Here is a 138,906-nt window from a genome sequence, read left to right as displayed (position 1 = left end):
GCAGCCGCGCCGGGTCTCGGCTCCCGCTGCGGCCGGCGGCGCCGTGCAGAGCGGCCCTCGCGCGGGTGCAAATCGGGCAAAATCGGGCGGAAAAACACCCCCGTGCTTGCAAAGCGCCCGGCATCGCGACCGGCTCCGAACCGCCGGGCTCGGGCCTCAGCGCCGGGCAGGGGACGCGCCGGGCACCGGCGGGGACGGGGGCGGCCCCGGCCCTGGGGCCGAGAGGGTCCCCGAGGGAGGGGGAGACAGGGAGAGCGGGAGAAGGGAGGGCAAAAATCAAAAGAAAATTGCGAAAGTCAATGGTTTGGAACCGCAGGCACTCAGCAACTGCAGTGTGACTTTGATTCCCCTATCATAACCCCGAATTAAAAATTCAGGCAATTACTTGCATGGCTTCCCCCGACGAGGCTGGGCCTCGCGTTCATTAATGCAGGCGCACAGAGAAAAGCCATTACGGCCCGCGACGGGGCATGTTTCTCTGAGAACAGTTCCGCTTGAGGAAGAAGTCCGGCGAAAGTTAAATTTCACACATTTCAGAGGCCGCCCAAGCAAGGCCGGGCTCCCTGAAAGCCGCCTTTGTCCGCGCCGCCGCCGCCGCGCACGGAGCATCGCGGGGCCGCGGGAAAAGGCAGGCGCCGGCCGCGGCCCGGGGACCGGCTGGCACGGGCCGGGGAGGCTCCGGGCACCGGCTGCGTTTTGGGTGAAAAACCCGGGAGATTTGGCCGCCCACGCTGAGCCTGAGTCACGGTGCCGCTTCCGGCAGCGCCCGCCCCGTCTCCCCGCGAGTATTTGCCGAGCCCAACCCCGCCGGCTCCGCGGGCGGACGGCGGCGGGCGGCGGGCGGCGCGGCGGCGGCGCTGAGCTCTGCGACTGCTGAATAAAGCTTTTCGTGCAAACTCCTCGCCGGCCCCGCGCAGAGCGGGCCGACGGTCGAGCAAGACGCGGCAGGTTGTCCCACCTCACGAGGCCGCTTTTACGAGCAAATTTCAAGTTTCGCATAGTTTCCCGCCCCTCGCGGTGCAAACGTCTCTCCCGCCCCAAGGACGCGAGCGAGCGGCGGCGCCGAGGGCCGGGGACGTGCCGGGCTCCGCGGGGCTCCCGGCCCTTCCCGGCTCCCGCGTCCCTCTCCGACCCCCCCCCGGCTCCTGCTCCTAACGACTCGGGCTTGCGCCCCGTCGCCGGGGCCGTGCAGGAAGCTCCGGCACGTCCGGACCGGAACGCCGCTCCGGTGGCCGCGGTGAGCTGGCGGGGGGCCGACCCGCGGGGGCGGCGCGGCCGGCCGTGCCGCGGGCCCCCCGGCTCCCCGCGCCGGCGGGCAATCCGTGCTCCATCAGCGGCAGGTTGCAAGGGGGCAGCGGGGGAGACGAGGGAAGGAGGCAGGATACAAGCGGCGGCGCTGGCGGGGCCGAGGGAGGGAGGCCGGGGAGATGGCGCTGGGCCGTTTTTTAAGGGCAGAGCCAGCAGGCGCGAGCGAGGCGGCAGCGTCTGCCCCGCGCCGGGGTTTTGCACCCCTCGAGGAAAGGCTGAGGCCGAGGCTGTGGCACAGGCCCCCGCACCCGGCGACGGAGCCCCACACACCTCCCATGCAGGCGCCAAGGAGGCCCCCGTGCAGCTCTCATCCACCGGGCAGGGAGACCCCCATGTGCCTGGCAAAGAGACCCCCCTGCACCTCCCGTGCACGCGGGGAGAAGACCCCCGTTCACCTCCTGTGCTTGTGGGGAGGAGACCCCCCTGCACCTCCCGTGTACGCGGGGAGGAGACCCCCTGCACCTCCCGTGCACACAGGGAGGAGACCCCCGTTCACCTCCTGTGCTTGTGGGGAGGAGACCCCTGCACCTCCCGTGCATGTGGGGAGGAGACCCCCGTTCACCTCCTGTGCTTGTGGGGAGGAGACCCCCCTGCACCTCCCGTGTACGCGGGGAGGAGACCCCCTGCACCTCCCGTGCACACAGGGAGGAGACCCCCGTTCACCTCCTGTGCTTGTGGGGAGGAGACCCCCCTGCACCTCCCGTGCATGCGGGGAGAAGACCCCCGTTCACCTCCTGTGCTTGTGGGGAGGAGACCCCCCTGCACCTCCCGTGTACGCGGGGAGGAGACCCCCTGCACCTCCCGTGCACACGGGGAGGAGACCCCCGTTCACCTCCTGTGCTTGTGGGGAGGAGACCCCTGCACCTCCCGTGCATGTGGGGAGGAGACCCCCGTTCACCTCCTGTTCATGCACGGAGGAGACCCCCGTTCACCTCCTGTGCACACACGGAGGAGACCCCCTGCACGCACGCCCCATGCGCCCAGCGAGGAGACGCGCCTGCAGCCCGCAAAGCAGCGCCCGCGCGCCTCCCGCACGCCGGCACGGAGACCCCCGCGCGCAGCGGGGAGCCGCACGGGGCCTTTGCCCCCCGGCGCGGGAAGGCAGCCGCTGCGCGGTGCCGGCCAGGCCTGGGACGTGGTGCCATCTCGTGGCCCTGCGGCCTCTGGGGCTGGCTGCCGGCGGGGCCAAGCCGCCTCCGACGGCACCGGCACCGACCGGGCGCCTGCGGCAGGCCCGGGCGCCGCAGCGGGACAGCGCTTCCCCGGGAGCCGCCCGCTCGGCCGCCCGCTTCGCCTGTCGGAGTCGAGGCGCTTCTCTCGCCGGCGCTCCCGCCAGCTGAATTAGTTCCAAGGTTTTATGCCTGGGCCATTGAAATTCTCGAGGGCGATTAACCGAGGCTGCCGGGGACCGAGGCGCCCGTCGCCGGACCTGCTCCCACCGCGCGTCCGCAGGCGCCCGGGCAGGGGCGACGGCGGTCTGCACCTCCCCGAAACCGCTTCCCGGCCCCTCGCCCGGGAGGAGCCAGGAGAAGCCCCCCGCCTGCCAGCAGAGCGCCGAGGGGGCTCTCCCCCTCGCCTCCCGCCGGCGCCGGGAGCGCGTTCCCGCGGGGCTGCGTGCTGCTCCCACGCCGGCTCTCGGCCTCCGTCACCCCCCCGGCGCCCGCAACGGCCTCGTCGTCTTCCTAGCGTCACCGCGTCCTTTAGACCGCTGCCATTTTCCACCCCCGACCCGGCTGCGTGTTGCTGCCCAGCAATAAAAGCTCTGCGAGATAACGTGCAAAATATTTTCTCCGCTCTGAGTCACTAGAGAGACTGGTACCACGGGGAGGAATTAAAAAAAAGGAAGCGTGTAGAAATAAAGTGAAACACGTAAGGAACGTGGTAGCCGCTGCGCATGTGGCCTGGGTCTGTCTACGAGTAGTTTTGCTCAGCGGTTTAGCAGCCGCCGTGGTTGGGCGGCGCGGCGCGGTTCGCTCCGCGCTGGTGCCGGGGAGCGCGCCCCGCAGCCTCGCGGGCAGGAAGCCGCGTGTTTGCTTACCCAGGTAGCACAGTTAAAAAAAAAAAAGGGCTTTACCGCTTGAGCTGCAACCCGAGCTTTGAACTCCCTGAACGGCCTTGGAGCAGGGGAAGAGCCCGAGCGCTGGGCGAGCGAGTGGACGTGCAGCCGGCGGGGAGGCCGCCCGGGAGGGCGAAGCCCCCGCTGCAGCTGGCCCGGTGCAAACCCGCGCGGGGCAGGAGCGCGGCCGGCACGACAGGGGCTGCTGGCGCTCGCCGAGGGTGATTCCCTGCCCGGGGAGCCTGCCGAGCGGCCGGGCACGGGGCTGAAGGCGCAGCAGGCGCTGGAGCCCTTCTGCGCGGCAGCGTCACCTTTCAAACAGAGCCGATGCGGAGCGCCAATGGCCCTGCCACCTCGGCTGTAAATCACCCTGCCTCTGATAAGGTAATTACCTTCTCCTTGAAACTATTCATAGAAAACCCTATAAAGGGCCTGGCTTGTAAACACAACAGTAAAGAAGCAGGACAACCAAACCTTGGCCGGGGCAGGGATGCAGCGGTGGCTCCGCCGGCCCAGGCGGCCGGGAGCCCGCGCTCGCCGCCATCCTGCTTTCCCGGCGGCGCGAGGAGGCGAGCACGGGGCGCCCGCCGCGCCCTCGCTCTCAGCCGAAAGCTGAGCGTCCGGCGCTGCAAGGACGAGCCACCTCGTCACCGAGCTCCAGTGCCACGGCTCCTCCCGGGACAGGAGAGCCCAGCGTGTCCCAGCACCGCCGCACCATCGCTGCCACCACGGGTGGCCCACGGGGCTGCAGACAGGCCCGGCTGGCAGCAGCAACGGAGCTGCGGCCCTGCCCAGCTGCTGAAGCGATTTTTTCAGTCTGCCGTGCGGGCTGAGACTGCAAAATCTGGACCCGAGGGACACGAACACTTGTATTATCTCCTTCCTCAAAGAGGGGCGTGCTTCTACACGACGTCACGTGGGCATCCCTACATCCCAAAGCAAAACTCCTTTCCCAGAACACTTGCTGCAATTCTTGAATCAACAGAGATCTGTCCATTCAGAAAACCAGCCGTCCGCCCTGTATTTCTATCAAGTGTGGATTTGAACAGACAGTCAGCACAACACACTGTTTCCAAACCCTAAGCAGGATGCCAGGTCCAACAGAGGCCTTACCTCCAGTATCTCAGCTGGTACAGTATGTAGCCAACTCTCAGCAAAGCTTGGCAAGAAATGCAGTCACATTTGTGTGTTCAGTGGTAACTAGACAGATCTAGAGACAAAACACAGCTGCAAAATGCACATTTGTTCATATGGTGGAAACGCAAAGATAGGATGGGGGGCAGTAACAGAGGAAGCAAGAACTAAGACTCAGGTGGGAAAAGGCTCTATGCTGCCCAAGAAGGAGAAAAGGAGTAAGGGTCATCTTAAGTGCAAATCTGGAGCCTTAAGCATAGTCAAGAGAGCTCACGAGCCTGGATGCAGGCTCACGTTCCCCTTGAGCCCAGCAAGGGCAGAGGTGACGTGGGACCCAGGGTCTTTGACACTGCAACGTCATGGATTTAAGCCTCCCATAGGCTCTCAGCTCAGTAAGCGCACATCAAGGGGAGAGTGGGTAAGTAACATACCCACGAAGGAATCACGCTTAACATTGCCACACATCCCCTAAAAAGGCAACAGACCTGCAGTGGTAGCATTGCTTTCCTAAGAGTCAAAATGTCTTACTTCAGAGAAGCTCATCTGAATTTTCTGGCTCAAATAGTGCAGTGCCATCAATCAAGAAATTAGTTTTTGGAAGACAAGATGAGTGAAGGCAGTATGGAGGGCAGGCCAGGTATAAGATATGAGGAATATGCCGAGTTATAGGTAAAGTGTGTGTGCTTTAAGCTATTATTCAAATATTTAGGTTTATTGTAGGAACGTAAGTGTGACAAACTATGCAGTGCCCACAAAAACAAAATATCAACTCCATAGTTGTTGTCAATCAGGCTTGCAGTATGGTAAAGGCAAACAATACCAATTCTGCCAAACCCTTTCTTTACAAATGATTCTGAATATAGCAGCAATAGTAACAAAATGCTTTTAAATAAAGTCATAAACAGGCTATTTGTGTAAAATATATCAAGAATGAAAAGGCATTTGTTTTCAAAGTCAAAACATTCTAAAAGTTTAGTTACCAGCAAAACCCACTGAGGACAACTTAGAAGTTCACTAAACAAATTTTTTAAAAAATGAAGTTTTTCAGATCATTTAATCTGGAGTTATGAATGGCTCGAATAAATGTGAAATAAATGGTTTAATACTATCAACAGGAAACTTCTCTTTTGGGTACCCTGTGTAAATAAAAGCAGTGTGTTTCTCCTTTGTACAATCAGAAGCATAATTTATTGGTCACCAAAACAGGTGTTTCTTTCTAAGCCTCTGTTAATTCAGTAGCACTGACATGGTTTGTCAAAATATCTTCTAGATAAACAGACACTCTTATTCTAGCTTTGCCCTCCAGCTGTTTCTCTATCCCATAGAGATGCTCAATAGCTCCTTTCAATGCTTTCTCCCTCTCACACAAGTTTGTGTGCATTCCTGCTTCGTTTTCTTCAACTCCAGATTTCATATATTGCAACACATAGGATTTGATTGCATCCCCATTTTCTGTTATAGTTTCCAAAATGAACGGCAGGTCTGTAGTCTTTGCCAGGCTTAACAAATGAATCAGAGCTTGGCAGATCTGCGTTCTGAGGCTGGCACTGTACTTAAATTCCAGGAAGTCCTCAGTGTCTTCACTTTTCTGCAAGGCTACCACCAAGGCACTCCAGATCTGGCAGAACTGTTCAGTAGATCCATAACATTCCCTCTTGGTAGGGATGGAGAGGGCCATGGCCGATTTGATTCGGACTTTGAAATTCTTGCATGACTTCACTACTGAGGAAAGTGCATTATATGCTTGTGTGGTCCAAGGAGCTTCTCCTAAAACAAACAAATCCCAAAAGACTCAAAAAACCTCCCCTCCAAACTTTTAAATTCATCAAAATATACAAAGCCATAGAAGTATCTCCTAAATATTTACTGGGCTTACACTATTGTATTTATGTTGGTCTAAGGAAAGAATCACAGATTACAAAAAGAGAAATTAGTTAAAAAAAAAAAAAGTTAATCTTCTAAAGTTTTGTAGGAGGAAAAGCATTATTTTGCATCTATGCACAGCTGTAGTCCCATCCTCACACTCTTTACTATATTTAGTGGAATCTATCATGTTAGAAAAGTTATGCCTGTATTAGCCTTTGCGGGATCTGAGCCTATTTTACTGGAAACAAGAATTCTGGGCAAGATGTACCTGTGAATACAACAGCAAGGTTCGACTCAGTTTGCTTTCTCTCTCCTCCCCCAATACACTCATAACAGAGACCTTCTTATCAAAACCACAGCCTGCTGCATAAATCCAAAGCCAGTGGGACAAGTCTACTCACCGAGTGGCAAGGCAGGGTTCTTAAATACATTCCCCAGTGCGTAACAAGCATTCCAGCGCACTTTCATAGTGGCCTCACTCTGAACAGTAGAAATAAGGGCCTGAATAGATTCTTCGATGGTTTCCCTAAACCTGGGGTTTCTTATATGATACGGTTGAAGGAAATGAAGCAGATTCCCAAGGGCTCGGACTGCATTGCTCTTTATCTGGAACACACATATACACAAAAATAGTTTTGGCTTCTGACTTATATGCATAGCTTTAGTCAAGCCTGCTATGTAATTATACACAGAGTCAACAAGGAGCCCATCTGGAATCTGACTGGTTTCTTATCAGATTGTAACTTCCTAAATGCCAACAGAAAGATCATTCTCTGCAAATGGTCACCTGCTAGAAGGGGCGGGGGGGAAGAAAAGACAAAGAAAAAAAGTCGGGCACTATGGAAAAGGGCAGTCAAGCACCCAGCAGGTAAAACGACACGGGAAACATCCAAACACCAACTCTCAAATGATGATGCTGAACTGCAGCTCCCTATCTGTTGGAGCACCTTGGGGCAAGCATCTTGCCATCTCCCAGAAGCAAACTAAAACAGAATGGATCGTGGCTAATAGAAACAAGTATAGCAGTGCCAGAAGTGCTGGTATCTGAGGTGTCAGTGTACTTCACAGCATTGTGATAAGTTTTTTGTACACAAGGATTTTGATTATTCAAATAAAATACGGAATACTCCAAAGCAAGTAACCATTGCTTTTTTTTTAAATAAAAAGCAAGAGCTAATTACAGCATGATAACTCCCTTTTTCCCCCTCAATCATACCTTGTCTTTGTCCTTGGATGCTTCAGTTGCTGACCGTAACATTTTCAACAGTAGAAGGTCAGAAAATTCCTCTTGAAAACTTTGTCCCATTGTTTCCCTAGAATAAAAATCATATTGAAAAAGACCTGCTCAGATAATCCATCCCCAAAGATGGGATACAATCCTTTATAAGGGCACATGAACAACCTTCACTCTTGAAAAGGCTAATATGTAAGACAGACCTTCCTACATGTGACCACTGTACTTATTAATTTAAAACCAAGCTATCATTGCAGGAAAGCCTGTTAGCAATGCATTAAGTCTGTAATAAAAGACAGAGGGCAATGAATTGCTGAGAGGCAAGACAGCAACAATATATGACAACTATTTCTCTTGTTAAAAATGTAACAGGTTGGACTTCCTTCAGTCCTTGGCTTGAGGAAATACTAAATATTTATTTACTTCCACATAATACAGAAGTAACTTGGGAACATGCAGTTACACGAAGTGACACGTAAGAAGCAGAGAATTGAAAAGTAAACTTGAATTATACTCTGAAACTAAGGATTAGAAGACATAAAACCAAGCAGATTAGTAGAACTCAAGCCCAGGTATATCAGATACTCAGAATAGTGTCCTACATTGGTAGATACATAGGTTGAAGCGTGGTTAGAAACAAGCATCCAATTCAGACACATTCAACAACAATTTTTCCCACGATAGGCATTTGGCTTTTGTGATACTAAGTGGATAGTACCCTCTGTTTGATGTTACTGGAATACTATCACTGACACAGAAGTTCTGCTTACGTACATGTTGACGATCAGAGTGTCTGTAAGATTGCCCAGGGACCAAGCTGCTTTGGCACGGACGTTTGGAGATTTGTCATGGAGCGAATTCAGGATAGCGTTTGCTGTGTCTGCCACAAACATCACATCCTATAGAAGTAAACACTGTTGCAAAGTTAGAAAAGCTTTCAAAATCCAGGTGATTTCCTTAGCAACATGCACGTCTTAGCCCTTCTAGCAAAAATGAAATCTGCACAGAGACCAACTCTATTAATACCTCCTTCTTTTTTAGGCAACAACTTTAACATGTTTCTAGTGCTCTCAGTACGGCTTTGTCTGATCTTTAATTAACAGCCTAAGCCTGCATGGTGACCAAGTTCACCACTCTCTTGGGTAGCTGCTGCTAAAAGGGTTCAATATATAATTTAATTTCAGTGGTACTTTAGTTACTTTGAATTTTAACATAATTACCTGGATTGCCAATCTCATACTCATCAAATCCCATTGTTAAGAAAGTTAATTGCTTCTCCAAACTCCCCGTTGAGCTATCTGTCCAGTCTTCTACAGCACATTACATTTCATTTTCATTCCCTTGTCTATGATAAAAGATTTTCTTTCAAAATATTTTGGACTAGAATATCAACTTCAGCTGCTGTATACATTTGTTGCAATAATTGCTCATTTAAGGCCACACTGCAAAAACAACAATGCCTTCTATCTCAACCAAGCTAAAATCAAATGGTACAGGAAGCAAAAAAGTATTTTTCCATAAACAAGCTTCACTTCTATTTTAAATAGACCTGAAGCCTTCCATCAAAAAATTGTTAGGATCTACAGAAAGCTGTACAACTGTCCCTTTTTTCCCAATTTCATTTCATCTCTTGCAGCTCCTTCATGCCAACCTTGCTTTCCCTTTCTGTCCCTGAGAGCTGAGGCAAGACCCTAATGTCCCTCCTTCTCCCACTTAACTGGTACTCTGGGTTCTGCTTCATCTCACATGCCAAAATGGCACTGGTTCTGTTAACCACACATGGCAAAAGCAGGGCTGGAGACAGTAAAGAAAAACTTTACACACCAAAGACCAAAAGCAAAAAAAGAAGGCCAACATATTGCAAATGAACTCATGTCCCACATCTTATGGTTCAGCAAATCCATTGTAAAATGACACAGAATGAGAAAAGTGGGCCAGTCCTGACCTGCCGAAGGCAAGAGAAGAGGATATAGACTCCAAGTGCACGTGCAGCAGCAGCTTTCACCAGGGGGTTCTCACTGTGGTTCAGACCAAGCAGCAGAGTAATGCATAGTATCTGCTGATCATTCTGCAATGACAAACACTCATGGCAATAGAGAGGAGATGGAAACACCTCTGTCCCACAGAGAAAGATAACTGATGAATGGTCTGAAAGAGCCTACTACATGGAATTTGTAGGAACTATCATTCAAATCACACTTTTTTCTTTAAAGTAAACTGATTAGCATTTCAGGATGATAAATAGGAAAGAGGAATGCTTCCAGGAAAAGCAATCTTTTTGCTGTCTGTTAACATTTTGATTTCCTTCATGATCTTACCTATCATCCAAATGCAAAAGGTAGATGGCCATTCTGTAATAAAAGAGTGAATCAGTTGCTATTTCCTGTCCTACCTCACCAACCTATTTGAAAGCAACTGAACTGTGGGAGAGTCACTCTTTCCATTTCATAAATGAGGACAAGGCAGATTAAGTTCATGCTGGTTAGTTTGCCAGTTTACCAACCCGCAACAAAAAATCAACTGTACTGCATCAAGAGCAGGGGTCAGAGTGGGCACTGACTTGACCCTGGCATGGTCATAAGAAGAGGGTGTATGGGATCAAAGTACAGAGGGATGAAGTACATGCTGTGCTTGGAGAAACCAGACTGAAAATTCCAGAGATACTGCTGTACTAGCAATTCTCAGGCAAATGAGTTCTGGCAGAATACTCCCCATCAAGAAGGGCACAGTGACATAAAAGGAGCTGCACAATGCAGTGGTGATACATTGCCAAGGCTTTAATGTTTGAAAGCATATTTCATGTTGCAAAAGCAGAGTAAGGCCAATACATTTGCTTGCTTCTGCCATGACAAACACTGCAGTTTAATCTTTTAAAAGTCAATCAAAAGAAAAAACACACATGCAAATTGGTGAACAACAACAGTCCACTGCCATTAGCTCAGCTGTCCCCTCCCCACCTCCATGTAATGAAATTCTTGACTTCCGTCTCCTGTGCATCATAGCCAAGGCTGAGTAGTCATGGCAGGGCCAAACAGCTTCTGTGATCCATAGTTTCACTGGGTGGTCAGACTGATTACTCACAGCATTACATTTTCTGGTCGTCTTCCTCTTTTTTTTTTTTTTTTTTTTTTTTACATTCTGAACAAGCTGTGGCTATTGAAAGGCGTCCCTGACCCCTACCCCATAAAAATTTTAAAAGGCTCTACATCACTATAATCTGGTATATCAGAACAAAATCTCAATAGGTACAAAATGTCATACTTAAAGGAGTCTCCAGTTACCTGCAGACTGCTGAAAGCTTCTGGTAAGATAGAAGAAAGAGCATCGCAGGCACTCGTCTGAAGAGTGGCATGTTGAGAATTCTGAAGGGCACCAGGTAAAGGGCCATTTAACATCATAGTCCAGAAAGTTACAACCTACAGAGAAAAAGTTGAGTTTATGTATTTAAATGCAACAGTTATCTCACACTGGCTAAACTTGAAAATACTACCAACACACTTACTACAATAAATTGTCTTTTTCTAAGATCTTTAAGACATACTTAGAGCAGGTAGTATAACCAAGCAAAGTGATTATTACAACTGTTTATAACTCTAAAATAATTACACAGTGTCCAGTTGTACAAATTATTTTTCAGTCACTTTAGTACTGCTATAAAGCTCACTGGATTCTATTTGCTTCCTTTTTAAGGGCACATATGTTTCAATCAGATTGCATTCGGTAGAATTATAATTCCATTCTTAAAACCACATATTTAGGTATTTTCATTTGCCTGATAATTTATAGTCATATTAAGTAACAGAAACCCAGTGGAACTAGACATACTAGACATGTTTCCTGTCTTGTACAGTCACTGGGGACAGGCTGAAAATTTAACATACTCTAAAGTAGTTTTTTAAATTGCCTGCTGTTCATAGAAACAGGATTTAAATAGGCCTGTGTAGAATGATAGTTCTTCAGCTTCAGTAAACTTATCAAAAAATTTTTTTTTTTTTTTTTTTTTTTTTTTTTTTTTTTTAATGTGAGGGTGGCTGAACACTGGAACAGATTGCCCAGAGAAGTAGTGGAGTCTCCATCCTTGGAGCTATTCAAGACCTGAATGGACACAGCCATGGGCAGCCTCCTCTAGCTGACCATGCTTGAGCAGGCAATTGGACTAGGTGATCTTCAAAGGTCCTTTCCACCTCAACTATTCTGTAATTCTTAAAACAGCCTCAAGTAATGGATTTTTCTATAATCACATATATTATGGTATTAACCACCCTCTCTGCACTGCTGAGCAGTCAGAATATTCAGGCAGGCTCATGTAACAACGCAAATTCACCAAAACTCTAAAAGTGTATTTGTCTAGGTTTTACGTAGCATTGATACCACATGCAGTATCTGCATTATTCCTCCAGCTGGTAGACCTCTATCAGGCAGGAAGAAAACAGATGAGGAAATGCATATAGTGTAAATACCATGTGAAAATCGCCTATCTCCAAACCAACATGAATTCCAATACTTTTGCCTTCAAAACGACAAGAATCTTTAAAGCACAAAGCTTTTTAACATTTCCACATAGCAATTTCCACTGTGATAACTACTAATGCAAGAACGTGATAAAAAGTGATGACAGACTGTATTAGAGCCCTTGCTCAACTTCAATAGACAGCAGTCACATCACAGGAACACACAGCCACATACTTTCAAAACAATAGGTATCAACCTTGCCAGCTCACTTTAGTAACAAAGCAGAACAAAACATATTAGAGAGGAAGGCAAGTTTTCCCTATAGTTTCATGCAGGAAATTTGCAAGAAATTACACATACCGGGCTCTTACAGTGGTGCAGGGTGCTCTCTTTACGCTTTTCTGCAATTGCTTTTTTGCAATTTTTTTTGCAATTGCAAATCTGTACCCATGCCAGTAACTTTGTAGGGAATTCAGGAAATGAAGCTCAGTTGAGTGCAATCTAAGACAGAGCCCACACACTTACCACACTGACCGGTACTCTCTGATCAGGGGCAATGGTCGAATCAGGTTTGTACTGTTGCACTATACCTGTGCCTAGCTCCTCCAGCAGCTGCAAAAAATGAAAAGCAACTTTTTTTCCTTTTTTTTTTTTTTTTTGTAATCAAGGATGATTCAAGTATCATGGAACTATGGCAAATTTTACCTAGAACTATACTTATTTACCTAAGGAACAAAAATACAAGATTCAGAATTATTTTAGACTCTATTCTGCCTCTGTTAGAGAACATTGGAGGGAAAGCCTTTCTTAAATAAAGTCTCCAGCTAGGGCAGCATAACAAACTGCCAGAGAGAATCTCTTTGAGCTTTTCTTTGGGCGAGAGACTAGAGATTCTGTACCAGCTGATGTTAAATCACGGAAGGGCCAGTGCTACAGTCCTTGCACTTCCCAAAGCAATAAATCTGTGCAAATAACACAAGACTGGAACCAGAAGGTGCATTTCTTAAAGTGGTAAGGTGCTGAATTTACCAAAGAGCTACAGAAGGGCATGGGCTCCTTTCTACAGTGTGCTACAGGAAACACACATAGATGCACTGAATATTCAGCATTACTTATCCATAATTGCAGAGCACACTGATAGGTAAAACTAACTTGATAAAACAATGCTGGTGTTCCCTGATGATATTACCTTGGCTCCATGAAGCTGAATAGATGGATCCATTTCTTCCATGCATTTGCAAGCCACTTCTCCAAGCTCTAGCAAATAGCTCTGAGCCATAGAGAAATAGCCTTTTACAAGAAGGGCCAACACCTAAACACAAATAGAAGAAAATTCCACTCAGTACTTTTTTCCTTCTATTAAACCAAAACACTCTAAACACACACAGAGAACCTGTTAACGGGCTACCAGCACAGTGACCATAAACCAAACTCTAACGTAACAAGATACACCTTGCAGCACCAGGTTGAGAATACTAGAGCTAATTAAAAACCTTATTCCATTATCTTGTTCAAAAAAAAAAAAAAAAGGCAACAAAAACATTATCAGGTAGCAATGTGATGAATTATTTACTATGAGTTACTGTCTCCTGTAGCTAAAAAACTAAGCAGAAGTGGCTGGAAAAGCAATACATTCTGTATCTCCTGTAATATTGCTGTCAAGTTCTGAGAAGCTAGATTCAAAAAACAGCCATCATTCCAGAAAAAGAGTGAGACTTTTGGGGATGTATATTACAAAATCTTAACATTTTATGTGGTTACATGAAAAAAAAAAAAAAAAAGAGGGCCAAGTCCCAGTGTTCATAGGCAATTCTTAGTCACACCCAGCATCATGCCATAGTTTCTGTGCATGTAGGTTCTTTGATTGCAAGGTTTTTCTCACTTTCTTCTAGGAAAACTTTAGTTTAGATTATATATTGAAGAGTTTACACGTGGAAGATTCCCAGCCTTCACAAGATGCCAGAACACAACCAGTGAACTAGTTGTTCATCCCCACCTGCAAGGATTCCAGTCGAACAGGAGAAGGTTCATAAACGCTCCCAGATGGAAAGTTAGTATCACTGTCAGAACAGGAATCCTCTCGGGGTAGAACAATGATGGAAATACATAGACGGATGAGCCAGCATGGTTCTGAAAGTATTCTCCCTGGGTTATCTGGAGGTTCCCCTTTCAAGGAGTGTGTTTTTCTCCACTGCTCTGAAGAATTAGAACAATGAGGGGTGCCAGTACCACTATTACTTAGTCCTGAAGAACTGGGCTGTTGCAAAAGTAGCTGCACTTCTGGTAAAGGTGCTTGGATGGATACTATAGCTCCTAATAATGTGAGACCAGAAACTCGTACATTAACGTCTGCAAAAAATAACAGTGAAGGAGGAAGAGAAAAAACCGTCTGTTAGTATATTGCTAATGCATTAGCGCTCTTCTTTAGTGGTTTTCAAACAAGACAGATCATAACATAATTTGAAAGTGATAGACCTATTTATGTATTTACCAAGCACAAGAAAAGAAATTCACAAGTATTGCACAACAGCCAACACTGAATTAAAGTATAACATATACAAAGAGGATCCAGCCAAACAGAATACAAACCTTTATGACAAATGTATGGCTTTATCTGGTTCCAAATTCTTGTGAGTAGACCAGGCTTTAAACGGTTGTATGGTGCATTTGAAACCAAATTTGCAAGGCACTGAAACACACAAAAGAACATACGTAGAATGGTGATTACAATGTCAGCTTGGCCTCCAACAGATTTGTTTTTACATCTGCAATTCAGGTCATTTAGACAGCTAATTATCTGAGGGCACATGAAAACAAGTGACCCAATTACCTGCTTTTAGAAACCTGGTTACAAGCTTGACTTCTAGAAAAAGTACTTTACTACTCTGACCTGGCAAAAACACCAAGTAGGGTAACATCAGGGTAATTACCTTGATTATTTGTGTCAGAGTTTGAGAGGAGGATTCTGCTACCAGGGCTAGCAGCAGGCAGCGGTGCAATTCTCGGATGCTAGAAGCAATAGTTACAGAGAAGGGAGTAAAAGCTCTCTTGTGATCATTAGCATCCTCAGCAACAGAAAGAAACTGCTTAGAACCTTCCAGTATGGCTGAGAGAACTTGAAGAGAACAGGCACGTGTCTGAAATGATAAAAAAAAAAAAGAATGTTACTACAAATAAAAGAAAATTCTCAACTTCTTTTACATACTTATTCCTGTTTAACCTGCGGCCATTACACCACACTTTTTCTTTACCTCAAAAAGTACTACCTAAGTAAGGACTGAAGAAATTGTTAACATCATTTTTCAACAAAGCTGAGTTCCAAGATAACATTTTACAACACAAGAGACCTCACCTTTGGTTCTTCCAAAGCAGTTTAGTTACAGAGCACTAGATATACTAAGTTGTTAGCAAATATTCGTTGGAATGACTTGACAGTTCATCCTTTATCTGAGTTTTTTTCTTTTACTAGCCAGGGAAGATTTTTTGGGAATCCATTATTTTCCCCTAGACTTTCCTGAATTCTCATCTCAACCATTTGATGCAAACCATATTTTTACTACGCAGTATAACCTTGGGAGCCTTTATATCAGAAAAAAGTGACATTTCTGTTCTCCTCCCCAGTAATTCTGGACTTTGCAGATTTTTACCAAGTATCAAAGATAAAATATGAAAAGAAGAAAGAAAGATGACCATTTTCATTAGCCTTTGGAAATTTGGTTTTAATCTGAATTTTTCACCTTCTTCTTTAATTACCTTACTTTCCTTCTAGTGTGTAACAGTTGATTGCATGCTCATTCTGGCAATGCTAGCTGAAACATTTCTGTAATGTTTGAACTTTCTCTGCTAATGTTCCTTCATTTCTCAATTCACAGCAATTATCATCTCTTTAGAACAACCATATCACACGAGAAATTCCCTCTTCCATCCTCTCTTCAACATTTCCTTTGAGCTGATGGAGGAGTTTAAAATTTATGAGTCTCTTTCTTCAGTAAGAGAAAATTCAACTTAAGCAATCATTTCTCATAGCTTTAGAGAGTATATAACCAATCCTTTGTTCCTTTAAGCAATACATCTTCTTTCATTTTTTGTGTTGGAGTGACAAAGGCAACAAAAATCCAGGAGCCAAAGTACTCTGCTTACTGAAGGTCAGAGAAGGCAAATCTTAAGATTAATACTTGAAAATACAATGGTTTCAGTTCTACAGAACCGCCTCACCTTTGGAGAAGGGTCCTTTAAAGCGATAGTCATCAACGACACTGACTGAGGGCTGCCAATACCAGGTGCATCAGGAACAAATGCTGACCAGTAGCCATAAAGAACTCTTTTTTCTATTGATTTTATAGCAGAGAGAAAACAGGCTAGAGCACCCTGACGAACTTTAGCTTGGTAAGATCTTAAAAACAAATAAACAAAAAGACTAATGACTAAGCAGCAGAGAAAAACATTGGACTTAACCTCTTTCACTTACGTTAGTGGCTAGCTGGAAGAACAGCAAGTGAATACTTTATTCTTTTTCTTCCTGTTTTTGGTCTAAATTTACTTTCAAACTAATACTTATTATTGCCCTCCAATTTTCATATGCCACCACATAAATCAAAAGAGATTTTCTCAACAGTTTTGTTTAGGAAAAAAGTAGTGGAATCCTACTGAAGTGTAGGAAGTCTGCACATACATAAAATTGGTGCCAAATCTACAAGAACAAAAAGCATCACTGAATGTGATACATAAGTTTAACTGATAGCAACAGCAGTATTATTTGCTACCATGCTTTATGTTTACATGAACAACAACTACCTCATTTTGCTTTGTATTCCACCTTCAGCATCAGAATACTCTGACTCACTACTGCTGATTCTTTTCCAACTATTATAATGTGAAGATAAGTGATCCTTTCCAGCATGCATGTATGTAACATCTAACGCATGAGTTTGAGAATCTGAACAGGGCCTGTTCTGCACATCCCCCAAGTGTAATTTCAGCATGTCTATTTCATGGACTGATTCATTTCCTGTATCAGGCAAATCTTCTTTTGTGTCTTCCCCAAACTCTCCCTTCTTTTGTTTCCCTTTGGACTTTTTTCTTCGGTTCTGTTTCAAAAAGAAAAACAGATTTTTAGAATCTTTTGGAATAGTACCTAGAAAGATTTCTAAACATTTTACAACTGTAAGGTTTTTTTTTTACTAATGGGAAAAGGTGTCATCAGAGAATAAAACTGTTAATCCAGAAAAAATCTGAGTGTAATACAATAAATCACGTCTTCAGTGAAGTTCATCAACCCACAATTTTACAAGTTTTAGTTTCTAAATGAGTTATTTTTAAAGAAGATATTGCTTACCAGAGAGTTATCACAGCCATTTATCATCCTATACGCAACAATATTGCACATATATTGTCCTGTACAATAATACTACACATACATAGACAATCACACACCATTAATATATAAGAGCCTACAAATTCTGCCTATTAGTAATAATGCTAACTAATTAGTAATAACTGGCCTTTGATTATCAGTAAATCATAAGATTTCCAACAAAACTTTTCTTTGGGATTGTATTTCACATAAAGTGATTACAGAAGAGGAACAGCAAATATTCCTGTAGTTCTTCTGGATTTACAGTAGGTATTTAGCACCTAAAAAGCAAAAGTCAAAAACACAGCTATATTACTTTATTTTGTCTAATGTCTTTCAGATAATCTGTAATCCAAAATACTTTAACAAGGTTAAATAATAACCTGTAGAGGGATTAAACAGAGCAGATGAGGAAGGAAAAAGAAAGAAAAAAAAATAATAAAAAAAAAAGCAGCAGTCTCCAGATGAACTTGACTTCCCTACGAAAGTCAAATAATTGGGAATTGGTCAAGTGTTAGGGGAGAAAGAATGCAATTTATAAAATGAAAAGCTCTGACTAGACTGCAAGCAGTCCCACATCTGCAAGCCAAGAATTCTTGGCTACAGATGAATAACTGATGCACACAGAATCAGGAAAAACAGTCTCTGCAGAGCCATTTGTTTTAGTCGTCTGAGTTTACAAAGCAATTTTATTCAGTGCAAAGATTTATGATCAATACCTTTAAAGCAAAGAACCTGAAATGTATCACATGCTCAGAAGACAAAGACACTGTCACACTGTCAAACACTAGTATCACATCAGGTAACATAAGATCACAACAAATATACACACACACACACACACACACACACAATCTGCATGCAATAGAAGCAACATATTTTCAGGTTACCCCTGTTTGCTTAAAGGCAGCCAATTCCGATTGTTCCTGTTTGACAGGCGACCTTTTATCATACTGAGGTAATGGAGCTGGGTACAAGGCGGGAGGCATTTCTATGCTCAGTCCTGGCAGTCCATGAAACATACATTTCTAGGAAAGTAACAAAAACATTAGCATTCTTCTTAATGTTTGTTTGTTTAGGTGTTTATTAATTTTCAGTATGGTTTGTGATCCTTTCTTCGGGTCTTGTCTCTCCCTATGTTATGCAACATCTATGTAACAGCTCTGCAACATCTGAAATTCAACTATCCTAGAAGGATTTTAAGTAGATCTTTAAAAAAAATGAGCCTCCTATCTTTCTCTCACATTCCTTTTTGAGGAGAGGTGGTAAGATGCTGAGAGAGACAAACTCAATGCCTTTTCTTTATATCTCACACTACATTCTTCCTCTTATGCTTAGGCTTCTCTGCTCCCTTTTCTAATCTCATACTGTTTCCCACTTAATAAACATCTTAACATGCACCTTGCAGTCTCTGCCTCTTTCTGAAAGTGGATTTGAGTATCTACCTTTAATACTGCAAGAAGAGATCCAAGTTGGTCAGTTTGCATTAGTTTCATCTTCCCACCATTTAGAAGTGACTGGATGCCTTTCAGCGCATTTTGCAGCAACTGAAAACAAAAACACAGAATTACTTATTTTTCTTCTCAAAACATTGAAAGTTTGCATCTTTCAGGTGACCTTCTAAGCAGTTCAACTTTAATTACTGAAACAGTCACTTACATTATTCAGTTGAAATATAAAGAAAATATTTGGAATATTTGGACAATATTCCAAGTCGTAAGTATAGCACATCACTTCTGCCAAAGAGGAAATGTTTGATTATAATACAGTTACCTTTTGAATTCGAAATTACCAAGTGACTTGAATATTCCACTAGTAGTTATGTGAGCAGCACAGTTTCCTAATTGGTGTATTCTGGACCATTAGGTTCACACTTACCATGCAAAAGGTGATGTCATCTACATTGGAGGTTTTAGAAGACTGCAGAATACTTAGAAAAGTTTGAAAACAGACACTTCTGTAAGACTCATCCAAATATGGCTGTCCAGGAACACTAAAATAAAAGCAAGAGGAGCCAAACTGTGGTTTTCAGTCCATCATACAGCTTTAAAAAATTACACTAACTCAGATCCAAGTAGTACTCTAGAGATGGCTTTTAGATAGGGACAAACTCTATCATTACAAAGTACAAAAGAAAACATTCTGCACATAGAGCCCGTACAATCATAGCGAGCCGTAATCTACTACTTCCGTTGCTACTTTCTCAATTACAATAAATCTCCATGTCTAGCTCAGCAAGCTGTCATGTCTAATGTTTTTCATCCCACGCTTTCCATACAGCCAAGCTCTACAAGACATGCTGTGAAAGCCTGTTAAAAAAACATTCTTACAGTAAAATATTATTGCAGTAAGAGTCACATTATATTCTTACATATGAAACAAAAGCCCTAAGAACTGAAACTGAGAACTCATTGAATGCACTTCGGTAACCCAATGGTTGATGAACTAGCCTGGCCTTGCTCTTCCACGCCACAGGCGTGTGCACATGCCATTTCTCTTACAGTAGAGGTATGGCTACTCCTTTGGGAAAGAAGTAAGATAATAGCTGAAGATGCTACCAAATTAGTTAAACTGCATAAGGACTTTTTAGGCAAAATGTGGCATTTAAAAAGGACCTTGAATGACTTTTGCCTTTTCCCTAGCTTCCATGAAGTCTGGGTAGCCTGAATGTGCTGAAACATTTTAATATCCACTTGTCCTCTCTCTTCATGCAGTTAGACAATTGCACCACTTTCATTTTTGGTACCTTAACTACCCACTTATTATGAGCTGGCCACTGTTGCAATGGCTTTAGATTAATTAAACAAATTCCTTTGTAATGGATTCCTAAGTATCTGGAACCACTACATTTAACTACCTCAACTCATCAGTGTATGTTTGACAATACTCACAAGCCAACTCTAATATTGCAAGTGACTTTCTTGAAATTAGAATCACAGAATAATTGAGGTTAGATGGGACCTCTGAGAAAACAGCTTGGACCGCTAAAGTTCAAGATTTCACATTTATGCATATACAGCTTACAGGTTCTGCATTCACTGTGTCTAGTATAAACTGAGGTGACTAGCTGGCTGCACTGTTAGATGTGCATCTTCTAAAGCATCCATTCCATCATCTGTAAAAGTTGTTACACACCTGAGACACAAGTTTGCCATGCTGCGTACTGCTGCCCTCCTGAGCTCCACATCCGACTGAGCAGAATCACTGAACTGTAACAGAAGTCCAGCCTTCCCCAGCAAATCTGGGAGATACTAGAACAAATCATCAAAAGTCATTATGGTCAGTACTCTTCCTTTAGCTTACTGGTCCTTCCACATCTCTCTGCTAAACAGAAAATATTTGACTGCTGCAAATTCAAATTTCGTACAAAGACTGTGTGACTAAAGTGACAAGACAATATTCACTTGCTAACTTCTCTTATTTTATATTAAAGAAACATCAGACATGACTATAGCTCAGACTAAGTCATAATTTATGCCTTCTTCCCAGCCATAAAGCTAAGTTAGTAACAACCACTGTATCAAACTGCTGCAGTTATATAGGCTACAAACCCACTCAAGTCAACAGCTCCAACACTGCTCGCACGGACCCATCACCACTCCATGCTTCAGCCAAATGGCAGAAAACTTCTCTGCAGGCTGCCAAGAATTGGTAATTGCTAGGGGATTCAACATGCCACATGTGATCAGTCATTCAGCAGCAACAAGGGGCTTCACACAAAGTTCAGGACTGAAACCTGACAACCTCCTCTTTGAAATAGCTTTGAGTCCACTGCACACTAAAGACATGATCTGGTTACAGGATAAATTTCAGGATTCTCAGTGGAGCCCACGGAGTAATGTGCAATTTAAAGAGCTTTGCATTCTTCCTGCTTCACACACAGACATACCAGGCTGCTTAGTCTCCAGATACAATCTGCCCTTCCTTTAGCAGTATTCCTTGATTCACACCAGACACTAGGTGGTCCTTAAAACTGCAGCCTGCTGATATACACATATTTGGCCTGGGAATGCCAAATCTATTTGCAAAATAGATTTACCTACTGATTGTTATAACTCACTTGAAATTTAACTTTTCCACAAATACCAGGCAACACTTAAATGGGATGTAATCTTTACATAAAGGGTATCATGATTCACGAATGTGATATATTTTCTATTCTTTCCTTTGGAAAAAAAAAAAAGAAAATACAAATAGCAAGCTGTAAATTTTTAGTGGTTACTTTCTCCTGTTTGTAAACTCACCTTCTGACATTTAGGTCCATTATTGTAAACAAGAGCTGCTAAGGCTTGCAGAATTTCAACATGTGTCCAAGAGCTGCATTGCTTAAGAGCAGAAATGGAGTAGGAGAGAAGAAAATTCAAGTTCTGTTCATCAACTATCACCTGTGACAACAAAAAAGAATTGTGGTCAAGAAAAAGAGCATCATCATGTACCGCTGAAGTCAATATCGCTGCCTCTTGATGGTTACAGACTCTGGTGATGTAGCTGTTAAAATTATATACCATCACAGTCAACATTGAAGAAATGGGTAAATCAAAAAAACATCTTCTAACCAAGAGTATTTCTTATGGTGTGTCACTTCTCATTGAAAGCTGTTCTTACATGAGGAACCCCTCAACCATTCTACAAACAGATCAGAACATCAGCTAAGAATAAATAAATGCTAAAACAAAAATTGGAGTGACTCCATATTAAGGCCTGCTCCACAGCCTCACAAGAGAGGGAGTAGTGGGCAAGCATGGAAAGGGGCATGCCCAAGGTTTCCATACCTGAAATCTGTTAAGTAAGTGATGGATGAGCTGACAGACTTTGCTGACGAGGTGTTCTTGATCAAAATTAACCAGCTGACAGGCTTGGACAAGCAAAGCACAAACATCCTGGAAAAGACAGCCTCAGGTTATTATTTAGAGACAACAAAGCTAAAATGGAAACCACATCATCAGCTAAGAGTCTGATCACATATCCAGATCCATGGATGGATAACACTAACTTCCATATGGATAGATAACATAACAAAGCTCCAGTTGGTGAGGTTTCCCTCATTCACCCACAGACATCCATCCAGATACAGATATATAATTACATGGATTTTAACTGCAAGAGTGACACTCAGAGAGTACCACTTAAACACTAGACCCAAAACCCACTGTAATAAGGGCAAAATAATATAAAGTTAGAGGATCAAGGAGAGGGAAAAAACACGGATTAAGTACTTCCAAAATGCAGAAAAAAGCCCTACTCTAGAAAAAAAACGTGGGGAACAAACAGGCACGTCAGCCCTGCCCGTAGCACGATAATGAATCACGACGCATCCCCGGCGCGCAGGGCCGGTGCTGCAGCCCTACAGCATTTACCGCAGGAAGCCGCACGTTCAGAGCCCGCTGGCGGCCGCCCGCCCCCGGCGCGGCCGCGGTACCTGCGCGCTGGGCCCCGCCGGCGCCACTGGGCCGCAGCTCTCCGAGATGAGCTGGTCGAAGAGCAGGTGGAGCTCGGTGCGGCGGCCGCCGGGCCGCTCCGAGCCGGGCTGCGGCCGCAGGGCGTCCAACCGCGCCAGGTAGCGGCGGAAAGAGCCGCTCGACCCCAGCCCCGGCTCGGGCTCCGGCTGTGGCACCGCCACCGCCGCCATCTTCCGCCCTCCCGGCACCGGCGCTATGGCAACGGGGAGCACTTCCGGGGCAGGGGCAGGGGCGGCTACGGGGGCCGGGAGGGCGGGCGGAAGGGCGGGCGGAGCCGGGGCCGCGGGGGCCCGATCCGCTGCTCCCGTGAAAGGCAGCGGCCCCGCGGGGAAAGGGGGGGAGAGGGGGAGCCGAGGCGCGGCTCCAGCCAGGGCGCCCCGCGGCCGCAGGGGCGGGCAAGGAGGGCGAGCGCGTGCCCCTCGAGCCAGCTCCGGGTGGTTCCTGGAGCTAGAGAGCTAAAGAGAGCAAGGCAGAGCTAAAGAGGGCGCTAAAGAGCGCTAAAGAGAGCAAGAGAGCGCTAAAGAGAGCAAGACAGAGCTAAAGAGAGCGCTAAAGAGAGCAAGACAGAGCTAAAGAGAGCGCTAAAGAGCACTAAAGAGAGCAAGAGAGCGCTAAAGAGAGCAAGACAGAGCTAAAGAGAGCGCTAAAGAGAGCAAGACTGAGCTAAAGAGAGCGCTAAAGAGAGCAAGACTGAGCTAAAGAGAGCGCTAAAGAGCACTAAAGAGAGCAAGAGAGCGCTAAAGAGAGCGCTAAAGAGAGCAAGACAGAGCTAAAGAGAGCGCTAAAGAGAGCAAGAGAGCGCTAAAGAGAGCGCTAAAGAGAGCAAGAGAGCGCTAAAGAGAGCAAGACAGAGCTAAAGAGAGCGCTAAAGAGCGCTAAAGAGAGCAAGAGAGCGCTAAAGAGAGCAAGACAGAGCTAAAGAGAGGGCTAAAGAGCGCTAAAGAGAGCAAGAGAGCGCTAAAGAGAGCAAGACAGAGCTAAAGAGAGGGCTAAAGAGCGCTAAAGAGAGCAAGACAGAGCTAAAGAGAGCAAGAGAGCGCTAAAGAGAGCTAAAGAGAGCAAGACAGAGCTAAAGAGAGCTAAAGAGAGCAAGACAGAGCTAAAGAGAGCTAAAGAGAGCTAAAGAGAGCAAGATAGAGCTAAATAGAGTGCTGGAGAGAGCTAAAGAGAGCAAGATAGAGCGCTAAAGAGAGCTTAATAGAGCTAAATGGAGTAAAATAGAGCTCTGAGTGGAGCGGCGCTATTTCCCGGGTGGTCGCCTTGTTCCACAGCAGGAGCACGCAGCAGTTTAAGGATGAGACTGTCGGAGCGTGAGCGGGGCTGGCAGCGAATCCCCCCGGCGACGCAGGGAGCAGAGCAGGACTCGCCCGGCGGGAGAGGAGCCCCGGGCCCGGGCTGGCCCACCGTGTCCGGCCGCTGTGGGGTTTATACTCGAGGCAGCAGCAGGAGTGCAGCCACCGAGCGAGGAGCGGCCTGCGGAGGGGCCGCCGCGTGCGGCAGGTGGCACCATCCGGCCGCGCTTGCGTCCGCCTCGCCGCGGAGCCCAGCGCGGCCACGGCGCGCAGTCCGGCCTCCCTTGCGAGGGAAGAGCGGCCGGGTTCGGCCTCCCTGCGTAACCACAGGCTGTGCTTCCGCGTGGCGTGCTTTAGGGAGACTGCATTTATTACCACGGAGGACACGCAGCATTTCATTAAAAGCCGCCGTAAGCGGTCTGTACAATGTGAAATAAGAGCCTGGTCTAGGGCTGCTGGACTCCTAACATGCTGCCTCTGTCATCCATCCTCTGCCCTTCTCTGGCTCAGTTCTATACCCAATTTTGTCACAATGGTGAGACAACAGATTTACAGCACTGGAGACACAAGGGACTTGCAGTTGGGAAGAGGAACCTGCTCATCTCAAGGACGTTACTCCAGATTTGACCCACACCTCCCCTGAAAGCCATTTCTTGCTGATGGGCAGCATCAACTTCACTTACAGCCTCCGATCACTTCCTTTGGAGTAAGACTCCAGCAGAGAAGCCAAGGATTGAAACATCTCAGAGCGTCTCAGACTAGTTGATGAGGAAATACACATGCCCCTGGGATTTGCCATGTGTTGCCGCCATCCTGCACACACAGTTTCAAGCGCAGGGAACAGCACAGTGGGAAAGGAGCAGGAGGCTGCTGGGCTGGCACATACAGCACCTTCTTCTGCCCATGTCACAAACTGGCAAAGCCAAGGTCTGGTCACCTGCTAAAGGGACTGTTGGCACTTCTTCCCAACAGCTTTCTGCACTTTACCCTCCTTTCATGCCCTCAGCAGACTGGGCACCTCAAGTAAGAAAAACACGTGCTGTACCACCACCATCATTGTGGCTTTCTTCTTTGCACTTGGCTGTCTAGTTATTGCTCATTACTCTGCTTCTCACATTTATCATTCCATTTATTCTTTATTACTTTTCTCCACAGATCAGCAGCAGGGATCCAAGGTGCCAGGCACAGCAAAACACATAGTAAAGAGACAGCCTCAAGAGGTACCCTATACTAATACTGTGCTATGAGAGAGTTTTAGGGAGCTCCTCGCAGCCTAGCCATTGCTTTAGGGAGAGCATCTGCTTGATATCATCTAAATGTGCTGGGAGGCAGAGTGAAAAAGAGGAGCATATGGCCACCTTCAGTATGGTAGAGTCTTTGTATGAGGGTCATCTTCATCACTGTCAGAAGAAAAGCATGCATGGGTGGAGCTGGTCGTGGTGTGAAAGCGAATCAAATCGGCTGTGTTGCATTTAACCCCAGAACGCCTCACTCCTTGCCACCCCTTCTGCTTCCCTGTGAATGCCGCAGTACACACACTGGGGTTCAGGGGGTGACCCCTGTTAGCTGCACTGGCAATTGCTCTGCTGACTGCCCAGCTCTCTAACTGGAATTTTGCCGGTGCCCTGTTCCTCCACCGCTTGCATGTAGCTTTGGTTACCTTAATAAAAAGGGATCGAAGGCAAACAGCTTTGTACAACAACACAAAACCAGCAGCTGGCCCAGGGAGAAAACGACCCACCCCCTCTCCGGTGTCCCCCTCAGTCCCGTTTGCTCTCCGGAGCAGTGGTCTGCGCTCCGTCCCAGCAAGCTTCTGCCAGAAGCCAGAAGTGTCTGTGGGTTCAGCAGAGTGACCATGCCGGGGCCTGGTCCACAGCTGACACTGGTGGCTCTGCGGCAATTTGCAGTGTCTGGGAACTGGCTCAAGCAGAGCCACTTCATTTTTGAAATTCCAAAACCAGGAATTTAAGCTTTGCCTTCCCGACTTCCTTGCTTAGCATAAATTTCTACCAAATCCACAGTTGTTTTTTTTTTTTGTTCCTTTTGTCACCATTTTGTGATTTATTATTTTTAAGACTTCTTATTACATACTCTAAGCCCTTAATTATTGTCCTCTGTTTGTAAAAGGGTGCTGAAATTCGCCTTTTAACAGCATTCCTCGCTTCTGTAAGGCCATAATAAATCTTTTGACACAAGACTGAAACCACTGCATGGGTTTATAAAGCAACCAAACCAGCCAGAAATCTGGGTAAAGAGACTGAGCCAGATGGGTTTAGGGAGTAACTCCACTGAATCCGGCAGTGTCACACCAAGACAACTTTTACCAGTGCCTGGTAAGCCTTCGTGTTTACTCTCCCCTTAAAAACTCCAAGCCAGAGCCAACATTGCGTGGTGTCCAGTAGTGGCCGTGAGGAAAAATAGCACAAGTTTGCCACTGATAAACATGCCCAGCTATTATCATGCAAATACCTCTGGTTCAGCAGCACAGAGACAGACTTCAAAGGACATAGAAGTCATTAGACTCTCAGTTCAAAGAAAAAAGTGAGCAGCTGGTTTAGGCCATCTGGAAGGGGACATAAAATGGTCTCTTTCTTCCCCAGTCAATCTATGAATTTTTCATTAATTGTAGGAACATCTTCCAGCATTAAGCAACATAACATTGTTAAAAATGTAAGCCTTAATAAATCATCAAAACTCATACCTTAGGAAAATAAGGTAGGTACAGTCTGGTGGATTCTTTCCTCACCTACATTACAAGGTGCCATAATTAAAATTTTAGGTTGGTGTTTTCAAAGCAACTTGTATTAGTGGGAATTGAATTCCTGAACTCCTTGAAGGTCCCAGGGAAGAATGTGGAAAGGACAGTTCCCCTGATTGCAGAGGAATCTCCTTTCATACTGATTTCAGGAGCCACATTAAGGACATATGGAGTGAGTGTTGTTCCCAGGGCTGTGCTACTTGGATTCCTGTCTCCTGCCAGTGGGTGCCGGTCTTCATAGTCCAGCTTTGCTTGGGGTCCTGCTGGGGACCCTGCCTCTGAACTGTGCCACCCATCTGAGGCATTCAAACAGTTGCTTTCCCCCATGGAAGGGCAGCAGGGTATGATCTAAAACGCTTGACAGCCTGTGGCAGGGCTAAGGCAACTGTAAAATCCCTGAGAAGAGCCAAACTGACCCGCAGCACTTGGAACTCCCAGTGGGCAACATTTTGTGAACCTGGTTGGTTACAGCTTAAATGGGAAACACCCCCGTGCAGCACCCAAGCCCACAGAACAACCCCTCGAGCAGGGGAGAAGATGACACAGCCTGAGCAGACATCCATGCCAGCTCCAATGGTGTATGCACCACTCAGCAGAAATCCCAGTTTCAGATGCTCTTATCTCAAGGCCCTTGAGAGTTCCCCAAAATTATATTCCTGATGAATAAATGGATGAGTTCCTTGAAATTCAGGCAGGTGGTTTGATAATCCAGGGATGGTGACAGCTGCCACAGGGAAGTCAAACTAAACAGGAGCTGTGATAGAGAGCTCGAGGGCACTGAAGTTGCCCGCTGATTTTCACATAAAATGACGACCTGCAGAGCTGCTACTGCTTCTCACTGCCTCCTTGCATTTCAGATTTGTCAGCTATGTCTGTTCCTATAAAAGGCAAAATGGATAGAAATCATCTTAATCTTATTGTCCTGGGAGAATAAGTTGCCCAAAATTCAAACCAGAATTTTGGGGTGGTTTCAGTCCAAGGGTTTCCCAGACACAGCTCTTTTCCACAGTTCTGCCTTTGTTCCTCATTCCTGGGATTGCCCAAATTTACTGACTTTTCACTTTGTATCAAATTCAAAGTAGGTAAAACATGGGAACCGTGGAAAATCTATGCTCCTCTGTACTGCTTATACATCCAGGGAAGCCAATGGGACTTAATAATTACAAGAGTATTGCCTTCTCCCCTGCGAAGGAGCGCTTCGCATCCCTGGCACGGAGCGAAGGGCATTGCACAGCCCAGTGACATGAGCACGGCGGCAGCAGGATCGCTTTACAGATGGAGAAACCAAGTTGCAACGATCTGAGCGTGACTTGTTCAGGTTAGAGAGCAAGCAAGCCGCAGGACTGAGGAGCGAGCTCACTCCACAGACACAGCGACGCAAAGCAGTCCGACACCGGTGCAGCGGACATGCCGAATCCAGGCCATGCTGCTTACCGCTCCCTCGCACGCCGAGCTCCTGGCGCGCCGGGGCTGAACGCCTGCGTGAGGGCCAGCCACAGGGCAGCATCTCTGCTTCCCCGAGGGGATTGCTAAGGGGGATGGACGCCACAAACAAACGTGCCGGCAGCGAAGCCTGGTGCTCGTGTGGGCCAGGCGGACCTGCCCCGGGGAGGCCAGCGTGGCTCAGTGTCTGCGGAGGGATGCCTGGAAACATGTGCACGGAGTTATTTGATTCCTGGGATATTCAGAGAGGGAGATTCAGTGAATTGCCTGGGTTATGCTAAATATTTACAAGTCTCCAGAAGCACGCACACATTCAGTGCTGGTGGGTAGCGCTATCTCCGCCAGTGCCAATCGTCTCCCGCTGTGCTTTTCGGCTCTGTTTTCCCAAGCTATGGGCCCTGGCTGATGGAACAAACACTGTTGGCTCCAGGCTTGTTTTCCACTGAAGGACAGACACAGATACTCGAAATACTTTCCTAATCTCATTTTCCCATGTAAGCAACTGCTGGAGCTTTCAGGGATGTTACTCCGTGGCAGCAGTGGGGTGGGAGACAATATGTGGGATGGCCGGGAAGTGCGCAGGCGGAGAGCATCCACGGGCCTCCGCAGACCCTTGCCTTGCACAGTGGCATGCTGCACCACCAGGATGGGGCCCGAGTGCTGCCTGCAGTCCTGGCTCCCTGAGTCTGCCCGGGACCAGATCTGCCACTTGGTTTCCCAAGCACCACATCCTTGTTCAGAAGCATGGCCTGGACCCTCCTCCTGGCCACAGATGCCCTACTGATTTGGATAACTGGGATAATTCCTTCTCCGGGCAGAAAGCAACAAAATAAAAGAGGGCTGTTAAACTTTGTTTCAAATGGGAACACCTTGTGGTCTGAGGAGATCACCCAGCCTCACTGAAAACCTCAGCTGGAGCACCAGATTTCCAAAGTTATTTTGGCATTGAAGGACTTCTAGACTTATTTAAAATTGCCTAAATTGACTGCATGCTAGGAACTGCAGGTGAATCTGGTGCAGTAATTTTGGAAACACCGTTGGTATCAGTCAGGCACCGTGTTCCCCTTGGTACCCATAGGAGCCCTTCCACCGCTGCATCGGCTGCTGCCCGGGGTCCCGTTTGAGGCTGTCGAGCCTGCTAATGCCTCCGCTGTTTTGGGGTCTGATCTCACAGGGCTGCCCAAAGGCCATGAACAGCCAGTTCACTGAGAACCAATTCAAACTGTTAAGGGAAGAGGGCATCCAGTTCCTATTAGGTAGATCTCAAAAAAAAAAAAAAAAAAAAAAAAAAAATCTTAAAGTTGGGCTATTTTCCCACAGTCTATAAAACTAAATTAGTTTTCATCTATTGCATGTTTTTGGAAGAGGTGCTATAAATCAGCACAGGGAAATTGTTTGCTCCAGACCTGAAATCCATTAAAGAGCATAGGCTGTCATCTCTAACAGTGGATTTGATTTCCAAGAAGATCTGGAAACCCACCTGAGGTGGCTGCTGCTGCTGGAGACTGGTAGCTCTCAGCTACTGAGGGGAACACAGGACCAAAAGCTGCAGTGACCTGCTGGGACTTGGAGAGAGTGCTCTGAGAGCTGCCGAACTGCTAGCAATCTGCCAGGGATGAACACCAAACATGAGCTAATCCCAACAAAAATAGGAATGAAATCATAATTCGTATGCATAATTCATGTGCATAATTTTATCTTTGCTATATTCTCCAGGGTTGTATTCTAGAAAATGCTTTCTTTCTCCTCCCCTCAACACTCTTGTCCTTCCAAAAAGTGCCATAGATGCAAATCATTAGAGACAGCACGAGGTAGTAGCTTTGCTGGGTTACTAAATAAATGCTAAATTTGTCTGAGTTTCTAGCCTACGTCTTGGCAAGTTATGCAGATTGAAGCTGTTATATAGACATGTAGGCTTGTAATAATCACAAGACTTTAATTGCTTTCATTGTGAACCCTGGCTGCTGATTGTATCTGCATGGAAAACTGTAACAGTTTGCACTTGCAAATGCTAAAAATGTTAAACAATAATGGCAATTAGAGATAATTATAGTTATTCTGAAGTAAGGATTGGAGCTAGATTTCAAGACAACATCCAAAAAGAGCAGGAAGCATTGCCCTGTTTACTGCACAGGCTTCAAGCTGCTTTATGTATAATGAGAGATCTGCAAGATTTAATTGCTTAATGATTTTCTATAAATTATTTAAGTAACACAGTACCTTAAGGCAGCCCAGGCTCCTGCTTGAATTGCATGTGTCAGTCTTGCTGCAGGACAGTCATAGCTATTGAAGCACTGGCCTGGCATCCAGCACCTGCTGAGTCACCCAGCGGCTTTCTTCTGTAGTGCTAATTACAGGATGCAGAGAGGCAGGGGCATCAGAGCGGCTCTGCCAAGGGGACCCCCAGGTCCCGTATGGGGGGGCCCTGCTCGGAGGGGGCCATACGCACTCCAGCCCATAGTCATCCCAGAAAGCTGCTGTTTCAGAGGGGACATTTTGCAATTTAGGAATTATAGGTCTAAATTTACCCCATCCATCCTGATCAATAGGCTACAGAGAAGCAGAGCAGGTCAGGGACTTTCTGCTAGGTCATATTTTTCTCATGGGGAAAATAGGATTTTTAAAAAAAAAATGGATTTGGGAAAAGTTTTTGTCCTTGTCCAAGGGTTTGGGGCTTTCCTCAAAAACAGAAAAAGCGTTTTTTTTTTCTTTCTTTCTTTTTTTTTTTTTTTCCCCCAGAGCCATGTTCTGGGCTGGGTGCCAGCTGCTTGCATGAAGGCTGCAGCGGAGGCATATCCTGCGAGTGGCTGGCGTTTTGTCAGCCCTCTGTCCTTTTTCTGCCGGGAGCAGCCTGGTGCTCAGCCTGCCTCCGGGAGACACCCGGAGGGCGGTACAGCCATCCGGGGAACCAGGCAAGATGGGTGCGAGACTAAACAAGAAGTCTGTAATTGAACACTTAACCTCTTGCTCATAGCAAAATATCTGTGTAAGGAGGGATTCCCATCCCTCTGACCCAGCTTAGGAAGTACAAGGCTGAAGCTCTGTTTATACAGCATATATCATGATGCACTAAACTGCTGGGTGAACTGTCTCCTTTTACTATGTCCTGACTTTTTATGCTGCTTACCCTGGACTGGTGTCCAGAGAATTTGTGCTCACCCTTCGGTTCAGTGCCAGTTTGGGGACAGTTTCCCACCAAGCGGGCAAGACAGGTCGTCGGTATTTGCCCGTGCTCAGCAGGGCCAGGCAGAACAGCCCAGAGATGTCGACAGAGGAGGGTCTGTTCTGCAGGATTTCATAACGCAAAAGACACCTCCTGGCTCCTGGCACATTTCTCCATCCTTCTGCAGCAAATTCATAATGAGAACCTGTGAGTGGCACCTCCAAGCCCTGAGTATGGCCTGCACAAAGCAAGGACTAGCGCTCGAAGTCTCCTCTAGCTTGGGGTAACATAGCAGGGAGGCCTCCTTCCCTAGCTCTTGATTCTGGAGTGGTTTTGCTCTTGGTGCTGTGCTCAGACAGCAGAAAAAGCTTTCCTTACAGTATGGTACCAGTGTTTCTGCCTCTGTCCCAAGAATGGGTGGAAGCTGCTTGCACAGTTGCAAACATCAGTGTGCTAAGCAGGAGCACGCACCCAGCTTTGCGAATCCCAGTCCTGTACAACGCGCGTGTCACGCTTGCTGGCTGTGGCACTGGGAACAAAGGCCGGCTTTGACTGAAGCTGAATGAGAGCAAGGGACCACTGTGGCAAATTCCTTGGATATTTTTATGGGCTGTAACCAATGCAAGGCAAGAGAATAGTTCCCAGCTATCTCCTCCCACTGAAAGCACTTCATTCACACCCAGGCTGGAAGGAGAAAGAAAAGGCCATGCACATGTCTAAATGTCAGGAACCCTATTGCATAGGGCAGCTGGGATCTCTCCTTTAAATCCCGCTGGCCAGGAGCCAGGGGAGGCCAAGCCACCCCTCCGAGCCTGCAGCCCTAGAGAGAGGACACGAAGCCCAGCTGGGCCTGCGCAGGCAGGTGAGCTGCGGTCAGACTGCTGAGCAACCGCCATAAATCAGCAGAGAATTGCAAGCAAGGAAGGGAACAAAGGAAATGGAAAGATGCCATCGCACCAGGCAGAGGGGGGAGGGCTGTGCCGGAGAACGGCGTTTGAGCAGGAGCTGGCTGAGGAAAGCCTCCGGCCAGGACTGCAAGCGTCCCAGGTCCAGCAAGGCCTGCTGTGGCCAGAGAATGGGAGCTGGCCCTGCTCTCCGCTGCCCCGCAGCACCCGTTCCTAACCACCACCTGCAGGCAAGGCCGGCTTCACCGCCAGGCAGGCAGAAGAGGCAGGAGCACGCCGAGGCAGGGCACGCCTGGGAGCGTGGCTCTTCCCCCTAGGCGTCCACAGCCCCTGCGGCGCTCTCAGAGTGCCTTTGCAGCACACAGTGTTGCACACTGAGTGCTGGCCCATTATAGATTTTTCCATCAGGCCACAGAGAGCTCCGGTGCCTTTGCTTTAAGGACAAAAAGACAAGGAGCACAAAGCCACTAAAACAGCCTCCTTCCATAGTCAAGAGAAAATGAGCAATATCAGGGCCTGATAAAACTGTCCTTTAAGCTTAATCCAGGGCCAGATCCTGCCAGGTAGTGGAGCAGAGCCTGCTGTTGCTTTCCCTCAAGTTGCATCTACCACTCCTGGCTGCAGGCTTCCTGCAAGGGAAGAGCCAGGGGACCAGAAGAGGAGCCCAGCAAGCCCCTATCCGCAGCAGTGGCCAGCAGACATCAGGAGTGGACAGAATGATCCTTTCTGGGTTGGTCCCTCCAGGCTAAAGAGAGCATGAGTCTGAGGCAGTTTAACACAACAAGGAAGCTAGATCCAAAAAAGAAAAAAAAAAAAAAAAACACAAGCAAAATCCATCTGGAGGCTGCCTAGGGCAATCTGGACATAGGGGTTGATGCAGGCCTGACTGAATTTTAAGACATAGTCTAGACTGTGTTCTGCTTTTACAGCAGTCCTTATACTCCTCTGCTCTCCCTATTGCAACATTTAACTGTGCCGAGGAAACCCCAGCTCTCCAGCACAGCAATAGGCAGCTTCGCTGCAATTCCCCGCTCTGCTGTTATGCCCTGTAACAGGACTTCTGTGGAGGTAAGGAGAGGTGAGGTGCTCCCTCGTTCCTCTTCCTGTGCTTGACACTGAGACACCGCTCCCGAGACCATCAGTGCTCACACAGGGCAGCCCTCAGATAAGCATCGTGGTTGGGGTCGCAAACAGGATGGGCTGATGAAGCCACTGCCCTGATGATAAGCAGTTATTTGTCTCATTGGTGATGAGTTATTACTCAGCCTCAGCTAGACACTGCCCTAAGGGAGGAAACATCTGATCATCTTTTTATAAACATAGTTGGCTCCTCTGCTCCTGTATCTATACAGTGCTCAGAGAACCACAGGCACTGTTGCTATGAGTCACAGTCTGGGTAAAGGTGTCAGAATCATCGCACAATAAATAGAACAAAGACCAGGGAAGCCTCGGGTGGGCAGGGACGATACAGCCCTGCTTCCTTCACAAAGTGGCACTGGCTTCCTTAGGATTTACCAATCAGAGACTGAAAGCAAGATAAAAATGCTTTCCATGTTTCCTCTTTTCATCTCAAATCTCCTGCAAAATCACTGTGAAAAGGAACATGTCCTTTGGGTACTGGGTCTACCAGAGATGAATACTCCCTCCACATGCTTGGAAAAGATTAACACTGCAAATAGTCGTGCCACGTAGCTACTATGCTGCGCAGAAGTAAGGGAGAGCACTGACTGACATGAAGCCCTGGTGCCCTAGGCTGCAATGCCAGTCCACATTCAGCATTGCCCAGCACCAGGAGGATCTTGCAGTTGCTGTGTCCCTTCTCTAAGCCACAGGTAGCCATAGAGGAAACAGAATATCATGCCAGTGAGGCAGGGAGCAAGCTGGCAAACACATCTTCTCCCATTGCTTTACCCCATGTTCCCTCCACAGAAAAAGGAACTCTAGATAATGACTAATAATTACACACATGCAGCAAAGCTACCAAAACCAGACTACACACTCTCCAGTTTCACAAAACTTTGCTTTTATAAAGCCACATCTGGAAGAAATATTGTACGTGAAGAATTGAATAACAGCTTGTAAAAGAGAAAATAATGTAATGTTCCCCCCAATCATGAACCGCACTATTAACCGTAGCAAATGAACATGCACGTCGCTAAACATCATCCTCCGTCTAAACCCCTATTCAAAAACAGCACCCAGCATCTTGGACTTCGCTTCAATTAAACATTTCAGAACGCTGGTAAAACAGGACAGTAAGAGTATATTGAATTTACATTTAAATAGCACTTTTGCCTGAAAACATCTGGAAGCAGTTTCTTTCTCCAGCTGTTTCTCCCACAGATACATACCTTCCATTCGGTCTGCCAGATCCAGATGTTTCAAAACAGTTTCATGCTTCCATTGAAGCTGAGCAGCAGTCCTGGGGACTTTGTTAACCTCTTCGGCAGGGAAACAGTTAACTTTCCAAGTCCTAATGCAGAACACCTGCGTGTGGTGGAAATTAGAGACAAAAGCACAGCCTGGCAATGGAAAAAGTCAAAGCCAAAATCTCTGTCAGAGAGCTGCTGGGGAGCGCTCTGGGAAGGCAGCAGGGACAGAAAGCTCCACGTAGTCTCACCCTGTTTGCAGCCACGCAGGGGGAACTGCTGCTTAACGTTAGGCTATTTGTAACCTCCAGATCTCCTGCACTACACAATAAATCATTTAGAAGGATGGCTGAAGACACAAAGGACTGGTGTCCATTGCATAGGTTACAGGGAGGTGAGCAGGGCTCAGTTTCACTGCCTAATTGCTAAAGGTGTGAGCTAGTCTTTTTCTTTAGCCTGAAGCACAGACTGCTGCTGCAATGATATATCTAGGAAAGCAACAAACCCACTTTCTACTTGCCTGAAATGGTTCCAGAGAATGCAGTCCCTCCAGCCACCAGCAGGCTCTCCACTCCCTGCTCCAAATGGATTTACACCAGCACTAAAATCACTGGATATAACTATACATTATTAAAATGAGTGGTTTCAAGCAGAACTAACAGTAGAAAAGTCTTTTTTCCTCTCATATTTGGATTAGCAGCCTCCCATGCTCCACCCGATATTTGTGAGCCAGTTTATTGCATCACCTGTTTTGACCAAGATCCACTGTGCACTAGGAGGGCTCAACGACTCCAGACACAGAGGCTGCGAACGTTTTCCAAGGAGCAGTAGAGTTAAATCAGACTTGCCATGCCAGGAATGCAGCACCTCAGTGCAGCATGGCTGTATCTTAAGCCATGAAACTACACTTCCAGCCAAAAGGTTTGCTGTGACTATTCCGGGAGGAGTGGAGGAAGAGTGTCACTCCCAGCTCCTCCCAAAGTAGAAACCACCTCTGCTTTTTAACATTGTAAGGTGCAAGCTAGATTAGTAGTACTATGGTTTTGTTACACACAGCCAACTTAGGAGTCAGCTCCTCTTATACCTGCTTGATATTCTCATGCTTTTGTCTACAGCTCAGTTACCCCTTATTTCCCATGCTGAAATGTTGCTGTCCTGCAGCATGGTTATTGCACCACCACAGTTAAGAGCCCACAGCAGCTTTTCCAGAATATCAGAACAGCTACAAACCCACAGCAAAGTTGGATCAATAGCAAGCTAGAGACCCAAGGGGGTTGGTTTAAGAACAAGTTCACCTCTCTGGGGGGAGATGTGTATGTTTGTGGGGGGGTAATTAAACACAACTCCAGGCAACTAGAAACTGTTTCAGATCTTTTTTTTTTTTTTTTCTTTAAACTAAGCTCAGGGAGGAAGCATGAAAGGACACCTGTGAGCATAAAAAAGCCATGACCTTAGCTGCTATACTACTGGGTTTTCCTAAAGTCATTAAGAGGCTAGCCCTAATGCCTTCATATCTAGGTTACCTGGCACAAAAGCACCCTATTAGGGCTGCAGAAGGATAACACTCACCCAGGATCCTTCCTTCTGGTTTGGTGTTTGAGCCAAGCTAGAGGTCAGCACCAGCACAGTTTGAGTTTCTCCCCCTCTAGTAACCTGCCTCCTTTGGATCATCAGCATCTTCCAGGCCAGACAACTTGCAGCTCACTTTGAACAAATGTGATTTTTGGCTTTGGACAGCTAGCAATGAAGAAACTAGAGACTGTTGAAATGTGTCAATTCACTTTTAATGTTTGAAAAAAAAATAAATGGTATTTGAGCCATTGCAGTTATGAAGGGAGCACATCTTGCTCCACAGACTGTGAACAGGTTCACATTAGACTCATGCTTAGAAAAAAAAAAAAACAAAACAACAAAACAAACCCAAAACATTCTCCTTTCAGATCAAGAGTAGAGTTCTGAATAGACAAGACTACAAGGGTGCCCCAGACAGTCCAAGGCACATTACCCCCAGTGCAGACATTTCCATCAACATGAAGTTATGACAGCTACATTCTTTCTAGGTACAACATGATTCTATCAATATTACAAAATTAGGCATACTTTGGATTTTGCACAGAGACAAGGACTTTTACTTCAGGAAGTAGTCAACCTGGGTCATCAGGTCATTTCACAATGAATAGCTCTCTCACTCTGCCCTTCCCCCCCAGCAGTGATTAAAAGCAATGGCTTGTTACTAACACCTCCCCAAGTTCATCCCAGAGATGCGAGTGAGGCTCACCAGCCAAATGATTGTCTATGTATTAGTTAACAAACCAATAAATAGACCTTACTGCAAGCACCAGACATTTATTTAGTCATCACATAGCATTTTTGTCCTTCAGGATTTCTTCCACCCAGATAAAATAAAAGACTTCCTGCAGTTTAATCCAAGAATCAGTACATACTAAGACAACATCACTGCTGAATCTATTGGAGACCAAAACATTTTCTCTGCCTTTGAAGCAGATGTCACATGAGTTTCCTTCACAAACATCACATGTAAATTTAACTTCTTGGTACTGTGCTTTAAGAACAAAAGCAGATATCAGAACATGGAGGACAATCCTCCAGAAATAGCTTATCAGCTACAGAAAATAGAAGAGGAGACAGTGGCCACTTACAAATCTTCCACATGACTAGCTTGCTTTAAGGAGAACATCAAGTTAAGGCAGTGTTGAGACAACTGGCTAAGAATATGCCAAATAAAGCTGTTGTCAATAGTCACCAATTTGATAGCCTAGTCCATTTGGGGGATGGCCCACATGGCCAGTCTTAGATCTTAGCAGCAAGGTCTAAAGACTTCAGCCACAGCATGCTGCTTTCTGCTCCACACCAGCAACTCAAGAGGATATTTGTTGAAGTCTTCTAGACCAGGCCAAGTTGCTTGCAAGTCTAGCTCAGTATGTTTCAGAGCCAAAAAATAGTGATGGGCACTGAAAAAGAACACTGAGGGTGCCAGCTGCAAGTCTGTTTTAATCACAGTCTGAGGTGGAGTTCAACCTTTGGATGAAAAAATCCCATTAACAAGAGCCACCCTACCAACTTTCAGGGATGGTCTAAGTACCTGCATTGAGGTTACTGGGAGAGCCAGCTCTCTACAGTCTGCAGGGTGGGTAGAGGCTCACACTGGCATTGCTCCTCATTTCAAGAGTAACAGTCTAATAGAACTTGATAAGGAAGTCAACAGGGTCTTTTTTGGCCTGCCCAAAGAAGTTTTCCCAGCCTCAAAGAAGGAATTACCACTGAGGGAACTGTTGTGGAATAGTTTTATTTCTTCCCACATAAAGGCCATTGTTTAAGCATTTACAGGTTTTCCTAGTGCAATACAACCAAAAAAAAAAGCAGTAACAAAAAACGCCGCCTTCTTCCCAGGCAACTAAACAGAAGTAGATTTTTACTGCAACATATACACATTAAATATAGTATACAGTCCATGCAGCGGCATAGCCATGTTAAAGGGAGTCGTGGCTTCAGCCATCAGTGCATTACAGTCCAAATTTCACTTGCTCTTACTTCCTATCCAGACTTGAAGAGAAGAATTGCAACCTGACCCAAGTAAAAATAGATGAAGTGCTTTGTCTCGTGTGTTACATAGCTGCCAAAGTTTCTGCCAACAATGCAGTGCCAAGTTGGGTTGTATTTCTTGTCAAATTCCTGAAGAAACAGAGAATAGAGGAGTTAAGGCCAAGAAAGCCCACATGAAAATAGTTCTAAGCACAGATTCTTAGCTGGTTCTGTTCATGCACTAATGCTTCTCCTCCCACCTATAGCATCTTTAGATTCCCCATTGCAAGACACTATTGTATTAAGGGAGGTCCTGACTGAGACAAGCTAGACTAGCACTGGATTGTTTGAATGATCAACTACCAGCAAATTCATCTCTTAAGATTTTGCACACAACAGCCCTGAGCAGAGAGAAGATTTAACAGTTCTCCTTGGTAAAGTGCTATTCAAGCCATGCATGTAGGCTAGCTCAAGGAAACATTTCTCCTCACCCATTCCAAGCCCACTCACAAAAAAAATAAAAAAAGATTTTGGCATGTCTGCTCTAGCAAGGCATTTGGGCTTAAAGGTCACCTAAAAAAAGGAGTAAGTCTGACTTCTACTGTTTAAGACTTCTCCTTCACAAACAGAATCTGCAGCAAGAATGAGCAGGCAAACTCATAGGCCAGACAGCATGTGAAGACCTAAGACAGGTCAGAGGTGAGCAAGCTGAATGCTGGTTTAATCTTTTCTTTTTTTGGCAGGGAGATGAGAAGGGTTAAAGACCATTTCCTTCCTCTAATTGATATAGATCTCCCAAGAATACCCTTCCTGCCCCTGAGGAGGAGTAAGAAGAACAGACTCCAAGATTAAAGCAAGCGTTAGTCCTCAGAAAGCAGCAAGACAGTTAAGCTCTTTGCAGGTAACCTTTGAAGTAAAGAAAGGCTTCCTTGCCAGGTCATGAAGGTGTATCAAGTTATTGCTTCCCTCCTCCCAACACACTCTTAGAAAAGAGAGCCAAACTTCTTTGGAAGTTTTGCTGCATTCATTCACTATGTAGGCTGCATTGCCCCAAGCACTTTGAGATAAGTCTTGCCTCATCATATCAAAGTGATCTGGGAAGTTATAAGACACCTCTGAATTCTTTACATTCAAGCTTAAATTACAAGCAAGACCCAAAAAGCTAGCCCAGGTGCCAGGACTGCATGACCTAGGTAATCACATTTTCCTCCCTCAAAAGCACTTTGCCTGACCACAGGGAGAAGGGGCTACACAGAGGGAACTGGCAATTCCCCAGACACTATCAGGCATCTGACTGAAGCTGATAGCCTCTTCTAAATAGGCACCTTTTAAGTGAAGACAACTTGCACTGCTTTTAAAACAGCATCTTCACACAATCCTGTGGGCTGACACAAGACCCCATCCTCCTCCATACTCAAACACCACAGTGCCAGCAACATGATAGAACAGAACTATACATGCACAGCTGCATTTAGCCCAGGCAAGGCAGTACACCCACTTCTGAGTGAAATTTCAGAGTAATCCCACCCCTGCACTGTTAATGCAAGTCAAGTTTAAACAGCAGCATCTGTGGAGCAAGTCCTAACAAGCAACTGCAGCCAGCTCTTTCTAGGCCAGCAAATTCAGAGGGACAGCAGTCATGCCATTTGCTCAGAGTCTGCCAGAGCAACAGACCAGGCCTTACTCTGCCATAGCTTTCCTCTGACCTTGTAGGAGTCACTCTATACTCCTGGGAATAGTAGTAAAGCAAAGAAAGCATTTTCTCCCTCCAAAGAGGGTAGTATGAAGTCTCAGACACTCAGACCCATGACAGACACACATGCATAAATGCTTAAGTCTCACTCACTCAGCCAGAGCAGCCCCCTCTCCCCTTAGTTACCTTCTTTATGTATGCTGCAATGTCCTTTTCTATGTTGTACTTCTCCATTGCCTGTGTAGCACAGTCTACAGCATCCTGCTGCATGTCCTCGGACATGTCCGCATTCTTGATCACAGCCTTTCTGTCAGACATTGTGACCCTAAAGCAAAACATAGATTCCTTTAATCCCTTCCCAAGAGAGGAGTCCTCCAGTGCATCAGAGGCTATCCTTTCTAGAGCAGGCTGTGTCACAAGCTAGTACTACAAAAACCCTATTGCACTTTAATTGAGGTTATTAGGGTAGCCTACAGTAGTCCCAGATGAGGATTCCCCTTACAGCTGAAACACTGAGCATTAGCAGTCTGGAGATTAGGCCAGAGATAGTCCAGCACCACCACCTGCATTAAATACATGCAGAAAAAGCTTACCATGTGGGAGGAGACAAAATCTGCAGAGAGACACAGCCCTCCTATATATCAACAAGGGTCAAGTTCATCTTCCAGCCTCATCTGCTCAAAGCCTTGCAACCAAGAGATCCCAGACTGCCTGTCTCCAAGATCAAGGCTCAGAAAGCATGTTAAGCACCAGCAATGCTGTTATTTTTCCCCACACTAAGTTACAGTCACTGTTGCTAGTTCAGCCTAGAATGAGAGTTCTTCACATGCAGCCTCACATTCCCTCACCTCACCACTGGCTTACCACTGAAATCTAGACTTCAGCTGTTCAAATGGAACAAAGCAGGACTAAGTCAGGAACAGGTTAACATCACACTGCAGCCTAGGAACATAGGCAAGGGGAAGCAAGCCCAACTGCAGAGCTGGCACAGCCAGGGCCCTAGAAAATGGCCTCCAGTTTTCCTCCCTTTGCCTGTGAGCCACAATATAGGTTCTGGAAACCAGCACACCAGTACTACATGTCCCTTAAATGCTTAGCTCAAATGTGCCACTTCCTGGTTTCTTAACTACCTTACAAGGTGAAGGAGGTTAAGGTGTTTTGTACTAGTCAGTGTGGAGCTGTTTACATGTAGGTCTTCCATGATCTTTTCAGGGAGGCATCCAGCATTGGGAAGTTTCCTATGCAGTTCATGTTGCTACAAAGTTTTTTTGCAATCCCAGCCCTGCTGTCTTTCTTCAAGCAAAGGTCCCAAATTCTTGCACTAGCAAAGCAGCACTGTACAGTCCTACTGCTGGCCAGTGTACTTCAATACCCACACAGGACACCCGGCCCACTGCTCCCAAACCACACCCACAACAAGGCATATGTTATGTGGGAGACTGATCAGGTGAACGTCTGTGCTGAGGAGGACCATGGCTGGTCACCTTGGCAGCAGTACTTACTAGAATACATTAAAACTGTGAAAATAAGCCTCTCAATGGCAAAGAATGCATCCAATTAAGCTTGGAGAACACCATTAAGTTTACTAAACTTTTCTACAATGCTGCAAGTCTTGAGCTATACTACCAGAGATGTTTTGAAGTAGTGGAACTACACATTTTTAGCTCCACTGGGGAGTGGAGAAAATCTGCTGTAATGATTGCTTCCTGGAACAGTCCCAGAAAACTGAAGGAGTAGCTTTGTTACAGCAATTAAATGAGCCTGCTAACCAGAGAGAAAGAGAATCCAGTTACATAATTGCAACCCTATGATTACAATACTTCAATTCTTTACTCTGCCTGTAGTTGAAGACTTCAATTGCAACCTTAATTTATACATTTTAGATACAATGTTTAATAGAGCACTGCTATTAGCATACATTAACAACATCAGGAAGAATAACAGAAACTGAGCTCAAATGTCAGTAGAGAGCACATGCCTCTATCACAGCTCTGAAGAAAACATTTCCAGCCAGTTTCCTTGTGTGCTGTCATTTAAGCCAGTGGGTTGTAGCCTATGGCCCAGGAACAACTCTGACAGGGCAAAATATAGCTAAGAAGCCAAATCGACTGCCTTTGGATTTGGATTCGCTACCCAGAAGACTGGTTTCCTTTGGGGAAAAAAAAAAATCTTCTTGAGGTCCAGCACACAGGAAAAGGAAAGCAACAGAAATTCACTTTAGGGTCATTTTTTCTAGGAAAGCCTCATTAGGAAGAGAAGATGGCATCTGACCTTTCAAGCACATAAGGCCTTTACACGCCCCTGCTACACACTAGTTCAGAGGGCATTTACCATTACATAACTAGACATCAAGTAACCTGCAGAAAACATTTTCCTTCTTTGTTGTTTAGGCTAGAAGCATTTCAATGCAGGCCCATGTTACCAAGGGCTAACAGTATCATAGGAGAAAAACAATTATCCTTCACTAGAGCTGCAAATGCTGGCTAGCCTGCCCTCTCCAGCACTGCACTGCTCCAGGGCAGAGCAGCCTTCATAGGCCAGCCCAGCCTGCAGCCAGCCACACTGCTGGAGGGAGGGTCCTTGCATCTGCTGGGGCTCAGCTCCTACATGCCACCCCTCATGCTGACCCACAGCCCCCACGCTGTTAGAAGGGCTCCCCCTGCAAGGCTGCCCAGCACCACTATATACACACCTGATACCTGAATCATAAACCATGGTCAGCCCTCAGGGTCTCGCCACTCAAGCCCAGCCCTCTATGGTGAGAGGGCACAGCCCCAGCAACCACTCCAGAGCAGCAGAAGCACAGCTCCAGCACCCAACCCACCCTCTCAGGGCAGGGTAAAGCCAGGGTGGGTACAGCCCTAGCAACCACCCTTTCAAACAGCTCAGGGCAGGATAGGGCCTTGGGGGAGAGAGAAGTGCACAGCCCCCCCACAACCTCCAGGCATAATGAGCCTTGGGCGTGAGGCACAGCCCAGCACCCATCCTTTCCCCAGAGGAGGTGAAAAGGGGGGCTTAGGAAGAGAGGGAAGCACAGCCCAGCATCAGCCCTTCCCCAATCAGGGCAGGGCCTTGGGAAAAGGGGGGGGGGCACAGCTTACTACCCACCCCTTTCCTGATGAAAGTAGGGGGTGGCTTTGGGAAGAGGGGGCACAGTCCTGCAACCACCCCTTCCCTGATCAGGGCAGGAGGGGCCTTGGGAAGAGAGGGGTCACAGCCCAGCACCACCCCTTACTCGACTGGGAAGGGCCTTGGGAAGAGCAGCCCAGCACCACCCCTTCCCCAATGAGGTTAAGGGAGAGCCTTGGGAAGAGGGAGAGGCACAGCCCAGCACCCACCCCTCCCCAGATCAGGGCAGAGGGGAGGCTTAGGAAGCAGGGGGGCACAGCCCAGTACCACCCCTTCCTCTCGGCAGGAGGGGAGCGAGGCACAAGCCCAGCGCTCGCCGCTTCCCTCAGCGAGGCAGAATGCCCCGGAGACGCTCCCAGGAGCCAGGCGCATGTGCAGGCTGGGGGGGAGGCGTGACCTTCACCGGGGAAGCTCCGGGGGCGCCCGGGGCGGCGGTGACCTTGCCCGCAGCGAGGCCGGCAACGGCCGGCGGCTGCAGGGCCACCGAGGCGGGGCGGGGCCCGAGCGGGGCCGGCAGCGCAGGGCAGAGCCGCCCGCAGCCGCGATCCCCCCCACACACACCCCCTCCCGCCTGGGGCGGGCCCCACCGCCGCCTCAGGCACGGAGCGGCCGGCACCGGGCGCGGCGGCCCCGGCGCTGCGGGCGTCGCTCACCTTCACAGTGACAGGGCCACCCCGGGAGGGCAGGGCGAGACACGGCACCGAGGAGAAAGAAGAGGAGGGCGGAGGAGGAGGCCCGGACCCGCGCGCCGCGCAGCGCCGCTCGCCTCAGCCCGCTCCGCTCCGTGCGCCGCGCCGAGGGCTCTGCGCCGCGCCGCCGCGCCGCGCTCAAATACCGCCCCGCCCGCTGCGGCGCGCGGCCCGCCGCGCCCCCATTGGCTGCGCCGCGCCGCCCGCCGCGCCCCCATTGGCTGCGCCGCGGCGCGGCCCGCCGCCCCGGCCCGTCCGCCCGCGCTGCTCTGCCTACATCCTGTTTCATCCCACAATGCCGCGCGGCGGCGCGAGGCGGGGCGGGGCGGCGGCGCGGGACCGGGAGGGGGGGGGCGCTGCCCTGAGGGGGCCGCGCCGCGGGGGGCGGGGGATGGCGGCGCTGCCCGCGGCCTCGTCCCGTGGGGCCTCGTCCCCGGAGGGCGCTGCCGGGGGGCTGATCGCCCCGGGGTGGGGGCTGGTCCCCCGGGGGACATTGCCCTGCGGGTCCTGGTGCCTTGGGGGGGGGGGTCCTGATCCCTCTGGGAGTGCTGCCTTGACGCACCCTGATCCTTCGTGGGGGTGGGGGCTGATCCCCTGGGGGACATTGCCCTGGGGGCACTGGTGCCTTTGGGAGGGGATCCTGATCCCCCGGGGGGGGGGTCTGATCCCTCTGGGGGATGTTGCTTTGGGAGCCCTTGGGGGGGGGGGCTGGTGCCTGGGGGAGACCTGTTTCCCCAGCATCCCTGATCTCTGGAGGGGGGCACTGATTTGGGGGGCTCTGATCCCCTGTGAAGGGCCCTGCTGTCTCCGTGGGAGGGCTGCTCTTGTGGCCCTGCCTGCTCTCCCTGCTGGGGGCCCTCCCAGGGAGGAGGGCAGGATGTAGGGGACAGACCTGCACGGCTCAGACGGCTGCCCAGGGCCCCCCTCGACTGCCAGAGGCGGCTGGAGCCCCGGGGAGAGCCTGACACCTCTGCTAGGCACTAATATTAGGGCAGCATTTAAAGCGGGGGGGGGGGGGGGGGGCTCTGTGGGACTGGGATTATATTCCCAACTCTCTAACAGATCCCGGTGCGTCTTCATGGCGTGTGCTGGGATTTGCCACCATGACACCTTGCAGCGAGTGGCTATACTTCCTACCCCAGCTGTGGCTGCTCTGGTGCACCTAACTCCAGGTCCTGCACGGGGATCGGTGCCAGCAAATTCCTGCCATCATGTGAGGCCTTCCTGAGTCCAGAGATCCGTTTGCAGGCCAGGGACTGCTATGTGCAAAGTATTCCTGCAAAGACAGCTCACCTCAGGAGCAAAAACCAGTTCTGTCAGTGTTGATTAATTGTAACTTTGCACTTGTAGTGTGTCTTCCACCTGAGATCTTCAAGTGCATTATGGTCGTTGATTAATTGAGCCTTGCAATACCCTCCTGAGGTTACTGGCATTATTGCAGCTTCTCCTATTTGCAGCTGAGCAAACTAAGGCAACAGAAGGAGTGAGTGACCTGTGAGAGGTCACCGAGGAGGTCAGGGGCCCCACTGGGAGTAAAACCAGGTCTCTGGGAGATCGGTCATACAGCTCCTCATGACATGATACCAGGGAAAGCATCTCCAAGATAAAAGCGGTTCCAATGCTGCCCTTCCCAGCTGCCAGCGTCCCCTGTCCTTGCCCCACAGTGTCCCGTGTCTTGCCCACCTTTGGGCGGGGGGCTCTCTCATTTCCCAAGTTTTTCCTGCTTTCAAACTGGAAGCAGAGCTTGGGGAATGCCAAACAAGGGTGGGAAGGAAGAGCATCTTTTGCCAAAACACCATCTGGAGCTGCAGCTGGTCCCTGGGGGCTCCTCAGCTGAGCCCCACCAGCTCCAGCCCTGCCGAGCATGGGGAAGCTGAGTTGGTCACAGCCTGGGTGTTGCCTCGGTTGGCAAGTGGCCTCACGCCGCATCGGTTCCCAGAGGTGACACGTGGCCTTTTGAGCAGCTTCATTGTGTATTCACCTCGAGAGCTTGTCCCCAGCACTTGGGGGGACAAGCACGTAGTGCTGAAACTGGCAGCAATGCCAGCAAGCACGGGAACCCCTTGACATTTTGGAGGTGAGGGACAGGGAGAGGAAGCCGAGACCGGTGGTCCCTTTGGCCATGCTGATGGCCTGGGCAACAGGCAGAGGTGACACAGGCCACCGGGCTGAGCATAATGGTGCTATCTCACATCTCATACCATCTCCATCGCCCTAGAAAAGGTATGGGTATCGTCTCTGGTAGCAGGGCAGAGCAGCACGCAAAAGACAAGAAGACTACGTCATGCCAGGCTCCTAATGTTTCACGTGTACATGAAAGCCAAGTTAAGGACAAAAGGGAGAATAAAACCTCTCTGTTCATCCTTGAGTCCAGGGAAAGGTCTGATTCAGCACTGCGATATCCCAGTTTTGTGTTACTGCTCTCACCAGCATGAAGCGGTGGCAAAGCTCAGTGTTAATGGCTCTGCTGCCACATAGGCACCTGGCCCCAAAGCCACTGTCGTCCACAGCGTGGAGGCTGCAAACCATAGGAAAAGGCAAAGGGGATTCATGCCGGTGACAGGCGCCCATCAGTGGGGTTTAACATGGTTGAGCGCTGGAGACAGCAGCAAGGGAGCAGCTGAGGCCAGTGGAGCCTCCAGTGATGAGCGCGACACTGCTGCTTCGGCTGCTCGGTGCTTCCCACGCGGGACGCCTGCCCTCGATGAGCAAAGCGTGTGCTTGAGCATACCCCAGCCTCTGGGCTGCCCCGGCGTGCCCATCATGGCCCATCTGGCCCCCTGGCCCTGAGCTGGCTCGCGTTGTCCCTGCTCCCTTTCATGTGAGCAGAGGTGCCAAGAAGTCCTTCGCAAAAGCCACCTGAAGAAAAGCCCAACAAAACCACGCAGGCGCCGGGGCGAGGGCTGTGCCCACCAGCCCCGCGCTGCTGTGCCTGGCATGCACCGCCACGAGCCGGGGGCAGGCGCTTCCCGGGCTCAGTCAGCGCTTAACGAGGCCAGATTTAATTGCATGCATGGCCTTGAGGACCAGGGAGACCATTCAGGGTCCTGGAGTCTATCTAATTCGATTGCTGGAAGAAGACAGCTCCGCGGCTGATAACGGCACGCCGGCTGGAGCTCGCTCCGCGGGTTGTGCGCTTGCCTTGCGAGCAGGCAGCCCGGGTGCGGACCCTTCCCTTCTGCAGACGGAGCGGGTATTTCCTGAGGTGGCCTTTGCCGGCCTCCGAGATACTAGTCAAAACTGCACACTGCCAAACTGAAAAAAAAATTACTAGTCCTGAATGGGTCCAGAAATGGGTCCGTTCTAGTACAGCAAGGAGGAACTATGAAACGACGGGGCTAAACAAGAGGAGAGTTAACTGTCTGCAGCAGAGGCCTTCTGAGCATGCAGCGCAGCACGGGCAGAGGCCGCAGAGCGGTGGAAAAGCGCGTGGGGCCCTGGGGCCGTAAGCTGGACCGCGCGCGGGTCGCAGGCGTTTGGCAAAGCCCCGGGCTCCGGCTGGGGACCAAAGTGCCCGTAAATAGGCACGTGGCCCGGGCGGAGGGCTGCTTTGAGGGCAGCAGGGCGAGGCCAAGCCCGTCAAATCGCGGCCTCGGCCCAAGTCTCGGGAACGCAGAGCTCCCCCGGCACTGCCACGGTGCCGCCGCAGCAGCCCGCCGCCGTCTCCCAGCGAGGAAACGTTCTCGCGCTGGTGTTTCCAGACGCTCCGGCTGGGACGGAGGGTTGGCAGCATCCAGGCCGGGCTATTTATAGCCCTGCGCTGGCTCGCTGCTGAGGCAGCAGCTCCCGGGGCCGAGCGGACGCTTTCCCTCCGCCGCGGAGGCACGGCGCTGCCCCGCGAGGCCACGCGAGCGCCGGCCGCCTGCCCCAACGCCGCCGGGCGCTCAGGGCACCCGGGCGGCGGGCCGCCGGCAAAGGTGAGCCGCCCCCGGCTGCGGGGCCGTGCCCGCTTCCCCAGCCGGCGCCTCGCCTGCCCCAGCCCCGCTGGAGGCGGCCGTGCGCATTCCCGTTCGGAGACAGCGTTATTCTTTAGCGGGAGTCGATAGCTTTGGCAAGGGTTTTGCAAACTGCATTAAGCCACGTCCGGGGCTGCTTCGATTGATCTTGTTTGCAAGGCAGTTTTCAGCACCTGGGTTAATGTATGTTATTATCTCCCTCCTGTCCCTGCTACAGAACCTGCATAAACTGCATGCAAAAACAAAAACAAAAATAAAAAAAAGCCCTGTAAACTTCCCAGGAGGAGCTGTCCCAGCTCACAGCGAGGGTTTGAGCACCCTAAGCAGTCTGTGAGTCCATTAACATCAGTTTCTGTCTCCAAGTCTCCAGGTTTAGTATTCACCAATTTAGGGCAATAACACATTTTCACTATTTGCCTTCCTCTTCGCTGCAAAGACCATAAATTCCAGCCCAGGTGTATTTGGAGGTCTCCTGCCTGCTAGCCAAGCTCCACTGGGCACGGGGAATCAGGTTCCTCTGCAGAAGCAGCAGCAAAACCCAGAAACGTGCACGCCGCGCCGACCTGCAAATGCACTGCTTGGCCCGGAGCGAGGCTGCGAGCGCCCGAACGCTGCAGCCCGCCGGTGCCCCAAAGCACTCCCCAAATTCTCCCGGCCTCCTGCCGCATGTGCGCCGGCAGGCCGGGGCGTTCCCGCGGGCGGGAGCGGGAGCCTTCCTTCCAAGGGCTGCCACGGGATCCTGCGGGATAAGCCCCGTGGGGCAGCGGGATGGCACCTGCGGTGGAGAGCGGCGCCGGGGCGCAGCCGGCCACGTGCCCAGCGGTCTGCCGATGGGTCCCCGGCGCCGGTCCCTGAGCGGTGCTCTCCCTGGGGCTGCTCGCTCCCGGCCACCCCCCGAGCACGGCACAAAACTCTTTAATACTGAATGACTTGTGAGCCTCATTAATATGTATTCAGGCCATCCGCTCTTTGCAAGTTTTTGCAAGCGGCTTGCGGCGTGCACTTCACGCAGGATCCGTAAATAAAAGCATCTGTCTCCACCATATCGAGGATCCAGGCAGGGTTGTATTAACGTGGGAGCGTAACCGCCGCGCTCCTGCCAGTGGCACCGGAGCAAGGGGCGAAGCCGCCGGAAGGCTGGGATGAGCCGCCAGCTTCCCGCAGCTCCTGCTCAAGCAACTTGTCCGTGATTCCCAGATAAGCAGGATGCATGGAGAGCTGGTGACGTCCTTCAGTCTGGTCTCTCCCAAAGTGAAAGATGGATTTAGAGGGAACAAAGAAAAAAACAAAGGAAAAGTCCTGTAAAACCCACATGCTTTGGAGCGCACCGTGCTCTTTCACTCCTGAAACTGGACTTGCATAGCAAACCAGTCTCAGCTTGGGGCATTTTTATTTAATTTATTGCCCATTAAAACAAATGTCTAATCACTGATTGGGGTACTGAGAAAAAAGGAAAAATAAATAATTAAACATACACTTAAGCAAACATCTTTCCTCCTCCTTTCCCAGGCTCAGCTTGCACCAAACACCTCTCCCCCCCCCCATCTCCGCAGCCCTTGTTTGGCTGGGTCAGGTGTGGAAGGGATGGTGTCTGCAGCTCCCCGCACCTCTCCCAGCTCCTCTGTCCCTGCTGTGGCTCGCGGGGGGCTGTGATCCACGTGCCGGCCCCACAGACCAGCAGCGCACGCGTGCGTGGGCTGCTCGGGCAATCATGCATGCACTGGTTGGGCACATACGCAGGGAATGACCGGGCACACAGGCCTGAGCCACCTGGGTGCTCAGGCACGGAATAACCGGGCACTCGTGCACACACAAATCAAGGCCATATGGGAAATAACGGGGTGCTCATGCATGAAGTGTTTGGGTGTTCATGCGTGCACGCACCGAGTGCTCACACGTGCCGTGAGCAGGCGTCCTGCATGCGCTAACTGGGCGCTCACGCGGGAACCCGGCGGGTGCTCGTGCACGCACTATTCGCATGCCCATGCACGTATCAGTTGGGTGCTCATGCATTTACTGGCCCTCCCTGTGTTCATTGATTGGGTGCTCATGCACGAGCTCTGTGGGCGCTCACACGCGAATGATCGGGGCGCGGGCGCATCACTGCTGCGTGCCCCAGCCAGGCCCTGCCACAGGAGGTGGCTGGGCGCACAGGCGTGGGCAGCAAACTCTCCATTTGTGCCCAGTGCAGAATGAGTGCCGGGGACCTACTCCTCGCTAGACACCAGCGTCGCCCTCGGCATCGCAGTACCGAGGCCCTGGGCAGCGCAAACCCGGCCCTGCCGGCCAAGGGCTCCCGCCTGCGGCAGCTGCTCCTCTCCAGCACCCGGCTGGAGCTGCCACCCTCCTGGAGCCCCTGGGCGCAGGGAAGAGGTGTCCCTGCTGTCCTGGCTGTCCCAGATGTCCTGGCTGTCCCGGTTGTCCCTGCGTGCCCCGGCCCAGCGGTGCTGGCTGGTCGCATCCAGCAGCTGAGCTGCTCCCTCGTCTGTCTCTGTCGGAGGGAACAGAGTTCCCCCCAGTGACCTAAATAGGCTCCGCTGGCTCCGCTCAGCCTCTAAAACGGCTCTTTCTCCAAAGGCACAAAATTGCATGTTCCCTCCTGCATGTTCCTCACCCCGGCAGACCTGCAGCCCCGACACCAGCCGCGGCCCGCGCCTCGTCCCTCCGCGGCGGTGAGCGAAAGAGCGATCGCAAAAGCCAGTGAGCGACACGAATCGGCCCCGAATGGAGAGCCGGGCGCGAGGGCGCGGAGGGGAAACCCGCCGGGAGCAGCGCCGCTCGCCTGCGCTGCGGCCTCGCGCGTGGCTTAAACTCCTTCTCGCGGGAAAAAAGGGCGATGACCAGGTAACTAAAGTAGACGGCAACCAACGGTCTCCCTACATGAGCAACCTGCAGGTAGACGCCGCTTTGTATTTATTTACTGCCCAGCAGGAGCAAGGCGGGGGACGCTCTGTTTTCACTGCCAGCTCGCACGCGGTTTCCTTCGTCCTCGGCAGGCTCGCGGAGCATCCCGCCGGGCAGGCGGCGAGAGAACAGAAACGAAGCAGACGGTTACGGCATTTGATAACAGCAGGCGGCAGGGAGCAACAGAGAGTGGGCAGAAGGAGCCCGCAGAGCCCAATAGGAATATAAATGTTTTTGCAGGAAAAGAAATCAATTAGAACAGATTTGGGGGGCTGGTTTCAGCTTTTCGTTCCGTGTTAACCGCTTCCCCTCCCACCACCGCCGTGTGTTAGCACACGGGCACAAAGGCGAAACTGGACGCTCTCTGCACCAAAACTGTAGCGATATAAAAACAAGGCAGCACAAATATATACATAAAAAAATAAATTAACATTTAATTGCCTTAGCAAGGCAAATAAAGACAGGCAATTTACCCAGATCCCTCCTCGGCGCGCTCCCTCAGCCTGCCTCCCGGGTTTCTGCAGCGCCAGCGCGGGAGGCGCCGGGCGTTCCGGCCCCGCGCCGGAGCTGCCGGGAGGCAAGAGCCGCCGGCGCCCGGCAGCGAACGCTGTGCTGCTCAGGGACAAAAGAACGATTTTTATGCTCCCCCTATGAGACTTTACCAGTCTGCTTTGGAGGCATTGCAATTACTGCTTTTCTGAGTAAATCACATTTAATAGCTTTAATGGTGTAGCTGTTATTATGAGGAGAAAAAAAGGAGCAACATTTCAGAATGCCTAAAAATGAGCGTTTTCACAAAATGTGTAATCCTTTGCACAGTTTAACAGGAATGAAGTCATGAGTCAGGCAGCATCGTGCTCGCGCAGAGCCCGACTCCCGGGCAGCGTCGCGGTCGCGCGCGGAGCCAGCTGTGTTTACACGCTCGGCAGCGCGCCGCGCCGCGCAGGCACAGCGAGCCGGAGGCCTTCGCTTAGCCCGGCCAAGGATTTCGCACGTTGTGTCAACACTCCTGAAGGGATCCGGCATTCCCACTCCGCAGAAATTATTTTCACGATCTTTTAAGCCTCTTTCATAATTAATTAGTTACGACCCTCGCCTCCCGCGAGGCTCCCAGGCCGCGCGAAGGGGCCGCGATGGCAGCGGGCACCGCAGCGCCGCAGCCGATGAGTCGGCAGCCCGAGTTTGGGAAGGTTTGTTCCTTAATATTCCCAGGAGAATCAGGTAGGAGCAATCGCAACAGCATGTGGGCCTGCATAGCCACAGTGAGCCGTGCCAAGGCTCCTGTTCGGAGACGTTTATTTTACATAAAGAAAACAAAACAGTCTACATTTGTTGTAGCTTTGGGGGATGAAAGGATTTTTTTCCACCTGCAAAAAACCTTTTCACCTACAACTAGCCATCTGAATTAACAAATGTGCACCTCTCTGTCTCTCCCAGGCACTTGGCGAGATGCAGTTGTGGGCTATGCCTGCTCTAATGCAGTGATTCAAATTCAGAAGGCGTTATGGACAGCAAATGCCGGTCAAGTCAGTCTAGGTGGCTTCTCTTGTTTAAAACTCTGCACCTATGTTTGTTCTTTTTGGCTTACTTTCAGCAAAAATTCACACGGTCAAAATGCATGCGTCTTTCGTTCACATCAAGATGTCCTAAGGCACGTGGTTATGGATTCTTTTTACTTCAGGTATGAATCTAAATAACTAAAATGAGCTCTGCCACCATCCATATTTATGGGAAATATTTTCAAACTTATACATATTTTCATCATCTTATCAAGATATTCAAATTTTGTCCAAACAATAAATAACTCTACCAGTTTCTCTCACTTTAAAAATAGGTACTTAGGTTTCTCTCCAACAAAAGTAAAAAATGTAAAATGCAGTCTGATATCTTTATCCACTTACATTACCCAAAACACTGGGGGGGTTTGGTTCCCTCCTCTTATTTCAAATATTGGGCTACTCTTATAAAAATCTATTTCAGCAAAAAATATACTCTGCAGGGTCCCATTTAGCATCAGAACACCCCTTTTATTGCACTGGAAAACACTACTGCCATCATTCTGCTCCCCTTACACTATCGATCTTGGCTTGAAAGACTGAGTGACCCCACTCACATTCTTACCCACATTGCTGTGAAAATCTAGTGACCTATACTCTCAAATAAGAAAAAAAAATGCTAAGCATTGTCACTTTGGGGGAATACTTGAGTCACAAGAAGGCAAGGTCTCAAAATCCACGGAACTGCTGCGTGTTACCAGCTATCCCCTGTTACATGCAAAGAATCACTGACAAAAAGTCTTGAAATTCTCTATCTTAAAAATCTATTCCAAGTACATCTGTGTATATGCACCAGAACAGCAATCTGAATAATCACTTTTCACACTCTGCACACTCCCATTCAATACACTATTTTTAACCATTATAAACAAATTTCTTCCTTTATAACATTTTTTACGTATCAGTGAGCATCTGCGGAAGAGAAACCATGGAAAAAAATATCTAATATATTAATATATTTTTGAATCTTTTTTGCACATGCAAATTAGTAACATCGATGACAATGAAATCGCTAGGCATTGTTTAAAATTGAAGGCCTCCTCAAATATTAGCTTTATGTTTCAAGCTCCAAAGACATGATCCACGTATTTTAGTATGTGAGCTTTGATGAACTGTTATTTTACAACAAAGTAAGATCAGTCAAGACTAATCCCAGCTGGATCTGACAGTACTAAGAAGGCTGCCAGCGATTTAGCAAAGACAGGTTTTCTCACTAGCACAGCAAAGAGCAGTTGCGAAGGTCATGGAACCAGCCGCTCCGGATTGCTGCCTTCGCTCCGGCTCGTGAGCTGGGCTCCCTGCTCTGTCACTCGCTCTCTGAGGTGGTTTGGGGAAAATCACTTTGCTTCCGATGCCTTGGCTTCATTGCACGTGCAAATGAACAGTGATTCCATTATAAAGCATTTTAGTATCTTTGCATAAAAAGACTCATCTCGGGCACTGGCACGGTTATCTGAAAAGAGTGAGAGTTGCATTTTAACACAGTGGGAAGACTTCTGAGAATGAGGGGGAGAGAAAGAAAGCTGTGAGAATGCCATGCTTTACATTACTCTCATTTTGAAAACTAAAGCTTGTTATTCTACAGTAGTCAGGCTTTTTGCAAGATTATTTGCCATTGCCCTCCTGGTAATTTATTTTCTGCATAATTAACATATTTAATGATTTTCCACATGCACATTTTGCCAGAAAGCCAAAACTGATTCTGACAAAGCAAACATGTTTTGCAGCTTATCCAACTGTTTTAAAGCTATCTGTTGATAACACAAAGCTAAAAATGTAATGAGAAAGAAAACATTCAATAATTCTATAAAGAGACACTTCATTACGGTAATTAAGGCAATCATTTAAAGTAGTTATGAGGATTATTAACACACAAAAGAAATTATGCAATAGGGTTTTCATAAACTAGGCAGACTTACTATTATGTTATGATGCCTTAAAGAGTAACTTTCAGCAATTTAATAAGCTTTTGAAAATAAAGGCTATATTTTTGGCAAAAAACTGAGCTGTCTCTATACCTAGAAAGAGTATATTCTCCATTTGGGGAAAAGGGGATTAAATCTTTTTTTAATCCTTTTTTTAGAATTTCTAATGATTTGGCAAATGACTAAATCAGCTCATTAAATTATGCTGGTTCAAAAAAATATATTTACCAAAAGTAAATATACTGGTATATTTACTGGGTATGTACTGGGTGGTACATACACTGGGTATGTACCAAAAGTACCCAGTGAACTCATGTATATGACCTTTAGCTAAACCCTAGAACCACACAGGTACTACAGTCTCTGCTTCACCAGTTTATATTCTGGTACAGAGTCATGAAACTGTAATATTCCTTTAAGATGTAGAAAATCCCTAGACAACTGGTAGTTTATATGTAGGTAAACCACCACTTCTGAAGATGAGCTTTCTTATAGCATCTTTCCGTGATTAATAGCCGTCCTTTTATTTAAACCACTAGCAATCAAACATAGTTATTACCAATGTTAAAAATCATTACAGCAGAACATATTTATGTTCTTTAACCTACACGGGAGAGAAATGAAAGGCATTTATAATAGTCAAACACATTACAACATCATACTGAAAATATTTTTCTAAGTCGTTAGGATGTCTGTTTTCTAGAAGAATATGCATTTTTAATTAGCACATGAAAAATGAAGCATGCATGACAGACAGTACTAAAGAGGCATGACACATTTTTCCAAATCCCCTAATTAACTCCGGCCGCTAAAGGGTTTTTCTGTGTACTCAGATCCTACTTTAACCCCATCACTGTAGTTACAGTAATACAGCCTTCCCTGTACCTTGTGGATCTGCTTCTGCTGATACAGAAGATACTACAGAAAGATAAATAAGAGATATCAAAGCTAGAGTTTGTAAGAGTACAATTATTTCAGTTGCTTTTTAGGCATCTGATAAAGCGTTTAGACCACACGAAGAATCTCATTTTTGAAAGCAGTTTGTTGATGTGAACTCTGAGCAGTGAAGTGTGGGCAAAAGAATGAGTCAGGGTGAGCTACGGTGAGATGCGAACGTACCAGGGAACAGCTGCTGTGCTGCAAGGGTTTGCGTGCACACTCTACACCCTATCAAATGCGTGCTAACATACACCATTTACTGAGGGTGAGCTAGTGCTTGCCAGAAAGCGATCACCTCCTTCAGCAGTAACATATTCATCAGTTTATATTCTTGGACACAGATTTCAGCAAGAGATGCAATGCCTTTGAGAACTGAGCACATTTTCTAGAAAGGAGGCTTGAGAGTTCAGGTTGGTTTATCCACACCCTTCAGAAAACACGTATTCCAACTGAGCCTTAAATGTCAAGGAGGAACAACTGGCATTTTTGTTTTTAAATTGCAACCTGGGTGATTTCATTGCATCCTGACCAGTAAGCAGGTTTGTATGGTGAAACAGTAAGATCTACTGCCTTAACAGATCTCTCAGGATTTTGTCACATACCAAATACATTCATAGCTAAAAACGACTTTATGTACATGACAATCTCATGAAATAATACTGCTATACATTTTTCTTGCTTCTTCTACGGGACTTCCTTTTCTGCCCTCTCTTGTATGCATTTCTCATGTAACAGTATACAGTATTTCCTGAACTTCCGTCCCAAATGATTGACTCATTTTTATTAAATTATACAAAGTATGCAGCCAAGTACATTTTTAAGATTTGTTTTGTCCTTCCTTCTTTGATTCCCTAATATGCAATGCCAAGGCTTTGGTGTTTGATTCTTAAAAGGGAAGTCTTTCCTGAACAGGAGAAAGGGTCAGCCTGCTATAAGCTGTGCAGGAAGATCGTTGTATTTAGAAAGGGAAGGCTACAGGGACAGTCAGCAGGAGAATCACCCCCAAGCCCCGACCTCAACGCTCACGACGGGGAGGAGAGCAGTCACAGGGCCGGGGGCCGCCATTTTAACTCAAGGCGGCAGGGCGCCCTGCCCGTCGGGCAAGCGTCGCCTCGGCCCGCTCCCGGCAACGGGGAACGACACCCCTCCCCGCCCGCCCCGCGGCCGCCCCGGCCCCTCGCCCCGCCGCGGTGAGCGCAGGACGGCCGGGCCGGGCCGGGCCGGGCCGGGCCGGGCCGGGCCGGGCCGGGCGGTGCCGGTGCCGCCACCCGCCCCGCCAAGCCCCACGCGCGTCCCCGCCGCCCTTGCACACGGCGCCCTCGCCGCGGTGCATCCTGGGACACAGCGCGCGCCTTGGCGCCAAGCTCCCCCGCCGCGCGGTGCACTGTGGGACACGCCTCTCCCCTGCCCCCAGCCGGGCCTTCTTCGCGTGGACTCCGCACCGGATGTGACGCCAGCAGCCGTGCCGCCCTGATAGTCGCGGCCGTTGGAGGGGTTCTTCCCCCAAACGCGGGGAGCCGCGGCTCCCTGAGGAAGCATCTAGTTCTCCGCAGCCCCTGAGAGCGGGGCTGTGCTGCTGGGGCCGCTCCGGCCTCTTAGGTGAACCTGCCGAAAGTAAACCGTGGAGGAACTACTTTTTCTCCCTGGCGCTGCGCATGCGCAGTAGGGTTGAGTGGGAGTGCGGCGAGAGGCACGGGCACGTACGGCCTTTGATAGCAAAGGCGGTGCTGCGTCCTGGGGTGAAATCGCTGCGCGCAGTAGGACCGCGAGGGGAGCCGTGGTCGCCATTTTGAAGCGGTTGTTGGGGGAGGCGGCGTGCGTGCGCTCCCGTGTGCCCGGCTCGGCCCCCGCGCTCGCCGACCCGTCCGCTCGCTGAGCTCCGGCTCTCCACCGCCGCAGCCATTGCTGACCTTGCCATGTCCGGAGGGGGCGTGATCCGCGGCCCAGCCGGCAACAACGACTGCCGCATCTACGTGGGGAACCTGCCCCCCGACATCCGCACCAAGGACATCGAGGACGTGTTCTACAAGTACGGCGCCATCCGCGACATCGACCTCAAGAACCGCCGCGGCGGGCCGCCCTTCGCCTTCGTGGAGTTCGAGGACCCCAGGTGAGGCCCCGCGGGCGCGCCTGTGGGGGGCGGGGGCTGGGGGGGGGTCCCTCTGCGCCCCAGCCCGGGTCTCCTCCACGGCCGCACCCGGGGCCCCTCCCTGCCCTGGGGGGGAGGGGGGATAACGGCGACGCGCGGCGCCCTTTCCCCGTCTCGGCCGCTGACCGCGGCGGGGGCGCCCGCCGGGGTGCTAACGGGCCGCCACGCACTCCGCCCGCGCGTGGGGGGAAGGGGGGGGCAGCGGCGGCTCCGCGCGGCGGCGCGGGGTGGGGCCGGCGGGAAGCGGGAACAAAGGCGGGGTGGGGGGAGGGCGGCGCGTGGGCAGGGCGCGGCGGGGCGGGCGCGCTGCGGCCGGCGCTCACCGCCCGTCCCGGCCCGCAGGGACGCGGAGGACGCCGTCTACGGGCGGGACGGCTACGATTACGATGGGTATCGCCTCCGCGTGGAGTTCCCTCGGAGCGGCCGGGGCACCGGCAGAGGCGGCGGCGGCGGCGGAGGGGGTGGCGCCCCCCGGGGCAGGTATGGCCCCCCGTCTCGGCGCTCGGAGTACAGAGTAATCGTCTCAGGTGAGTTATTTCTCTTTTTCCAGCTGAAGTGCTTCCCTCGGGGTGGCTTGCCAATACCTGGTTTCCGTGTGGGGTGATGCCACTCTGTGTTTAGTTTCTTAAAGCATCGTCCTGTGTAGCCTAGAGGAAATACCCTCTGTACAGTGCTAACAGTTTCTCTAGGCCGCATTTCTCCTTAGTAAACAGTCATTTTCTTGCTTGCTGTCACCTACTATTGTATTTAAAGAAGGTGATAATATAATTCATTTTTAAAGTAACATATTGCTTTTTATTCAGGGCTGCCTCCAAGTGGAAGTTGGCAGGATTTAAAGGATCACATGCGTGAAGCAGGTGATGTATGTTATGCTGATGTTTTCCGAGATGGCACTGGTGTCGTGGAGTTTGTACGGAAGGAAGATATGACCTACGCTGTGCGAAAACTGGATAACACTAAATTTAGATCTCATGAGGTAGGTTTCATGCTTATTTTTGGGCCAGAATTGGATACAAAGGGCTTAACGATAGGATTTGAAGGTAAGGACATGTGGTTGCCATTGTATTAACACACAAAGCACCTAAGCTAAGCCCGTAGTCAGTTTACTGTAAAATAGACTTTAAAGACTTGGTGTTTATTTCTGTGCTTTGATAAACAATATCTTCAATCTGTCAGCATGCCTAAAAAGATGGCCATAAAGCCTAGACCCTTCAATCGAAAGTTCTGTCTATTCAATAGGGAGAAACTGCCTACATCCGTGTTAAAGTTGATGGCCCAAGAAGTCCAAGCTATGGAAGATCTCGGTCACGCAGCCGTAGTCGTAGCAGGAGCCGTAGTCGAAGCAACAGCAGAAGCCGCAGTTATTCCCCAAGAAGAAGCAGAGGATCTCCACGCTACTCTCCCCGTCACAGCAGATCCCGTTCTCGTACATAAATGATCACTAGCAATGATCTTTTTGTAGAACCCCATGTTGTACACAGTTTTCCTTTACTCAGTACAGTCTTTCATTTTTTTTTAATTCAAACTGTTTTATTCAAATTGGCTGAAGTGTTGAATTGCATTCTTGTGTAAAATCCCTAGTGAGTATTTGCTCCTTAACATCGACATTCCCCTCATGTCTTTGGTAAATTGTATTTTAATTGATGTCAGTCAGGATTGTTTCAATTTAGTTATAGTTAAATACCAACATTCTTCAAACTGTGGTATTGCTGTGTAAATGTCTCAGTGTTCGGCTATGGTTTATACAAGCTGGGGATGTTGGGATGTTTGTGGCTAACTTGTCTCTTCTGGGGGATCTTATATTTTATCTTGCCTTTTCGTGTGTCTTTCTGTAGACATATCTGAAGAGATGGATTAAGAATGCTTTGGATTAAAGGATTGTGGAGCACATGTCAATCATTTTAGGATTGTCAAAAGGAGGATTGAGGAGGATCAGATCAATAATGGAGGCAATGGTATGACTCCAAGTGCTATTGTCACAGATGAAATTGGCAGTATTGACCTTATACTGAGAGACAGGTTAATTGAGTACATGCACCTACTTGTCACTTCAAGCATGTTTTAGTTATTGCAGACTACAATTGCTCTTTTCTTTAAAACTTTTTTCTTTTTTTTTCCTTTTTTTTAAAAGCAATTGTGGCTAAATACTTGCTTTTTGTAATTCTCTATTCCATTCTAGTTTTTTAAAGGAATAACCTGGGACGGGGTGGGAGTACTGGTTTACTTTGTCATGCAGCATTTGGTTACAAGTGTTAACGTTATGTAGTATTTCTACACTTGTAGATAAAGGATATCTTCAAATCAGATAGAGTATAATATCAATACTGCTAAAATCTGCATGTCCTCTGTGTGACTGATACAGCGTTGCTATTTCATTTTTTTAAGTATCAGAATGAAAGCAAAAATAGAAAACATAGTTGGGAATAATTTCTTAAGTCAGCCCTTCCCCTCAGACTAATTCAGAATTGACTCACCAATATGTTTGAAAACTTCAGTTAGTTAATTTTGTTACCTTCCAGATGGGAGTACTAGCTATAGTTTAGACATACAATAGGTGGATAGCTTTAGCAGTAAACTTTTACAATTTCATAAAGATTTTTTGCAACCACAAAACCTGTAGTACACCACCATACGAGCAATGAATATGTTGGCGTTTTCAGTTGACATATGTAAATATTACAATGTTTCCTCCAAATAATAATTAACATTTCTAAAAATTATCTGAGCATCACCGTTCAAAAGTTTGTTTTGGGGAATTGATAGTTATTAATGTACATCTTTATTAATTGATGGCAAACATAACTGATCATTCCCCAGAATCCTATTTTTTCATTACAGTATCTAACTTTTTGCCTCCTCTTTTTTGGTTTTGCTGGTTATAAAGGTTTGGATTGGAGAGGGCTCACTGGATCCCAATCCTTGGAGCTGGATCATTGGATTCAAATCATAATGTGGATAGGATAGGGAGGCTGAATTACAAGGATTCATGGAGCGGGATCAAATTACCAGGAACATAGGAGTGGATTCCTGCCCCAACCAAACCGCATTCGTGTGGATATTTTTTTTATTCAACTCAATTGGCTATTCCAAAGATTTTTTTTCCTATTTTTGACGATTGGAGCCCTTAAGATGCACGAAGGAATTTTTCATTTTTTTGGTAAAAGGAGCAAAGCGAGGACCTGGAGAGGTACGCTGGAGCAATCTCCTTGGAAGGATTCAGCACGAGTAGATGGTAAACATTAAAGGGGAAAGGGGGGGTTTGTTTAAAAAAGAAAAAAAGTAAATCAATAAGTCATTTCTCTAAATTTAAAATCAAAATTGGAGTTAAAGATTAAGTAGGTTTTCAATTGGCTATTGCCTTTTTTCTTTGACAAATAAAATTTTTAAAAAAAACTTGCATGGTTGTCATCATTTGTTGATTAAGAATCTTAAGCTTTGACTGCTTGCCGCAAGGAATTGTAGCATTGTTAAATTTCGAAAGTTTTCAGATGAAAGACTTCTGTTTTTAATGAAGACATAGCATTTCACAGGAAAGGTTGATGTTTGAGCATCAGTTCAGTGCAGTCTTAAAAAAAAAAAAAAAAAAAAACAAGAAAGAAAGAAAAAGAGAACCTTACTCCAGGAGATGGAAAGGATTTATCACAAGATTAGGTGGAAGGGAAGAAGACATTCTAATGTCTTTTAAGAGAGGATGCTTTAATGTTACTGGCAACAAAGCTCTTTTAAAGAGATCTTAAAAGCAAGGTTTATCAGGCTTATTGCTTCCCTTATGTTAAAAATGTCTGCAGGAGTAAACCGTGTGTAAACTTTCATAGTGCTTATACTCAAATGTTAGCGGGCTTGATACACAATGTGCAGGAGGCTAAAAATATAGGTTATCAAGGAATTGGATTATAAGCGGTAGGTCACTGAAATGTAGTTATTAAACCATTACTGTATAGAGTAGGTGGCTGGTAATAATGTCACTTGGGTTTGTTCAGCTTGAGGCTAGGCTATCAAGGGCATGAGCTGTATAAACACTGTACCTTAAGTACACAAATCTTTTCAGTTATTTGATAAAATAATGTTGCTTATGTTTGGATATGAGTTAAATTTATGATGAATTAATAAATCAGCGCGGAGCAGAAAGGTAATTTGTTCTGCGTAATACGTAATTTGCCAATTCACAGGACTTCCTAGTGAGCTCAAACTAGAGGGTTATTGTGTTAATGATTAAATAGGATATTTGTGTAAATATGTATACTTTGTTTTCAAATATAGTTTTGTAGGCTGCTTCTCTGTCAGGGAAAGGTAGCATCCATAATGGAGCAGAGCAAGAAGATTGCTTAATTTCCAGGTTGGAATCCAAGGTTTGTGCCTGGGGTAAGATTAGCATATTTAGATTTTAAACACAGCATGCTGGCATGCATAACACTTGTAAAGTGTATTGTATATGATGACAAATGGAGTAATTTGTTACAAAATGGTTGGTATCTCCTTGCAGAAATACTATATTGCCAAAGGGGTGTGTGTGTATATATATATATACATATGAGATATACTTTTTCCCAAAGATTATGAAATCTTGAGTAGGAAGTAGAAGCACTGATTCAGGGGGAGGGAAGATAAATGCTGTTATTCACAGAATTGACTTAGTTTAGCTGCTAGATGGGTCACAAGAAACTGCCAGATGGCAAACAACGACAGAATACTAGAGACGAGGAGGTGGGTTGGTGGTGTGCAGAGGTGGAGCGGCTTGTGACATAGAAGCTGGTAAATAGTTAAAGCATAGAAAGCTGAAGGGAGTGGTGTATGCAGTGCATACTTAAGCAAATTTAAAGACGTGTGGGTACCTGCTATTAGAGCAATGGGAGGTCTGGCTGGCTCGAAGCTAACAAACCTCTGGGGCATCTGTTCAGTTCTGGTTACCTGTGTTTTAGAAAATGTTAAATTGGAGCAGTTAACCAAGTGAACTAGTATGCTCAGGGAAGCAAAACTTGTTTTGCAAGTGGAGACCTGAAGAATTTGATTTAACTAAACTTTGGACTGGAGCAGATTGCTCTCTGGCTGCATACAAATTGGAAAAGGTGTGAACTTTTTGGAGGAGGAGTGAAGGAGTGCCTTACACCTGTAGAGGGGGGGATTATGTAGTCTTGTATGGGAAATACTGGAGTTTGGATTCTGACAAATCGATGCCAAGCCAGTGGTTCAATCAAGGAGTTGATTAATTGGAGTGAAACACTAATTTAAAGGGTTGGTTCAGCTGATTCCCAAAGGAATATGGGCAGTGTGTGTGTGTGTGTGTGTGTGTGTGTTTGTGTCAAGCTTGGTCCTCCCAGCATTCCGCAGAGCTCACAGGTAAGAGATTTGTGTGGAGAAGGGCCGATATCTTTAAATTTTCAGTTCTGTTGTGTGCAGCTGAATGAAGTAAGTGTTAAATACTTGATAGCTGTTTGCTGCAAAGATAATCTCAAAGTGGTTTGCAGTAGTGGTACGCGTCATGCTGCTGCAAGGCCAGTGCTCCCGTGGGGAGAGCAGAGGTATCCTGAACTCCTAGCTGAGGAACAGGTGGAAACACCAATGTTGCACTGCATTGATATTTGTGGAGCATTTCACATTCATGCAAAGCTCTTGGCTTTTGAGTTCTTAACTGTGGACATCACAACTCTGAAAGGTAGAAAGCTGCTAATCCTCTCAGTCAAATGGAAAGACTGTTTTGGTTTCTTGTGGAAAATGGTAGGAAATGGAGTAATTCAGAAGTTCTCTCTCATTCTGACTTGTCACGCTGGGGAGAGAGGGCCAGTCGCTAAGATAAAGGACCCGCTAATCTGTTTTGCTATTCCTGTGCATCTGCCACAAACAATTGACACGATGTGACCAAGCCCCCTTGACTTTTAATTTTCCTGTGTGTAATGGGGAAAATATGTACTTCATTATGGCGTTACGGCATTAATGTTTGTAAAGCACTTTGAGATTCTGTAATAAAATTGTTTATAGTGCAGAGTTCTGATTTGTTTCAGTGCCTCTAGACCTTTTCCTGTGAAATGTTTTCTGTGATTCTTGTGCTGTTAATAGCCAAACATGCAACTGCTGGACTAGGGAAAAACAAAAACAAAAAAAACCCCACTTAACTGGAGTTAATAAAGGCACTTCTGTAAGTGCCTTTTTTAAATTTTCATCTACAGAGGGCAGCACTGTTAACTGTCTGTAAACTGGGTAGCTTTTTTTTCTCTGGAGTTAATAAATACTAGATATTAGTTGAGTATCTCTGTCAAAGATGTATGACAGATTTGTTCATGAGTTTGATTGCATTAGGAATAGGTGGAGGAGTCTATGACTTACTGTCAATATTCTTGCCTTTTAATTATGCCACATCTGTGAGTTCATTCACTTTACCAAGATTGGTATGAGTCAGCTGGGTTTTTAGGAATAGCCACATTCCTGAAAGACACTGCCTCTGGAAGCTGTAGCTGATGTCTTCCCCTATTTGGGTTTTGTGGATGAAAATTAACTTGAGCCAACACCTGTTTATACTTCTCAAGGGGAATGTTAGCTTCCAGGCAGGAATGTTGCAAGTCATTGGCTTAAGCAGCTAATGCTGTTGAGTAAAACATATTTCAAATGTGTATTAATGTCTTACATAAATCAGTAGAAACAGGTTACAGTAGAAGGGAGTCAGGAGCTTGCTAGCTGCTGTTAGCAAATGTTCTGAGTATGTGCTATTAATATTAACATTTTAAAACCAGGGCAGCAACTATCTCTTTATACATGTGTTCCTATACTTCCCAAAACAGTGTTTTTTTTGAGTTCATTGGCCCCAAAGAAAATAAAAGTGTGATGGTGGGGGGGAGAATTTGTAAGATGAAACGTCCTGAAAACCCTTTGGTTGAAAGGGAGGAGGGCTCCTAAACTCTAATCCCTCTCCTTTCCATAGAAAGGATAAAAATTTGCAAGTTCCTCTGACAGTTGTGCTTCCCTAGTGGAAGCAGGCGCTCTGTCTGTCTTGGCTGTTTGGCACCCCTGGGTGTTCCTGCTGGGAGGGAGGAGGGCATCGCTAACGCCCGAGCGCCGCTGTTGCGACCTAGCGGGGCTCTCCGAGACCCGTGCGCGAGGAATCCCTCTGCGCAGAGCCCTTTCAGCAGGGCACCGAGGGTGACGGTTCTCCCTCGGGACGTGCGGCCCCTCTGTTTCACCCTCGGCTCTTCGCAGCCGCTGGTTTATAGCCGAACGTAATACTGACTTCATCGTGTAAACAGTTTGGGAAGCACCACGGGGAGGGAGGGGAATCTGTCCTCTTTAATTGCACATAATATCGATAGTGGAGTACTTAATAAACCTAACATTAGCACTGAAATAGAAATGGTTAGAAAACTTGTGGTTTCTCCTAGAAACCACAGTTTTGGCTGCGCTTTTTTTTTTTTTTTTTTTTTTTTTTTTTTTTTTGCTTATTTGAACAGCAACTTCTGCTTTAGAACAGCAGGCTCATTCACTGAGCTGTTGTGGCTTGAGATTTGTTACTCCTGATAAAACAGATACAGGCACCTCAGTTCAGTAGGTAAATCACACAGATGATTTATGATCCAGAATATTCCTGCTTGTGCTGGGGCCGATTGTTATCGAATGAAGAATAAAGTCTTTGCGTTATGGTGATTCCTATCGTGTCACTGGAGGTGGAACTAGCATTTTTTTCATGTCTAAAAGTCTTATATGCTTGCTTTGGGATACACAGAAAAATTCTAAAATTTCTGGATCTGCTTAAAAAAAAAAAAGTGCTATAGATCTGATAAGTCCAGTTTCTGCTATGTTGCATGCCAAATGTTCTTAATTGCAAGTTCAAAATGAAAAGCAGTTAATCTTAAATTGCAGTTGAAGTTATTTCAAGTAGAAAGCTGAACTAAATGAATATTCTGAGATTCCAAATAGCTCCCTGTGTTAAGAATGCTCCCTAAAATCTTTCTCATGCATGTGCACACGCACAAAAAAAAAAGGTAAGTGAATAAGACTGCAGAAAGCCTCACACCCGCTAATAATGTTGGCTTTGCAGTGCTTTGTATTAACCCTTATATTCAGCTAATTTTTCAAGGTTCCTCTTAAGTGTCTTGCCCAGTTCAGATGAGCAGTAACTGAGTTGCATTTTAGTGCTGCAGAATCGTTTCCTTTGCACAATTTAGTCCTCAGTTACGAAATAAGTCGTTGTTCAACCTTCTACTCATCTCTAAATCAATGTTGAGCATACATGCAACAGTTGTAGTGCTATTAAAATAATTTTATGCACTAATTTGTGTAGTTATTAAAGAGTTGAGAAGGTCATTGTTTGCATGAGTAATTACCTCTGCGTTTTAATAGCACTCATTCATGCCTTAAGCTGGTTTCCTGTTTATAGGAGTTGGCTAAAGAGCCATGCTTCAGGTATAATATTTTCAAAGGTATCCATTTCTTACATTAATTGATTGCACTTTGAGTTGCTGATTAAATGGTGGGTCCTTGCCAGCTAGCTCCCGTGGATCTGTGCCGGAGAACGCAGGCGCAGGCTCTGGTGGAAGCGCTGGGCCCGTCGGGCTGGATTCGTGCGAGCGGCGGAGGTGCGGTGGGAATGATGCTGCTGTGTTTGTGTTACTAGATCAGTTGAGAAACTGCACAAAGAAGTTGGCTCTCCTGAGCACCTCCAGCCCTCGAACCGCCTTTGGAAGCGGGGGCTTGAAAAGGAAAACTTGCAACACATGCAGCTTGGCAGTTGGCTGAACTCTGGGTGTTTTCCTCCGAACAAAGAGCAGGATGGCGTTTTTCTGCTGGTTCTTGCTGGTTTTTAAGCTGTCGTAGTGGTTTGAGAAGCACTTGGACAAACTTTGTTGCTTTGAATCGAATTTGAATCTGCCTCCTGGCACATCGCGGCTCCTTCGTGCGAAGCGCCGGTTGCGAGCCCGCGCCGCCGGAGCTGGGAGTAAGCGGGGAGGGAGAAGCAGCGCGTGGGGAAGGCGCTGGCGCCGGGGAGGCGCGGACGGGTGCAGACCCTTGCCCGGAATCGCTTCGGGGCCGCCCGGGGCGCGTCGTTACCGCTGGCCTTTTTCCAGAAGACCTGGGATTAACTTGAGACCGGACTGCGGAGCGGGGTGCTCCCGCAGCTCCGAGCCCGCCTCCGAAGGTGTCGTTCTCTAATAACCGAGTGCGGGTATTCGTCCTTCTGCTCCCCGAGCGGGGAGGCTGGCGGGGATCGTGACGGCGCGTTTCGTAACTCGCCGCGCGGGAGGCAGCCTCCGAGGGAGGCTCCCGCTCCTAATCCCCTCGCCGCCGCGGCCGCGCTGCTCCCTCGCACGCAAGCAGCGATAATCCCGGGTGCTGGCGCCCCGTCGACCGCGCGGGGTGCTTGGCAGGCGAGTGGGCAAGCATCGATTTATTTCGAGAGCATCCACGACCGCCAAATGAGATTAAGCAACGCCCGCCCGCCCTCCCAAGCTGCCTGGACCCCAGGAAAAGCGGCGAGCGAGGCATAAGCAAAGCGGGGCCGGGAGCCTCCCGGGGGGAGCGCGGAGGCGGCTGGGGGAGGAGGCCGAATCGCCGAGGCTTTGCGTCCTGTGTCGCTGAAAGATCAGGGATTAGCGCTAGGATTTCCTCGCCGGCTCTGGTGCTCTAATTCAGTGGCCGTGTTTTTCCCTGAGCGCGCTGACCTTACGTGCCTGCTGCCGCGTGGCCCCGGCGGGGCGACGCTGCCGGGCAGATGGCCGGAGCGGGCCGAGGCAGAAGTGGATGTTCCCGTGCAGCGCTTGGGCCTCTCGGGAATTATTGCTAAAAATGGCCACTGGTGATTAACCAGTGGGACGAGCTGCTGGGTACTCGTAGATCCTCTGTCTGCTGAAGTTTTCAAAACCAGCCTTGGATGCTTTTCTGGAGAAAGAGCTTTCGCTCAAAGACAAACTGCTGAGGCTGGTACAGGAAAGATGAAGGGAAACGTCACAGCGTTCGGCAGAGGTCGGCTTGCGTGATCTAGTTTTCTATAATGTTAAAAAAATTATTTATAGATGCTTTTTTTTTATCAAATATATTTGCATACAGCTGAGAAACGAACGCAGCCCTCGGTGCCGATGGGGGGATTTGCAGGCAGCTCTGCGGCCCGGCCCGGCCGCCAGCGGCACGGCAGGGCGGCCCCGCTCTCGCCGGGTTTGCCGTTACTTTGCCGGTGCGCGGAGCCCCGGCCGGCTCCCGGCGTGGGAAGGCGCCTCTTCCGCCCCGGGGCCGCAGCGTCCGCGCGGCACATGACAGCGGCTGCTCGCTGGGAAAAAGTTGCGATGGAGATAAGAAAAATGAGGCTGCCGGGACGCGGGGTGCCGGCGGCAGATTAGCGCGTGCACGGCCGCGGGCAGGCAGGCGGGAAGAGATAGCGCGCCGGGAGGCGGCGGCGCCTCCCGAGCGGGCGGGCGGCCGTGCCGCGCGGCGCCGGGGTGAAGGCTGCCCCGACGGGCCGTGCGTCTGCCCGTGCTTCCTCCGGGGCCGGCGGCACCGGTCGCTTTGCTGAAAGAGCCCAACGGGCTGCTCTCCTCGCCCCGCGGCGACGCTGCCCGGCTGCTCCGCGCCTCGCTTCGACGCTGCGCGCCCGTTTCAGTTCTGTGACTTCTTAGCTTCCCCGATTTCTTGGAAAGGGAAGTTGAGGCTGCAAAGAGAGAAAATAAGCAGGCGTGAAATTAGGAAAGCAGGGGAGGGGAGTGGGCGCGCTGAGCGCGAAGCCCCGGGAGCGGCGGCTCGCCTTGCTGCCGCCCCCGCGCTCGGCGGCGCGGCACGGCTCGGCACGGCACGCCGCGTCGCTCGCGCCTCTGCGACGGGAAGGGGCTCCTCCAAAGCTGAGTATTTGACAGCCTCTTCTATTCTTAGCAGCGCCAGCGCGCGCTCGCTGAATGAGACGGGAGCGCTGCGCCTCGGCTCACGGCCGGGGAGAAGCGCCGCGTCCTTGCAGCGCCGGTGCCGCCGGGCTGCACGGCCCTGGCCGCGGGAGGCGCGGCGGCGTCTTCGCCTGCCGGCGCTCAGCCCCTCGCCCGGCTGAGCCAAACCTCCCGCGCTTTACAGACGCGGGACGCGCGCGGGCGGGCGGGTGCGTCGCAGAAACGCAAACTGTGCTTTTATCGCTCAGACGCCCTAAGGTGAAGGGTGCTGCCGCTGAAACGATGCAGTAAAATTGTTGGTGCCGGGACGGTCCTGCCTGGGCTTCTGGGGCAGCGCCCGGCGGGGCGAGGGGAGGCTGCGCCCGCGGGCGCCCCGCTGCCTCCCTGCGCCGGCAGGACAGCTTAATGGCGCCTGTGTAAATAGGCGCTTTATTAACCGCTTCGGGGCTGACCGCTGTCGAGGAAACAGCCGCTCTCTGTATGAGTCGGAGCGCGAGGCGGCTTTCACAAATTAACCGCGGTTGTTTCCCCGTCCCGACGCCGGGGTTGCCTCGAGCGGAAGAAAAGCGCAGCCTCGGGGACGGCGTAAGTGGGCCACGCGCTTCCCGCTGCCCTAGAAATCCTCGCGGCGCGCCCGCGGCGAGCACCGGCGCGGCAGCACGTTCGTGATGTTATCGCGGTCCTCGCGCGATGACTAAGGGAGCTGGAAGGTGTAAATTAAATAACACAACACTTCGAGCCACCTGTTTTGTGGGTTTGTCCAAAGCACTGCTGCTTTAATTAAGACAGGGAGTTTACAGATCTAACCTTTGTTTATTCTGCTTTGGGGCATATATAATGTAAATATGTGTTTTCAAGCACTGTGGCTTTTTACATTCCCAGTTATAACTCTGGGTAGAGGAAAGCTCGTCGGGTTTGGCATAGACTCACCCTTTACAAATGCAGCTCCGACAGACTCCGTCTCCCCTCAGGGATTATCTGCAACACTCAGGTTCGTTTTGCTCCAAACGCAGCTTTTTTCCGTGATTATTTCCTGATGCAGGATGCAGCAGGTATGCAGGGGGCATGTTGATGATCCATCTTTCATGCTGCCTTAGAGGGCTCTACACGCACTGGTTCAAGAGGCAAGTGCACTTCAGCGCTTTACCTCCCTCTGTTACGATTTAGCGAGAAAGCTTTGATTCTCCCCCTCAGTTTTGTTCCTGAAAGGTATTTCCCCCCCCCCTCCCCGTTGGTTCTTTAATTGTAAAAACAAGAAGGACGTCAAGGTTAACCTCCTACGTGCACATCAGGATTTCTTCGATGACTCAGTGATACGGTTGGGTAGTTCTCTTAGCCTTCAAATGCAGCAAGTTTGAGCCTCAAACAAAGAGAACTCTTCCAAGTCTTTATTAATAAAACGTTAACAAAAATAACTGATCAGCCAGGAGGAAAACAAGTAGCAGTAGCAATAATTTTCCTATCTCTATAAACGTGGGTTTTTTCCCTTGGCTTTTCTGTAATTCTTATTCTATTAGGTAGCAATCTAGGAGATGGAATAAAAAGCAGGAGTAAAAGCCCTCTGTCTGAAACTGCACGCATGGTTAGGGGAGGGGTCGGTCTGCCCCTCCACGCAGCTTTCGGGAAGAGCGCGTCTTTGCGGAGCAAAATAAACGGTCTCGCAAGAGCGGCCGCGCCGCGCTGCTGGGCTCCCGGTCCAGGAGCAGGTGAAGCACGTGCGCTAGCAAACCCCCGCGCAGCAGTCCAGTGCTGCGCGCGTCCCCTTTGCCCTGCGCGAGCCCCTGGCCCCGTGGCTGCTGGGGCCCCTCTGCTGCCTTTGCTGTGGGCTGAAGCACCAACTGGGCTCTCCAGGCCTCCTACGGACGATCCTGTCGGCTGTTTTCTTGCCCGAAGAGATGCCCAGTGAAAAGGCAGGCTGGGTTACTCTCCTGTGGTCCTGATCTCCCTCTTTAATTCAGAAGCAGCCACAATACTCTGCGTGTTGCCAGCAGTGTCTGAACATGAGGGAGGTCTGTCATGCGGCAGACCATGTGGTCAGAAATGAGTCAGGCTCCAAACCCTGTGAGATGGGCTCTCAAACCTTCGGCGGCTTTTGAAGTGGTTCGGAACCCTTCCTGGGACTGAAGCCTTCTAGCATATGGATTTTCAAACTCCTCTGAAATCACTAGTGTTTTCTTTTCTTTTTTTTTTTTTTTTTTTGTGAACAGATTTTCATGTTATCACTTGACTCCAGTGCTGGAGTTTTAAGGAAAACAAGCCATCAGATATCCCAAGATTTGTGAAAACCCTGCGAGCGTGACGCTATTACCAGAACCACTGACGTTTTGCAACGCTTTTGGGAAGTGTGGAAACCTTCAGAGGGCAGCGGAGCAGCAGGCTGCCAAAGCTGGGCGACTTCCCCAAGACGGCGCAGCCCCGGCCGAGCGGCCGCGGCGGGCACCGCCACAAGGCTCCCCCGCCTCGGCCCGGGCCCGGGGCGGCTTTTTCGTTATAGGTAACTTAATACTTGATGGAGAAGAGTTATTAAAAAAAAAAAAAAAAAAAGAGGCCCGCCGCCAAACCGCGTTTCCCCGCGCAGCCCGACGCGCCGCGGCCTTTTCGGTGAAGGCGGGCGCGCGAGCGGCGGCGGCCCGCGAGGCCCTGGGCCGGGAGGCCTGCGCGCCGCTGCGGGGGTGCCTCGTCCTCCCCGTTTCGCCCCTTTCTGCGGTCAGAAGCGCAGTTTGTTTGTTTTTTTTTTTTTTTTTTTAAATAATCCCCGCGACGTCGCGGTGCTGGAGCGGCGGCGCCGGCGCGCCGAGCGCGGGGCCCGGCCCAGGCGGGCAGGCCGGGGGCGCGGCGGGCAGCGCGGCCGCGCCTCGCCTCGCCTCCCGCCCGCCCGCGCCCGGCGCGCCGGCCCGCGGCTCCTGCGCGGCGGCGGCGGCGGGCAGCGCGGCCGCGCTCCTCCATCTTCTCTCGCCACCGCTCGGCTCGGCTTCCCCAGCGCGGGAGCGGCCCACTGCCGGCCCCGCGGGGGGAGGGGGGGGAGAGGGGGCGGCCATCCCGCCGCCGCCCCGCCGGCCCCGCCGCGCCGCGCCGCGCCCGCCGCCGCCGCGCAGCCCGTGAGGGGCGGCGGGGGCGGCGCCGCGGCGGGCCGGGCCCGCGCCGCCGTGGCGGGCCGCGCCGCCGCCGCTCCCCCCCCCCCCCCCCCCCCCGGGCCGCAGTGGTGCAGCCCGGAGGTTAGCGGAAGCGGCCGCTCGGCGCTGCCATGTTGAGCCGCCGCCGCCGCCGCCGCTTTGTTGTCGGCTCCATGTAGCTGGGGCCCGGGGGAGGGAGGAGGGGGGGACCGCGCCGGAGCCGCCGCCGCCGGAGCCGCCGCCAGCCGCGGGCCGCCGCCGCCATGGAGGCCAACTGGACCGCGTTCCTCTTTCAGGTGAGGCCCCGCGGAGGCCGGCGCTGCCCGCGCCCCCCCGCCCTGCGCCGCCGCCGCCGCCGGGCGCCCCGCTAGGCCCGGGGCTGTCACTCAGCGCCGCCGCCCGGCCTCCCGCCCGCCTCCCCCGGCCCGCGCCGCGCCGCGCCCGGCCCGACCCCGCCGCGCCGCGCCGCGCCCGGCCCGCCGCCCTCCTCTCCGCGCTCGACTTTCTCCCCGCCCGCCGCTTCCCCGCTCGTTTGCGCACCGCTTCTTTGCGCCCCCCCTTAAAAAAAAAAAAAACAACAACAGAAATCCTCGTTTTTTTTTCCCCCTAGGAGGGCACTATTTTTTCCTTACTTTTTTTCCCTTCTTGCAAAAAAATCAGCTTTTATTTTTTTTAAGCTCTTTTCTCCCCCTCCTCCGCCAAAAATAATTAAAAAAAAAAAAAAGTCCTCCGTCACCCTCTAACAAAACGCCGATGGAACAAACACTGTGTCTGGGAGAATAAATTAATCCCTCTTTAAACAGCCTGACTCAGGGCTGAGTGACGAGCCAGCTTGTTTTCTTTTAAAATAGAACAGGGGTGTTCGCAGTGTTTTTTTCTTTTTTTTCCCCTTTTTTGGTGCGTGTATGAAAAATGGATAAATACTAACGATATGAGCGAGGAATACGGAGGGTTGACCGTGTAGCCCTTCCCTCCCCCCCGCAAACTGAGTCACTATTTTCCCCCTTTTCTGTCTGCAAAAGCCTGACTTAAAAATACCGCTGTTTATGTAATTCCGCAGAAAATCCAGTGTATTTTTTTAAAAAAACTCCCCTTGTTTTTGTAAACTGAAACTCGGATCTTCTTCTCTCTGGATTGTTTTCTGATGGCTCCTGCTCTTTTTAGCTTGAAAACATTAAAATATGTAATTGCAGCAGAAAAAAGGAGGGAGGGATAGGAGGGGGGGAAAAAAAGCCATGCACATCACCTTTCCCAAGGTAAAATAATCCTCTTTGCAAATTACCAGCCGCGGTCACTTGCTTACTCACTGTCCTAGTTGGAATTAAAAACAAAAACCGAACCCGTGACATTAGTCTTGAAAAACCTGAGTTGAATGAATAAATCCTCAAGGAGCGAGCACCATTTCTTTATAGAGGAAAAATTATTCCTTTGCAAGTACGGAGGGATGAGTCACAGGCTGGGGTGTTCTGCCTCCGAAAACATGCGGAGAATGTCCCCTCCGACAGCAGCCCCAGCTGCTCGCCGCTGCGGCCCTGCTCTGGGCCACCGCGATAGCTACCTGGCCTAAAATCACTGTATCCTTCCCCACCCTAGCGATAAGGAGATGTATTTTATGTAGTTTTGTGATTTAATGCCAGTGATGACATACAGTTTGGCTAAGGTCTTGTAAATTATTTCTCGCTCTAGTGGGCAGTTGTGATTAGCACATAAGGAAACTTTACACTGAGAAGTTAATCCCCTTACTTTAGGGCCATCTCCCTCCAAGTTGGGGTTATTTTATCTTGTTTCTCTATGCTATTCTCACAGTTAAATATTTTTGAGGAAATTTGTTATTAGGCTGGAAATACAGTATTATAGCAGTCCAGCAAATGCTAAGTAGTAATTTAAGTACGTTTTCAGCTTCTTGCTGCTCATTTTTTATTTAACTTCTTTAAAGGATACTGTATTTGGAAATAGTCATGTCACACTTTGCTTTGATTTAATAGTAAGTTTTGCTGCTTTTAATTAAGTAGCCAGCAGTTCACTTTCCTAACATTTCTAGTAACATGCAACTTCAAAGCATCTTTATAAAACTGACTTGAAAATTTTCTACTTTTTTTTTTTTTTCCAAATAATAAAACTTTAAGACCTCATAATAAATGCTGGATATTGTTCCTTGAGTCATTTTGTTAAAACCAACAATTTAGGGTACAAGCTTCCTAATGCACCTAGCAGAAAGCATTATTAAGATTTTATTGATACCACCTTAGCTTAGCTTTTCTTTTCTCTGTCCTCAACAGAGGATATCATCTCTGAGCAACATCTAAACTGAAACCCAAGAGATTATTAAAAACTAATAACAAAAAGTGGATTCTAAAGGCCCTTCCCCACCAGTAACAGTTAAATAACAAGTGCAAGTGATTGAATATGCACAGTAATTCTTTCTGGGGATGTTTTTTCACTTCATGTGTTTTTCAGCTGTGGCAGGCTTTCTAAGGGAAGATTTAATACTCTGTGTAAAATTGTAATTTTTAGATAATTGTTTTTAGAGAAGGATTCTGTGTCTTAACTTTAGTTTTAACAGCAATTGGATATGTACAGTAATTGTTCATTGCTCTTTCCGAATAAAGTTATTTGATTGTATTTAGGTGGTATTTGATGAAATGTGTATCTTCTTAAAAAAAAAAAAAATACTATATCGAGTAAGCAGTTCTTGTTTAGTTTTTATTAGTGCCCTGAAATGCGTGTTTTGAAAGCCACTTTTAGTGTCTGCTTGGAAAGTGAAAGTTGCATCTGTTAATGTTAGGAGAAATCATCCATCAAACGGAGTATTCAAGATATGACTCATGCTAATTTGTTTCTCTCACATTAAGGCTTGAGTGCAAAAATCTTTTAGCCTCTGGCATTGGAAGTTCACAGTGCCGCATCCTACCACTCTGGGTCATGAATTGGTTCTTATTTTTCTTACTATCCCCCTAGAAAGGAAGATTTTTGTGATAGCGTTAGGGTATTTTGCATGGGAGCCTGTCCTTGGCAATCCAAATACCACAAAAATGTTGACTTAACATTAATGCTAGGTCAAGTAAAACAGCGTTCTGTGACTGAACAAAAATGACTTACAAAAGGCATGCAGCAGGTGCTGTATTCCCTTTTTTAATAGCAAGTTAAAAAAAAAAAAATACTGCCTGACCCTCCCTTAAAAGGCTTTAACGTGAGCGGTCCTTGGAAACTGAGGAATACTGCTTGTTGCGAAAAGGTTTTGTTAGAAAGACGGCACTGCTAATAACACTGGATATCTGGGAACCAAGATAAGCAGACTTATATAAGCAGTGGCTTCGTAGCATGTAGCCTTATGAATATACATTGTTTTATGTTCAACATCTGTATAAGTTCGATAGAATATTGCATTATTACCTTGAAGTGGTAATGATTCTTTAAGGCTTAAAAATATACATAAACTGCATAAGTTTGAACCTTGTCCAAAGGATTTGGGCTCCCAATTATCCGATCTGCTAGCTCTGTCTTTGAAATTGTATATCTTGAGCTATCCTTAGGTGCTCTTAAGTGTCTTCTGATGCCAGTTAACAACATTGTTTAATGCTTATTTAAAGTTGGCTGTAAAACATTTCCATTTTTTTAATTAAAATTGTATTTTTAAGTACATAACTTGCTTAGTATTGTGCTTTCAATGTGTATTGTACATATTTTGTTCTCTTTATGCAATGTAGATGTCACAATCACTTTTTTTAATATGGAAAATAAATGGTTGAAAATCCACAATTGTCACTTTAGTCAGGCAAAAATTTAATGGAAAAGATGAATCTGGTATCACACACTGATTTAGCAATTTAGGCTCTAGGGTAGTTCTGCATTTGACTATTTAGAAATCAGTTCTGCAAAATAGATCCTTAAGCTGTTACTTGAGGTACCTGCTGTGCCTAGGCTTGGTATGGTAATGTTCAGCAAACCTGTTGCATCCAAAGCATTCTGTGTAGATAGGATGCAAAGTGTAGTTAAAAGTGGACATACCCTCCCAGCTGTTAATGAATCGAGCAAGTTTCGTTTCATTTTAGCATTCTTAATCCAGACTTTCTCCTGTGAACTTTTTTCCTGTCTGATAGTCTTGGTAGTGTCGAGGAGCACGTTTTCCTATCCACGTGGGTTAGCACTTGCATCCACCCGGTGGCTCATAGCCAAGGATCAGCGTTGCACTCCTGAAAAACGAGACTTCAAAATGATGCAGGGTTTGTACACGTAGCAGGAGGAAGCAGGAACATAACCACCCAGAATGAAGAAAGAGCTGCAATAAGCTCTTGTTTGGATGCACTGTAGTCACTGATTCTGTGTATACTTGGAGGCAGAATGACTTGAGCTTGGATATTTCCAAGAAAAAGTCCCAGAGAAATACTGACCTCTCAAAAGGGCTTGACAAAATTAACATGGGAAAGGTGTTAGTTTGAGTATGCTAGATTGTATAAAACACTGTCCTATGTGCAGCTTTCACAGCCTGAAGTGCTGAAATGAAGTACATGTTATTTTTATGAAGGAAAACCTAGAGAAGAAGCTCTGGAAGGCTGTATTATTGATTTTAATGTGAATGTAAGTTCCCTGAGCTCAGCTTCAGACCTGGTGTTGCTGCATTTGTCACTAGACTGATGAGACCAAGGTACATCTTGCATACAGATGTGCTTAAACTGGCTTAAGGTGCTAGTGATTTATTTTAATGCTCCATTAGACTGAATTGGTCTGTGTGGTTTCTAAACCACTTTAAATTTGTATCTGCTAGGCTTTTGTCCCAGCCTCACAGGGTGATTTTTCACAACAATGTTTAATATGTATGTGTAGGTACAGAGCAGAGCAGCCTGTAGTAGCAGAGGCTGCAGCCTCTTGAGGGATGTTAGCTGTGGTACGCTGGCAGGGGTTCTCCCTCTGCCTTTTCCCCCTTAGCTTCTCCCACTGATTCTGTAGTTCAATGTCATCTGGTGTTTGTTGCTTTAAAGCAGCTTTGAGGTCTTTATTTTCCACTCCCTCAACCCATTCTCTTTTACACTGTGTTCTCCAGTATTCTAGATGTCTAGCAGTGCTTGTGGATTAATTCTCTTCCTATCACAAAATAGTTCCAATGAAGAGAAGAAGAATGTGTTTCTGTTCTTATTAGTTTCCACATGCAACGAACCCAGTGACCGCTACGTAAATGCGGCGGGAGCCTGCTAAATATAGAACACCAGCTTTAAACGGCGCTTGATCCGAGTTGCTTTGGTATAGTTTCGGTGCTAGCATACTGGTATGAACGCCTTGTTTAAATAAGATGGTTTATCATGTTCTGGCTCTCTGTGGCTGCAGTTTAATTCTCCATGTGCGCTAAACTCAGCTTAAGTTTAAAGACGGAGCACTGTTTTGCTACTCCCATCAGTACATTCATAAGCTCCAAAGATAATCCGAATGTGGTATCTGATACGAGGCAAAACAAGCATCTGTTATGTAAAGATCGAACAATATGTTAGCAAGAGATCTGACAAGCACCTAGTTCTTTTCCATAAGAAATGTTGCCCTCTGGAAACTTAATAATTATTTGATTGTTATGATGTGTACCTTCTTATACTTATTCACCACAGAATCTGCAGAGTATGCATTTACAGTGCAAGTGGCTTATCCTGTCCAAAAATAAAATTGTGTAACCTCTTCCCCTTGTTCCTTCAATGGCTTTTGGTCTAGAATTTGCTTTCCATAGTTTGTAAATGTTCTCACCGTGTCAAAGTGAGCACCCATCAATAGAATTTAAGTGTGACTGTTTGGTTTTAGGCACATGAAGCCTCACATCACCAACAGCAGGCAGCACAGAACAGTTTGTTGCCTCTCCTGAGCTCTGCTGTTGAGCCACCCGATCAGAAGCCGATTCTGCCCTTACCAATAACGCAGAAACCTCAGCCTGCACAAGAAACATTAAAGGATGCTATTGTTGGGATTAAAAAGGAAAAACCTAAAACCTCCTTTGTGTGCACTTACTGCAGCAAAGCTTTCAGGGACAGCTACCATTTGAGGCGTCATGAGTCCTGCCACACAGGGATAAAGTTAGTGTCACGGCCAAAGAAAACTCCCACCACAATGGTGCCCCTTATCTCGACCATCGCTGGTGACAACAGCCGAAGCTCATTGGTTTCAACTATCGCAGGCATCTTGTCCACAGTCACTACGTCTTCCTCTGCCACCAACCCCAGCAGTAGTGCCGGTGCAACGGCTATGGCAGTGACTCAGACCGTGAAGAAGCCCAGCAAGCCTGTTAAGAAGAACCATGCTTGTGAGATGTGCGGAAAGGCCTTCAGGGATGTGTATCACCTCAACCGGCACAAGCTGTCCCACTCAGATGAAAAACCCTTTGAATGTCCAATTTGCAATCAGCGCTTCAAGAGAAAGGATCGCATGACCTACCACGTGAGGTCTCACGAAGGTGGCATCACGAAACCATACACCTGTGGTGTTTGTGGAAAAGGCTTCTCGAGGTACCATGTAGAAAATCCCAGGCGAGCTCAAGTATTGGCTTTTCATAACCAAGAAGGGTTAAGCTATCATAGCGAGGGGCTAGGAGAAGCAGACATCTTAGAAGATTGGTGAGGGGATAAAAAGCCTTGTTTACCTCTAGGGCATGGGTTTCAGCCTGAGCCAGTTTGGCAGCAACCAAAAATGGCCCCTCTTTTGTGAGAATGTTTTGAAATGACTTCGGGACCTCATCTAGGTCTTGTAGGATATGTGCCTGTGTCACTGATGGTGATAATGGGGTCCCTTTCCCAGCCTTGGAAAGGTCAATGACCGAATGGGGCATGGCAGGCAACCTGTCTCCTTGTCCCTTAACAAGGCTGAGGTGTACTGACAGAGCACTGCGGGGAAGCTTGCATTGCTGCTGGCTGCATTTATGTCTGTGTTTGGAACAGAGAGAACTTCAGCTGCTAGAGCTGTTGATTTGTCACCCTTTTACACAAGGTACAAACAAATGTACCATTTTCAGGTGTGTAAGGAGAACATGGTTAAGTTTTAAACTGCAGGCTGGGTCCCAGTGTAACTGTGTTGTGTTATTCTAGCTAAAAGCCACTTTATAGGTAAAGGGAACGTACATATTCTTACCCCGCAGGGAGATGTGGGCTGTGAAGGGTCTTAAGTGCAGTGGTCAGCACCGTTAGCCAGGGTGTCACTACTATCTATTTGTAACAGTATGCATTTTCTTTTCTGTTCCTCCCTTCTTTTGCAGGCCTGATCATTTAAGCTGTCACGTTAAACATGTTCACTCAACAGAGAGACCCTTCAAATGCCAAGTAAGGGTTCGGATGATTTTTCAAGAACATGCATGATTTTGTAGTTAGAAAGCATCAGGTGAATAATCTTTCCAGAATTAAGAGGCTGCTGTGATTACTCTTCTGGGAAGATTAGGGGGCTTTTGCCTTCTTGGAGAACAATGTAGGTACTGTTTTAAGATAAACTTAACTTAGTAGTAGGATCGTAACGGTGTCCTCAACTCCATAGATTGCTGGCGTAATGTGCAATGAGTTTTCTCAGTGTTTATAAATCAGTATAAATCAATATTGTATCTAATAGAAGTCAGAAAAAAGGTTGGAAAAAAAGGTTAGGATAGCTGATTCTAGATCCATTATTTTGCTGAAGTTGAAATCAAGGTGTCATAAGTTGATGATTTAGTAAAGAGAAATAATTTGACTGCTTTTGAACAATTAACTGTTTTGCTTGGAATATCCATGCTTGTTCCAACCTGTGTTTTAGTGACTCACCGTATTAAGTAAATGTTTTGAGTAAAAAGAATAGTCATAGAAAAAGGTTTTGTTTCCTTTTTCTGATTTGGATGGAAATATAACTGAGCAATTCAAAATATCAGGTTCAGAATTGTACAGTAGAATTATATCAGAATTATATACCTTTGCCTGTTCTAGATGTTTGTTTGTAAGAGACGTAAGGCAACCTTCTATTTTGCTCAGGTAGTATAAACTATTAGTTTTGTCCTGCTGGTGTCAGATCATTTTCATTAAGCAGCTAGATAATTTTCAGTCTCTGCTCAGCAGTTGGATGTTGTTTTTTCTGTAAGTAAAACTTCACATTTTCAATAGGCTTGGGATACCAGTGGTGTCTAAAAGGTAAAATAGGCCTAGAATGGTCATGCAATTCATATTCTAATACTACCTGCACTTTAAGTATCACTGTTGTCCTTCATGTAGACGTGCACTGCTGCCTTTGCCACCAAAGACAGACTGCGGACACACATGGTGCGCCATGAAGGAAAGGTATCGTGTAATATCTGTGGTAAACTTCTGAGTGCAGCATATATCACCAGCCACTTAAAGACACACGGGCAGAGCCAAAGTATCAACTGTAATACCTGTAAACAAGGCATCAATAAAAGTAGGTGAACGTTTTAAAAACATTTCTAATAACAATGTGTTTGCAAAAGTTTGCAAAGGGAGTTGCCTGTGATTACTTTAAAGTGTAAAAACACAGCCATCACTTTGGGTATTCACACTTATTAAAAGTAAATATTTAATAACAGGATCTTTATGTCAAGAAATTGGCATATGTGGAATTGGTTTGGTACTAGACTGCGCTCTTAGAGGAATGCCCTACAATATGTGAAAATTACCTATCTCTTGAAGAAAAGAGTTTTCTCAGCTTCTAAGTGCTACTTCCTGAACTATAAAAGTCTGTCAGATAATTCTGTAGATTTTAGAATATTTGAGAACTTCTTAGATCTGCCAAGTTTCAGGTTTGAAGCCTGATCCAAAGCTCGTCAAAGTCAAAAGACAGATTTCTGAGCATTTTCTGAGCTTTGGCCCTGGGGCTCAATTATTTCTTTGGCAATAGCTTACAAGAAAAGCATTTAAATCCAGCCCTGATATGTTTTGGGCATTAATGGTATTTGACTTGTGTTATGCAGGACTTCAGGTGAGGTGTTCGTAATAGTTCCTTTTAGTCTTAAACTCTCTGAATTGATGCAGCAGGAATGCTGAGGCCTGAACTTTGGAGTGCCTAGTAAGCAAAGGAATACTTGACTTTAAAATACTCCCTCTTAAAATACATACAACTTTAACACACCTCGTTAGTTATGTATGATGGGGTATTCAGAGGAATCAAAAGGGAGAAATAATTAATATCCTTAGAAACTTTGTCCTTGAAGCCTTTTAAACTCTTAATTTACAAAACCTTTTCAGCTCATTTTTCCCTTGGATAATTTGAAGGTACTGTGACTATCTAAAATGCCTGATAGTTGAACTTAATGTGAAATTTTGATGTGATATCTTTTTCAAGGTATAGGGTTACAGCTCTGTCAGTTTGGTGGTGCTAAGCAGTTCATGTGAGGCATTACAGCAGTTGGTAGAGGTGAAAATGATGAGCTGTAGTGTGGCCAGAGAGTAGTAACATGCTGTTCTGTGATATAAATGTGAACTGAAAATGTTGTCATACTTGCAATGACAAATTAAAGGGCTCTTTTAAAAATTGGAATTGAGGTTTAGGAAAACTGGAGTTGGCTAACAATCTTGAGTTCTATGGAGTCATTGAAATCTTTTATTTCAGTCTTTTTAAAATATAAACAAAATAAACTGTTAGAAAGGAGGTTTGTGTTTTGGGGAGAGAAACCAGAACTTCCTGACTCGGCATATTTTTTTTTTTTTTAGATTTCAGAAAGGTAGTTTTATAAAACACAGAATTAATTACATGGTTTTAAACATTTCTGTGGTTTTCACTCTTGGAATCCTGCAACATTCCACATAGTCTTTTTGGAAGAATCCTTTGTCGTCTCAGTAGAAAACAATATAACTTTTCAAGGTAAATTTGTGTTCTTACTTAATTGACATAGCATGCATGAGTGAAGAGACCAGCAATCAGAAGCAGCAGCAGCAACAGCAGCAGCAGCAGCAGCAACAGCAGCAGCAGCAACAGCAGCAGCAGCAGCAGCAGCAGCAACAACAGCAACAGCAGCAGCAACAACAGCAACAGCAGCAACATGTAACAAGTTGGCCTGGAAAACAGGTAGAAACCCTGAGATTATGGGAAGAAGCCGTCAAAGCAAGGAAGAAAGGTAAAACAAAACAGTCCTTACAGTCTTGGTTTTATAAGGTAATAGAGTTTACAAAGTTACATAGGGAGCTTAGGATGTCAGAAAAAGAACTGTTATGTGAAAATTTACTTCTCAGTAGTAGAAGTAATAGCTAAAAGCTAGCAGGAAGATAAGTTACCAGAATTAAACTATTGTAAATGAACGCTTTTATTATTTACTTCCTGTCAGTGTCTGTGCTTGAATGTGTACATAGCAGTCATCAATTATAAAATAATGTTTGTGTCTGCCCCAAGGCAAGAGTGTGTTTTGGACTTGCATGTGGTTTTTAGCTGCATTTGTGCATGTGTGCCTGTTGTTAGCTTGTGTATATGTGTCTGTGTGTGTGTATATATACACACACACACACACACGTGCATGCACACACATGCACGCATAACAACACTTCCCGTCTTTGTATCAACGTTAGTGTGCATGAGAATGCTTTTTGTGCCCTTTTATCTGTTCTGCCCCATTTTTTTTCCATTCACTTTATCCATCACTTAACTCCATTTTCATAAAGTTTTCTGGAACTCTGAATTTGCTCTTCAATCTCTTTTTTCATTACAAAATTAACTAATACATGGTAGTACTTTTCATTATTGCCAGTTCAAAGCCTGCATCTACCTGTTCTACTGTAATTTGAGTAACTTCATTTTGTTGTTAGCTGTGCCAGTTTTGGAAGGAAGAGATTGCTTCAGTTTAGTGACTTGTGTGCAGTATAGCAGTTTCAAATCTGTTGCTGCTTGCTTATTCTTTTCACAGCACTCTGATTTCTAATACCTGCCATGTGACTCTTGTGGATTACATGTTTTAGAACAAACTCTTAGTGACTACTTGCTGTTTTTCACTAGCTCTGTTTCTGATTAGTAGTTGTTCTCAACTCATTTTTTTTCTCCTAAACTTTCCTTTAGTTTCTTCACTCCTTTTGCTTCTCTAGCGCTTGTTTGTGCATTAGGCTGCTTGCTCCTTTCTCCTTGATTGTTATTCCAATTAATTGAATTCTGCAATTAGATGGTTCAGAAACTGCTCATGTGTGTTAAAATGCAATGATAACATAAATATTATCAGAGCACTAAATGGATAAAGCAAATGGGTCTCAGATTTAGAAAATCTTTAAAAATCTTAAAAGTTGAATTTTTTCTGCCCGCTTTTTCCTATGTCTTGTTCCCCCTTCCTTTCCTCTCTTGTTGTTATTGAATGTACTTTAACAGAAACAGTGGTTTTGGAAGGAATGATGTGTGAGGGAGGCGGGTGGGGAGAAGTGTTGCCAGACTGATTTTATTAGTTTAATGTAGCTTAATCGGGGAAGGGGCATGGGTGGGGCATTTCTTTGTGCATTACTTTGCTTGGAAGACGAAGCTAGAGCAGTTGATTTCATGCCCATTTGTTACTCTTTTCATGCTGGTTCTCCCCTACTAGTGCCACCTGTTGTGTTGGTTTTACCACACTGTCTGGGAGGGTTTTTTTAGTCTAATATTATCTATTTTCACATTTATAAATTTTTTTTTTACTCTTTCCCTTCCTCTTCACCCCTCCTAGATATGGACTTTGAAGAATCAACAGTAACCCTTGAATGGGGCTAATGTTGCTTTCAAAGTTAACTTGGTCTTGATACATTTGTATTGCCTGCATGGCAAGAGTGGACTCTTGGCTCCTGGCTTACCTCCTGAAACATGGGTGTAGACTGAGCTTGGTGTCCTACCCTACAAATGTGGAATAAGACACGATTTAAAAGTGCCGTAACGTTGATGTAGCGTATATTTTTGTCGGTTTCTCTAGCAGTCATCCCTTTCTTTTCCCCGCGTCCACCGGCCCGCTTCAGTGTCTGGAGCCTGGTTGTTTGGCTAGCCGGCAGGTGGTGCTGATGCCTAGCGGACCCTCGCCGCCTCCCGGAGCGCCGGTGCCCTCTCTGCAGTGCCCAGCCCCTGCCAGACCGACCGGCAACTGGGCGGGAGGGTCCTCCTGGCTCCTCCTTGTCCAGCACTTAATACCTGCTCGCTGCAAAGCAAAGTAAAAAAACAAAAAACCAAAAAAAACCCAACCTTGGTGTGGAACTGTAGTTAATGTGAAAGTTGAGGAGATACTGGGGGTTGAAAGAGCTACTGACTGGGTAGTCTTGCAAATTGCTAAGATAGAAGTGTTGTGATCAGTGGAACAATTTAGTGGAAATAATTAAGACTGAAATAAGCAGTATAAATATTGAAACGAGCTTTGCTTATCAGTCCCTAATAATGACTTTTTAAAACCTTCACAGAATGTCAGTTCACCTTTGAGAAGGCTATAGAGTACGTACCATTCGGTATGTACACTCTCTCCTCTATTTATAATGTTCCTCTTGGGAGGATTTTTTTGATTGTACAGTACTGTTTATGAACATCAAAACCCTCTTTATAAGACAACTTCGCTTGACTTCCCAGGAAAAAATACTGAATTCAAATGAACTGCATGAGAATTTGTATTTCTTGTAGGCTATAGAATGTTAACAGTTTTAACTTACTAATAATTCCTAAAGAAAAATATTCCAGAATTTGTACCTGTTCTTGTTTGTTTTTTTTTTTTTAAATCTTGTCCATGGTTTTTTATGTGTTAAAAACTTTTTGTCTTTTTATGTCTCATTTTTAGAAGCTGCTAACTTGTGCCAAACCTCCACTGCTGCTACTACGCCTGTGACTCTTACTACTCCATTCAATATAACGTCCTCTGTGGCTTCTGGGACTATCACAAACCCAGTCACAGTGGCAGCTGCAATGAGCATGAGAAGTCCAGTAAATGTATCAAGTGCAGTTAATATATCCAGTCCAATGAATTTAGGGCATCCTGTAACTATAACCAGTCCATTATCCATGACATCTCCATTAACGCTCACCACACCAGTCAATTTACCTACCCCAGTAACTGCTCCAGTGAATATAGCGCATCCAGTCACTATAACATCTCCTATGAACCTCCCAACACCAATGACGTTAGCTGGTCCATTAAATATAGCAATGAGACCAGTAGAGAGCATGCCTTTCCTGCCCCAAGCCTTGCCCACGTCTCCTCCCTGGTAAAGAATTTCTAAACAGTATTAAAGAGGATTAAAATGGAATCCTTACCAGCAGTCGCTTTTGGGGTTTTTTTTAGTATTTTTTCCTAGTTAATAATAATTCAAACTAAGTCACTGGTGCAGCATGCACCATCAGAGACCGTAGTAGCATCTTCCCCTGTTGATTTGGCTATTGTTCAAACTTGAGTTTCACTGGAGCACTTCATTTAAAGTAAGTTTTACCTTTTAGCTGACTGATGCTGAATTAGAGCAGATATGTACTTGCCAGAGTTAAAAAAAAAATAATTAAAAATCAGCTTTATGTTTTATCCCCAAAATTATAACTTAGAAAATTATTTTAATGTAAACACTAGCAAAGACCCCTCTGTATCTTTAACAGGGTGGATGGCTAATTTTAACTTGCCAGTTGTAAGTCCATTGTTTCTGAGCTAGTGTAGAATCTTTGTCTGTGTTAATGTTTTTTTTTTTAATGAGTAAATGCATTACAATGTTGTCATTTTTAAAAATGCATTTTGGAGTAAATATGCATTTTACCTTTGGGAATATGATAATTTCAGGCAGCATTCCCTATGGGAAAGGTGATACCAGCTCTGATATGCAAAGCATATGATAACTTATCATTCTAACTTCAACGTATAATAGGGATTGTGACCTGATATTTGGAGATGTAAATATTACCCAACATATTACCCTAAGGGAATATAGCATTGTAGTCAACATTTTTTTAAAAAAAACTGTTATTGTTTGGTGAGAAACAGCCATGGCTGATAGAAGAGGAGTCGAAATGTATGTAAACATGGTCTCTGAACAGTCAGAACCCTATGGGACTCTTATCTAGGAGCAAAAAGAGTGCTTTGAAACTTATGAAATATTGCTTTAAGCTGGAAGATTCTGGAGGCACTGGGTATGATTTTTATGCCCTCTGTCTCCCAATCAGAACCTGCTGGTGTTACAGCAGGGGACAGACGTGTTAGTTGTTCACTAGAAGTTTTGTCTTATATTAAATTGTATACAGTTTTTATTCTAACCACTAACTAGGTAGGATGCCCCTTCAGAACAAGCAGAGAGTCTTTTAATTTCTCCCCGACTTCTTAATCAAGTGTTGTGCAAATCTGTTCAACTTTGTAAATATTTGCAAACATCATCATTTTTACGTTACTCTTCTATTGTGTTAACACATTTCTATCAATTTGTGGGAGTTCTGGGGTGGTGGTCTGAACTACCCACCCTAGAACTTCTCCATAAATGATCACACATGTTTAAGCTACATGTGCTTTTTATTTCTTAACCTGTTTATCTGTACATAAAGTAGAAAGCAAAATCTAGGGAAACAGATATACTTTTTAGACTATCATGTCACATATTCACGTTTTTAAACTTTGTTTAAAAAAACACCCTAAAACCAAGACTCTACATTAAAAAAATAAAATTACAGTTGAGATGTTTTTATCTTAATAAAGTTGAAAGCTATGGAGATTAGCATGTGCGCATTTCAGAGTGCTAGTGGGACTGACTAGTCAAAACGGACTGCTTTCGTTTCTACCCTGCCGTGTCAGTACAAGCAGTGATTACCAGACTTCTGGGTCAGGTGACAGGTATCTGTATCATTACGTGAAACTGTTCTAGGGGCTTGGACTACATAGTAAAACAAAAACAAAAAAAAAATAGAGCTTAGTGTAAAATAATTTTATAAATGATCTTTTGTACTTTAGGACATCAAATTGTACAACTTTTGTATATATAAAAGCTTAGGAACTTTCTGTTTAGCAGAAAGGAAACACATTCCTACACTTTTAATGTATATGTTTGTTATAATGTCCATGTAAACATATGCCCTATGTTTGTGCCTTTTAATTAGTTTGTCTCAATAAACAAAAATGTAGAGAAGCATATGTAGCTATGACTTTGTTACCACTGTTCTTACTCCAACTGTGTAGAGATCTTCGTTTTTGCACTGTAGAGCATTGCGTGCAGATAGCTGCATGACTTAAGCCGATACGGCCAAAATGAGGCATTCAAGTCCAGCGCATCCCAGCAAAAAATCTGTCTCTCTCCCTTAGCGTAGAGCAGCCCACGCTGAATGGGGCTTTGCATGTCGGGATATGTAGTTTCCAAGCCATCTCTGTTACCCCTGAAAATGGTACCAACTTGCACCAGTTTTACCTAGTAGGTAGAGCATTCTGGATCTGGGTAAAGTGCAGTGATGACCCTTAAATGAAGTTTGGGTGTCCCTGAGCTTAAAAAATAAAAGCATTAAAAGCTAATATGAAAATGTGTACTAGAAGTGGTTATCTATGAATTACTTAAAATAAACAGGTGTGAGACTTAATTGTATGTTGTCAATTACTGTAGTATTGACAGTGGGTCCTTCACACAGCTAGTGTGCCCTGCTGTTGTTATATTTATCATAGCAGAGTAGTGGTAGAATAAACACATTAAACACTGGCAAGGAAATTTTTCAATGTGACAGAGACTTCCCAAACCACTAACCATGGCGCTCTTAGCATGGGGTAGGAAAAGGGCTGTTTCCTTTTTATTTTATGTTGGTTCTGCTCGAATGTACCTGGTTTATGTCCACAAAGCTGCATTAGCTAATTGTCAACCTGTTTCATTTGTACTTGGGTAAACATTTGCTTTGTACTGTGTATAAATGGCTCCGAGGTGTGCTCTTTAGCTGTCTTGATGTAGACATTAATTTTACTTGTAATGCCATCATACAAAATACATTAAGCTGTTTTTGACGTACAAACGCTAACTGGTCAAGTAGTTTGTACCACGTGCATGTTACCTTTTAATCAGCTAGTTCACCCAAAGCATTGCAAGGCAGCAGAGCCAGCTGCTGTTGGGAGGGGGTTACAGTGACCAGAGCAGTGAGGGATCTGTATGGCAACTTGTGTCACTTCAGCAGCGGAAAATTAAGAATGTAAGAAAATGGTAGATCTGAAGAACAGATGCTGCTGTTACTCTGAGTTAGTTTCTATGCAACTAATGCGTTTAGCCTAGTTTATTTCATGGAAACTTTCAGGTTGGATGCAGTCCAGCATCCAGGGAAGCGTATTGCTGCTGTTGATCTGAGTGGGTTTTATATCAAGCCCATTCAAGTCTCCGATTGCAAGTAGTTCAATGGGGGTTTTATTTTTTTCTTCTTAAGTTTCCATAAACATTCAGCATTGGGTTAATAGCTTAGCATTGACTGAAGCTTTTAAAGCAGAATTTTGCTTTGGAAGGATTTCCGCTTTAGAAATTCAGAGCAGTTAGTTCAGTAACACGAAAACCCATCCTCTATGCAAAGAGAACCTAGTTTTGTGCTGGGTGGATACTTCTGGGTAAAAGGATCGGTAGTAAGTAAATATCACTGCACAGCTACCAAAGCTGCCATGGAACTATATAAATGGTTTATCTTAGGCCTGGGGTTTTTTGTGCATTTGGAATGGCTCTCAGCTTCCGGAGGATGTTTGGGAGGAGGAGAAATTTGGGATTTTACCCTTGGTTTCTTACCATTGAAGGGTAATACCTGAGAGTGTTGTAAGTGGGCAAGTTTTTTTTTCTTTTTTTCTGTTTTTGTCTGTTTAGTCCAAGATAGATCATTGGCAAAATAGAAAAATGTGTATGTGTTATTCTTGGCATACGAGTTAAATTATATTTGTTCATTAATAAAAGGAATGACCCTGGCTTGTAGTCAGTACTAAGGTGCAGTAGATACCAGAGTACTCTTCAGAGTGCCTTACACTGGCAAAATAGGACTTTTAGCGTGTGGATTTAGCACTTGTGGATTAAGCAGGTCTCCGTGCAGCACAAATCAAGCTGCTCTTGTGATTTATGAAGTATTCTTTTTAAATTAAAAATAAATTATTTCTTTTCTCTTACAGTATCTTTGGAGTAGCAGGAAAAAAAAATATTTAATGTGTTTGCATTTGTCCAACAGAGGTTTAAAGAAAAACAGCCAAAAAACAGTAAGCTGTTTTAGCTGTAACAATCCCAAGTTACATAAAGAGGAGGGTTTGCCTAGGGATTAGTTAGTGGTACTAATGGTGATGATAAGCCTTCCAAGTTCTGCGCTCTGCTTACTTTTATTTTAGGACCAGTTGCTTTGAGCTATATTTTTAAAACAGCTCAGAGTTCATTTTCAAAGCTGTCAGGATTAGATTCCCACCAAAGAACAAAAGAAGGAATGATTTGCATTTAAGGAAGGGTCAGGCTGTTAAAAGTACCCAATACTAAATTTGTTTTTTATCTTGCTACTTAAGATGCCTGTATGGAGCTGAGTTCTGGAGAAGTGGACTAGCGTTTGTCACTGCTGAGCCCTTCTGAAGATTCCTGCCTGGGTTTCTTGGTGACTTATTTACCCATCTCAAAAATCTAACAATATTTTCAAAAGACTGCTATTGAGAATACATATTTTTAAATGCCTTTGAGGTCTCTTTCTGGGTGCTGAAGTGGACCTTCCTACCAGCACTTCTAGGATAAATAGTGTAAAAATAAATCTTTTCCTCTTGTCATTGCTAGTCAGAGTAGAACTTGAGTCGGTGGAAGGGGGCTGAACTTACATGATTCAACATGTTTGTACCTGCTGCTCGTACTTGGCTCAACCAGTCCCAACGTCCAGAGCAGCAGCTGAAGGATGACAGAGGACTATGTGCTAATTTTTATGTCAGAAATAGCTTTCAGCATTAAATGCGCAAGGCTCAGTGAGTGTTTCCTATTAGAATAAATAAATAAAAGGACTCTGGCTGAGCTTCTATTGCCTCTGTTTTAGAGCTGTGTTAAAATTTGACTGTCAACTCCTGGTTAAAATTCAGTACTGCAATCTTGACCTAGAAGCAAACCTTTTTTGGTGTTGGTTTGGAGAAAATATTTCAGTACTAAGGGAAACTCAGCCAAACGCTCCAACTAGCTCCTCCATCACGGGCTCGCACGGGAGTTACGTAGACTCATTTCATCTTACATTGCTTTTCTCTACAGCAAGCCCAAGCGCTGGTTGTAAAAGTGCTGTGAGAGCTGGGACTACGCTGAAAAAAAAAAGAAAAAAAAGGATTTTTTGGTTCTTTGGGTTTCTGGGCTAATTTGAGTCATTTTAAACGTCCTGGATTGTTCTTTAAGGAAGCACACTGAATACTTAAGACATTTGTAAAACATCTGAAGGAGGGCATCTGAAATTATAGCAGTGTAGCCTTCTGCTTTCCTTTGAAATATTTCATATTTCTAACAGCTACCTGCAAGATTAACCCATTTTGTAAAAAATAGGAGAGAATATCAGAATGTGTGGAATATTTTATTTTCCAGAGAAGCCAGAACTATTCCCTTTGTCTTTTTGCTTAGTTATTATTTGCCAACCATTAAACAAAAATATGTTCTGTGTTTTCCACGCAAGTTTTGTTTTCGAGGAATTATTAAGTTAGTTGGAACTTGAAGAATTGAAACCCACTCTTTTAATTTTTCGTAGTTGCATATTTCTATTCCCGTTTCCTCCTACTTCCCAGTGTCATTACTAGCTAAAGACCCTTATCGCAGGGCAGCAAAGAAATTCAGTAAAATCGCTAGTGGGAAGCTGCCCCCCTGAAACGGGGCTGGATTAGAGAAGGAGACTTCAGTGAGCAGAGTTCCCTGCAAAGCGCTGCGCTGCTGGCGAGGCAGCGATCTGCATTTAGCTTCGGGAACGCAGATGTTGTGGCAGACGTGCTGAGGGAAAGCGAGAGATTCGCCCCTAATGTTTCTCCTCTTTCTGATGCCTGCGCTGCTTGTCGGAGCCTCGCAGCGCTTCCCCCGGCTCCGGCTCAGCTGCCAGACGGCGCGGAGACGCCGGAGCGGGGGAAGCTCTCCGCGCCGAGAGCGTCCCGGGGCCGCGCGCGGCTCCGGCAGCCCCTGGGCTCCGAGCCGGCCGCGCCGGGAGGCGAGCTGCGCCCCGGAGGCGCGGAGGGCCGCCCCGAAGCGGGGCTCCTCGCCCTCGGCGCGGCCTCTGCGCCGGGGGAAGCGTTTGCCCTGCCTCGGTCGACCGCTGCGGTTTGCGGGAGGAGGTCGGTTCCGGCCCTTCGGGTGCCGAAGACGGCGCCTTTCCGTCCGCGGCTGAAGCGATGCTCCGGGGCAGCCGGCCCCCCGCCTTCTGCACGCGTGGTGCCCCCGGACGGCTGCCCCACACCTGGGCGTCAGGGCTGCCGGGGGCCCGGAGGCGCTTTGCAAAGCGCCCGCGAGCCCCGGGAAGCGGCTGCGCCCCGCGCCGCGAGGCCCCGCGGCCGGGCCGGGCTGCGTGGCCGCGCGGGGGCCCGCACCGAGCCGCCGCGGGACCCCGGCCCCAAAAGGGCCCCGCCGGCGCGACCCGCCCTCGCCCGCCCTTCGCGCCTCCGGCCCGGTCCGGCTCGGCCCGGCCCGGCCCGGCCCGGCCCGCCGCGCGGGTCCCCCCCCCCCGCGTCACCTCCGCCCCGGCCCAAACGCACCACGATGCGCTCCCAGAGTGTGTGTGTGTGGGGGGGCACTCAGGCCCTCGGGGGGGACATTGAGCCCCTTGGAGGTGGCACTGGGACTCTCGGGGGGTCACCAAGGCCCTCGGGGGGGACACTGAGCCCCTCGGAGGTGGCACTGAAACGCTCGGGGGGGACCAAGACCCCCGGGGGGACCCCAAGACCTTTGGGGGATACACCGACCCCTCGGGGCGCCCCCCCGCCCTCTCCCGTCCCGTCGCGGCGGCCCTGGGGCCCGGCCGCTGCCGCCGCCTCCCCCGCGGGCGGCCCGGCCCGGCCCGGCCCGGCCCGGCCCCGCCGCGCCGCCCCCAGCCGCCGGGCCGCGGCCGCCCCCGCCCCCGCCTCCCGCCCGCCGCCACGTCCGTGCGGCGCTGGGGCCCGGCGCCGCGGCTCGCGGGGCCGCCGGTAAGGAGCGCGGGGCGCGGCGCTTTGTGCGCGGCGCGGCGCGGGGCGGCGGGGCGGAGCGGCGCGGCGCGGCGCGGCGCGGAGCGGGCGGGCGGTGCCGCCCGGCCTGCGTCGGGCACCGGCCGCCGCCGCAGCGCGGCCCGGCCCGGCCCGGCCCGGCCCGCTGCTCCCGGCGGCGCCGCGGCCGCTGCTGCCGCGCGGGGCCGCGCGGGGCTGCCGGGGCCGCCGGGGCCGCTGCACCCCGGGGCTGCTGCACCCCGGGGCTGCTGCACCCCCCGACTGCACGGTGCTGCCGGGGCTGCTGCACCCCCGGGGCTGCTGCACCCCCCGACTGCACGGTGCTGCCGGGGCTGCTGCACCCCCGGGGCTGCTGCACCCCCCGACTGCACGGTGCTGCCGGGGATGCTGCACCCCCGGGGCTGCTGCACCCCCCGACTGCACGGTGCTGCCGGGGCTGCTGCACCCCCGGGGCTACTGCACCCCCCGACTGCACAGTGCTGCCGGGGCTGCTACACCCCCGGGGCTGCTGCACCCCCCGACTGCACGGTGCTGCCGGGGCTGCGCTGTGCTACTGGGGCTGCTGCACCCCCCGACTGCACGGTCCTGCCGGGGCTGCTGCACCCCGGGGCTGCTGCACCCCCCGACTGCACGGTGCTGCTGGGGCTGCTGCACCCCGGGGCTGCACGGTGCTACCGGGACCACTGCACCCCGGGGCCGCTGCACCCCGAGGCTGCACGGTGTCAGCCGGAGCAGCTTGGCAGGATCCTGGTACCGGTGAAGCCCCCAGCGACACCGAATGCCCCAGCACTGCACAGTGCAACCCCAGCGCCACCAAAGCCCTGGTGCCACCGAGCCCCCGATGCCAGTGAACCCCGAGTGCTGCGTGGTGCAACCCCAGTGCCACTGACCCCCCAGCCCCAGCAAGCTCCTGGTGCCGCCAGCCCTCGGCGCTGCCTGGGCTTCCTGGGGCTGGGGCCCTCCCGGCGCTGTGTGGTGCCGGTGCCTGAGCCGAGTGTCCCGGGCATCCCGTGGCAGCTGGGATCCGTGTCCGGAGCCTCAGGCTCCGTGGGGCACTTTGCTTCCCGGACGGTGCACGCGCCTCCCCGTGCAGCCAGGAGCCCCGTTCCTGGTCGGGCACTGGTGCTGCCATCCTCATCGGGCCCCGTTGCTGCCGTCTCCTCGCCCAGTGGCAGGACCACGCGGATGAGGTGGCCTCTGCCGTTGTCCTTTAGCTGAGCTGTGGCGGCCGGGAAGGGCCAGCGGGAGCCTGGGCCTGGCCGCGGCGCGCCGGCAGCGGGCCCGGCCGGGAGGAGCGGCGCAGCGTGCCCCTGTGCCCGCCGCCCGGCCGCTCCTCGGCTCCTGCTCGACGGAATGACGCACGTTAAACCCGGCACGTCGTTGCCGGCGGTGGATCCCAGCGCTTAGTGCCGAAAGCGCGGCCGGTCCATCACGTGCCGAGGAATTGGCGGTCGGTTCTTGGGCGTCGGGGCTGTCGGGATGGGGCCGTCAGGGTGGGGACCACCGGGATGGGGCCGGTTGGATGCAGCCGTCGGGATGGGGCCGTCGGGATGGGGGCTGTCATGGCCCTTTTTGTGCCTTTCCTTGGATCCGTGCAAAACCTGCCATGGAAACGAAAGCCCTGGCCAATTTCCCGGGAAACCCAGCGGCGCAGCTAGGAAATGCGAGGCTGACGGCAGTGCCCGCGAGGCCGCGGTGGCGGCCGCCCTCTCCGTGCTCGCGGGGCTCCCCGCGGGCAGCGGGCGCAGGGGCCGCGGGCCACTCCAAGGCGGTGACTCGGAGGTGACGCTCCCGTACGGATATTTTTTTCCAGCCTCTCGTGGTTGCCCGGAGACAAACACACAAACAAGCGTCTTAAAGCGGGAGCCGAGCAGCTGCCCTTCCCGCCACCGCGGCTGGAGGGGCCGGGAGCCCGGCCGGTGCCCGCTCCCCTGCCCCGGCTGCCAGCCGGCGATTTTTCCTTTTTCCCATCAGGAAAAAGCGGGTGGCAGCGTGTCCCTGGGCCGCGTGTCCCTGTCCCAGCCGTGGGTCCCTGCTCCGGCCGCATGTCTCTGCTCCGGCATTGTGTCCCTGCTCCGGCATCGTGTCCCTGCTCCAGCCGTGTGTCCCTGTTCTGGCCACATGTCCCTGCCCCAGCATCGTATCCCTGCCCGGGCATCGTGTCCCTGCTCCAGCTGTGTGTCCCTGCTCTGGCCACGTGTCCCTGCCCCGGCATCGTGTCCCTGCCCCTGCATCGTGTCCCTGCCCCAGCATCGTGTCCCTGCCCCGGCATCGTGTCCCTGCTCTGGCCGTGTGTCCCTGCTCCGGCCGTCTGTCCCTGCTCCGGCCGCGTGCCCCTGCCCCGGTGTCCCGCGGGAGCGGGCGCTGGGGCCGCAGCCCCTCGGCGAGGTTGCGCCGCTCCCCGCCGGCCCGGCCCGTTTCAGCCCTTCCTTAGCACCCGGCTCCGCTGGCTCGTCCGCGCCTGCGGTGAGACGCCCGCGGGGGGAGGCGCCGGGAGTTCGGAGGGGCTTCGGCAGCGGCGCGCGCTCGGGGGCGCCCGCCTGTGCGCCCGGCTCCGCAGACCCTTGTCCTGGAGCGGCGCGGCGGGCGTAGCGGTGGGTGTTTCTCTTCCCCGCGGGTTTCGGGCAGCAGGCGAGCGCCGGCGCTTGGGCGGCGGCTTGAGGAGGCGGCGAGGCGGCAGGGAGCACCGGCAGGTACCGCGAGCTCCGGCCGGCTGCCCTTCCCGCGGCCCGGCGGGTGTCCCCGCGGCCGGGGCTGGGACGCGGCGGTGTCGCGCCGGAGCGCGGGACGGGGACAGCGAGGGCTCCCGGCTCCCTGCTTCTCCGCGCACCTCGGGCAGCCGAGTCCAATTACGGGGAAAAGCCGCAAGCGAAGCGGCGAAGGGCTCCGGGTTCCTGCCCGCCCGCCGTGTCCCGCCGGCTCTCTTGCTGTCTCTGCTCTCCGGGGTCTCCTGGTTGCTAACTCTCCGCCCCGAGTAGCGAACGTTTCTCCGCAAAACTCTTCCCGAGCTTTCCCCGGGCGCGGTGGCGTCGCGGTTCCTGCTGCTGCAGCTGGGAAAACACGGGATCGCCGCATTCCTTTTGGCGCTCCGACGCCGGAGGCCCTGCCGTCATCCCCTGGCCGGCCGGGAGCTCACTGGGCAGGTCGCCCCGGGACGGCGCCGGCACGCAGGAGCGCCGGCCGGGCTCCGGAGCCCGGCTCGGGGTGCGAAGAGGCGCGCGAAGGCGCGTGCTCGCGCTGCGCCGCTGCTCGCGGCCGCTTCCAGGGAGCCGAAGGGGAAGCGAGAGCTCAAGCGAGGCCTGCCAGAAGCGCTGGTAATCCAGGTGACCGAAATCCCGGGCGAGCGCCCGGTCGGAGCGTGGGACCGGGCTCCCGGCTCTGCCGGAGCGGGGAGGTGCGGCGCGGCGGCCGCCCGCGTCGCTCAGCGTTTGCGGCTCCGCTCTCGCCGGCGCTGGCGAGAGGCAGGGTGGAAGGGCCACACGCCGAGCCGAGCTGAGCCGCCCCGCCGAGCCGAGCCGAGCCAAGCCGAGCCGCCCTGCCGAGCCGCCCCGCCGAGCCGCCCCGCGGCGCGGTGGCACGAGGCCGGTCTGCGCTGCGCAGGGGTCGTCCAAACCGCGCGGCGCTCGCGCTTGCTCCACCTGTTTTATTTTTAATCCCTTCCTGGAAACCTGGTTTTGCATTTGAATTCCCACAACTATTTTAGGAATGTCGCCCTACGGAGATGGAGAGATGGCCTTGCCTTGGAGGAGGAAGGCTGCCTCCTCCTCCTCGGCGGCCGCGGCCTGCTCCGGGCTCTGTGCTGGCCCGCGTGCAGCGGCGGACGCTGCCGGCGGGGGGAAAACGCCCGCGGCCGCGCCGAAGCCGGTGACGGTACAAATGCAGGAATACATAAAGACGCCTGTCAGAGGCGGCGCGGAGGACGGAGCGGGGCTGCCGGCACGGCTCGGGGCCAAGGCGTGCCGGGCGACGGAGAGCGGAGCGCCGGCGGGCGAGCGGCACCTCCGCCCGGGCCGGAGGGAGCGGGAGCGGGAGCGGGAGCAGGAGCGAACACGGCACCTCTCCGCTGCGCGTGGACGGACCCGTCCCGGGCGCAGGAGCCAGCACGGCACGGCAGCTCCGCAGCCGGCCGCAGGCCCGAGGACGGAGGATCCCGGCGCTCCGGGTCTGCCTCGGCCTGGGATTCAGCAGCAGAAGGATATTTTCCTGAATTTGGCGGCGGGGGAAGCGCAGTGCTGCTGTCCTCTGCCGGCTGCAGCTGCAACTGCCGGGCCGTCCCCAGCCCTGGGAGCGCCTGCACCCGCTGGGCTCTCCGCGGTGGTGAATGGGTGCACCAGGCACCCGCTGGGCTCTCGTCATGCCGGATGGGTGCACCACGCACCCGCTGGGCTGTCACCATGCCGGACGGCGTGCGCCTCCTTTGACCAAAATTGCTCTCTGGGTTTCAGTGATCACCCGTTTGCTTCTCCTTTGGCCCGTGTTGGATTTTGCTCGGGGAGTGGATGGGGAATTTCATTTCACAGAGAAGTCCCTGCCCTGTAGGTTTCCAGAATTATTATTTCCAAGCTTATTTTTACCTGATTGCTTTTTACTTCTCTCTCTCTCTTCTTTTTTTTGAAAAGGGCTTAAATGCAGCCGTTTTAATATGTGGTAGAACAGGCATTAACAGGAATCCTCGTGTACTTATTTGTTTCCGTGAAACAGGATTGGATTGCCCGCGGCCTCCCCAGGCTGCTGCCCCGGCGGGGCTGCGTGCGCAGCCTGCGCTGAGCCGAGAGGCACCGGCGGAGATTTCGGGGAGACTGAGCGGACGGAAGCGTGCGCAGCCTGCACATCCTCTGCACGGGCTCTGCGTTTCAATTTGCCATCAGAAGCAACTGTAAGTTTTGTTTCCGATCCACTTTCCTCCTGGTTTTAATCCGATCGCAGTCGCGCCTGCAGAGCGCGGGCCGAGCGCGGCGGGTCGCCCCGGGGCCGGGCGGGGGTTCGGCGGGCGCGTCTGAAAGCGGCCGGCGGCGCCGGACGGACGTGGCGCCTCTGCCGTCGGCCGCCCCGAGGCTCTGCGGGCTCCTGCTGCCCGGCGCCGGCTGCGGGAGCTGCGGGAGCCGCCGGGCAGCCGCTGCCGCCGCGGCGCCCCGTCAATCCGCAGCCGTTTCCCTGGCAAGCGCGCCGGCCGCTCGCGCGGAAGTTCTCCTCTTCCCGGGGTTTTGCAGCCCCGGGCTACGCGCGCGTTTGCAACGCCGGCCGGGCAAACTGCCTCCGCCGCGGCGGCGGGGCGGGCTGCGGCCGGCGCGTCCCGCGCGGGAGCCGCCGGCCGGCGCCTCGGCCCGTCGGCCACGTTCCCCTGGAAGCAGGCTTCTCCTCTCGGATTGCGCGTGTTCTTTTCTTTGAATACAGTTTTAGGGACAGTTGTCTTGAACGCGCTGCCCGCCGCTTCGGGCAGAGCCTTTGGAAATGACCTGGATCAGCGGCGTTCCCGGGGTAATTCTGCTCCAGCAGCGGAGTTAATGCGGGAGCGAATTTGCCCCTGCGTTTCCACTCGAGAAGCAGTCGCCGTATAATCTGTTTAGGGGTTTACAGTGAGCGTTAATCTTGGATTTGGTGGCTTTTCCCGGGGGCTGGCTTGCCCTGCTGCGGCGTGCTTCAGCCCCCTGCTCTGGGAGCACCTGAGCCTTTTTATTTTTTATTTTGAGAGTGGCTCTAATACGTGTATAAGGAAATGCCAAATCTGGAAACAATAAATCCGTGGAGCCCTTTGGAGTGGAAATAGCGCTGTTTTTCCAATGAGCTTGCAGCACTTCTGCTGCAGGGGCCCAGCTGCCGGCACGAACGCCGCGGGCCCTGGGATCCCCCAAAACAAAATCTCCAAAAAGAAAAAGAAAGAAAGAAAGAAAGAAACCCTTGAAGAGGAGATTTTCAGGAGTGGTTTGAGGTGGAAGCGGCTCCTGCGAGCGCGTTTCCCACTGTATGCACGGGATCCCCCAAGGAGGCTGCGTCGCCCCGGCCGCGCGGGGTCCCGCCGCTCCGCTCGGGATGCTCTTCCTGGCTGGCCGGGCTTTTCCCCAGGATGCTCTTCCCGGCTGGCCGGGATTTTCCCTGGGATGCTCTTCCCGGCTGGCCGGGCTTTCCTCCAGGATGTTCTTCCCGGCTGGCCGGGCTTTCCTCCGGGATGCTCTTCCCGGCTGGCTGGGCTTTTCCCTGGGATGCTCTTCCCGGCTGGCCGGGCTTTCCTCCAGGATGCTCTTCCCGGCTGGCCGAGCTTTTCCCCGGGATGCTCTTCCCGGCTGGCCGGGCTTTCCCCCCTCATCTTTTTCTCTCTCCTCCACCCTGGGCAGGAGGGCCGGGGGCGGCGCGGCGATGGGGGGCCGGCGCCCGTGACGCCCCGCCGGCCCCGGCACCCCGCCAGCATGACGAGCCTCTTCCGCCGGAGCAGCGGCGGCTCCCGCGGCGGCTCCGCGGTGCCGGAGCTCAACAACAGCCGGCCGGGCCGGCAGGTCCGGCGCCTGGAGTTCAACCAGGCCATGGAGGACTTCAGCACCATGTTCCCCCGCATGGACTACGACATCATCGAGTGCGTGCTGCGCGCCAACCGCGGCGCCGTCGACGCCACCGTCGACCAGCTGCTGCAGATGAGCCTGGACGGCGGCGACGGCAGCTCCGACTCGGAGGAGAGCCTGCCCGCCGAGGTGAGCGCCGGGCGCCCACACCGCGCCACACGGCCGCCCCTGCCCTGCCCTGCCGTGCTATCCATGCCATGCTGTGCCATCTGTGCCGTGCCATCTGTGCCATGCCCTGCCCTGCCCTGCCGTGCCATCCATGCCATCTCTGCCACGCCGTGCCATCTGTGCCATGCCATGCCCTGCCCTGCCGTGCCCTGCCGTGCCATCCCTGCCACGCCGTGCCACGCCATGCCATGCTCTGGCCTGTCACACCGTGCCATGTCATGCCATCCGTGCCATGCCGTGCCGTGCCATGTCGTGCCATCCATGCCGTGCCATCCATGCCATGCCATACTGTGCCATCCGTGCCATGCCATACCATCTGTGCCGTGCCCTGCCCTGCCACACCGTGCCATGCCGTGCCATCCGTGCCATGCCATGCCGTGCTGTGCCCTGCCATGCTGTGCCATCTGTGCTGTGCCCTGCCATGCCATGCCATCTGTGCTATGCTGAGCTGTGCTATGCTGTGCCATGCCATGCCATGCCATGCCGTGCCATGCCATGCCGTGCCATGCCATGCTGTGCCATGCCGACATCCCCCTCCAGCTTTGCGCTGGGAGGTTTTAGCAAAGCTTTCAGCAAACCACCCCGGCTTGCTCGGCTCTGCCTGCGGGCTGGACCCCCCCATGCCGTCTCGCTCCCTCCCCGGTCTCCCAGATCCTGGAGCGGACGCTGGAGCCGGACAGCTCGGACGAGGAGCCGCCTCCCGTGTACTCGCCGCGCGCGCCGCCCGCCCCACCGCCCAGGTGAGCGTCCCGCCGGCCGCGACCTGGCCCGGGGCACCGACGAAGCCCGCTGCAGCGGAGCGGCCCCGGGAGCCGCCCCGGGACCCGCGCTGGGAATCGGGAGCAGGCGACTCGCGGGGCGCTGCCTGGCCCCCGGCTCTGCCCCCCGGCTCCGGGGCCGCCGCGCCGCCCGCCGCGCCGTGCCGCCCCACGCCGCTGCCTGTGCCGCCCCGCAGGACGGAGGCGCCCGGCGGTGCCCGGCCCCGCGGCCGCTACCGCAGCTGGAACCCACCGCTCCTGGGCGCCCTCCCGGACGACTTCCTGCGCATCCCGCCCCGGCCGCCCGCCGGCGCCCAGGTGAGCGCCGCCGCCCCCGCGCTCCGCAGCCACCCCCGCGCTCTGCAGCCGCAGCCGCAGCCGCGTCGGGGCGAGCGCGCCCACCTGCCCCGGCTCTGCGCCCGCCCTGCGCTCGCCTCTTCCCTGCCCTCTTGGAAGACTGGGCGGCCTGCCCCGTCTTCCCGAGCGCTCCGCGGGCTCTGTTGCCTTCCCGGGAATGGCACATCTGGCTTCCGCGGGAGCGGAGGAGCGGCTGTCCTTGCCCCGGCAGTCGTGTGCTTTGGCTCTCCATGGCTCGCCGAGGGCGGCCGCGAACCAGAGGGATGCTGCAGGCGCGGGGAGGTCGCTCCCGCCCGGAGCGGCTCTGCTCCCATCCCGCGTCCCCAGAGGCTGCCGTGCCGTGCCATGCCGTGCCATGCCATGCCATGCTCCGGGTGCACCCGGCCGCTTCCCAGGCGGAACCGTCTCCGTTCCCGGGTGGAAAACCCCCTGTGCTGCCGAGTGCCCTGCTGCCGAGCCCGCGCCGGCTCCCCCGACGCCTCTCTCTCGTGCAGGGCTCCGGCAGCGGCGGGCGGCCGGCGGCGCCGCGCGGCCCGGGCGCCCTGGAGCAGGAGCGGCGGTGGAAGCAGTACCTGGAGGACGAGCGCATCGCGCTCTTCCTGCAGAACGAGGAGTTCATGAGGGAGCTCCAGAGGAACCGCGATTTCCTCCTCGCCCTGGAGAGAGGTGCGGAGCCCGCGGGAGCCCCGGCGTGCCGGCAGCGCCGCCGCCGTGCCTCCGCTTCCCCAGCTCTCCGCTTGTGTTTTTTTTTTTTTTTTCCCCAGATCGGTTGAAATATGAGTCAAAAAAGTCCAAGGCGGCCAGTGCTGCTATCGGCAACGATCCCGGTTTCTCCACCGCCACGCCAGGTGATTTTCGAGAGGCGCCGGGGCTCGCGCTCCTCGGGCCGTGGTGCGCCCGGCGGCAGTGCCGCCGGCACCGGGGCGCGCTCGGGGCTGCGCGCGAGCGGCTGTTCGGCTCTCTGCCTCGCAGGCGACGCGGCCCCCGCCGGGAGCAGCGAGGCCGGCAGCGCCGCGTCCGACGACGCCTTGTTCAGAGACAAGCTGAAACACATGGGGAAATGTGAGTTGGTTCCCGGCTCTGGGCTGGGGTGCCGCGCTGGGCTGCACGGAAATCCTAGGGAAAGGGTGAAAACGGCAGCGCCCCCCCGCCCCGCTGCCGGGGCCGACAGCCCGGGTCAGCGCCCGGACCTCGCTGGCCGAGCCTGGCAGCGTTTGGCACCGCGGCGTTTTCGGGGTGCCAGGGCTGGGGCTTGTGTGCCCTCGGGACGGGCAGGACCTTCAGCCCGGCTGCCTTCCAGCAACGCGCAAGAAGCTGTTTGAGCTCGCCAGAGCGTTCTCCGAGAAGACGAGGATGAGGAAGTCGAAAAGAAAACACTTGTTGAAGCACCAGGTGTATCCTCGAGCGGGCTCGTTGCCACCTGCCCCCGGCAGCGGGAGAGCAGGGATCTGGCGGGAGGAACAGCCATGGCAGCTGGAAATCCCTCTTATCCTGGGACCAAAGGCTCTGCCCTGCCTGCATCCTGCCCCCGGAGTGCCAGGGAGGCTCCCCCAGATCCTTCCCTTGGGGTGCTGGGGATGTTCTCCCCAGATCCTGGCCCAGGGTGCCGGGATGCTCTCCCTGGATCCTGCCCTCGGGGTGCCAGGATGCTCTCCCTGGATCCTGCCCCAGGGTGCTGGGATGCTCTCCCTGCATCGTGTCCCCAGAGTGCCAGGATGCTCTCCCCGGATCCTGCCCCAGGGTGCTGGGATGCTCTCCCTGCATCGTGTCCCCAGGGTGCCGGGATGCTCTCCCCAGATCCTGCCCCAGGGTGCCGGGATGCTCTCCCCGGATCCTGCCCTGGGGTGCCGGGGATGCTCTCCCCGGATCCTGCCCCAGGGTGCCGGGGATGCTCTCCCCGGATCCTGCCCTCGGGGTGCCGGGGATGCTCTCCCCGGATCCTGCCCCAGGGTGCTGGGATGCTCTCCCTGCATCGTGTCCCCAGGGTGCTGGGATGCTCTCCCCGGATCCTGCCCCATGGTGCCGGGGATGCTCTCCCCGGATCCTGCCCCGGGGTGCCGGGGATGCTCTCCCCGGATTGTGCTCCCATGGCGCCGGCGAGCCCCCGGCAGGGCAGTGGCTCATGCAGGGCTCTTCGTGGTGCCGTGGCCCCGTGCCGGTCCCTGGCTGATTTTCCTTAGCGGAGCTGCAGGCTGGGGACCGCGGCTTCCACAGCCAACCTGCTCGACGACGTGGAGGGACACTCATGCGGTAAGAAACCCCTGGGGGGGCCGAGCCGGGCCCACGCTGCTGGCGCCCGGCCCGCTGGGATCCCCGGGCGGGTGCACGCTCCCCTGCCCGTGCCGGCCCCGCGCGGGGTCCCGCAGGCACCGCAGCCCGGCTGACCCCGCTCCGCGGCCGCCTGCCTTTCAGACGAAGACGTCCACGCGTGGCAGCCGCAGCTCCGGGAGGAGGAGGAGCCGCCGAAGGACGGGCAGTAAGTGGTGAGCGAACCCTCGCGCGAGAGCTGCCCCATCCGTCTGTCCCGTGCGTGAGCTGGGTGGCCGGGTTGGACCGATGTCCCACGTGCCCGTGTCCCATGTGCTGATGTCCCACATGCCCATGTCTTGCGTGCTGGTGTCCCGCGTGTTGGTGTCCCGCGTGTCGCCATGGGGTTGTCCTGGTGCCCACCACGAGGCAGCTCTGATGGAGCCCACTCTTCCTCCCCTGCTCTTGCTACCTCTCCCCTAGGTGCCAGAGCCGGGGTTTTTCGCTGGAACAGAACATGTAAAAGGCTTAACAAGAAGATGGCTGAAAAATGAAAACAAAAAAAAAATCCCGACCACAAATAACCCAGTTTTTGGCTGTTCCCCCTCTGCTGCTGTACTCCTCTGAAGGACAAGGATCGAAGTGAGGCACAGTGTTTTCTTACCAGAGGTCTGAAAGCAACTTTTCCTGTCTAGCAAATCAGCCAAAAACGCCCCAAGCGTAGCAGCTGGTGTGAGTCGCTGCGGTGGAGCTGGTGGATCGCCTGGGCCCGCGGCCGGTGCCTGCTGCTCCCTCGACCCGCGCGGCGCTATGGGAAGGGAGAAGACCCGTTGCGCTAAGGAGGATGCGTCGGAGCGCGGGATCCCGCTTGGCTGGAGTGTTCCCGAACATATCTCGGTAGTGACTTAACTTTACTCTGCACACACAGGAGAAGAAAAAACACATGCGGAAAGGAGAACCTAAAAAAAATGCTGTCTTACTGCTATGAGTAACGAGCAGAGATTCAGAGCAGGTAATAGCCAGAATAATATAAGTTGTTGCTTATAAAAGGAAAAGCCTTCTTTTCCTAGGCGTTTCACTTTGAATCCCACCTTTGCCTTTGGCATTGCTAAAACTGCCCTGAAGCGCAGACGCCTCCCCTCCCGCGCGGCGGGGCCGCGGCCGGCGCAGGTGGGACGTGCCGCGGGCAGGCCTGCCTGCTGCCTGCACGATGCCCGCCGCAGCGGGCGCGGGCACGGGTTCGGCGTCACGCCGCGGGTTTAAGAGATGCTGCCGGGCTGCAGAGAATTACGCAAAAAGCCTCCTTCCCCGCGGAAGGGCTGAGTGAGCAGCGTTAAGCCAGAAATCGCTCCCACCAGCGCCTTCTCTCCTCCGTTACCGGTGTGACCTGTTTGCCGCTCGGTGCGGGAGGTGAAGGCGGATTTTCCCGTTCTGCGTCGTGGCTCGCGGACCCCGCTGCGGCGCTGCCTCCCGGCCGGCTGCTTTTCAGCTCTGCCCGAGAGCCGGGATGCCTTTGGAGCGGGCGCCAAGGTTTTTCCCAGCGCGGCACGGCCCAGGCGCCTGCGGTGGCCACGCTGCCTTCGCCCTGGCTGGCGGCGGGCACGCTCCGGGCGTCCGAGGGTGCGGGCAATGCCGGAGAACCCCAAACGCGGGCATCGCCCCAGCACCCCTGCACGGTCTCGGTTTCCAAAGCGCAGAACGGGGCCAGCCGTCCCCGTTCGTCCGGCCGCGGGGCCAGCGCTGCTCTCGCCAAGGCAGGCGGGAGACCCCGCGTCCCGGCGGCCGGCAGACCCCTGTAATAACGGCGTGCTGGCGGCGGCTGCCGGTGGGTGCCGGAGGGACGCTGCTCTCCGGAGCCGGGCGCTGCAGCACGGCCGATACTGCGGCAGAGCGTCCGTCCGTCCGTCTGCATGGCTAAGTGCGAAGTTGGCATTTTGCCGCTGGAAACAGAAGGCCCTTTAGGAGCAGGGAGGGACTTTCTGGTCCTGGCAGAGGAGGGGCTTTTCCCCTGCCCTGCGCTGGCCCTGGGATTAAAAGGCAGCTGTTGTTGCTCCTTCTCTATCCAAAGCAGCTCACTGCATATTTGGAAGAAAATCAAGCATGCAATTGGACCAGCTCGTAAACGCTCCAGCGCCGCTGGGCTACTGCAGCTCAGCTTTCAGCTGCCTTTCCGTGAGCGCAAAAAGCCGCTGCAGGCAGCCGAGCGGGAGCCCGGGCTGCCGCCCTGCTCGTCCGGCACGGCGGGGCTTTACAAGCCGGTCGGGTCCGAGGCAGCCCGAGCGCCGCGGCCGGGGCAGCGAGTCTCTAATATCATAGCACGGGCGAATCCGGCTGGGCTCACTGGCTTAACAGCGGCTAGACAGCCTGGTAAATGCCGCTTTATTTCCTTTTTTTATTTTTATTTTTTTAAATAGGTCTAATGAGTAGAAAGGCCACTAAAACAGGCTCAGGAGCCAAAATGCATTTCTTCTATAAAAATGTACCACTCTCAGTGACATTTGTATCACTTCTTTACAGAGTGGTTTAAAAAGAACAACAAAAACAAAAACCTTCTGTGACATTTGTGAGTGTTGCTATTTTAGAATTTGTTACCCTAAGTGATTTTTTTCTTAAAGATGTTTAATAGTAATTCATATAATAAAGTCTTGTTGTTACTCTTAGCACTGTGGTTTATTTTGCTTTTTTGCTGCCTTGTCTCGGCTTTACTGTGGGAAAGGGAGCGGTGACCGGGAGGGAGATGCGTTTTCCCTTCACACCAGCTCAGCCGTGCTGGCGAGTCGCTCCCAGCTCACAGCAGTGTGCAGCGCCTGGCAGAGCTGAGCGCCGGGGAGGAGCTCCTTTTCCCTACCAGGATCGATTTTGGGGAGAAGCTTTTTGGCCACCATCACCCCGCCGTCATGAGCTTTGCTGCCAGAGCTGTGTCTCCTCTGAGGGGGTCAGCTCCTTCACTCCAAACTTGGGTTTTTCTTCCCAAAATGTGTGTTAGAAAACAGCATCTGAGAAAAGCATCGGGCTGCAAACCGTGCGATGAGATGAAGATGAACATGTTGAGATGGTTTAGCCTGGCTTCTCGTACCTGTTTGCTGTTGGCCTCCAGTGGAAATATACTGCCCCCTTCCTTTATAACATGGGAAGATGGAAAAAAGTGAATGCATTTTTTTTTTTTAATTTTTAATCAGCTAGTTTCCAATCTTAGGGCTCTGACTAAAGAGCAGGCATTACTTGTTGGGACACGCTTCTTGGAAGTCAGGTTAGGGGAACGGCTGGAGCTGCGGGGAGGTTGTTTACACAGAGCAAAAAAAATTGCTGTGGGTGTTGGATTTCATAGGTTGCGTCAAAAAGCTCCGGCTGGGGCTGGGCACCGTCTGCTGCCACCTCCCGGGCTGCTGGGGCAGGATGTGGCCCATGTGGGTGTGGGGACATCCCCTGCTCCATCCTGAGGCCGACCGGGAGCTGCACCGCTGTCCCGCAGCCGTTCCTCCAAGGAGACCAGGCCAGCTCCGAGGAGGGGGCCGTAGGCTCGGGGCTGCGATCGCTGTGGGGCCACCACGGCCACAGAGCCATGGGGGCCCCAGAGCTGCGATGGTCATGGGACCATGGAGGCTGTGGTGGCAATGGAGCCTTGGTGCTTGTGGAGGCCATGGTGGCCTCAAGCCATGGTGCTTGTGGTGGCCAAGGGTACCTTATGGCCGTGGTGCTTGTGGTGGCCATGGTGGCCTCAAGCCATGGTGCTTGTGGTGGCCAAGGGTACCTTATGGCCGTGGTGCTTGTGGTGGCCATGGTGGCCTCAAGCCATGGTGCTTGTGGTGGCCAAGGGGACCTTATGGCCGTGGTACTTGTGGAGGCCATGGTGGTCTCAAGCCATGGTGCTTGTGGTGGCCAAGGGGACCTTATGGCCATCGTGCTTGTGGTGGCCATGGTGGCCTCTGGGCCTTGGTGCTTATAGTGGCCATAGTGGCCTCAGACCATGGCGACTGCGATGGCCGTGGTGGCCCCAGGGCCACGGTGGTTATGGTGGCCATGGGGCCACGGAGGCCGCCTCGCCATGCTGCGGGGCTGTGTGCCTCAGGCAGGGCGCAGGCAGGCTCGTGTCGGTGCCCTGGGCCGGGCCGGGCCGGGCCGGGCCATAGCGGCGGGAACATGGCGGCGTCGACTGCCGCGGAAACACCGAGCATCCGCTGCCGCTGCCTGGAGCTCGCGCTCTGCCTCCGCTCGGCCATCGGCTGCCGCTGCCTGGCTAGGCCATCCTCCTCGGCGGCGCTCTATCGGCTGTTGGCTGCATGTCCTGGCAGCCGCTCGTTCGAGGGCTCGGCAGTCGGCTGGAGGCAGGTATTTCCGCTTCCGGCGGGCGGGCGGGGCGGCCGTTGCTAGGGGCGCCGCCATGGCGGGGAACCGCATGCAGAAGACCGGGAGCGTGTTCAGCCGGTATGGGGCGGGCGGGGAGGCCGCGGCGGGGGGGCGCGGGCCGGGCCGGGGCCAGGCCCCTCGCGGCTGACCGCCGCGCTCTCCGCCGGCAGGACGCGGAACCTCCTGCGCATCGGCGTGGTGCCGAAGCCGCTGTGGTTTGATGTCTACGCCGCCTTCCCGCCGCTCCGAGAGCCCGTGTACCGCTCGCCGCGGCCCCGCTACGGCAAGGTGCAGGACGTCGTCCCGCCCGTCTTCTACCCGGAGGACGAAGTGCGCGCGTGAGTCCCGGCAAGCGCGACGCGGCCTGCTCGGGCCTCGCTAGGCCCTGCGCTGCCTTTCTCTGAGTTGCTTCTTTGGTATATACATATACAAACCACCTGAGGAAGAGATACAGCTGCCTTTAACGATCACTGATCCTTGCAGCAATATTCACCTTCTGTGAAGAAGTTCTAATCGTCTTTTGAGTTGCAGGCGGGTGATAAAGATTAGTGAGAATTTATTAAAACAACTTAAAAATTCTTGGAGGAAAAAAAGTGTATACAGTGAAGTATAATGGGAGAAGATGAATTAAATATTGTAATGCTTTTTATTGTAGCCTAGCTGAACATACTCTGATGCTGGTTAAACACTCTAGAAGCATATCCCTTTTTGATTGGTTGAAAGACTACATTATTTTATTTTTTGAATAGGAGGTTTTACAGAGTTTATGGGAGTGGTCCAAGAGCTTTTGACTTGTCACAATCAAACTTCAAATCCACTTGCCAGAGGTAAGACTTACTTATAATTGCACTGGTAATGCTTTTGGCACTTGTTCATTTTTCCACAGAAGTCAATGAACTAAAAGGTTATTTTTGAAAGTAAAAATTTGCTTTCCAAATCTAGGTTTGTTGAGAAATTCAATGAACTGAAGGAAGAAGGAAAAACTGAAGAGGACAAATTGTTTGAAGAAACAGGAAAAGCTCTTCTAGCCAAAGGGATAATTTTACAGAGAAGAGGGGCAGAAAAAGTAAGTATTAAGCAGTGAAAAAAGTAATTGACTGTGGATTCATGAAACTTCATTTCTAGGTCATTATTATCAAATGAGTCCAAATTAAATTCCCATCATGATAGTAGTGTGTGCAATAGTCACAATAAAAATGTCTTGTGCAAAGTAAACTTTTATCTCTGATCTGAACATGACTGGCCAACGTTCTTTGGGGATAGAAAAAGAACTATTGGTGTCAGTGATGGATGATTTCAGTCTTCAGTACTTTGAACCCAGCCATTGGTGTAGGTATATAGGCCATTTGGAAATCTCTCTGCTTGTTACCAGGTGCATACTACCTGTGTAACGTGGAGGTAAACTAGAACCTCTCCTTGCCCTAAGTTAACTGGCATATTTTTCCACCCCTCTTTAATAGTTAAATAGTCTAATGCACACTTACAAGTTGATATGTGTTTGTTTTTTTAACTTTGATCCTGAGCTAGAAATTCTTGAGGCATAAATCTTGTAATTTGTAAAAAGCATCTGCATTGAAATAAGAGGTTTGTAGTTTGGGTCTATTTTGTTATGTTTTTGTCAATAAAATAACTGTTTAAAAGAACTATCCAAAGCATTATGCCGCTGATGGAATGACTTTCAGTATGGGAGTGCTGCTTTCTGGCTTTGCTAGTGTAAAAGAGAAAATGGTTTCTGGACATATGAAGTCTAGTTTCTTGTTGTTTCGTGCAATTGATCTATGTCTTTTGGGGGTAAAAGAATGAACCTAAGACACATTTACTCTTCCTGGTAGGTTGTGGTAGACTATAGCAGCTTTATGAGGGTTAGAAAACTTTAAACTTTGTCTAACTGAGAATTGTTCTATCTGAGAATGCAGAGTGTTTAGTTTAAACATCAAAAAGTAGGGCGAAGAGATGTTTATAAAAACTATAGTTCTAAACTTTGTTAGCTAAATTCATTTGTTATTCTTTCCTATAAAACACACTCCATTTTCCTCCTCCTCCAAGTAGCCTTGGATTGAGCATCTGTAGCGTTCCCTTCTCCATAAAAAAGGCTGAAGAGGAACAGAAATTGGTTCTGGTTGAAGTATGCTACCCAAAGAGAGAGTGGAAAGATGAGAACACTAATTGTCTTTCATCTTTTTAGCTGGAGGTCAGCAGTCTTGTTTTCTTCTTCTTGCCCTGGTGAAACTTTGAGAATCTGTTGTATCTTTGTAATAATCTAGGCACGAGTTAGAGCTTTTACAGGCAAATCTACCAGCTTTTTTTTGGAAATACAAACTGGGGCTGTTTTCTATCGCTCTCTTCAATCAAGCTTTGTTAGAAATTCTTTGCAACTCTGTTTTTTTGGTGACCATCTGCCTTTAACTATAGGTAGCACAATCTGATCATCAGGACACTGAAACCAGGAATCCTGTATTACGCATGCAACTTCAAACCGTGTTGGAAGAGATGCAGGAAAAGAAGCAAGGTCAAGAGGAGCAGCCAGCAGAACTGACTGAAACACAGAAGGAGAATTCCTTACCATCCTAACAAGCTGTGCTATTGTCTTGGCACATACGACAACTTAGTGTTACTTGTCTGTGGCATTCAACAGCTCAGGAGCCAGCATTTCTGTCTGTGCAACCCCATGACAAGGAGGCATTTGCTGAAGAGGGGGGTAATGCTTTAGTTATCCTGCTCTAGTGCCTTCTGTGTCTTGTGTGACACATTTTTTTTGTTCTGCCATCCCCTCATTTGTAAAATGGGAAATAATCCTTTCTTCTGGGGTTCAAGAGTGCTATTTCAAATCATGAGATGGAAAGTATGACACGTACTAGTGGAAAATTAAACATTTTATTTACAATTTGAACTTCTGTCTCTTCAGGTGTGTCACTTGCAGTAGTACAGATATCTTATAGTTGTGGATCGGGCCTTGTGACAGTTCTGCTGTTGAAGTGGTGTATGCTGTTTGCCTGATGCATTGTAACAGCTGTCTAAAGTGACTCTGAAAATGTCATCTTTTTATAGCTAATTGAGAAGAGTTACTATTTATTTTTAATATGCTCTTTCCCTTCCGTCATTTGCTTAAATTCATAATATGATAAAGTTTAACAATACTAGATAATTTGTATCTTTGCCACCTTTCGGTGACTCTTGATGAAATTGATGACTTCAGCAGTGTAAAAGAGATGTTACAACTGCTTACTGAAGAGAAAGTTGAATGCTGTTACAGAAGTAGCTGAAACTTTGGCACAACACTACTTCAGAAAGTATCAACTCTGAAGTATAGTAAGATTGATTGCTTCGAATTCTGTTTTTCTCATATCTGTAAACTCCAGTGTCTAGCTTATTTTTATTAAGGATTCAGGCTAAATGAGAAACAATTACTGTTCTGAAAAAAAATAGGAAGGTTTAAATCATGTCAAGCAAATCACCTCTCCCTTCTTGTCTGGCTCTCCCCCTAAAAAAGAAGAGACAAGATTTCCTTTTGGTTTCATACCTGCTTGTCAGATGCGTCATTCTTCACAGCTCAATTTTATGCTGGTACTGCTGTAAATGGTGCATGTATACTGTCTTATGAATATGTATTATAGGGCAGTAAAAAGGATGATTTAAAAATGCCCAGGATTTGTTTGTGTATTGCTTGATTCACCTCCTGATAATCAACACAATTGTAGTAGAGTTACTCAGTTACTCTTGGAAGGCCAAACTCTATTCCTAATTCTGATCTGTAATTTGGCATGTGTGCAAGACTTTATTACAAAGAGCAAAAACCAAAACATCTTAGATACTCTAGTGATTACAAATGCAGAAATGCTATTTCTAAAGCTCACGTTGGTGGTGGAAGAATCTGGCCCAGACAGGTATATTTAAGTGGTGAATGAATACTGCCTGAATTGCTAATCCATATGTAGAGGTGGGCCTCTACGTACATGGATGTGAAGGTAGTGTAGGAAAAACTCTAATGTTAACAGATGTAGTGAGTAAAAAAAAAAGAAAAAAAATCAATTAAAATGGGTTTCAATCTGAAACAAGATTGGAGAGATGTACAGTGTGTTTTACTTTCAGTTAGTATGTATGTGCTTTGATCTGTAGTAGCCCTTGGAATGTTTTTTTTTTTTTTTTTTTTTTTTTTTTTTGTTTTGTTTTTTTTTTTTTTCCTGAATCACAGCATTCTTTCACTTGGATTAGGACAGTCAGAGGCAAGCTGCCCTCAGAAAAACACTAGCAGCTGTGGTGTAAATTTTTCTCCCTGTGCCCAGGTTTTTTGCTGGAGCCAAATGATTCTTGCTAGCCTGACAGAGGAATGTTGGACAGTTCCATGTCTCTTGTACTTCAGCCTTGTATCCTTGCTTCTAGTGGATTTTACAGGTGTATTTTATTTTGAGCATCCTGTTCTAAGTTTTACTGTTGAAGTTTGTAGCTTGCCAGAAATCACAAATTGATTTAAAATGAAACTGATGTGCTATGAAGTTGAATAATGCAAGAGATTTCTTGGTCACTTCATTCATAGCTTGATGGTTTCCTATTTGTTGTCACTTCTCTAAAATTGCCAAAACTGAGAGCCTTTTCTCCTTATCTGCTACAGCTAGCTTCTTCCTTGCATCTTTACTGAGCTTTGCTATGTCATCCTCTAGTGTTCTAGAGCACACTGAGCAATAACATCCTAAATGTAAAATATGGAATAGACTGTGGCCTTGCAGTCTGCTTGAGTGAGTTCCATTGCAGAGCAGACAAGAGAATGGCTTGAGAGTCAGGATTAATTTTCTTTTTCCTACACTTGGAAAAACTACTAGAAGCTGTTCCCTCAGGCAGAGTATTCCCGGGAGGGCAACCTGTTTGGTGGGGAGGGAGTTCAGGCCCTTTAGTGTTCCCTGCTGTGCTTGGCTTGCTGTGCTTGCTTGCAGTGGTGAGTTGCCAGTGCTTGCCCTGTGTGCGCTGCTGGAGTCTGAGGGGTGAGAATAAGAGACCTATTATGTTTTTCCTTCCCTTTATATGGCTGAATAATGGCTGTGACTGTTGAGCTTTTAAACCATTAGTTTTCATGACCACATGCAAGAAGGTATATTGCAACTTGCATTTCTGTAGTGATTCTGTACTTAGCCCAAACTTGGTATGCTTTGTGAATGTGGAAGGTACGAAGAAACTTTGATTTATGCAGTAGCAGTATAACTTGGCTGTCAGATTTGAGAAAGAGGTTCTACTTTATACTTTGCCATGCTTCTTTTTAAGTAGCTGTAGGATTACAGCTGTATAACTTGTTGAAATGCGTGCATGCTGTTACTTTGAAGCAGGTAAATGGTCCAATTAGCTGGAAAAACTAGAAATAGGTAAATGAGTATATGCTTTCAGCCATCCACGAGGAAAGATAAGGCAGACTGGTTACATTCATATGGTATAAGTCAGGAAATTACTTCTTGGGAACGTCCAGGACTGAGGCTTTGGCGTTTCAAGCAGGTTGTTGGCTGACATCAGTGTAGAAGAAGCTTCCAGCTGAGTAGTTCTGTAGAGAGAAGTAGTGATGTTTCTGTTGTGGATAGGTAATGGAGAACTGGGAGTTGAGCCATTAGTAAAGGCTGTGAAGTTAAGTATTTGGTGCAGTTAGGGGAAATTACAAATGAAGACCAGAATTCTGTGGTTTTGGATACTCCTCATTTTAATGGATAAATTTGCTGGGTGGCTGGGATTGAAATGTCAATCACTGTTACCATAGAGTAACTCAACTATTTTAATTAAAAGGTTCTGAGCAAAAGCCTGGGGTGAGCTATTTATTATTTATCGGGCATTTACCTTCCAGCTGTTAGTGAAAGGTCAGTAGCTTTGCGGGGGGGGGGGGGTTGCTGGTGAGCTTAGATGAAAAAGATACACAATCAATCACTTCTGCCTTGGTTTTGTGTGTATGCAGGTCGCTACTAATAATTATTTTGGCTTTCAGTATTCTTCCACATGCAACGAGCATGTGTCCCTCATTGTGATACATTTCCAGAAAAACAAACACAGTCTTGTGATTACAGTTAATAATGAGATATTGATTGTTAGCAAATGTCAGTGCGGTTGCTTCTCGGTGCTTGCAGTGGTCCCTTGGCTTTTACCCACTAGATGGAGTCGTCGCATTTCTGCTGCACCTTCCCTCTTCCCTGGACTCGGGCTCAACTGTGCTCTTTCAGCTGTTACCAATTTTTAAGGTCGTTGAGTCCTCGGCAGAAGTTCTTGACAATATAAGTGTCTGAAAGAGTGAAATCTCTGTGAGTCTCTTCTCTGTTATCATACTGTAGCACACGCTTAAAGAGCAATGTGCTTTACTGTATTTTGAAAGTCTGTGGGTTGAAATCTGCAGTGATGATGACTTATCTCTTGTAAGTAGTGTCTTTATTTGTATTTTCTGCCTTATACTGCAGGGCTAGAGGGGCTAACTGGTGCCAGGCAATATGGAAAAACGTGTGCAACAGTAACATTGACCTTGCCTTTATCCTGTAGTCTGATACTAGCACGGAAAGAAGTCCAAATGTTCACCATGAATATTTGGAAAGAAATCTTAAGTTTCCTCTAGGAACAAACAGGATATATGGCTGGGCATGATGCACAGAAAGTGGGAATCAGGGGTGGGAAATACCAGTGTACTGGTGACGCACAGACCTGCTAAGAAGCTGACCTTCATTCCCTTATCTCCTTAGGGAGATATCTGCCACCTACCAGCTATGGTGTGCTGCAAATGCTTCTCCTGCTTTTTGCAGGCAAGAGAAGCAGATGTGACCTTGTCATTTGCCCTTTGCCTTCACAGGGCAAATCATGCATTCAAGTAACTTCCTTATGCCTGGGCAAACCTGTCTTCTGGTATTGTAACACTTGTTAATGACTGGAGTAAAGCTTTTGCTGTCTCGCAATCCTACACCCCATTATGGAGCAGCCATATGACCTTTGTTGGGCTAAATTGCTGACCTCTTTCCTTCTGAAAGATGAGTGGGGTGTGTGTGTGTAGCAGTTCCTCTCTCTGATTGCTAAGCTATTTTTAAGTGACAATAAATGCCAAAGTATCAGTTACAAGGTTCCTTATTCCTTGAGGCATCAAAGCAGAAAACAGCTGAAGGCAGTAAGGAACCCCTTTTGCATCTCAAAGGCAGGCTGAAGGTTTTCCAAGGTCAGTTCCTAAAATTGTGGGCCATACCCAAAAATTTTAGGTAAAGAATTTGCCATATTCTCACAGCGGATCCCACTGCAGAGTCTAGAAGTCTTTGTTTTGCAAAGTCTACTGCTTTTAGTGCTTGATCTTGACATCTATACTTTGGAGCTGATGCCCAGGTTGTTAGTTTGCCATAAGAGCATTAGCAGTAAAATCAGCTATTCAGCTATGCTGCAGTTGCAGTATTTATGGTACTGGGAGAGGAAATTCCTGCCTTTTGCCTGCTGTGTGTTTGTAAATTCAGTGGCTCTGCTATTCAGGACAGCTTCTGACCTCAGACAATGGCATCTCATTTAGCAATGTGTTACAAGCATGTCCGATGCTGATGCTTTACAGATAAATCACTAAAGAGACAGCAAACTATGCTGGTGTATTGGTGCAATAGATAATAGAAAAGAAACTTCCTGGAGATTTTACAGTGTTATTTAGGTTAGTACTTTACTGAACAGTCTCAATCCCTGAAAGGGCTTGTGTACAGGAGACGATTCCACTGCAATGAATGCCTCTAGTCACAGAATTAAGGGTTGTAGGATTTGGCCCTGAATTGGGGTACTTCCTGAATTGGGCAGTTGAGCCCTGACGGTGATTTGCAAGCAGCTGAGCAGCCTGCCGTGGCTGCACACGCGGCTGGCGGCAGGGGCGAGCCTTCTGAAGCCTCAGGATCTGATCTCCGGCTCCACGCTGCACAAAGCTGGGCTCTGTTAGCGCTTGGGCATGTGTTACTGAGCAGTAACACATCTCCAACTACGCCGTTAGTCACACGCTGCAAGATTAACTGCTATTACATGTTGAGGGCGAGGGAAATAAGGATTATAGGATCAGGTCTTACAGTGGGAGCAGCCAAAATAATTCACCAGCTTTGCCAGAAAAACCAGATGATTTGACCTTGCCAATACCAAGCTTTATAGATATCAGTAATAAAGCATTTTACATTTTTTAAAATGTAGCTCTAAAGATACTAAAATGTTGGAATTGCTGCACTGTAGTATTGTGTGATTTGCCTCTGTATTTCCAGTTGTTATACTGGCACTGAGCTGAATGTCTTCCAGGGGAAGATAGCTTTGTAACACTTGGATACCGTTTTTAAATAGCCTGAATGCAAAACAGTCCTCTGTGGTGTTGCTGTTTCTTCCCTTCTTTCTTTTCACACCCTTGCTCAAACACACGCACAAACATTTAGTCTTCAGATCCTCTGGGGAATTGTTTTCACAGGAGCCTCTCCTTCCCTCCATTTTGAGCTTTAGAATATTCAAGAAAGCTGTATCTGTTAGTATCTTAGCTTGAATTTATTGTGTTTTTATACTTGCCTTGTTATACAGTACCTGATAAAAGATACGCTGAGATCTGTCAAGGAATATGATGGCCTTTGTAACCCAGGTACTAGACAGTCTCGTTGCTTGGCACTTAAATCAAGGCAATATCCTTCTTTGCATCACCTGAATTTAGAAAGGTTTTATTTGTGTAAATTGCTGGCTCTCCTAGAGGAACAGAGTTTGGTTTGGCTTTCTTTGGGAATAGCACATTGTGATTTGGTTCTGCAGCTGCAATTTTTTAGGACAGGTAGGGCAGCTAGACAGACAAGCTGGTCATTTTACACGTTTGTCAGGAAAATGTATGCGGCATCAGAGCAGGTCTTTAAGGCACTGTCTACTCGGGGAAAACTGCAGGTTTCTGTGTTGAATTTCCATGCTGGGAAAGAAAATGTCATACAAGTGGCTCTACTAACCCTGTGCTTTCAAAGAGGTTTTTGCAGAAATGGTATCAGTTCCCTACCATTTTCCTCGTTATGTTCTTAATGAGTATTTTTTAACTGGATTGGGATTGGTCCTCTTTTAGCATTTTGGTTCTGTGACACCAGAAATATGTAAAAAGAATTCCCTGCCCAGCAGTTCTCAGAAGAATAAAATGCAGGGCAATAATTTGGGGCAGGGCAGAAGGGAGTCACTGAGGAGCAGAGCATGGGTCATAGCATCCCTGTAAGAAGAGCAAAATCTCAATTGTAGCTCAGGATGAAAAAGCTGGCTGCTGCTTTCCCTCATACGTTAGTAAATCTCAAGTACTTGCAGGACCTGACCCACTCCTTGTTCTGTTTTTAGATCATCCAACTGTCAACAGTTTGGATAAGCAGCTAGTTTGGGCCAGGGTAGCCAAGGAAGCTGAGAAGACAGAGCCACGAGGAGAGCCCAGCTACACAGCTAGACGTGCTGCCTGTTCCACTGGGCACCAGAGCTGCATTTTTGGCTGCAGGCAGAAAGGAGCAGATACCTGCCAGTTTGCCCAGTGAGAAGATTGTTGATTTGGAGCTGGTGAGTAACAGACACCAATCTGTGCTCCCATGAAACTGAATTCCCTGTGAGGTGTACTGAAATACCACACAGCTTTCAGGCCCCACTTCCACCAAAAAAGGTGTAGAAAGCACATAAGTAGATGCAAAACCCTGGCAGTGTGTATTCTGCTCCAGTCTCATCTTTCACTCCAAGGTTACTGCACAGTAACTGGAGCCCTTTAAAGTGGGTAGCCCTTATCAAAGTTCCACGGGAAACTTTTCCTCTTTGTCTTTATTTTAACAGAGAGGACTTTGTTAATCTTCAAGGAAGGGTAGGTTGTATTATACCCCTGTTTAAAGGAAGCTCTTGCATTCCTGAACATCTGCCTTCAAAGCCTGGACTGAAAGAGCTTTACCAGTGCACTGTCAACACACAGCCCTAAGTAAACCTCCAAGGCCTGTCCCAGTGAGCATTCACCTCTTTTAAAAACTGGGCTGGACTCTCTGGGCCAGTCGCTTTCTTTGCCTGCTTTTCCTGGCCAGACATTTGAAATCTTCCTGGGGCATGGCAGTGCTCTGAAGATGTCCCCCATTGCTTTGAAGCACTGAGCATCAGAAATATTTTGGAGGTACCCACAGGAGCTGAGGCGGCTCAGCTGTCCTTGTCTCTGTCTGACTCTGTGCTGCTGCTTGTATGCATATTCCAAGCTCATTCTGATGTGCGCTAATGCTATTATCCTCTAGAAATTGAAATCAAGTCTGAACCTATAATGTTTCACTGGGAGTGAATTGGGGTTATATATTCCTGTGTACAGCAGCATTCTATTTCAGTCATAGCATTTAATTATGATTGGTGTGTTAGTGCCCACCAGAGCATAACAAATTGTCATTATGTTATTCTGCTGAGTCTAATTTAATTGGCAAGTTGTCACAAAAGCAATTATCCATCATTTATTTTGTTGCCATAACCACATCTTGGAGAGCACCTGCTGTCTGAAGTGGAAAGGCTCTGCAGTCTCTTGGTCCTGGATTTCTTCCACTTGTCTGACACAAAGACACCATTTCCTCCTCTTATTTAAAAATATGTTCCTCATTTCCTATTGTGGTCTCATGTGCAAAGCTGGGAATGCCAAAGGAAATTCACTGCGCAGGTAGTGACCTGTTGGAGCAGCTCAGTGTCCTGTTTGTCAACCTTTAAAAGAGGTTTTCCACCTGCGACCTGCTCGCTTCTGCACACGGGCTGTTTGCCTAGGAGGTCACCTGCGTGCAGAGGCAGGCTGTGGGACAGCAGCGTGGGCGGAGGCCGGTAGAACACACCGATTTACCATCACTAATGATCTGGCTTGAGTCTGACCTTGAGCTTAGCTTGTCTGACTCAGTTCTTACCTTTCTGTTAAAGAGGTACAAAAATGCTTATCTCTTTCTCAAGAGTTACGGGAGGCTTTTGTGGGAATTGCTTTGGTGGCTGCTTGGAGATTCTCAGATGAAAAACACTTTCTTCTGTGTAAAATGTTACTGTAAACGGTTAGAACGGGTGCATCTCAATCTGGCTAAGCAAGGCAATGACTCTCCTGAGGTGCTTTGCACCCTGTGCGGTCATTTATGCTAGCAGAAGGTGGATATAAAGGATCAGCAGATCTGAGTGTTGCTCTGAGCTTGCATGCTGGAGTAGGAGCACGGGGCGAGTTTCGGTCGGGACTCCGCGGGGAGAGCTGACGACCCTCCCGCAGTGGTGCGAGGGGGATCGCGCTGGAATTGGTGGTGTGGCAGTCGCGATGTTTGAGGCCGCGCCACCGGGTCTCGACAGCGGCACCGCGGGGGGAGCACCTGCAGGTTCCTTCCATTGGGTTGAGCGCAGGAGATGCGGGGAAGTGAGTCACCCCGGGGAAAACAATTAATCCGCTCAACAGCGAGAGTGCTGCGTGGTGCTGCTGCCGGGGACCAGCGTCCGCAGGGAGCCCGAGGGAAAGGCATAAATTATAGAGGCTTGTCCCTTCTGGAGGATTCAGAACCAGCTCTGTGTTGTGTCTGTAAGTTATGGTCTGATGAATAAGTCATGGGCCCTGACCATCTCTTCACTTCTGAAAAGTCAAAATGAAATAATGAGAGAAAGGAAACTTTGATTAGAGATTCTTTGTCTGTCATAAATAAAACACTCAGCTTTTTGCAACGCATTTTTTAGGCAAAAAAAAAGGGAGGGGACCCCTACTGAGGGTTTATTTCAGTGTTTAAATATACAGAGTCCTTCCTAGTGAAGGATGGTAGGAATGTGTATAGAGAATTTCAGAGTAGAAAGGATAGGTAGAGCTTTTTCATGGGAGGCTGACTCCAGCCAGCTCCCCGGTTCTTGAGCTGTAGTTGTTTAGCCAGTGCACGATGAAACTGTGGATGCAGCTGAGGTAAAGAGCAAATGTCTTGCTGTGTTTGATGTCCTTGTTGGCCTTCTCAAAGACCTGCATGGGCCGTAGGAACCGCACTGCTCCCGCTCACGTCAGGAGGGTTGCTGCTAGCAAAGCACAGGGAGAAGGCGAGCGGGATGCTGCCTGCAGCCTGCCCCCTCTGTGGCGCGTCCGAGGACCTGTGCTGCTCCCAGGCCGGCCGGGTCGGGCGATTTGGGAGCTGTGGGTGCCAGGACGTAGCTCTGCTCCCTGCCTCCACATTACATAGGCTCATTTCCCAAGTCTAAAATTCACTAGAAATCATCATCCAATCTGCTGTGATGCGAGTTGGATGCTTTTTAATAAGCAAGTTTCTGATAACTTATCTGGGTTCCCATGAAGATTAGGAAGCTGGCAAGTGAAGATTAGGAGTTTCTTATAATCTAGCAGGCAAAGCAATATAAGACTTCCAGAGACCAATCCAAAATTGCAGATTTTCTCCTTCCTGAGACAGTACATGACTTTTAAGCTATTAACCTTTTGGATTTTGGAGAAGGCATCCCAAAATCCTGCAAGACTAACACAGACTTGAAGAGCTTGAAGCCTGTGCCTCACTGTGATAAATGAGTAAATAAATGAAAATCTATTTTGATGTCTGTATTTCTTTCAGTTACTCCTCTCTCCACCCTGTCCCTAATCTCTCCCCCTCTGGTAGTTCTGATTAGCTGCTAATGAGGAAAGATAATTTTGTAGTTAAAGCACAGAGAGAGGGTTTTGTTCCTTGTTCTGTTGCAGATACTGAACAGTTCATTTTTTCCCTTCTATGCCTTGCTTTCTCCATCTGTAAACCAGGATACTGTTTATTTAAGATAAACATTGTAAAGCTAAATTAATCAGTATTTGCAGTTTGCTTCAAAAGTAGCATACAGCTATTTTTTAAAAAGTTAAAACTGAGTAAACTTAACTTTCTTACTCTTGAATCTTCTATGATTGAAATCTAGAACTGGCTGTGTTTCATTTCACCAGCAATGAAAACCTGCCGTTTGTCAAGCTCTTCACCTCACCTTGCGTTTACAAAGAGAGCATTTGAAGGTTGTAAGGTGTCTTGATGTCACTCATATGTATTACCAGCCACTTACCAGATTTTCCTCCAGTAATAGAAGTTATAATCAAAAGCTGAGGTTTTCAGAGGGACCCGCATCCCATCAGCTGGCTATGTCTCTGTGCGCGTGGGCAACTGCGCAGCCTGCTCCTGCAGGGTGGGAGAATTACATGCAGAGCAGAATTGGATGGTGACAATTTTATCTGTCAGTGTATTTTAAGGGGATAGCTTGGAGAGGAGAGAGACTGATGACATGCAGACTTCCCTTGCCATCTCTTTTAAAAAATGAGTAAAATTAAATGAGTCTTGCTGTCTTTCCAGGCTGGAATTAATCAAGGGCATAATCTGCAGGAATACTGTGTGAACATCACAGGTCTGACTCAGCCCCAGGGGCAGGTTTACAGGAGGCAGAGTGTTACCAGAGGAATGTTTTGGACTACATCTATTTAGAGAAGGTTGTGTGGCTCTTGCAAAAAGAATTGAACACCTGAGAGCGAGAGCAGGGACCGGTGGAGTTGGAGCCTCTGGATTTGGGACTGCTGCTCCATGAAGGCGGGTCACGGGTTGTTCTGGAATCGATGTGACATAAGAAAACAAAGGCTCAAAGAGTTAAGGTTTCCAGAGCATTTTCGCTGTCTTGAGTGGTAGAAGTAGCAAGTCTGGCAAAATAGTTTTAGAAGGTATGATTTAAATTAAAATGTTGGTTTCTCCTTTCTTTGCTTTTTTTGATTGTGGGGCAGGGAAAAGAGAGCAACCTTTGTCTGATGGAAGTTGCTATATTTATGCAGAAAGCTATAGTGCGTGTGCTAAAGTGGCAGCCTAGTACTTCCCCAGTTGTTTGTGAGAGACAGTGATGAGAGAACTGGTTCTTTTGGTTTTAAGTTTGAAGCTTAAGTCAGTCTTCTGTGGTAACAATTTTGAACAATTTGGGTCTCAGTCCTATTTTCTTTGCCACAAAGGGGGCATTGGTGGGTGGAATGAGAGGAGAACCTCTCCACAGACAATAATGTGTCTTGACAGGCCAGTTCCACTGTTGCTGAGCTGGAAAAATTTGATTATAGCAAATGCACTCTCTCCATCCTCAAATTGCATTTTCTTTTTTATATCAGAAGAGCTCATAATAGTAATGGGTCAAGAATTGTCAATCACTGACTAGGCACTGTTCAGTGCAATGGGGCTGAGATCTGAACTGGGGCCCGTGGTCATTACTAGAATGTAAATTGTGTTTTGATGACACTTTTGTCCCATTATTTTAGAGCTCTTCAATTTCAGAGCAGCCCCCTGTGGTCAGTACTCTGCAGTGGTGAAACTGAGGCACAGGGAGGACAAGTGGCTTGCTCGCACTTGTTTGCGCTCTGCAAACAGCAGCATGGGAGCAAAACCCTAGTGTTTGCCTGTGATGATAACGCTGCAGCGTAATTACCGAGTGTGAGTCCAGTTTCAAACTGGGAAAGAAGACCCAAGAGTTTGCCAGCTCTTTTCCACTGAGTATGGCATATTCTAATGATATCATTGTCACCCAAGAGCACCAGGAGATCTTGGTAAATAGGTGGAGCCAATGAGTTTTCCCTTTTTTACTGAGCTAGGTGACAGTTAGGCTGAGGAGATTAGGAACAGCCATCTGCTCATTTGTCTCTGTACTATGGGCATTATGCATGCAGGCACTTACTCATCTCTTCCTTGCTTTGTCCTGACTGTACCTAGAAAGACAGTCAATGCTGCATCATTTTGCAAGGCGGTGGTGGTGGGGGGAGGAATCTTCTCATGCAAGTTTTGGAGGAGGGAATAAAGCTAATTTGAATAAACTAATTTCTTTTTCCCACTGAGTGACTCAGGCTAGAATTCCCCAGCTACCTACCCTGGAAAATTACCAGTCACTTGCACACATGCAGATCCCGCTGCACCTCTTACACAATCTGGCAGTGGAGCCAAGTGCTGTGCAGCTAGCCGGGCTCTGGCCACGCCACCCGCTCTGGAACAAGACACAGGGCACCCTCTGTTTCCTGCCCGGCTGAGCAACGCCGGGAGCTCAAACAGGCAGCCGGAGGGACGTCGTGAGCAGCTAGCATTACTGTAAATGAGGTCATGGCAGCACAGCGTGCCTTCATCCCGCTCGTTGTCTGCGCAAGGCCTGGCTGAGTCATCTCCTGCCACGAGGTGTTTGGAACGAACAGCATTGCTTTTTGGGAGAGCAAGTGCAAGAGGTAAAAAGCAACTGGAGATTTAATTTATAGTTTGGGGCAGCAGCTGCTGCAGAGGCAAATCTTGGCCCCTCTGCCCTAGAGGGGGCAAAGCTGATGCAGTCAAAGCGGGCAGAGGATGAGTGTGGAGAGACTTCGGCATTCAGGGAGTCCCTGTGTTCAGATGTGTTGCGCAGGAAATGTCTGCCAGCAGCACATCCACTGACCAGCTGCACTGGGTGCCCGGCAAGGGAGGGGAGTTGTGTCCAGCCCTCACTGCCCCAGAAAGGAGCTGCGAGTGCTAAGCAGCACTAAGGAGAGAGCGGACTGTTGCAGCTGCCAGATTGCTGTGGAGCAGGCAGAGGAGGAGGGGCTGGAGTGACTTTTCCAAGATCATATAAAAGATCAGTGGCTGAGCTGGGAATAAAGCAAGGAGAACTCAGCCCAGCCCACTGCCATGTCCAGAGTTTTCAACTCTGGTTTCACCTACGTATTCCTGACAAACATCATGCAATGGCACTTGTATGCACAAGTGAGAGGATTGTTCTGCCAGGGCACACGTATAGATGATTGTGCCTGTAATTTGGCTTGTTTTATACAAGACACTTCTAGCTGCATCACTAGGTTTGCTTCAGTGATGCTGCGCTGTCTCTCAGATGGAGGCCCTGTATTCCGGCGTCTGGGAGAGCTGGGGAACCGCAGCGTGCCTGTGAGGGTGCCTGGAGTGGGAGGCAAGGTTTTGCTGTTAGTTTATGGGAGTTTGAACTATACTTCCATGATTTCCCATGGTGCTGCTGAGCTTATCTCTGATGCCCCTTTTAAGATATCCTGGAACAGGGCTGCTCTTGCAAGCTGTGCCAGGAGTCCCAGCAAGATGCTTTAGAAAAGCATTTGACACAGGGCTGTTCTGCCATGTTTCTTCACCTGGCCCAATGTGGCTCTTGTGCAGGCACTGCAGCGTTTGTGCTTAAATCACTTCTAGCCAGCTGGTTCATTTACAAACAGTTCAGTTCTCTAGAGTTGACAAAGCTTTAGCTCCAAATTTTCATTCTCTACCTTACTTTTCTCATTTTTTGGCTCTTTTCCAGGTTTGAATCACTTTGTATTGCCTCATTCGTGCCTGCCATTGTACCAGCTGTCTCCCAAACCCAGACTCCCTCTCCTGAAGGTAAGCAAACACACACACATGTGCTCTAGGTTATATATTGGCACAGACCTCTTGCCAGCTTGATCCATTGCCACGTACTTAAATCCACTGTCTCAGATTCCATTCACTGTTTCTGAAGATCTTGCCAGCAGATGGTGAAGGTTTAGAAATTAGTGCTCAAGGAGTTAATGAACATGATCTAATTCGCTTGAATGTATGACTTGGCACGTGTCTACACCCAGAGTGCTTTACTGATATAGGAAAGCTAAAAGCCTATACCAGCAAAATTGTTCCTCTGGATGCAATGTCTTGGCAAAAACATCTCTTCTTCTCCATGCATGCAGACACACACAAAAACTAAACAAACCATACTAGTAGAAGCACGGTTTTCCTGATATCAGTATGTCAACACTAACTTCTGCTTGGCCCCACCCTGCTGAAGAGAGATCATGGCTGATATAGCCATGCCAACAGAAGCCTAAAATAGTGTCAAGTACGTAAATTATTTTTCCTTGGTGTCCTATCCACACAAAGGAAGGTGGGTGCTTCCCAATGTCTCCTGGTTGGAACTCCTGCAATTTAAAAAACAAAGAGGAGCAAAACAGAAGCCCCTTTGTTCCTCCCTCTTTAAGAGCATTTAAAGTATTTACATATTTACAGGTATCTAGGATTTTTCTCCATTGGAATGTGCCCAGTAGATGAGTGCCAGCGTCTGTAAGCTTTTACAGCACTGTAAAGAAACAATCAGATTTCAACCCCTGTTTGTCAGTTATCTGGCATGACTAGAAATGATTAGGCTCACATCCTAGTCACAGTGCTAGGTTGTACCTTCTAATCGTTGTGATTTGTGTCAAGCGCTGTGGCACATAAGGAATGGCACACATCTGGTTTGGTGGCAGCCAGAGTGAGAAAATCTATGACAGGAGTGTTCTCTCTGGGTCATAAATCTGGATACAGTCTGCGTGGATAGTGCTGAAAGGTCAGCAAAAGCTTTGGCTTGTTTAGAAATGTGCTTGGTGGCCTCCGTCCAGTCCCATTATGGAGAGGTCTGCATGGCCAGAATCATTGGCACTGATCGCCTGTCTTGTTAGTAGTATTGGCAGGGAGGCCAAAGGTAGGAGCAGACTGTGCCACATCTCTCAGATGAGTGATCGCAGAGAACAGGGCAGAAGGGCAGAGCTAGTTTTTCAAGGCGTCCTTTGTATGCTCCAGACACGAAATTGTTAGTGTGAGAGACATTACAACAGCTCTCCCCAAGTTAAATCAAACACAGGAGAAAAGTATGTAAATATATTGCTATGTTAATTTAGGTCTCAAACAGGAGGTTCCTGTTGTCTTGTTCGCTGTCTCTAGCCTGGAAAAGCTGAGTGCCAGCTAGGGATGGGTGATGCTGATTCACATCCAGACTCTGTCTTGGGAAGCTTGAACACAAATGGTTCAAGCTGCTTCTTTTTGGCAACAGGAACCAAATTCAAGACCTGCTATAAAGACAGGTCAGATGCACAGTTATATCCTTATGAAGAGCAATTCTTTGTTCAGCATTGCATATAAAGACTGTATCAAAACTAGGGAGTAAACAGCATCCCCTGGATGGTGCCATTATCAAGTTCAGAAAGTCCTATTTGGCCTACCTTCTCCACCAATTCAGAATCAACAGGAAAGTCTAGGAAAGCCCTTAGTGTCATTCTAGATGTTGTCGCAGAGCTTCATTGGGATAGGATTAGAGTGTAAGGTGTATTTCAACCATGTCTTTTAGAATGGATATACTTTTGCAGTGTTCATCAGCTACTCTGGACTCACCTGATCTCAGCTGGAAAGCTGCATACTGTCTCCCCTGCTTGCTCATGCTTTGTCCTTCATGTACTGTGTGATCTGTAGTGTCCCAGAGGAGCCCCGCTTTCTTGATAGTTCACAGGTGCAAATGTGACCTTTGATAGAGTTACATTCTGAGGCACTGAGGGCTTTGGCCAAAAGTATTCAGCCTTCCTAACAGAAGTTGCCAGTCCTCCAGGACCCCTTTTTATCCCCAGAGCCTTTATTTCTATGTATCCTACTTTCATTTACCTCTCTGTGCCATTTCTGCTTCTCCCGTGAATTTAGTCCCAACAGTAGGAGCGGGAGAAATGGAGCTCCAAGCAAAGCTTTCTCTTTTCTTTTTGCATTGTTTTTGTTTTTTATTATGTCTATTGCCCCTTTGCTCTTTCGCTGGCATCCACTGGAGGACCACAAGGAGAGGAGTAATAGACATAGCTATCCTGGGGCAAAGAAATGCTGTTTAATTTAAATGATGGGTCTTGATACAACCTCATAGCCAGCTCATGCAGGTGCTGAGCATATAAATGGAAAACGTTCAAAACTATGGCAATACTAGCCAGATATTTGTGCAACTGATTTATTAGTGAAATTCCTCAGGATGGAGGAGGGATCACAAAGCTGCTGAGTGTGATGAATAACTTATTGTAATGTATTATTTAGAAAATTATAATGAAAAGCAGAAAATATATGGAGGGGAGCAGACAAATACATTGCTCAGTTGGCAAGTTATTGACTAGTTAGAGCCAGGAAACAGATATTTAGGAGGGTTTGGGAATTTCCATGGTTTTCCCTTAATTAAATCACTGATCTGTAGACATATTTATTGGGTGTCCTGCTGCCATGTTTGATTCTGGGGGACAAAATTACTCCAAGCTGGTAAGAAGCTATTGAGCTCCTCAGGTCTAGATTGCTGGTTTGAGTATAGCCTGTTTAAAAATTGTATTCAAGTGCTAGCTGTTGTGAAATGAGTTTGCTGGTTCCTTGCTTTCCTAAACACTAAGGCTCTTGTCTCACTCATTTCAGCCCCAAACTTCATGCTGATGGATGGTCTCAGCAGAGACCCCAGCGCCTGCCAATAGACCTGTTAAAGGTGGAGTTGCAGCTGACTGATAGGGAAACTAGCACTGCTTCTTTCTATGAGATTTCATCTGCCTGGGCTGTCAGTCCCAAACCCGGGGTGAGTGCTTCTTTGTAAAGCCGTATTAACTAACTCTGCAGCTACATCAGTCAAGGAAGGATGGAGATGGAGAAAGGAGTGTATGTGTTTGAGAGGCAATAGCATAGCACAAACTCTAGAACAGAGACTAAAATACAGATCTTCTGCTTCTCCTATGTTCTACTTTACTGTGTATATTAAAAGGACTTTGAGGTAAGGGATATTTTAATAAAAAATGAAATTTATGTATAATATTCCAGAGATTTTTTTTTTTAGAGATATGAAAGGTCATGCATTTCATTGTAAGCAAGATTGGAAGGTTATTTTTCAAAAAGCTTTTTCTTAGAAAAAGTGAATTTCAAGAAGCATTTGCAATTCCCCAGGAAAGTGAGGAAAGAACTCTTTTTGTTTGCTTTTGCATATGGGACTGCCTCAGCATGTCATAACCCCAGCTAGCATAAGACTAAATATTCATTCTTATAAAGTCCAAAGACAGAGGCTATCAAATCATAGAGACAGGAGTTAGATGATTAAAAACTGAAAGATTTAAAGAGTTCTGCTGTACCATATAATCCTACCCACCCTTCCTCAGAGCAGGTGTGTTCCCTTATTAGTTAGCATCAGTTTATTAGAATGAGTTTGTTGGTGGATTTTGACCCTGAATATTCCTGCTGAAAGTTGCAGGAAAAAGCTTTCCAGTGAAGCTCTGCACAGTGTAGAAAACTACAAGCTCAGGTTTTTATACTTAGACTTGCCCATGTAAGATTTTTTTTAATGTAGATGGTATTAGCCTGTGCAAAAGATGGGATAGTAGGAAGACATTTTTCACGCACTTCCAGGACACACATTAATTTCAAAATGACAAAAGGTCAGTTTTTCTCTTAGCATTTATGTCATTTGGGGACTGGGATGCCACCAGAAGACTAACAAGTTCCCTTCCCACCTTTCTCTTCCCACTGCCACAAGCATCTCACTGAAGTATGTAGAAACACTGAAAACAAATGCAGTACCAATTTCTTCTTCTGTAACTTTTTCATTCCACTTGCAACATGTTCCATACAAATTCACTCATTACAGTTCTACGACTGCTATAAGAGGAGGTGTGAATATTCCTTTTTTAATCTAGGAAAAAAGACACAGTGCTATGACATTTTTTTTGCCTTTGACCGCAGAATAAAACAGTGTCATAGTGGGGACAAGAACTCAGATCTCACTCTTTTTCTAGCTGTAACCTTGTATAACCAGCCAGACAGTAGCCTTGCTCTGCTGGAGCTATAATCCACTTTTTCTTTCCCAAACCTTATAGAGAGACAGCCTAGACTTCCTTTCTCCTTCAAAGTGACAGTCAGAAAGGATACAATTCCAAACTATTGTGTTTTGCACAATAAGCTGGGCAGGCAAGCTTTTGCATGTCTGGCTCATAACATTCATAAATTTGTACCTACCTGAGGCATATCTTTGGAGGAATTTTTTGTGTGAGAAAACAGAAGATTTAATTTCTCTTGTGGCTCTGTGAAGTTTTACCAGATACCCAGCCGGTTTGCTGTTTTCCTTCCAAGCCTAGCTCAGCGTCATTCCCTGGCCGCTTGCTTGCGGGCAGAGCAGGCTCTGCCTCGGGAGAAAAGCAGCTGTGCCTGGAGCCTGTGCGGAGCAGGCCTCCACATCCTGGCTGCTCCTGCCTGCCGCCAGATGTTGGCAGCTGGGAGTGGGGCTGGGGTCCTGGAGCAGAGCGGGTGGCACCAGGGGGTGCTGCGTGCTCGCAGCTCGGCCGGCTGCTGCTCCCAGGGCTGGGCTGCGGGCGCTGCTGGGGTGAGAAGGGAAAAAAACGAGACAACTTTATTCTAGCTGAGTATTTTTTTTTTCCTTGCTCTCTAATCATATCCTGGGGTTGATAAAGATGTTATTAGGATGATGTTTCCCATAGCAACTCAAAACGTGCTCTCTGCTCCTTGCTGTTGAAACATTTAAACTTCTGTGGTCTTGGGGGAAAGTGTCCTCGTGCTTGTGACCGCTGCCTGCGAACTTAAGGCCTCAGTAGGGGCTGTTGGCTGACTGACGAAGGTCTCTCTGCTAAAGAGCCTCCTCAGAGCCCACGTGGGCAGTTCCAGCCCTTCCAAACGTTAACGAAGGGACAGGGCAGCCCAGCCCAAACGGCCCGCGGTTGGGCCCCAGCTAAAGAGGGAAAGGCTCTGGGCAGAGCCCCTGCCTTGTGCCCCCCGTGTTCTCTCCACATGGAGATAGCAGTGAGACCTTCCAGGTCAGGGAAGCAAGGACTGCGGTGAAGGAGCACAAAGCAGCCACGTGTCCTGGGATTTTTATATATTCCCAAATGTCATGTGTGACGTGAAGGCTTCTGCACAGCTGTCCGTTTCACGTGGGTACTTTGTGTTGGCAGAGATACCGCACGGCGTAACAGCAGAGCTGCCAGCCTGCAAGGAGGGGAGAAGCTGCCTTAACCCTTTCCCCAATGCAGGTAGCCTTGTTGCTTTGGTGTTGCTCTTTCAATGCTTTCCAGTGTTTAAAGCCCTTTCTGTATTTACAGTGCCCTAAGCATGCCAAAATGGTACCTGCTTGGTCTGGCTTGTGCATACAGCTGCTGTGTTGTCCTCATCAGCTATGTCTCTCGTTTCTGCAACCTGTGGCTGATTGAAGTCTCCCAGGAACCCACCCCAGGGCCTAATCCAAACCTCTTGAAGCCCAAGAAAAGCTTTGGTGGTGTTTCCAGTAATGCAAATAGGCAGTGAAACCAGGAGATGATTTTGCAATTCATGATGCTCTTTTTAAAAATTGAGACAGTATTTGCTCTAGGAATAACTGAGAGGAGAAACGAGGACAAGAAGTCTGGATTAATGCTTGACTTCTCTGCCAAGCAGAGGTGCTGAGTCAGACAGGAGCACGTGTGTGTGGCTACTTCTTTGGTAGCCACAGAGGATCTCAGTCTATCCCTGGCCCAGTGACAAGACCCAGCACAGCCCATTCATGGCCATCAAGGTAGGTTATACTGGCATTCAGCAAAAGAGGCATCATAAGGTGTTCTCGAGCAAAGGCCGGTGGTGAGACTGCAGAGACAGCAGGTGGGGAGAAGGATGTAGCATGGCCTCAGACTGCACACGGGGCGGAGAAGATCCAAGGGTCTCTTGGATTGCAGCCCCAGGGATGAGCTGTCCTTGTGCTCCGTTCCTGCCCCCCTCTCTTGCTTAGAGGTCACTAGCAATAGCACCGTTAGTCAAGTTACCCTGCACTAGTTTTTGATGTCCCCTTTGTGCTCACTTCAAAGCTTCGGGAAATGCTGCTGTGTCAGTTGTCGCTGTGCTGGCTCTTCCCTGCCTTTGGAAGGACGAGGAGGGAGCAGGGTTGCTCTGTTCCAGCCTCTTGCTGGTATGGTCTTCTGATAGAAGAACTGACAAACAGACAGTTTAGTCTCTCTGAAACTATCCATCTAATCATCTCTTCCCTTCTCCTCTCTCCCTAGGTCTCTGATGATTGTGCCTGAGAAAAATTGCTTATGCATTTTTATAGCCTCTGACGTCTTGATTTGTAGGCACAGACACATAAGTGCTATACAATTAACCCACACTGTTTGGCCTGTGCAGTAATTTGCCAGTGCAAGATCAGAGGCTGCTGATGAAAATTAACCATTTGTGTTTGGAATCATTAAGCTCTCAGAGCTGCACGGCGGCACGATGCCTCCCTCCGTCCCTGCTGTGCACGCCTGTTGTCTGTCCTGAGCCCTATCCAAAGAGCTGTATTTAACCCCCCTTACTCCCCAGGGCAGTCCCCTTCTCCAACCTCAGTGCAAATTCAAGTTTAGCCTTAGGCATCTCATTTAGTAGGGAAAGAAAATGAAGTGCTTAAGAATGGGGGAAAGTCTTTGGCTTCCTCCCAGATCAGTGCAGTGAAATTTGCAGGAAACCCCCCAGGCAGCTCCCACTGCAGGGCTGAGATGTGTGAACTGCACCCAGTGAAAGAGGAAACGAGCAGAACCTCAGCTCCCCGGCGCTGGCCTCCCTGTTGAGTGAGTGTGGCTCCCTTTAAAATCCGGGTGGACTTTTGGAGAGAGGTAAACATGAGAGCACATCTCATTATTTTTTAAGCTCCTTTCAAATTATTTTTTCCTCTCATACAATAGCAGAGGCTAAGAAACCAGAGCAGAATAGACCAAAACTTTTCCAGCAAGGCTGCCTGAGCTTGCACGTGTTGTGAAGGCAGGCAACCCCTTGATCTCTGCCCTTCCCGTGAAGGGTTTGGGACACTGGAGTGAGAGAGGAGATCTGTGTTCAGTGCAGCTTCCACCTCTGCTATCAAGGTCTTTTGTGAGATTAGGTAAGTCACTTATTTTCTCTGATCTTCAGTAGATAATAGCAATTTAGCCTCTGCTTCTCTCCTCCCAGGAAGACAGAAAAGATTTATTAAAATAATAGCAGTAATGCTCAGTAGTGTTAGATGCTGGAATTATGATAGTAACAGAGCAGATATAGCCATAGCCTTCAGAAATAAGGGAAAGAGCAGGCAGGACTAAATGCAGTTTTTCACTATCATCCTTTGAGTACAGTGCGAACAATCTTTTAAGTTTCTTCTTGCTTCCTGTTGCATCCAGGAGCAGAACTGATAGCAAAGAAAAGGCAACTGCTCATAGAAGTAAAGGTGGCAAAGCCTACTTTGGCTTTTGAAGGACTAAAATTGCACACAGGTTTGATCTGGCTTGCATCTATCAGATTTTTTTCCAAAAATCTGGATGACATCAATAACCCTCCCTCCAACCTAGGCCCTGTCCTAGATCCAAAAGTACCTAGGACCAGATTTATGAGAGTGTAAAGGCATGCTGTTCATGTTTCCTGGTGATTGCATTGGCTGCCTGCTTGCATGCAGTAACTTCTGTTTGTCATCTGCTGTGAGCTTTTTTTTTTTTTTTTTTTTTAATTCAGTTTAAACTGTCAGAGCCTGTGGGTGAAGTTCAAGCTTAGCCCAAAGAGGTGCAGGTCAGATTCTTCAGTTTCTCGAACTGGGTGCAAATCACTCAGATGGTCAATAAAGCAGTGTCACTGGGAGAGGTATGGGACTGCAGGTGTGTGCAGAATGAGTGTAATTGAGAGAACCTAATGGAAGAATGCTTTGGGGTCCTCAGCCCATCAAGGGCAAAAGCTGGCCATGGGGGTGTTTCTCTCACTCCTGTCCTCATCAGCAGCCTCGGCTGTCAGAGCACAGCCCCTACCAGCTGCTCCGTGTTAGGAGTCTGCGCGGGCAGAGACCAGCCAGCTGCACGCGTGGAACAAGCGATCCAGAGCACTCCACTGCTGCTGCGCTGAGCGCTTCCGAGCAGCGTTCGAGGGCAGAGTGCGGACCACGGGCTCCCGGGAGGAGATGGTGTTAGTCAGTCATCTCTCAGACCGTCATCCAAGGCAGAATGAGGAATGATCTTACGTCAAGGTGTTCTTTCCACCTTGTGCTGGTGGAAGTGCAGCCTATGGGGAGGGCTAGAGGCCCCGTGTGGGTCGTAGGACTCTGACCAAGGAAGAGTATGGGGCAAAGCAGAAAGAGGTCTCAAAGAGCAGGAGTATGAGGGATCTGCTAGGGCTGGGCAGCGGGCCCCTGATGCGAGCCCGCGCTTTCAGGAACGGCCGTGCTCCTGTTTCCCTTGGCTGTGGCTGTCTGCCCAAGCTCGCTGGGTCTACATCCCTCTGCGGAAGAGGGGAGCTGTAGGAAAGCTGAGAGTGATTCAGTAGTGGGTAATTATAGAAAAAAAATGAAACCTGGGCTGGAGTTCAGGATCGTCAGTGTGCCTATGGTAAGATTTGTGTTCAAAGTGCAGGAATATTGGTGGGATACACTGCTTTAATGAGAATTTTCTCTGTGGTGAGTCATACCCAGGGGAAACTCAAAACATAAAGCTTTTATCTGATGTGGGAAATAGTGGTTGTCAAGATTTGGCCTAAGGAGTCTGTTTAGCTCTGATATTAGTGGTGGAATTAGTGGGAAGTCAACAGAAATCCAGGGTATTGCAGGACTGCTTTTGCTACTTGGAGCGGAGGGATATTTTCTGGTGCGAGCGCTGCACTAGGATCAGATGATCTGAGTTCAGTTATTGGCTGCAGCATAGGCTTCCTGTACGACTTCGGACGAGTTGCTTAGTCTCTTGGGTTTTGGTCAGCTTCCCCTCTTGGAGGAATGTTCAGAGGATATATCACTAATGCATTTTACTCTCTTAACTAAAATAGTAATGCTAGACCTGGGTAGACGGAGGGGCTGAAAGAAAGAAACCAATCCCTACCAATTTACTGTGGACCGTGGAAGTGCCACCTTAAGTCAGCAGGCACCCAAGACCGTTTCTACTTTGCTAGAGTGTGAAATACATTTCACCTTGAAAGAAGTAGATGCTGGGTTTAAACAACGAACTTTGAGCTGATGACAAACGCAGTACTTCAAAGTTCTCCTTTTGACTTGGATGCCATCCTATCAAAATGATCTGTGGATTACCACCAGTTGGGTTTATCGGCAGCAAAGATAATGTAGGTGTTTTCAGTTGTACAGAGGAAGAAAAGATAAGGGGAAGGAAGAGCTGGAAGAGAACTTGACTGACTAAGATAAATTTACTGTACTACAGGAAATCGAAATGTGAAATAAAGATCTCAAACAACTGAAATATTTAAGAAGATATAGAAGTTAGGTGCACATGACAGCCATTCTGAGCAAGCCAGCTCCTGGCAGGATGGTCCTTTATCAATCCATCACCCAGCTGGACTGAATATTATAGAAGATAATAGGGTGGAGGAAGAGTTGAAATAGAAACTAACCATTAAAGGAAACTGAATGACAGGTTCTCTGTACAAAATAGGATTATAATTAGTAGGAAGAGACAAAGTTTTCCGCTTTATGCTGCTCTTTTTGTTGTTTTTTTTTCCATCTCAGTCAAGATTGTCTCGGAGTGCAGAAACGATCACCGTTACTGAGGTGAGCTGTGTCTTTCCCAAGATTGGGACTGCTCTCCCCAAGGCATCTTTTCGCAGCACTGGCAGGAGCGCAGCTGCCAGCAGGAGCAAGGCTGTGCCTGTCCCTGCCTTCGCCTGCCTGCGGGCCGTGGCAGCAGGAAGGGACTTGCTGCCTGCTGCTGAGTTGTCCTGCCCTCTCTGCTTGGGTCCCTCCCGAGTAGATCCTGATGGCTTTTCTGTATCGGTTGCAGTCTTGAGGCCAGCTCTGAAGGTTATCTCACCCTGGGATGGTGACACAGCACCCTTGTGGTTATGGGCTAGCTGTCATCCAGAAAAGCCGCTGCCAGTCCAGGGTTGGGGAAACACGCTCCACGTCTGGCCAGGACTTTGGAATAGCCTCGCATGTACTAAACTGGCCCTCTGGGCTCAGCATTCTCAAGTGCCAGCTCATCTTCCCTTCTAGTTTCTCCTCTCAATTCATCTCCTCTCGCTACCCCAAGGTGCGGATGAGCAAAGCCTCGCTGCTGTCACTGTGCTAGCACAGTGTCTGCAGAGCATCACCCTGTTCCCTCCAGGTATGTGTTTCATACCTTTTCCTTAGCCCTTTGAATGGCTTGTCCACTGTGAGCTCTTTCCAGCAGAGACCATTTATTTGTACAGTACCTAGCTCCCTGGACATGGTCAAATACATATGAATAATAACGATCGTGGAATCTCGCAAGGGTGGTCAAAGCACGGACAGTGGGTCAGACCTTCAGTATGTATTAGTACCCACTGATTTTCAAATGCTAGCAAGCAGTTTTAAAAGGAAACCAAACCTACTCAATATTTAGCTTTATCAACCAGCTGCAATACTGAAGAAATAGGTGCTTTTGTCACATGTATAAATCCCATCAACTGAGTGCTAATCAAGTTGGACAAGCTTTGATATATTCCTATGGGCCATCTGCTGCCATCTAGATGGGTTTTAATTTTATGCTGTGCTGATTGTCAGATGTTTGCAAACTTTCATATTAAGCCTCTCCTTTTTGTTGCTGTCTCACAATCCCACACTCTATTCACATGGCTTTCACAGACTATAAAACCCACTGGAAGGAGGAAATCCAGGCTCTCTCCCATATCGTTTCCTGGGAGGGAAGAAAAGTTAGTCCAGGCTGAGATCCAGACTGCCTTTCCAAGGATATTTGTGGTATCCTTCCCCATGTCGTTTCCATGGCCGTTGTGGTTGTAATGGCATTTTTGCCCTGTCTTTGGAAATGTCTCTTTAGTGCTATGGCTACTTCTCATGTGTACTTCATGTGTGGCTTTACAGTAGGGCCCATCCATATGGCAGCTTTAAAAAGATACATATGCTTTTGCAATTTCTTTGTATAAGCAATGGTTTCTTGATCTCTTATTTCCTGCTGCTAACAATTCTCTATTTACTTATTGCAGGATTTCAAAAATTGTGGCCAAGTCAGGCAGCACACCATACTCCTTGGGACATCTGGGATGACTTGAAAAGTAAGTTACATGATCTTAATGTCATATCAAACTCTGCTTCCTTTCATTTCTGGAAAGAATTTCCATTCTAATACCCATTTGTTCTTTCTTACGTAAATTATAAAATCCTCACGAAATTCAGCTGGACCCAAGGTTGTTCTCTGTCTTTAAAATATCCTTCAATACATAAACACCAAAGTGAAAACACTTCAGAATGTTTTTTTTTCCTGACCCTTTTAATTTTGAAGCAGTGATAGGAGCACTGTTAGTACTATTAAACTTGGTATTTAGGATTTTGAAATTGTAGCTTAAATGAAAGAATTCATGAAACGTGTTTAGTTTCAGTGAGAATAAATTTGATGGATTTAAGTGCTGGGAGCTGAAAAACTGCTCATGCAGGAGAAGTCTGAAAGTGAAATTGTCTAGAAAGAACAATCATGAAGCTCATGAGTGAAAGGGAATAGCAAACAGTGGGCTTACAATGTTGGGAAAAATCCTCATAATTTGATTGTTTAGTAATCTGAGACTTAATAACATGAGAAGGGACATTTGAAAAAAATATATACTATGCTTCTTTTGAAACTGGCAGTCCCTGCTTTTAGTGGACAAAATATTTACCCTAATGCCAATAAGAGACTGAATTCAAGCTCCTGATTTTGCTTCTACATTTGATTTGTTCAATAACTGAAGGCAAACTCAAGACTTCATCTTCCTGGAGCTCAACTTCCAGAGAGAATGTTGAAACTAGAGAGTCTGGAGGATTTTTAGACAGGTTAGTTAGAGAAGGCTAGGTCAATCCATGAATTTAAACTAAGCTGGTCTCTGGGGTATCACCCTATCTAACAATGTAAAAAGTATTGTATGGATACAAAAATGACCATCTGTCTGTCACTGTTACACAGCCTAACAGGTCATCATGCAAAATGCTTAAATTGGATAGTTTCGGAGATGACACAACCTAAAAATGCCCAAGGTAGAAGAAATTGATACGTCATTATTTCTTATCTTCATCACTAAAATTATCCTGTGTGTTGGAATATGGTTGAAGAATGAAGTATCAGTATAAATGCACTGAGGGAACTGGAGCCTTTCAAGCCATGCTGTTGAGCTGTCTGATAGCCTTTCGACTTCAGAAATTAGGCAAACAGAGCTAGCATACTGATCCAACATATTAATTGTTTGTTAACCTTTGCATAACCTTTAGAAAATCTTTGGATGTGTGAATTCAGAGCCCAGAGTACACTTGGTGACTCCCAGGATACAAAGCAGCGTTCGCTTGGGGTTACGATTCTCAGACTGGAGCACGAGTGAGGGACGCATACCAAATGTGGCTTATATACACGTTCCGGCAAAAATAGCCCTCTAAGTGACAGGCGCTGGAGAGTTCGGTCGGAGCGGGGAGCTGTTACTTCATGGCCCAGGATGAGAGAGGAGTAATCTATGTGGGGACGGGTTTCTACGGTGAAATCCTGTAAGCGTTCTGTCTTTCCTGTGCTGCAAGGTATATATTCTTTCTGTTTTGTAGCTTCCATTCGCCCAAGTTCATGGAGTCAGATCTCCTGTTTGCATGAATAGGTGTGGAGGGCAGGGTTTTGGTGGCACGCACAGCTTTCTGCTGGCTGGCTATCTGGCCCGTGCTATGCAAGCTTCTCTTTCATCTGAGCTAGGCAGATAGCAGAAACAACGGTCAAGTTCTGCCCCAGTGCTAAATGAGCCAGTGGCTCTGAGATGTGTGCGTGCTGCGCTGGAATAGTAACTAGCCGTTAGTGTATGGAGCAAGGGTCAGTTCCCAAATCCCAAGCTCTGACTTACACTTGGGTGGGTGTTTCAAAGTAATGATTTGTTCACTTCTACCTCCCAAACAGAGTCAGGAAGCTTTACGCGCAGGTGCGTTGCCCTCTTGGCTAGTCTGCGTGGTCCTCGGCTGGCTCGTATGAGTAACTTTGTTCTGAGCTGTCGGGTGCTTAGAGGGCTAGCAGAGGAGCTGGCAAAACTATAGCACGTGCTTCTTGTTGGGGCTGTCGCCACTTGTGCACACACCTGAAATGGCACGGTGAGAGCCTTGTGCCTGCGTGTCTTCTCCCCTCCGGCTCGCGGTGCCCTGGGTTGGTGGCTGGTCTGGCGGTAGGGAGGCTCTGTTTTGCCTTTGCTGGCAGAGTGGACAGGGTTGTCTGGAAGGTCCCTGGATATGATTTCTGTAACTGGGGAGCTGGAGGACATTCACTCTGCAAAATTACATCTTACCTTTGATTAATGCCTTCTGAAGTTTACAAATAACTTCATTTAAACAGCTGTTAGACAGCAGACAGGTTTGTTACTGGCAGAAGGGAAGAAAGTAGTGTATAAAAAATCATCTGCTAAAGCAAACTCACTTTCAGCCCCTTAGTTCTCTTTTTATTGCAGGACCTTTTCCCCTCCTATGCCTTGCCTGGGCTGTTCCAGGAGTGCTAGCTTTCAAGAGACACAGGAAACGCTGTATTGCAAACAGCAGACAAAGCCTCTGCCCCACTGAGCTCACACTTGAAGAAAGTCCTTAGAAAGTGGATGCAACTAACCAAACCCCTTGTTTTTTCTGCTCCCTTCCATCACGTTAGAAGCAATCAAAGCTCTGCGCTGCTGCCAGATTGCCTTGTCCATTCCAATGATCTTTAACTCCATTTTTTACTGAGCAATCAGAAGCACTTTCTCTTCGTCCAGGTGGTCTTTTCCCATTTTACTCTTTCCAGTCCCAGGACCCAGCGCAGTCACATCTCATCATGCCTTTTCTCAAGCCATTTGTACATCCTGCTTTTTTCTGTTGCCATCAATTTAGTCACAGCCTCCCTTCCTTGTTCCGCTCTCTCCCATGCTAACCACAAGTTATTTGGGAATGAAGCTCAGCCTTTAGAGCCCTGGTGAATGCGAATGCAAATCCCCCGCATCCTGCAGCGTGGCTTTCTGAACGTGTGCCTGTCAGCCTCGTAGCGATCGGCCGTTGCCTGGTGAAAAGGGGATAGAATTTTACCCCGGTTTGCGCTCGGCGCCAGCCCTAGCTCAGCTCGCATGCAGACAGGAGCCTGGTAGCTGCCGATTCGAAGTGAATGATGCTGGCCTCGGCCCCTTGGAAGTTTGCCTGCGGTGGGGCTAAATCAGCACCGCTGGCGTGGGAGGAGGCAGGCAGGGAGACGCGGGAGGGGGTGACTGACTGAATCCTAGATCTTGAGTGCGAGGGTTTAACAAGCTATTTAAAATCTCTTTGCTCTCAGAAGGCAGTACTGAGGCGTGTTGGAGAGAGGAGGACAGCTGCGAGCAGGGGTGCTTGTTGGTGTCTCCGGTCCAGGGAGTATCTCCCCGGCTCTGCCAGCGGTTGAGTTGCAGCGCGGAGCTCGCAGAACGGAGGTGTCTCAGCTCCTCCTGGATGTGGCCCTTCCCATTTTCTGGGGGGTTTGATCCCTTTAAAGGGGACCTGCGTAGACTGTTTCAAAGCAGGTACAGATGTGGGGTTTTACTCGTCTTAGAAGCGACCTACTGGCTCCTGGGGGGGCAGGGACTGAAACCCGCTGACACAGAGCAGTACTGCCCTCCTGAAAGCTGGATTTGTTGCTGTAAAGGCCGGAATCCCTTGGCCAGCCGGGCTGCGAGCCTTCCGCTTCACCGTGTTGCGTGCCTGCCTGCTCTGGCCTGGTTTCCTCCGAGCGGGGTGTCCCTGGGAGTCTCGTCCCGTGCGCTGAAGGCTTTCTCTGCTCCGGGGAGTCTTTCCCGCTGGTCTCTGGATGCGGGTCTGCCCTCCCGAGCTGCCAGAGCCCGTTGCTCTCCAGGCTCTAGTTCCTTCCTGCAGTCCGTTCTTCGGCTTCAACCTTTTTTGCGGCGCTCTCGGCTTCCTCTCGGCTCGCCTGAAGCTCGGGTGCTGGTTTTGGTCGTGCCGCGGCTCTGCTGCTGCGAGGAGGTGAGCTGATCGCGCGAGGACCTGCAGCTCTCCCGCGCCCTTCCGCAGCGCCTGCAGGACGGGCACGTCCTCGGGAGCGGCGTGTATCCCGGGATAACGCGGCAGCAGGAGCGCCGGGGCGAGCTTGCCTGCGCCCTCACTTCACCGGGCGGGGAGGACAGGCTTCTCAGACCTTTCATCCCAGTAGGAGAGGGCCTGGGCGTTCGCCCCTAAACTTAGCTGGAATATTTCTTGACCATCTAGATGAATTCAGATCTGGAGTGTTGAGATCCATGCTAAGTAAAACAATATCCTTTTTTGTCCTTAGCTTGCTCAGATTTCAGCTTGGACTGGAAGCCATGTAGCAGTAGACTTTAAAATACAGGATCATCTTTACTATGTATCAATAAAAAAGAAAAATGATTTATATGGAAATATGATGTCATTAAAGTCCAGCGTTTTTCTGGTACACCAAGCACCAATTCAAAAAAAAAAAAAAAAAAAATTTAATCATGTGATTAAATATAAGCTTGCTCTTGAATTTGTTGCTGTTCAGCAAAGCAGTCTAGCATGTGTACTTTGCTGAACTGTGCTTTTGTTATGCTTCTGTTTTTCCCTGAGCGGAAGAATTAAACTCAAGTTGGTATCACCTATTAATAAGACAGCAAGTATCCGAGGCGGTACTTGTGCAGTGCAACAGAGCTCATCATTTTTCTATATATGAGCAATTAAGCTGCACCAGGAGGCCTATGTCTTTATATCATCACCTAATGACAGTGCAGAAGTATTCAGGGGAAGGAGAAAAAAAAATAATCACATCCATATTTAATTGCCAAAGTTATCACCTTCACTTCAGAGCCCTAACTTAGAGCGTTTCTGGCCAATTTCCAAGTCAGATCTATTTCCCCAGACTGTAAAGCAAGTAAAGTGTCCTTATATTATACTTCTGCAACAGAATACCATTTTAAAGCTTGTGAACATGCTTGAAACTGCAGTAAGTAACAAATAGTCTCTCTTCTTCCCAGCAAACAAGAATACCTTTGAGCTGTTAGATTCCTGTTACTTTTTTAAGGAAATTGTGTTTTTATACAGCCCCACACTTGCCTGTCACATTAAATTTTTTATTGCACTAAAACAAAAAACCATCTGGAGCTCCCTGCATTTTGTTATGAGTACTGGAGAGGGGCAGCGTGTCCCTTCCCTAAGCCTGATGCTTTTATTGCTCCCAGGATCTCTTTTTCTTATTCTGCACTCCCTTGTTTTCATCTGTGTGTCCCTTAAGTCCCTGTAATTCTTGATTGTGTTCTTGGATCTCAGCGCCTTTACGCTAGATTTCCAGTCCCTTGGCCATGCATTTCTTGGGGTGGCAGCATAACTGGAAAGTGAAGAACAATATGGGCTGTCAGCTTTCATTAAGCATTCGGGGAAATCCATTGCTGTTTCAGGTGACTGTATGTGTTCAGTCAAATATCTCATTTACCAAGTTCTTCATTTTGTTTTGTAAGCCCTGAGGTCCTTTTCTGTGTTTTCAACCCTTTGCTCAGGCCCCAGGTTTTAACTGAAGCTATTTATCTTTTTCTTCCTTTCTCTCCTCCCTCTTCAAATAGGAGCTAAACAAAAGGCATGTAATGGAGGGTGGCTGGATTGTCAGGTTTCATAAGGTACCTTAGGAATCCATAGCTGCTTT

At 48.9% G+C, this 138,906-nt stretch overlaps 6 protein-coding genes and 1 long non-coding RNA gene across 11 annotated transcripts; 5 read left to right on the top strand and 2 right to left on the bottom strand.

Moving 5' to 3' along the window:
* Nucleotides 1-5,663: 5,663 nt before the first annotated feature.
* Nucleotides 5,664-23,032, bottom strand: HEATR6 (HEAT repeat containing 6). Of its 2 annotated transcripts, XM_062592618.1 has the most exons (20): nucleotides 22,823-23,032; nucleotides 22,176-22,283; nucleotides 21,648-21,788; nucleotides 20,539-20,654; nucleotides 19,282-19,396; nucleotides 18,849-18,950; nucleotides 18,294-18,431; nucleotides 16,845-17,137; nucleotides 16,266-16,443; nucleotides 14,981-15,187; nucleotides 14,640-14,739; nucleotides 14,047-14,399; nucleotides 13,240-13,362; nucleotides 12,576-12,662; nucleotides 10,880-11,014; nucleotides 9,544-9,666; nucleotides 8,373-8,497; nucleotides 7,581-7,677; nucleotides 6,766-6,970; nucleotides 5,664-6,265 (listed from the first exon to the last, which is right to left on the bottom strand). In XM_062592618.1, the coding sequence occupies exons 1-20, from the start codon at nucleotides 23,030-23,032 to the stop codon at nucleotides 5,715-5,717; spliced, it is 3,507 nt and encodes a 1,168-aa protein (XP_062448602.1). In that variant the 3' UTR covers nucleotides 5,664-5,714. The 2 variants fall into 2 exon arrangements, with proteins under 2 accessions (XP_062448602.1, XP_062448603.1); XM_062592619.1 differs by lacking the exons at nucleotides 12,576-12,662; nucleotides 21,648-21,788; nucleotides 22,176-22,283; nucleotides 22,823-23,032 and having other exon boundaries at nucleotides 20,539-20,644.
* Nucleotides 23,033-36,554: 13,522 nt separating this feature from the next.
* Nucleotides 36,555-43,951, bottom strand: DYNLL2 (dynein light chain LC8-type 2). Of its 2 annotated transcripts, XM_062592445.1 has the most exons (3): nucleotides 43,811-43,951; nucleotides 40,215-40,353; nucleotides 36,555-38,485 (listed from the first exon to the last, which is right to left on the bottom strand). In XM_062592445.1, exons 2-3 carry the CDS (start codon nucleotides 40,344-40,346, stop codon nucleotides 38,348-38,350), a joined length of 270 nt encoding a protein of 89 aa, XP_062448429.1. In that variant the 5' UTR covers nucleotides 40,347-40,353; nucleotides 43,811-43,951; the 3' UTR covers nucleotides 36,555-38,347. The 2 variants fall into 2 exon arrangements, with proteins under 2 accessions (XP_062448429.1, XP_062448428.1); XM_062592444.1 differs by lacking the exon at nucleotides 43,811-43,951 and having other exon boundaries at nucleotides 40,215-40,372.
* A 12,804-nt stretch (nucleotides 43,952-56,755) lies between these two features.
* SRSF1 (serine and arginine rich splicing factor 1) lies at nucleotides 56,756-59,153 on the top strand. Its single transcript, XM_062592516.1, has 4 exons — nucleotides 56,756-57,236; nucleotides 57,618-57,802; nucleotides 58,079-58,251; nucleotides 58,515-59,153. The coding sequence occupies exons 1-4, from the start codon at nucleotides 57,043-57,045 to the stop codon at nucleotides 58,707-58,709; spliced, it is 747 nt and encodes a 248-aa protein (XP_062448500.1). The 5' UTR covers nucleotides 56,756-57,042; the 3' UTR covers nucleotides 58,710-59,153.
* A 12,224-nt stretch (nucleotides 59,154-71,377) lies between these two features.
* Nucleotides 71,378-87,102, top strand: VEZF1 (vascular endothelial zinc finger 1). Of its 2 annotated transcripts, XM_062592540.1 has the most exons (7): nucleotides 71,378-71,534; nucleotides 77,020-77,717; nucleotides 78,461-78,524; nucleotides 79,434-79,617; nucleotides 81,068-81,289; nucleotides 83,562-83,606; nucleotides 83,930-87,102. In XM_062592540.1, exons 1-7 carry the CDS (start codon nucleotides 71,502-71,504, stop codon nucleotides 84,355-84,357), a joined length of 1,674 nt encoding a protein of 557 aa, XP_062448524.1. In that variant the 5' UTR covers nucleotides 71,378-71,501; the 3' UTR covers nucleotides 84,358-87,102. The 2 variants fall into 2 exon arrangements, with proteins under 2 accessions (XP_062448524.1, XP_062448525.1); XM_062592541.1 differs by lacking the exon at nucleotides 83,562-83,606.
* A 4,066-nt stretch (nucleotides 87,103-91,168) lies between these two features.
* On the top strand, nucleotides 91,169-102,097 carry CUEDC1 (CUE domain containing 1). Its single transcript, XM_062592320.1, has 12 exons — nucleotides 91,169-91,213; nucleotides 95,933-96,107; nucleotides 97,564-97,914; nucleotides 98,605-98,693; nucleotides 98,909-99,029; nucleotides 99,563-99,734; nucleotides 99,833-99,916; nucleotides 100,041-100,130; nucleotides 100,369-100,462; nucleotides 101,260-101,318; nucleotides 101,481-101,551; nucleotides 101,799-102,097. The coding sequence occupies exons 3-11, from the start codon at nucleotides 97,636-97,638 to the stop codon at nucleotides 101,546-101,548; spliced, it is 1,056 nt and encodes a 351-aa protein (XP_062448304.1). The 5' UTR covers nucleotides 91,169-91,213; nucleotides 95,933-96,107; nucleotides 97,564-97,635; the 3' UTR covers nucleotides 101,549-101,551; nucleotides 101,799-102,097.
* A 3,567-nt stretch (nucleotides 102,098-105,664) lies between these two features.
* On the top strand, nucleotides 105,665-109,305 carry MRPS23 (mitochondrial ribosomal protein S23). The gene is made up of 5 exons (XM_062592493.1): nucleotides 105,665-105,740; nucleotides 105,833-106,000; nucleotides 106,412-106,489; nucleotides 106,605-106,728; nucleotides 108,075-109,305. The coding sequence occupies exons 1-5, from the start codon at nucleotides 105,697-105,699 to the stop codon at nucleotides 108,231-108,233; spliced, it is 573 nt and encodes a 190-aa protein (XP_062448477.1). The 5' UTR covers nucleotides 105,665-105,696; the 3' UTR covers nucleotides 108,234-109,305.
* A 5,718-nt stretch (nucleotides 109,306-115,023) lies between these two features.
* LOC134149497 (uncharacterized) lies at nucleotides 115,024-133,324 on the top strand. 2 transcript variants are annotated; one of them, XR_009960447.1, is made up of 5 exons: nucleotides 115,024-115,169; nucleotides 121,878-121,957; nucleotides 124,775-124,928; nucleotides 127,303-127,380; nucleotides 133,268-133,324. It is a non-coding gene; the product is annotated as an uncharacterized LOC134149497 (long non-coding RNA). The 2 variants fall into 2 exon arrangements; XR_009960448.1 differs by lacking the exon at nucleotides 115,024-115,169 and adding an exon at nucleotides 120,702-120,813.
* Nucleotides 133,325-138,906: the final 5,582 nt, after the last annotated feature.

The sequence above is a fragment of the Rhea pennata genome, chromosome 20 (genome assembly GCF_028389875.1).
Source record: "Rhea pennata isolate bPtePen1 chromosome 20, bPtePen1.pri, whole genome shotgun sequence".
NCBI classification, from domain to species: domain Eukaryota; kingdom Metazoa; phylum Chordata; class Aves; order Rheiformes; family Rheidae; genus Rhea; species Rhea pennata.
The sequence above is the reverse complement of the archived record's forward strand: the minus strand, read 5'-3'. Positions and strand labels throughout refer to the sequence as shown.

Coding starts and splice junctions, on each gene's coding strand:
- CUEDC1 (XM_062592320.1), top strand. CDS start 97,636: ATGACGAGCCTCTTCCGCCGGAGCAGCGGCGGCTCCCGCGGCGGCTCC. Junction 99,917..100,040: donor TTTCTCCACCGCCACGCCAG/GTGATTTTCGAG, acceptor TCTGCCTCGCAG/GCGACGCGGCCCCCGCCGGG. Junction 100,463..101,259: donor CACTTGTTGAAGCACCAGGT/GTATCCTCGAGC, acceptor GCGGAGCTGCAG/GCTGGGGACCGCGGCTTCCA.
- VEZF1 (XM_062592540.1), top strand. CDS start 71,502: ATGGAGGCCAACTGGACCGCGTTCCTCTTTCAG. Junction 77,718..78,460: donor TGTGGAAAAGGCTTCTCGAG/GTACCATGTAGA, acceptor CTTCTTTTGCAG/GCCTGATCATTTAAGCTGTC. Junction 83,607..83,929: donor TATAGAGTACGTACCATTCG/GTATGTACACTC, acceptor TCTCATTTTTAG/AAGCTGCTAACTTGTGCCAA.
- DYNLL2 (XM_062592444.1), bottom strand. CDS start 40,367: ATGTTTTGCTTTAGGGTCACAATGTCTGACAGAAAGGCTGTGATCAAG. Junction 38,486..40,214: donor TTGCAGCATACATAAAGAAG/GTAACTAAGGGG, acceptor CTGTTTCTTCAG/GAATTTGACAAGAAATACAA.
- HEATR6 (XM_062592618.1), bottom strand. CDS start 23,032: ATGGCGGCGGTGGCGGTGCCACAGCCGGAGCCCGAGCCGGGGCTGGGG. Junction 16,444..16,844: donor GGAATACAAAGCAAAATGAG/GTAGTTGTTGTT, acceptor TTTGTTTTTAAG/ATCTTACCAAGCTAAAGTTC. Junction 14,740..14,980: donor CTCTGACACAAATAATCAAG/GTAATTACCCTG, acceptor TGTGTGTTTCAG/TGCCTTGCAAATTTGGTTTC.
- MRPS23 (XM_062592493.1), top strand. CDS start 105,697: ATGGCGGGGAACCGCATGCAGAAGACCGGGAGCGTGTTCAGCCG. Junction 106,490..106,604: donor TTCAAATCCACTTGCCAGAG/GTAAGACTTACT, acceptor TTCCAAATCTAG/GTTTGTTGAGAAATTCAATG. Junction 106,729..108,074: donor AGAGAAGAGGGGCAGAAAAA/GTAAGTATTAAG, acceptor CTTTAACTATAG/GTAGCACAATCTGATCATCA.
- SRSF1 (XM_062592516.1), top strand. CDS start 57,043: ATGTCCGGAGGGGGCGTGATCCGCGGCCCAGCCGGCAACAACGACTGC. Junction 57,237..57,617: donor GTGGAGTTCGAGGACCCCAG/GTGAGGCCCCGC, acceptor CCCGGCCCGCAG/GGACGCGGAGGACGCCGTCT. Junction 58,252..58,514: donor CTAAATTTAGATCTCATGAG/GTAGGTTTCATG, acceptor TCTATTCAATAG/GGAGAAACTGCCTACATCCG.